General features: G+C 45.4%; 1 protein-coding gene and 6 long non-coding RNA genes across 8 annotated transcripts; 2 read left to right on the top strand and 5 right to left on the bottom strand.

Annotated features, from left to right (window-relative positions):
• Window positions 1-46,214: 46,214 nt before the first annotated feature.
• On the bottom strand, window positions 46,215-57,360 carry LOC129383256 (uncharacterized). The gene is made up of 3 exons (XR_008611133.1): window positions 57,273-57,360; window positions 49,362-49,423; window positions 46,215-46,495 (listed from the first exon to the last, which is right to left on the bottom strand). It is a non-coding gene; the product is annotated as an uncharacterized lncRNA (long non-coding RNA).
• Window positions 57,361-74,109: 16,749 nt separating this feature from the next.
• On the top strand, window positions 74,110-79,532 carry LOC126525656 (uncharacterized). 2 transcript variants are annotated; one of them, XR_007598261.2, is made up of 6 exons: window positions 74,110-74,390; window positions 76,253-77,202; window positions 77,289-77,470; window positions 77,557-77,738; window positions 77,825-77,991; window positions 78,085-79,532. It is a non-coding gene; the product is annotated as an uncharacterized lncRNA (long non-coding RNA). The 2 variants fall into 2 exon arrangements; XR_008611132.1 differs by having other exon boundaries at window positions 77,825-78,006.
• Window positions 79,533-86,832: 7,300 nt separating this feature from the next.
• Window positions 86,833-91,355, bottom strand: LOC129383255 (uncharacterized). The gene is made up of 3 exons (XR_008611131.1): window positions 91,172-91,355; window positions 88,489-88,571; window positions 86,833-87,503 (listed from the first exon to the last, which is right to left on the bottom strand). It is a non-coding gene; the product is annotated as an uncharacterized lncRNA (long non-coding RNA).
• A 3,183-nt stretch (window positions 91,356-94,538) lies between these two features.
• Window positions 94,539-97,592, bottom strand: LOC129383342 (uncharacterized). The gene is made up of 2 exons (XR_008611214.2): window positions 96,755-97,592; window positions 94,539-94,895 (listed from the first exon to the last, which is right to left on the bottom strand). It is a non-coding gene; the product is annotated as an uncharacterized lncRNA (long non-coding RNA).
• Window positions 97,593-97,807: 215 nt separating this feature from the next.
• LOC129383341 (uncharacterized) lies at window positions 97,808-111,586 on the top strand. Its single transcript, XM_055067781.1, has 4 exons — window positions 97,808-97,902; window positions 102,226-102,294; window positions 109,166-109,192; window positions 111,054-111,586. Exons 1-4 carry the CDS (start codon window positions 97,869-97,871, stop codon window positions 111,251-111,253), a joined length of 330 nt encoding a protein of 109 aa, XP_054923756.1. The 5' UTR covers window positions 97,808-97,868; the 3' UTR covers window positions 111,254-111,586.
• LOC129383343 (uncharacterized) lies at window positions 107,852-112,718 on the bottom strand. Its single transcript, XR_008611215.2, has 3 exons — window positions 112,123-112,718; window positions 109,922-109,997; window positions 107,852-108,104 (listed from the first exon to the last, which is right to left on the bottom strand). It is a non-coding gene; the product is annotated as an uncharacterized lncRNA (long non-coding RNA).
• Window positions 112,719-133,980: 21,262 nt separating this feature from the next.
• Window positions 133,981-142,443, bottom strand: LOC129383401 (uncharacterized). Its single transcript, XR_011889939.1, has 3 exons — window positions 142,269-142,443; window positions 135,675-135,875; window positions 133,981-134,096 (listed from the first exon to the last, which is right to left on the bottom strand). It is a non-coding gene; the product is annotated as an uncharacterized lncRNA (long non-coding RNA).
• Window positions 142,444-144,179: the final 1,736 nt, after the last annotated feature.

The following is a 144,179-nucleotide window of genomic DNA, read 5'->3' as shown; positions in this document are numbered from 1 at the left end:
CATAGCGTTTAAGCGAGACCGAACCAGGCGCTGTGCCGTGTGGTGATTTGCACTCTGTTCACATTTGTTCCGCCCTTCTATTTTTTTCAAATGGTCGAACATTTGAAAATCTTCTTTACAAAATTCAGACCCTAAATCGAAATTCTGCTTCCAATAGTCACTAGAATTTAACTTTCTCTCTCAAATGCAAGAAATTTCATTAAAATCGGTCCAGGGGTTATCTCAGGAAAACGTTTTTGCGTTTTACATGTATTTGAATAGGCCGAGTCGGAGTTGGGCCCGAGCTAAAGCTTCCTCTTAAAGGCGAAGCGTAAGCGTCCTCCCAATTTTTCCCCCTAGCAACAGCAAGAAATAGTTGTTGAAATGGGCGATCGCATAGTCTCACCTGGAGGCGAGGACAATGCATACGTGTTGTTTTGTCCTTAATACAGATATCGTTTTCTCTCTTTCTTTCTTTTAACACGGTTCGTCCTAAAGGGACGGCATGGAGCCCAAAAAGAGTTTCCTTTTTCACCTAACGAATGGTGGCACAGCATTTAGTCTTCATGAATGACCTCTAGTACTTGGGCAGCTCACTTCACTACGCCCACCAATACCGATGGCTTGGTAACTCCAACAACGTCAAAACGAGTCGTGAACTATTCGAACCAGTAAAGTAATCACCTGAGTAAAAAAAAACGACATCAAAAGCTCCGAAACATGTCAGTTTCAATTTTAAGCTCATCACCATAAATGCACTACATATTCTCTACATCGAAGAGAATGAATTTTCAGGATAGGCACACAAGTAAAACTGCGACAGGTCGTCCTTTGAATATTTATAAAGCAAATTTAAGCACAGCAATGAACTGAGGATAGCGAGGCGGACGGTCAGTAAGGAGGCCAACCGGGTGAGATATAGCTTTTCTTTAGCCCGCATTTAGTAATTCGAAGCATCCCTATAAGTTCTTGAATGTGAGAGGAAATAAATATTGTCTTCTTTCTCTTGAAATGACGGAGTTTTACAGCCTTCCGAACGTACTATATCGCGTACCAATGGCCACCCAGACACAGTCGACAGCATCAAAACGACCTTACAATTAAAGAGGCGTGAAATGACTTACATGAGGATACCTCCTTTGTCTGTAAGTCTCCAAACATTGCGCGTACGCAATGTCTTTCGCAACCATGCGAAAATTGGCTAGAAGTCGGCAATAACCAAAATGTTGCCGTAGTTACCTTCACAAACTTGACTTCACCACGTCTTCAAATACTCGGCGTGATCTCCAGTTCAGCAATGAGCGCATTCTTCAACAGAAAGATTTCACGCGGCTTTTGCAAAGCAAGATGCGCATCCTCTTTAGGATATACTGACCCTCGCGAATGTGGTAGTTAGGTTGCATCTATGATTCACTACCTTTCGGTTGTCTGAAAGCCTGGGCTTGACCTTAACGCATTTGCCTTCTTAGCGGACCAAAACACAGAACATCAAAGCGTGCGCACGCACCATTAACTTAAAACCATTTTTTTTTTCAGCTTTAATCAATGGGAAATAACTCACACATGCGTTGCTCCAAAGCGACTTATTTAACCACTAGTATCACTCATCCACGCTTTTTTGTGCTGTGTGACCTGTCGCTATAAGAAGTTAATGAACCCGTCACTTCCGCTAAGACAGGGAAGCCTCGTGCGTGGGTACCTGGACGCCAGTGTTCCCATGGAAACGTCACACGCTCGTCAAACCAGCACAACCTCGAGCAGGAGCAATAAAGTCTGGCCAGGAAAAAGAAGTACTCCAACAAGAGTGGTGGTTAAGGCTCTGTTAAGGACTGCATATCACTAGATGCTGTGAGACAGTCAAACATTTCTAATCACTCACCGCGCGCATCTACGGGCACAATCTCCGTAATGAACTTTCCGTCGGAAAGACGGTACAGCTGCGGGGTCCAAGCCCACTCAGGACCAGCAATATACAGCAGCCCTCGCAGTTGAAACAGAAACGCGCTTAAACGGTCCACTGCAAGGAAATTTGGGACCGTGTAATGAAAGTCTAGTTGAAGATAATTAGATATAGAGCAACCTTTGTGCCGTAACTGATGTTTGAAATGCGAGTGGTAGCACCACGTAAATACAATAACAAGAACGTTTTCTGATATTGCAACTGAAAAATTACACCCATTACCAGTAGCCAGAAGGGATGCCTGATATAACTCGCGGTACCTCTGCATGACCTGCGAGATTGCACCGCCGCAGCCATGCAATTTCGGCCTCGATACCGTGCGTAGATACAGGCGTAGCGCAAATACCGTGGTCGTCGACGGGCGCCGCGACGAGCCTTCTTTTCGTCGAAACGTTCGTATTAGACCACTTGCTCTGATTGGTCTCAGGGGTTCACCAGGAGGGGCGACGCGCCACCCAGCCCACGCGCCTACCGCCCGCAGCTGCCCGCGGCGTGCCGAAATATCCCCGGACGGGGTGGGCTGGGACTTGTGTCATAGCGACACCATCAGGGGCACAGATCGCCGGGTTAGTCGCAGGTTAAAGGCTGCTAGCAAGAAATCCATAAAATCACCAGCCCTGCCGATTTGCCCACATTGGTTCAGTGGTATATTGTACACTCGTTTATCACAAATTTAGGCAAATCCCCATAGCTCACCATCAGCCTCCTACTCGAGCAACGACCGCTGGCCCTTTGGGTTTGGTCGTCCCAGATTTGTTCAGCGCAGATCACCGCCTATGGAACTCTACTTTGGTGTCACGGTGCTTCACTGCACGCATTCATCACTTCCTCATTTATTCTTTCTATTCCCCTTTCCCTCATCCCCAGTGCAGGGTAGCAAACCGGACGCTCGTCTGGTTGACCTCCCTGCCTTTCCTCTCTTTGCTATCTTTCTCTCTCTAGGCAAAGCGAAAATTCGTTTCAGTTAGCCTCGTAGTTAGCCTCATGGCCCCTCATAGCTAACTATGACGGAGGTCGAACGTCCTCCAACCTACGTGAGCATCAGCGATTGCTCTGGAGCTAGGCTTACGCGTGTGCAAACACTGGACCGACTTCAACCGCGGGACAAGGTTCAACGACTGACGATTGTGCTCGATGCTATAGTTTCGATCTGCGTAGCTCAGGCAGGCGTAGCTCGCCTGTCTGGGCACAAGTTCACCAAATTTAGAGTCAGTCTAGCCTCATAATTTGATCAGCTTTTGGTTATTCCCCGTCAGTACGACATGACAATACGCGGACAAAACGAACCAAACACATGACCTCTCTGTGATTTTTTGTGGTTGCAGGGAACGGAAGCGGATTCGATCGATCTTGTCCATATTTATGGGATCGATATCTTTTGAAGCTTTATATTTTAGTACGCTACGCACATTTAGCAGTTTATTTTATGCAGTGCATAGTCAGTAATTACATAACTTATGGTTGTTGTTAATGCGAGGTGCTTAATTTTCAGACCGCACAGCATCTTTCTTTTATATATATATTCTGGGACGCGTAGCGCAGTTGTAGTTAATGAGCTGGTTTACCCAAAGCGAAACGTATTACTTACTAATATTACTATTACTTAATATGCATTACGTATTATCAAGTAATTAATAAATGTTGATTAATTAAATTATTATTTCAGATGTTTTCGGCACATATTGCAATTTGGGAACTGCACCGGTGAGTTGGCAAGACATATTCCCTCGAACCGAATTTTGAGGATCCCAGGAGCTTCGAAATATGTGCCGTGAAACTTGCTGTAAAAAATACAGTATTGTTCCACTTACCTCTTTACAAACTGCACGTGTTATTAATTGCAGCAGGAAAGTAACTTGAATGCCCATGTTTTTTGTCGCACAATCTGGGTAAAAATATCTCGTAATTGGCGCCATTATGAAAACGCCGTCCGAACTCACCGGCTGCTGTTTGTAAATCACAACATCTGCCGTTACAACTAAATATTACTTAGCGACAATTTGTTATTTCGTCGTATATGCGTTTCGATTCCTTGTGTAGGCAATGCATGCCTGTTTGACTAATCCCGCTCATTGACGGGAAAAATATTTTCTGCCACAGATGATTTTTAAAAGTTCCGTACGGTCAACAAAAAAAGAAAGGCATACACATCCTCATCATCATCATCAGCCTATATTTATGTACGCTGCCAGGATGAAGGCCTTTCCTTGGGATCTCCAATTACCACTGTCTTGCTCTAGCTTGTTCCAACTTTCGCCAAGTTCTCATAACCCAACCTCATAACCCATAACCATCATAAGATCTCATAACCCAACCTACTTTTCAGCCGTCATCGACTGCGCTTCCTTTCTGTTGGCACCAACTCTGTAACTCTAATGATCCACCGGCTATCTGCCCTACGCATAACGTGGCCTTCCCATCTCCATTTTTTTTTTCTATATAGAATATCGGCTATCGCTGTTCTTGCTCTCTCATCCACGCCGCCCTCTTCCTGTTTCTTAACATTACGTCTAATATTTTTCGTTCCTCTTTGCGCGGTCGCTACCATTTCTCGAGCTTTTTCGTTACCTCCATGTTTCCGCTCCGTGTGTTAGCACCGGTAGAATGCAACGATTGTACACTTTTCTTTTCAACGACACTGGTAAGCTCGCCGTACGGATCTGATAATGCCTACCGTATGTACTCCAACGCATATATATTTTTTAGTAATACCATATCATAAACGTACTATCTCCTCAATTTTTGCCTAAATGCACTGTTGTTCTATCTTCTCCTGCCGCTTTTCTCTGAGGCACGTCTTGCAAGGCATTTATAACTGCATCACTGGCTATACAGGGTGTCCCACGGAAAATTAGCCAAACTTTGAATGCATGCAAACGCTACGTAGCTGCACAGAACCAAGGTAATGCTGTTTGCCGTCGCTTGGAGATACTCAATATCTTTTTTTGCATTCCGAGTAATTACATAATTAGCCTTAATTATTCAATCGAATTCTCAAGTATTATCATTAGTTTGAGAGTGTGAATAAGAGAATTGCAGAGCAACATGAAAAACTACTGATACAACTTTCTGTTGCTAAATAACTGCTACATAAAAGTGTTTTTCCGAGCACGTAAGAAGCCCGCGAATACACAGAAAGTGCCTCTAGCGGCCAGTCGTGCGGATGTTTTGCGTCTATCCGCGAACGTCTTGCACGGTCGGAAAAATACTTTTGTATTGTAATAATATATATATATATATATATATATATATATATATATGTTGCGTCATGCAATGTGCGTGCTAGTGCGCATCGTATGAGCAAAGTATTTTGTATCTATGCTACCAGCTGTTCCTGGATTGTTAAACGTCTGCAGTTTTTTAACAATGCGCTTATACTTGACAGCACGTATGTTTTGTTTCGCATTGGCGCATGTTTTACAAACAAAGCGCAAACCCTTTCTTCAGGAAGTTTAGTCTCAGCTTCACGTTTACGTTATATATGGAAACCTTTTGGAACCGTACCTACATACAAGGTTTCCCAGTTAAGTTTAGCCAGAATTTAAAAAGATGCGAATGGCACGTCGCTGGATAGAACCAAGGTAATGTTTGCCGTCACTTGGAGATACTCAAAATATCTTTTTTTTCATTCCGCCTAATTAGTTAATCAATCTGAGATTGCTAATCAAGTACCGAAATATTAAAATTAGATGAGAATTGTCAATAAAAATTGTAGAGCGACATGAAAAAATCTCCATACAGCTTTCTGTTGCTCAATACGTGCTACATAAAAGTGTTTTTTCGAGCACATAAGAAGGCCGTGAATGCACACAAGGTGCCTCGAGCGGCAAGCCGCACGGCAATTTTGCGTACATTTTCACGCTCGGAAAAACACCTTCATGTAGCATGTATTGAGCAAGAGAAAGCTGTATCGAGGTGTTTTCATCTTGCTCTACAATTTTCTCATTGACACTTTTCGCGTAATTATGATATTATAGAAGTTGCTTAATTAAGACTAGTTATCTAATTAGATGGAATTGAAAACAAAAATTTGAGTATCTCCAAGCGATGGCAAACAACATTACCTTGGTTCTGTCCAACTACGTAGCATTCTCACATTTTTAAACTCGGGCTAAATTTAGCTTGGACACCCTGTATACCGTGCCGAGGAAAGCATATCTCGCCTTGAAAAAGCCAAAGCCACTTGTAGAAACGTTGGCTAAGGCTTTCACCTTGTCCTCGTTTTGCTCATCACCTTGCATTTCCGCCTTCCACCTTCCACGTGTTTTGCTCAGAAAGATAAGAAAATTCAAGTCAAAATCTTTATACTGAAAAAGAATGCAGTGGCAGCTTCTCAAAGAACAATAACTGCACGTGTTCTCAGTAAAATGTTGACACCACAATGCCTCACAGTAGCCGCGGTCGTACGAATGGGGACATATTGTGTGGACGTCCTTGCGACGAACTTTAGGTTTCATATGTGGACAAAGAGACTGCAGGAACTCAGCCACGGTGCTAACCGCTGAAGGGTGACATTCCCGCTTTCTAACATAGTTGTACCTGATCAAAATACAGAGTCAAGTATTGCCAAAAAAGGGAACACTCTCGTAAAAGGCAGTCGTTACACTAAGTTCAGCGGTAACAGGAGAAGTGAGCTCTCTGGAAAGCCAAATGGATCACGCCGTGCTTACAATGCTGGCATTCTGTATGTCCATATTGATTTCGCAGTCGCTCGCTTACAGTAATTCGTATCCTGAAATCTGGCCCTCTTCTAATCAATGGCCCAACTTGTATCGTAAGTAGCTATTTGTTTTCCTATTAAAAGCTCGCGGTAGCGCCAAAGCCTCACATTCGTGAATAAAAACTTGGTGTTGGGCTAGTTGGTGATGCATTCGTTAAAACTGATGGTAGCGCTAAAAGGGACGAACACGCGGTGACATCGTCGTGTCGTCTTGTCACCGTGTGTTCCTCCCTTTTAGCGCTACCATCAGTTTTAAAGAAGCTCACATTCGTCTTGTAACTGTAGCTTGTGCTTCGCTTGAAGAATTTGTTCTCGCCTATGTCGCATTTGTTCCAGATTTTCATTCTTTAGGAATCCCTGTTGTAAAACATTCATAATATTATTCAGTAATAGGTAATTCAGTAATGTTGGTAATACTTCACCGCTAGAAGAACCGCATATTCGGACCGGTTGAAATGTTAAGGGTCCTGCTGTCAGAGGCACAAGCATAGAAAGGCTAGCACGGGGCGGCCCTGGCCTTACTTAAGACAATCAACCAGATAAAATCTACAAACAATGGCAACAATGAAAGTGTAGAGAGAACTACTTGTTTATTGATTTCAAGCGAAAAAATTGTACATTAATGAAAATAAAAATGAGCGAGAAAACAACCGGCCGCATGTGGGATATGAACCTGTGTCATCGCATTACGAATGCAATACCCTTACCAGTAGAATTATCACGTTGCCGTTTTCACGACCCCTTTCAGGTTTATTTACGTATGTCTAATAAAGTTAACCCGTGCTCAAGTACGCATCCATAATTGCTCAAGGAAGTGTACATGGACATTGCATCGTAGCAAATCAGTTGTAAGAACACTGCAAGCGTAATTCGAAGACGTGGGTTCCTATGCGGCCTGCGGCCACTGAATTTTTCGGCCACTTTCGGTTTATTTATTCATGACTCCTACATTTGAAATAAACAATTTCCCCTGTGATTTCATTGATGACATTATCTTGACTCCTTGTGGCTGTGCCTTCCCAAAAGTAGGCCTCTCGCCTGGGTCTCCCTTGTTCTCGTTGAGACAATCAAATCATAGGCTGAAAAGCTCCACACTCTGTGATGGCCGCGGGTTTGTATGGCTCAGCGGAATGCAGGTGATATCGATCGTGGAGTGCATAATTTCGATCACGTGTCATTCGGAAATCACAACAACGTCAGATTTCTCTGACGTCACAGGAAGCCGCTGTGCGGCGTCGGTGCGAGGAATCTGAAGCATCGGCTAGACTTCCAGATGATGTGAATCCATGGCAGCGTAATTCTTAGGGATGAGCCGCAATTTTCTCTTTATGGGATGTTTGCAGTATCTATAGCCTTTATGTGCTCGCCTTTGATGCAAGATGTATCTACAGACATGCTTTTTTTTGTCATCTCGCTCTCTTTGTCTCACTGTTTTAAATGTTTCCCTGTCACCTAGCTTAGAGTAGAAAACTGGATGCTATTACCGGCATACTCCGGTAGTCCAGCGCACGACCTATCATTTCTTACTTGTCTTCCTAAGTCTTTATTTTCCTGTTAGGGCAAGAATGTATTGCTTAGATCCCTATATTACTTTTTATCTTTTTAGATCCCTGTTTTACTCCCCTTGAGTACGTGGGAACTGCCGATGTTACAGTTCTCTGGAAATGAAACGTGCTTATGTAGCTACTGTAATAGGTTTTATGCATTGCTCGTGTTCGACATTGAATATAAACTCTCTAAAGGTGCTCTATACCTCACCGCTCACCCCTTCCCCCCCCCCCAGGAGGGTGTAACGCACAACATCAACATTATCATTCCGCGCATCCGGAAGCACATTTAAACTGTGGAGTCATTATACATATACTACGCCTCTATCGTGGCCTTCTTTATAGATGTCAATATCAGCCATCTCATTAAGGCATAAGTTCAAAGAAAAGAAAATATTACAGCTGTATCGAAATGAAAGCTCCGCGGTTGCAGAAAAAAGTTTTTTTTTTTTCAGGAGCAGAATTCCATTACTGTCACTTCTTGTCAATTGATGATGCATCTAAACTGACCAATATTATTAGCAGTCCAACATAGCACTACACACCCCAATGTTAAAGGCGGCGCATTTGGCATATTGTCACGTCAATAGCTCGTCATCAGAAAACCACAGCAAGCACACAAGCACCAGCCTAAATGCGGGGAAAACCAACTTAATTATACTGATTTAACTGATAGCGTTGGACGTGTACACATAAAAAGACAACTTTAAAACCAGATTGATATCTCCTTACGAAGGCACTGATAAAGGCCAGCAGACACCATGTACACCATATACATGGAATACAAGGCAATGAACACAGTCACTCTAAACTACCTGAACAAGGTTCTATTACTCCTGCTCATCTAAAAAATTTATTACACCAGTTGAAACCTAACTACGTGCCACGGTGGCTATGGGAAGTTCCGCAGACCAGGACTGCTAAATTATCTTCGCTACCTGGGGTGCTTTAAAGTTCACATTCATCAAAATACAAGAAAATTTTTTTGTATATTACTTCCATTGAAATTCGGTTGCAGCAGGCAGAATTCGAAACCGAGACCTCGAATTGAACCGAAGATCACCACAGCCTCTGAACTACAGCAGCTGGCCCCATCTAAAATAACGCATCTCACGGCACCACATACAACCCGGTGTTTTATTCCAAAAGTAATGTAGCTCCTATCGTGATGTGTACCAGCTCTGCTTACCGCTGGTGACTGCGCAAATATATTATTTCGAGAAAAACACCTTGCGAAAGAAACGGGCCGCAATTATTGTTATACAGGTTCTATTATCAAAGTAATGCTAATTTAATTAAAAAAAACTGATTTATTGACCGGACCTGTACAAATGGTTAAAATTCTTCAAAATACTCTCCGCCGGCATCAATGCACTTGCGGAGACGTGTCTTCCACGCCTGGAAGACGCCCTGAAAGTCCTCGACGGGAATGTCTCTCAGGAATGTTGTAACATGCTTTTGGATGTTTTCCACGGTCTCCCAATGCTTTCCTTTCAGCGGCCACTTCAGCCGGGGAAACAAAAAAAAATAGTCCCACGAAGCCAAGACGGGACTGTAAAGGGGGTGGGGGACCACCGGGGTGTTGCTCCGGGCCAGGAAGTTGGTAACGATGAAGGAAGGACGTGTGGCTGAAGGCATTGTCATGAAGGAGCTTGACCGTGTCTTTGATGTCAGCCCTCACGCGCATGACCCGGCGTTTCAATCTATTGAGCACCTCAAGGTAAAAGGCTGAGTAGACAGTTTCTTCCTGCGGTACAAACTCAAAATGGAGGATTTCTCGGGCGTCAAAGAAGACAATGAGCATCGTTTAATGCGAGACTTGCTCATTCGCGCTTTCTTGGCGCGGAGGGATGACTTTGTGTGCCACTCGCTGTTCTGCCTTTTCGACTCTGGATCGTAGTCGAACATCCAGGAGTCGTCTCCGGTTACGATCGAGTTAAGAAAGCCCGGCTCATTCTGAATGAAATCCAACAATTCTTGACAGCGCAAAACTCGAAGTTCTTTCTGGTCTTCCGTCAACGCTTCCGGCACAAACTTCGTGCAGACCTTGCGCATTTGCAGATTCTCGGTGAGTGTCCCATGTACCACAACTGTGGGTATGTGTAGGGTGTCAGTAATTTGCTGGATGTTCAAGCGACGGTCGGAACGCGAAACTTCGCGCACGCGATCCAGGTTTTCGTCGGTTCTCGTCGTTGTTGGGCGTCCAGAACGGGGTTCGTCGGCGACCTCGTTCCGGCCCTCCTTGAACGACTTGTACCAATCTCGCGGACTGGGACCTTGAAACGCAGTCGTCCTTGAAGGCCTCTTGAAGCAGTTGGAATGTTTCGGTTGCATTTGTTCCAGGCTTCACGCAAAACTTGATAGTGTATCGCTGTTCAAGCGAACGCTCCATCGCGCTTTGTTATCCGCTCACACTGCTCGGAGTAAACTGGCGACCGGCTGCGTTGGCAGGGCCGAACATTTCCCGAGCGGTGTTACCGCGCTGCCATTGATAGTGGCGTCATAATAAAATCATGCACAGTACTTTCAGAATGGACCCTGTATTGCACGTGTATTACGTACATATTCGCTGCACGTACGCCCTGTGTATTATGCAGTGACATCATTATCCCTGGACACGCAGGTTGCCCAAGGCACGAAGTCTTCAAGGAATGCGAGAGCAGCAGCTGCGGCGAGCAGAGGTGCTGGCAGCTTCTCGGTTGGCAACAATATACTGAGCACCGTTGTACGACAGACTGCGTATCCAGATGCTTCTGCCGCCGGGGTTATTACAGAAACCAGCGCGGCCTGTGCGTAAAGCCCTGGCGCTGCCCGGAGTTCCGCAACCGAGTGGTGTACAACATGTAAAAGAAATGTCTTGTCGGTTATGCATGCGCTGTTTTTGCAATAAAATCCATTGAGTCCCATTCCTCATAGTGCTAGTGAATGGGCCGAATTATCTACTCGTCATGTTATCGTGCATATTTGTTTCTTTATGACAGTGTTGAAGATAAAACGTAGCCACTAAATGGATGAAGACAGTAGCAGTAGTTATGTCTGTTGACAGTTCAAAGTCTTCTATCTTCAAAGTGAACTTAGTGCGCTATATTATTTGGGCAGTATTGTCTTGCAAGCTGTACCACCGGTTAAAGCAGGCGCTTCAGCTACAAGGTTTTCAATTATTTTTTGGTGAAGCAATGGCGCAATGTTGCTTTGCTCAACTTATCAACGGAGACTTGTTGAAGTTAACTACAGCTACGTGTATAATTATATATACCTGTAGCAAATTAAACAAATATGAACAACTGTGACCATGCTCGAGCCACATGCACTGTATTTGTGCAAACGCTGTCTCACCGTATTTTCCATTTGTCCAGTTCGGATGTCGCTAGGTTTATATAATTTGATTGTCATAGTATTCTTGTTATTAGGCTTGTTAATCATTACGTCCACTGCACATGTCGCTTCAGTTATGTAAGCTCGTAATAATCGTTGTTATTGTTTTTCGCATGTACCCCACTCCCCTCTATAATGCCTTGGCACTTGAGGGTATGTGAAATAAATAAATAAATAAATAAATAAATAAATAAATGAACGAATAAATACAAAGTAAATAAATAAATAAATAAAAAGTTATTTTATGCACACGGACGACCGCACACGCATCGTTGTAGAAGCCGCTAGCATGGCACGTAAAGGATGCCTATGCATAAATAAGCCATCTCTGGCCTCAAAGCCTTTTTACTGTTCTCTGTCTACTAAACATAGCATCCTAAATTACCAGAACTAAAAAAAAAACGAAAAATGGTTGCGAAGCGATGCAGAAATAAAATTATCAATTACGCGATTTATTTTAAGTTTGCGACGAAAGCTTTTACATGACTACCTGCGACATTTGCTTTTTTGCCTGCCAGTAGATATTTGTGGCATTCTATTGATTAACTATTATTATCTTTTAGGTGACGGTGATGTGTTTCTTGCGACGAGCCCTGTTGCAGCTGCCTACAGCACCTTTTGCTCAATACGTGCTACACAAATGTGTTTCTCGGAGCGTAAAAGAAGCCCGCGAATACACGCAGAACTGCCGCACGACTGGCCGCACGAGGCACTTTGCGTGTATTTGCGGGCTTCTTTCACGCTAGGAAAAGCGCTTTTATGTAACACGTATTGAGCAATATAAAGCTGCATCGGGAGTTTTTCATGTTGCTCTACAATTTTTTCATTTACACGTTTCATGTAATTTTAACATTTCAGGAATGGACTAATTAGTTAGTACTAATTATTTAATTAGGCGGAAGGCAAAAATTAATCTGGTTATCTCCAAGCGACGGCAAACATTGTCTTGGTCCTATCCAGCTACGTGGCATTAGCATATTTTTAAATCTATATGCATGATAGTTGAGACACTCTGAATAACACAGGCCTAACAATAATGAAATATAAGCTGCATATCTTATGGCTGTTGGGGCTTCTTTCTTTCTTTTTCTCTTTTTTTTCAGACTACAACAAAATTTTCTTTTGTTCCTCTGGCGTGTTGCTGTGAACTTCTCATTCTAACATTTCCATTCGTGTGCTACGCACTAGAATATTCTTTTGAAATTTATTTAATTTGCACACCGCGTCCTGATTCCGCAGTCGTATAGAACTTACTAAGAGGAAGAAAAGAGAGCTGCATAATTTAAATACCAATTTTTGTTAACGCCCTCAGAAAGAATCTAAATATGGCCTTAAATGTCAGTTTAAAAGGAAAGCGTTTAGTTAATCTCAAATGCGAATACTTCGCAGTAGCTTTGTGACTGACGGTACGCTGTTGAGCTCAAAATTACAGGTTCTATCGTGACCAAGGGGGCCGCATTTCGTTAGACCTGAAATGCCAAAAATAAAGAAAAGCTCGCGTACTTAGATTCAGGTGCACGTGAAGGAATCCCACATGGCCATAATAAATGCGGAGTCCCTGACTACATGGTGTGCCTAAACTATATCGGCCCGTCAGGCCACAAGATGTTTTAATGCGAGTGCTTTGGAAAGTACCGTTGCACTTTTCGTACAACTTTGCATTTCGATATATCAAAATAGTGGCAGACGCACGCTGTCAACAAAGATAAACTTCCCAAGCTAAAAGCGAGTCATCTTGCCGTAGCTACTCACACAAACCACATGACCTAAAAGTTCAACAGCTGACGCGACATGCACAGGCCGCGAAGTTTATACTCTGGCGTGTGACGCACATGAGGGTACCTGACTTGCAAAAAGTACCGTGAGTCAAACAAAGGGTAAACAAAGCCGAGAACAAGGGTAATTTGCTAGCAACTATAAGCTGTACTGCAACAAAGAGGAAGATATTCATAAAATAGTGGGCGCTATATTCAATATAAATACAAGTAATTGATAAAACAACACCGAAGCAAGACAATCACAAAATAAACCTTTTTTTATCTGGAAATAAAATGGTGGTCCGTCTGACAGACGAAGCTCATAACATTAAGAATGTTACGGCAGTATTCCTGGAACATTGTTTCGCGAAAAAAAAAATTTAAGCGGCGCACTTTCAAATTCTACATAGCGTCGCTACTTATGTATCCCCTTCAATGAAACGAAGGCTGTTTATAAACGTAATAACCAGATAACCCGGGAACTAGTCATATTTCAATTTACCAAATGTAGCCGGTGAGTTCACAAGGCGTATACAGTTGGAACGAACTCTGAGGATGACCTGTTACCATCAATGGTCAAGCTGTATTCTATGTTAAGACGCATCGCGTTCTGGGCGTCATCATTGATCGCAACCGCTCGTGGAGCCCTCACTGCGTCTGTCTGAAGAAGAAGTTAATCGCCATTGCTCAGGTCTCCAAATTTCTCTGCGGGAAAAACTGGGGTACACCAGTCCATTCTATGTTGCAGCTGTACAGGGTTATGTTTCTCGGACTCCTACGTTACAGCCTACCAGTATTGTCAAATGCATGCAAGACGAACTTTCGCGCCTTGGAGAGCATACAAGGTCAAGCCCTACGCACGTGTTTAGGGCTGCCTCGGTGCACCTCCGCAGCAGCAACAATCGCCATCGCAGGAGACCATACAATCCAGACACATGTTGCTGTCGACTCCCTCAGAGCGCACATTCGCCATCTGTCAAGGATCCCCGACCATCATTTGGCCTCCCTACCAGCCGAGAGACCTCAAGCGACCTTTTCACGAGTGATTAGCGCTCATCAAGAGTACATACCGGCATCTTTTACGGCGGCAGCGATGCCTTCCTCTCCCCTGTGGTGCCTGCGACAGCCTCAAGTGAATTTTGCTATTCCTGGAATTACAAAAAAGTTCAATCATCCATCGCCGGCTCTGAAACAACTTGCGCTCCTATTACTGCGCCAGGGTATCATGACCGCATACATATGTATACCGATGGTTCGACCTCACCTACCAGCTCAACTGCCGCATTCGTCGTTCCAGCCAAGAACGTTACAGTTAAATTCAAATTGTCGCACACGACTACATCTACATCGTCAGAACTTGCAGCTCTCCATGACGCTATGATGTACATCACCGAAGAGCCAACAGAGAAATGGGTCGTATTTTGTGACTCTAAGGCAGCCCTTCACAGCATCAAGTCCGCATTACGTCACAGAACTTACGACCAAATGACATCTGACATCAGGGAACTGCACCACCATTCTCTGGAAAGAGGACACCACATTATATTTCAGTGGATTCCTGCTCACTGTGGCATCGTCGGCAACAACCTAGTTGACAAGGCTGCCCGGTGTGCCCACGAAGATACCAAGACGCGTCCAACACCTTTGGCGAGGTCGGACGCTGCCAGAGAACTTCGCCTACTTGCGCGCAAGAAGTCCCAAGATCTCTGGATTTCAACTGCCTTCAATTGCAGATTACGTAAACTGGATCCCACGCTACGGCTACAACTGCCATCTAGCCTTTCCCGCGGCGAAACAACCTTGTTGGGTCGCTTGTGGCTGGGAGTGGCGTTAACGAACGCATACTCCTACCGTATGGGAATGGCCGAGAGCCCGATGTGCGACTCCTGTGGGTGCGAGGAGACCATCGAGCACCCATTGTGCACCTGCCCTCGCTACGATGTCCAACGCCTCTCTCTGCGCGCAACTTTACGCCGACTGGACTCGAAACCGTTCACCGAGTCAAAGATACTCGGACCGTGGCCACACCCGTCACTGGCTCGAAAAGCGATTCGTGCACTAGTGCAGTACTTGAAGTGCACGGGCTTAAGAGACCGTATATAGTGTCCTTGTGTATGGTGTCCCTCCCACACGTACTCAGTGCTTACTCTCTCCCTTTCTTCCTCTTTCTATTCCCCTTTCCCCCACCCCCAGTGTAGGGTAGCAAACCGGATGCTGTTCTGGTTGACCTCCCTGCCCCTTTCCTACCCTTGTTTTCTCTCTCTGAGGATGACACGAGTTCTGAGATATTCATTCTCAACGTGCGCCACGATATATATGGGCGTTCTAGATACGTCTGTGCTTTAATGCATAAAACGGTGCTTTGATAGAAAACTAAGTGGAGTAGCATTCCCATTTTTGAGCGAGTTTCACTGTACATATGTCGAAGCCCATATTATCCTTATAATCTGTTCCAAGTGGTTAAGCCTTGCAAGCCCACAGGCTGCTATTCGTAAATTACAGTGTGTGCCGTAAAGTAATTATTAAAGAATGTAAATTAGTGCATGTTTGTTAATTAGTACATTACGCATTTCCATTTCTCGTGCGAGTCCGCCAAGTCGTGTAATCTACCCGAAGGACTCTAACTGCCTTATCTGCTACAGAACTTTTCTTTAATTATGTGTCATCTAAGAAGAGCACCGAATATGAATGCTGCCTGTTTCAAAATAAAGCTTAGTGGAGAGTTCGCGTTTTTATCCCGTTGTTTCTGGCTTTGTCCCAAGTAAGGTGCGCGCTTGTTAAACCTGCAAAAAGAGGTAGATATTGAAACCAGTTCAGCCCAGGCACGCTGTATTTGAATATGGGCTTGCGTGCTGTATTTTTAAGCGCTAATCATGGCTACGACTAAGTTCGATGTAAGCATGAACCATCAATGACATGCCGAATGAACATTGTGCGACGGCCACAACAGTTAGATTGATTACTTTAGCGCTTACATGCGTTCGTCTAACTTTCTTTACTGGGTAATCTGTCATGCTTCATCGGGTTATCGGTTCGTATGTGCACCTCAATTTGAAGCATGCCACATTGCGCCTGTTTTCGGAAACCACGCCTACTGCCGATCACCTACGAACAGTGCTTGCGTGGGTGAGCGCTTCTTTGTGACGGACATGCGGATTTAAGCTGCCCGCATCCGCTCTTATTCAAGCACTTGTTCAGCTTTCTTGTCGCTTTATGTGGGTGTAACTGCCTATTTAATGTACGCATAGGCCTCGCTGGAGCAACACTTCACACTTTAGAGTTGACATTTATTTATTAAACAATATAGTGTCCAAGCGGCGGATTGTGCTAAGCCCTGCCTAATTTAAATTGGAATGGTCTGTAAACATGCACGTGTACGCGTTCTACACTTCAGTTGCATTTTGGTTTTCATTAACATGGCAAACTTGGCAACCTTTCACTTTATGCCCTGCTGCGAAAAATTTTAAAAGTCATTGTCTGGTTGACATAGATGTTAATTTGTTGCCACCGACACCAGCCGCAGAAAAAAGAGAAAAAAGAAGGCATCCTAACCCCAATCACGAGGACACTCTTGGTTCGAATCAAGCCAGCTGAGGCTGTATGCAAATATACGTTAGGGTCTTTAAACGTCTAGATTTAAGTCGCGCGTTTCTTCCGTCAGTGTCGTGCACCACCCAACATACAACGGGGTTCTGCGTGGCCCCTAGTGCGCCTAGGGCTGGTTGTCTTGCAGTATGACCCTGTAATAGAATTCGCCATCGACCACCTTGGTTCTAGGTTTCTGTGTTCTTGTGCTATAGAGTAACTACTCTAGACACCTCGACAAGCGCCAAGCATGCGACCTCTCCTTGCTGCTGGGCTACATAGTTCACATCTATACCGCAGAGAAACACAAAACTTCGTAGCAATGCACGACTAAGTACGATAGATCTACCAAGTCGTCGTCTCCCACGTCCGCTAGAGCTACCAGGAGTGCTTTGAGGACCGAGGTCATCGTGACCCCGACCAGGGACCACATCCCAGGGGGAGGCAAAGGAAAAGAATGCGTATTTTTGGCGCAGTGAAGAGAACACGTCCATGCTGGCTCTCGTTATGTCTTTTCTTTTGCGTTATTAAGAATGGCTACTTGGCGCGAAATCTAAGGCTCATATATAACTAATAAAGAAATATTATTTCCATGGTGCTTTTGCACAAAGTTTTATGATACGAAGAAATAATAGTACCTACGAACGTGTTCTTTTTTTATTTGCTGCACAGTAAATACAGCATTGAAAAACTAAAGTACATAAGTATATCAATATAGTCAAGTATAGAGCCAACTTAAGCCTACGCCTACTTATAAGTCACCTATCTCTTATACGGTTGCGCTTGCGCAAGAAGCTCTCGGTGCTATGTTTATTGCCCTCTTCCCCGACGACTTTAGAGAAACATTAATTTTTAGTTGGACAGGAACGAAAAGCAACAGCCGAATCTTCGGTGCATTGCAGGTATCGCGGAGAGGTACTCTTCAGTGGCACCGGTGTATGCTTCCGTGGTCTTGTTTAAATGTGTACCTATTCGCTGTGGTATAAACTTTATAAACAGGGAAAAGGTATGCCTCAGAAAGGCTGGCCAACGTTTCGATTGGAGGACCTATCTTCGTCAGAGGCCTTTGACCCCTTTGACGAAGATAGGTCCTCCTATCGTAACGTTTCCCAGCTTTTATAAAGCACACCTTATCCCTATTTATAACCTTTATACAAGGTGTGCTACTCCATCTGCCAGCCCCCATTTTCGAATTTCGATACCTAGTGACTGTGCTCTGGCAAATGTTACTGTGCAGCCGCAACCATTTTATTTCGAGAAGTGTCCTTTGAGAGAAATAAGAGCACTACTTATAACCATGTATGTGCACCAGCGCATTGCACTTAATTCATTAGTTTCTTAGTCAGTCGTTCTTCAAGGCGCAACCATGGTTGCCTGCACTGGCTGCTATGCAAGGTTAAAGGTCAACTGGAACGAAATTTTCGACAGAGTAAAAAGCCTAGTTCAAGATAGTGGAGATATAGAGGAGCTTTCGTGCAAATCTTGATCACAGAAAGCGCTCAAATATAGCCGTTTTTGATACCGAAACTGAAAAACAAAAGCACGGTCATTACCGCACATCGGAAGTGAGGAATGACCTTGAACTCGCTCTCATTCGGCATGACTTCCGAGATAAAGCGACACCCGCGGTTGCCCGTGGCCAGTTGAAAATAAGGACGACGGGTTTGTGCGACCACCTGTGGCTATTAATGCAATTTCTGTAAAACCACACGCGTCAGCGAACTTGCCGCAATTTTCTTCTTTCCTTCCCTCCTCTCTCTCCCTGTGATCTTTGCTTTCCCCTTTCCCATTCCCCCGGTGTAGGGTAGCCAACCGAACGTTATTCTGGTTAACCTACCTGCCTTCTTCTTTTCTCTTTCCTCCTCCTCGGATGCAGCGTGCTCGAACTTACGTCCTAGCGACAAGCACCAGGTACGCACATCGTCTGCTTAGTTTCTATGTAAAGGTGCTGCTCATGAGAAAGGTATGCTATTACCAGCCCTACGGCATTACCAATGTTCCTTGTTTTGGACTTACGACTCATTCATATGAAATTTAGCCAATATTAAATTGCATTGCAGTTGGCCTTAAGAAGTTCCAAGTGCTTCAAACCCAAATTCTTTAGTACAAAAAATATTGCCGCTGTAAAAATATCGCCAGGGTGAGCGACAAAACTACTACTTCTGCTTTCTTCACCGAAGCTATTCGCGAAAGCTAGCTTTTCTCCTCTGCTTTCCGATTCGGGGTTGTTTGAACGAGAACCTGCGTAACGTTTTCTATATTTGATTTTATGCATACAATCTGTTCGAAGACCTGAATGCTGCCCCTAGAAAACTGGCTTCCTGAGAGTGCCATCAATTATTTAATATAGCAGCTTTTCTACAGTCAATTTGGGTTTCGTTTCCCAGAAGGTCCAGGTGTCCCGATGCATGACGCAAAAGCTGTGCGCATAGAAGCAGAACACCGTGACATTTGCGCAGTCGCTTCCGCTCACTATAGGTCGTCTTATAGGCTTCTACATCAGCTGCGCACCCAGCCGGAGCGGTGAAAAGCTCACAGTGCTCTTCTTCCACGTATCAAAGTTCTGCGCCGTGAAGGTGTGTCACACATACACCTGTTGCTCCTAGGAACCGCTGGTTGCTCCTAGGAGACGAAGAAGAAACTTTTTTGTATGACACCTTTTATATTAAATTATTTGGGTCTACTGGACCATTATTTAAGTTAAAAGTGACCAGTAAGAAAGACCATGACAGTGCCCCTTTAAAGCGCTGATTCTTTGTGTTCAAGCTTTCTTATGCCCATAGTGTGCTTTATAAACTTCAAATTTTCCAGGACCATGTTATAAATGTCTACATTTCGCAACGATGTTGTGAGCTGTGATCTGAGTTCTGCACCACCAGCCATATAGTTCCCTTTTTAGGTTATACTCGCCCTTCATTTTAATACCCCCCTCAAAAAAAGTAAGGCAAAAAAGAAATATTTTGTCGCGAGTTTCAGTCCATGCTTTATGTGTATTACGGACACAGACAGAGTTTAATAAATTCTGCAAGAAGCCTTTCTAGAAGCTTGCCCCAAGCACAATTTTGCTAATGCACGTTTGATACATTTTTACAAATGAATTTTTTCCTGCTTTTATTTTTATCCAACGTCTAGTGTGATTTTCCGACAGACACAATGAAATGTCTAAACTGTCTGGATTTGGCCACAGCTCGTGGTACAGGACAATTGTGCCTCGAATCCATATCCTTGACATCCACTTGTGTGCACGCTGTAGCACTCACGGCTACTCGCGTTGAAGAAGAACCGCTGGTGGCTGCTGGTGCTGGTGGGTTCTGGACAACCTGCTTCAGGCGGTACGCATGTGAATCCCTGAGACGGCCCCTCAGCCGCTGCCATAAGTGCTGCAAGTGAGACGTCAGGTAAATAACGACACGAAACGCAATGGTGCGGTGGTACCGGGGTCTGTCTGGTTAAAAGTTTCTGTAACAACTTCTGTAAGATCTTTCTACAACAACTTTTGTAATGGTTCTTGTAACTTTAGGAATACATGCACTGGCATCAATTCAAACTTCTCATAAAGCAAGGCTAGGCGTTGAATTTCTCATTTGTACATTGATATCCATTTGATTTCTTCGAACCCTGCTAGCATAATTCCTTCTAGGTGGTCATCGATATCTATTCTAAGGATATGGAAACTGGTGTGAGTCTAGTCGTGAAAGGGGGATATATAATTTTATTTCCTTTCACGAATTTGAACACACAATGTGGACCACGTATGTTTTATTTATTTAGGAAAAACCTTGCAGGTTTTTCATAGTGCATTGATCAAGGAGAGGCATCGCTGTAAAAAAGTACAACAAAGAGAACAATAGGAACAACCGGAAGTATACTACACGAGAAATTTAGTAACAGTGTCATTTCTTTAAAAAAAAGACAGTGAGTTAACCTATAAGCCGATGTTTGAACGTGAGACATGTACTAGAATATAGGAATTCTAGGAATAAAAAATGCAGAAACGAGGGAAAAAAATGGTCACGCTATAATATAGCTCGTAAAATGGGCACTTGACATAGGTGTAGAGCTCGCACTCGTGATCGCGGAATTTTGCAGTATCTGGTTTGAAAACTACTCTATCGAGAAGAACATTTCAATGAGGCATGGTTATGAGGCAGAGGAAAATATTGGAACTGAAGGACTGGTCTATTTATTTATTTATTTATTTATTTATTTATTTATTCATTCATGTATTGTGGAACTGTATTTATCTCAGGAGCATCTCTTTCGGAAAAAGCTTTTGAAACAGTAAATTATGTAATCAATATGACGTGCGAGCGGGAGTATCAGCAGTGTAACAGGTTTCGTTATATATATATATATATATATATATATATATATATATATATATATATATATATATATATATATATATATATATATATATATATATATATATATATGTGAGTGTATTGTGAAGTGGAAGTAATTATGTTACTTCTTGCAAATTAAAGTTCGCATTCATTTTGTGCACTATAAATATCTAGCATAGAATGCTACCCCAGACTACGGGCAGCTGTCGGTTTCCCGACTATTGCCTGCTCGTAGTTGTTAAGCTGCGAGGGCGAAATCCACATGGAGCCTTCCGAGAACAGCATCATTATATAGTGGGATTGCGAAAAGAGACACTTGCTGTACTGTGGCTAATTTTTGCAAGGGACAGCCACTTTTGCGCTTCATTGAGACAAATAGATAAAATTATGAACAACGTGTCCTGATTTAATTTGAACAGAGGGTAAAACAAAAATAGGCAAAACGACGTTTTTAGTCGAAGGTCTTCAACAAGCAGAATTATGTGTGTGTTGATGGTGGTCATGGGGTTGGAATTTACGAAAACCTTTTTTGTTTGAACAACCTTTATGGACTTCTTGTATTTTCCACGCATATTCGGTAAGCACCCCAGGGAGTTAAAAGATTACGTAAAAGCCATCCAAGTTGGTTGCCAAAGCAAAGATCGTACTGCTTAAGTCATACTGGCCTTCGCGTATTGTTTTTTGTTGTTGTTGTTTAGTTAAAATTCTTGCCTAGGCTGAACTAACGTCATTTTCTGCGGTTCTTGCGGGGCTGAAGCTAACAGAGCGATGAATTGGTCTGGTTGGTATACGTTCATTGTTATTACGCTAAGTTAAACCCACTTTAACGGGAAAGAAGACGCAGAGCGAGGAAGTTTGCGTCTTTTTTCCCGTTCAGCGTACATCTTGTCCTGTGTCACTGCGTGCTTTACAAAGCGCAATGACAATGAACAGTTGAACCTGACAGTTGTGCCCCGACATGAGAGCGAGGCGCGCGGCTGTGCGTGAACTTCATCCTAGACGTGTCTCGCTTTTTGATGATGATGATGACTCTGATGATGACAATGAAAGTGTGAAACAACACGCAATGCCATGTGCGCCCTTTGTGTTGCAGCCTAAACACAGGCATCCATAGCCGCGGCATTGGACGGGCGGATGAGGGCGTGCGCTGTTCTCTCCACAACGCCCTTTACTCACCTGCACCCCATTGCACATGCTGTTCTCAACATTGACGCTGTCTACACTTTCTCTTACGCACATTCTGAGCACCCTGAAATCTACACTCGTTCGCCTTGAAAGCGCCGCTTTACGAAAAGCGTGAAATCCAGTATAAGGTTACGTCAAAATATATTCACCTCTGAGCAAGGCAGTAACTTAGAGCGTCTTGAGACTGACGAAAGTTATACCTTGAGAATAATACCTACTGGGGAGCCCCAAATGATTCAGCAATGTCGAAAAACTATTTTGATTTAACGCGTGCCAGCGCATGCCAGAGCAAATGAACCTTCCCGTGTAAGTGTGCCGGCCAAGGGCATAGTGTCAAGAAACGGTATTTCGGCGAAGCGCGGCAAGTGCTATGTACGTGTAGAAAATTGGTAAGGCGCCTCAGGATGTTAACCATAACTAAGCATCTGTGGAATTACGAGGCCAAAAAAAGATTAGCGCTTAACGCCGGTAGTAGATGCCAAGTCGTAATTGCCTTCACACTGCTGCTTAGATCACTGATAGACATTCTTAGCGTGTTATATAATCCGATATGCGCAATGGTGTTTGTGTATTACAGAGTTACTGGACGCTAGTAGTAACATTTTGTGGCGCTTTGTCTAACCGCAATGTCTTGTAGCCATATTTTCGTGTTTCATAAGTGCTCGTATGGAGAAAAAAAAAAGCATTTGAAGAAGCAACGTCATCACGGTTACAATAGTGCCGGAAATTCACACCAGCAACGAAATAGAATACGCACTTGGTTAGTGCAATAATAGCTCTGTGTTTGTCTGTTTGAGCTCTGCGCCACTGGAGGGCCCACCAGCCCGGCCGCTCACGATTACGTCTCCGGTAATCCCGTAATTCGCAAACGGCAAGTTGCGCACAGAGCCTCCAATAAAGATTACCGGATGGAGCAAGTGTTGAGGCGTGAAATAATGCAGCAATGCCAGAAACTGGAACAGGAAGTTGCGCGACGAGATGTCTGGCGGATCCCTTAGCCGCGTTTGCATGAATGCGACAGAATGCGACAGCAGCGCATTACATTTTCTAGCGCATCACGAGTGATGCGATGCGCCTGCGTTTACATGTAGCGCATCACCCCTGGTGCGATGGTGGCGACACATGGTGTCGCCCATCGAAAGCAAGTCAGCACTTCCAGACGCTTCCGGCGCTCCTCCATGCCGCAGCTCGGCGAGCGCAGTAGATCCACGGCAAATTCAATTTCCGAGAATTCCTAACGCGTCGCGATCGCGTTTACATGCACTGTAAAAGTCGACTTACTCCTGTCAATCCACCCCGGGTCTCACACATTAATGTGACGGGTTTGCCTAGCGCATTCACCCCGTTCACACGGATACGATGCGCCAGGATGTTTATGTGACGCGATGCGATGCGCCACTTGTCGCATTCATGTAAACGTGGCAATTGAGGGCATGTCAGCAGCGGCGAATGCTTGGTTTACCTTTCCTGACGTGGGCGTTGGCGGTGTCCTCGTCAGCCTGCTCCTTACCAACAATATCATTACTCTCGCCGCAGAAATAGAGTCTTCACTATGAAAGAGAAGCTAGCAGCCGGCATTCAAGCTACCAACTACTTTGTCGGGCGGAGAATGCAGCGGCTCTAAACGCCCGGTGTCCAATATCTTCATGCTCAAGCCATTGCAAACTTTCCAAATGTGCTCACTGTTGGATGCCACCACCGAAATCGTCCTGTGGGCAGCGGCACAAATGAGCCAGAGTTGCTGACCACGTTCTGGCTAGGTTTCAACAGCACCTGCTCGCAATGGCGGTAAGTCCACTCGGTTACCCGAACAATGGCCACCTAGACATCTACCGCTCAAGACAAGCTTGCGCCTGCATTAGAATACCTTCATTTTGAAAGTTCCTTTGCAAACGCTCCCCGACTTTGTTTATTATGGTTGCAGATGAAGAGTGCTAATGGGGTGGTCATACCGAATAGCTCAAACCCCGAACAACTTAATTATATCAAATCAGCTTATGTAGGGTCTAGAAAAACTTGTTGTTGGGCGAGTTGGTGCATCTTAGCGAATATTATTTTTTTTTTCAACTGCGTGAACTTACGACCACAGGGTGAGCATGAAACAAGAAGAGGCGCGAAGACAGTCATTGGCGCTACGACTTCGGTTGGACCTGTGGCCGCCTCTCTTCTCTACAGAATTGCCGAGCGAAACCGAAAACGCTGTCTAATATCTACATAGCTACAGATAAACGCCTTAAAGAGCCTAATTCCCTTAATAAAGCAAAAGTTGTAAAGAACGGGTAGAACTTTTTCTCACGTATTGCATAACGTGAGAGACAGCTCAAAACTGGCACCCAGGACGAGTGAGAAGACGAAGACACAGCACTTCTCTGTAGGTTCTACGTCTAAGTCTGCGCCGTCTGCTCTGTCGTCCTGCGTGCCAGATTGGGCTATCTCTCACGTAAAGCGAATTTCTTTGTGGCATCTTTCACGGCGTCTGCCGCATCTAAATTAAATTATAGGGTTTTACGTGCCAAAACCACTTTCTGATTATGAGGCACGCCGTAGTGGAGGTCTCCGGAAATTTCGACCACCTAGGGTTCTTTAACGTGCACCAATATCTAAGTACACGGGTGTTTTTCGCATTTCGCCCCCATCGAAATGCGGCCGCCGGGGCTGGGATTCGATCCCGCGACCTCGTGCTCAGCAGCCCGTCTGCCGCGTTTAGTCAGTTGGTTACTAGCCGAGTGAAGTTTGCAGATACCGCAGATAACTTCGATGGCGGTGTAGGCACGTCTCGAAGAATGTGTAATCCAACGTCCACGTGGTAGGGAGGAGGTATCCGTAACCGCAACCTGACTTCACGCCGAGCACCACTTAATCGCGTTACGCGGCTGTACGCGGTAAAAAAAGATGAACAGATATGCAGCATTTAATTCGCCACTTTACGAAAGTTTACCTCGCATAGTTTCGGACATGTGCATGAGATGTGCATAATTTAATATTTATTTCTTACTACTATGCCTCATGCTTCGCTGTGTAAATTATTAGCCCTGCAGGTCATAGGTAGATATATTGTATCATCCTGTTGATGCAATGACTCGTGCTTTCCGCCACGCGTTTGCATTTTAGGCTCACGGCGATAAAAACTTAATATGGAGAGACGCGGTACTTAACATACTGTTTCATGCTACCAGGTTTGTTTACAGTAAAAAAGTTCCGAGAATAGTAGGAACTTCTTAAAAACTACCGTGCAGTACCTGCAAGTAAGATTCCAAGTATGGTCGCTCCGGTCATGCTTGCCTGACGGCGTGGTGATACCCTGGAAATGCCATCGGAGAAAATGAATGAAGAACGTGGGTGTTAATGATGCTATATTTCTTGCCATAAACGTGTGACGCAAAACGTGGCAGTTTAGCGCTTACTTCAAGTGCAGGAAAATATGCTTAAATTAACAACACTATATGCTTTAAAAAAAGCATTTCATGGAGATTTCTTATAAGCGCTTTATCGACGTCTCTGACTCCCCTTGCTAGTAGGGTACGGTGTTTTGTAGATATGCAATGGGCCGCAGTAAATGGAAGTTCCCGTTTGACAGTACTGTTTTCCTTCCTGTGCGTGTACCTTTATGTTGATCAGTGTCTCAATCAGATATAAACATGCGCAGTCTATAGGCAGCGCACATTCTTGACGACAACAAACAGGCAGGTGTAGTGGTTTCGATCGCGCTGCAGCGACGTCAGCAACGCGTAATTTCGAATACCTTCGTATCTATTGAAAAGCACAAAAAATGTAAATGAGGCCACGAAATCAAGCAACGTTATCTTTTCTGAATGGCACTGAGGTGACGAGTTTACGCTTCCGAGCAATCGCGAAAAATAAAAAAGAAGACCTGTCATCCCGGATGCCCTTGGGCTTCTTGCAGTGGCACTGCGCGGCATCCCCAGTGCACTTTCTCTTCTTCTTTTAATCTTTCCGTCCCCTTTTCCCTTTCCCCAGTGTAGGGTAGCCAACCGGGCTCAGTCCTGGTTAACCTCCATACCTTTCATTTATCATTTGCTCTCTCTCTTGCAGTGCGCGGCGGAGCATACTCGGCGCGAATTTTATGGTGAATGGATTACGGAATGCTGTTCTCCGTAATTTACGCTATTCGGCGCGATTGTTGATGGCGACCCTGCTTAGATCATAAGTCCAGACGATCGCGCACAGGGAGCAACTCCCGTGGCACGCGCACATGAGCTCGCCAAGCGAGAACACCGGACCCTCCGCACGGGTTCACTTTTGCTGTACGTGCTAAATATAGTAAATGGTCACCATGTTCTGCACCATCCTAACTACTTATTCTAAGAACGTAACGGATTATATGTAAGAATGAAGAAGGAAATCACGTAAGAATAATCAAGGAAGGGAGAAGTTCTTATAGGAAGACGGCGACGATGTGTGCAGCAGTGGTGTAAAAGCTTTTAGATTCCTTCTTAGATAGCTGCTAAAAAGTATTTACGTATATATATAGTAACACGTGTGGCAACCATCAGTCTCGAACAGTATTACGAGTTACGGACCTGCCTTCACAGTACGGGCCAACGAAAGAGTAAGAAATACTCCAATGTTTGAGCTATCTGCATTGCGCCGAAATTCATGAAACAACATTTTCACTGATTTGAAATGAAGATCTGAGTGCAATCGTCTACGGTGAAACGAAGCTAATAGCTATTGGTATAAAAAAAAGAGAAAGAATTCACTTTGAAGAGATTGCTTGACACCGTCCAGACCATTTGCTATCAGCCCATTTGCGAAATGACTGAACGATAATTCCTATTCGGGGTCGAAGTACTTAGAAACACCCGTTGCCTTTTTGCAGCGTCCTGCCAGTGTATCGCTGCTTCTTTACAGGTATCACGGGTATTATGTTTCTCATGTTCCTCTTACCCATAAACTTTTGAGTTATGGCGTTAGTACTAGCCTATGCACGCTTATTAAAGGATACCTGTCAACTCGGTTAAATTATGCTCGCGTCGGTGCTAAGTACCCTTTACCTTATGAATCAACATCCGGTGTTATGCAAGGGTCGATCGTAGGCCGATTATTTTTCAATATCTTTGTTAATAACGTTGAACAATGTTCGCGTTATTCACGTCTCCTTTTACACGCTGATGATATTAAACTTTACCGTGAAATAGAATTAGAGCAGCATTGCGAATTATTACACGAAGATGTTAACTCTGTTGCGGAGTTGTGTGCTTCCAACTTTTTGTGCATTAATCTAAGACACTAGTTGTTTATTTTAATTGCAAAATGACCCCTTTACTATACGAATACTCACTTCACAACATTCCTTTGAATAGAGTGATTTGTAAGTGCGACTTAGAAATATTGGTTGACTCCCGGCTAACTTTAGACGCATGTTTCAACCACCGTTAATGTATTCTACAGGAAATTAGGCTTCATATCAAGAATGACTAAAAAGTTTACGAATGTAAACTGCGTTATTCTCCTGTATTCTTTTTTTGCCCACTCGAAGTTAGAGTTTAGCTCTGTCGTATGGAACTGTATTATTTCCATCATCATCAGCCTGGTTACGCCCACTGCAGGGCAAAGGCCTCTCCCATACTTCTCCAACTACCCCGGTCATGTACTAATTGTGGCCATGTTGTCCCTGCAAGCTCATATAGGAGGTTGTGGCCAAGGACTGCACCAAGGTGGCCAATCCTGCTCTGGTGAGGGAGTGCGTTACCGGTTCTGGTCACCGGGATCAGGCCACACTACACGCCTGTTTATGCAATTTTATCAACACGCGGATTTTTTTCCTTTTTTTTTAATCTGGTGGAAAATTGCGCAACACCGAGATTCGAACCACGGACCTCTTGCACGCGAGACGGGTGTTCTACCTCTACGCCACCGCTGCACTCCATCAGTGTTCCATCATTGTTGCAAAAATTGAATGTTTTCAGCGACGCTTCATTCGTATCCTGCACGATCGATTTCTCGGACGCCGTGTATTTTATACCTGTGAGCGTGTACTGCGCACGTTTAATATTAGACCCCTAGACATGAGGCGGAAATACCGTTATTACTTACTTTATGTATAAACTAATTCACAACCTCTTCTCCTGTCCGCGGTTACTGTCAGATGTAACCTTCTACGTGCCTCGCACTGATTTGCGTAATTCTAGCATTTTCTACGTGAACTGCTCTTGCGCCTCTAACGCTATAACACGTCTTGTAACACAACAAAATAACTTGCGTGATGATCTTGATATATTCAGTTCCACTACTTGCTCATCGCCTGACTTCTGTCTCAGAATAATTCAATTTTTTGTGGCACTTTGCACCACTGTTGTTTGATATATTCTGTTTTGTTTTTCGGTGTTATGTTCTTTATGTGCCACAAGTGCACCAATATTAAGGCGTTAAGCTGTTCTTGGGCACTTTAAGAAAGAAAGAAAAAAAGAAAGAACAAAGGTGCGTAATCTTCAAATGGTTGAGTTATTTCCTATAGCGATAGCTGTGTGTTTAGGAGGCCACTCCTGCATTCTTCTTGCGTCATCGTAAGCCATTGTACTAATTTCCCGATAATGATGATGCTATAATTGTCATGCCAAGATAATTTAATACAGCTTCAAATGATTTTGAAACTTTCTAAACTTCAAATATATTATGTTCAAACAAGCGGCACCACCAAAATAATAAAAAAAGCTCCAAGTGATAACGGCAGCATTTCATCATGAGGCAGTGGTTGTGATGAGCTCTATGAGCAAAAATTAAAAATAAGGCAGCCGCTTACACCAGTTCGGCACAGTAGGCGGGAATAAGTAAATGACAAACGAGAAAATAGCAAAAAAGCAAGAGGCGTATACCCTAACGAAGATTTCACTCTCGTTAAAACTATTTCGTTCATTAGTCTAAGGGAAACTTCGAGAGTACGTACAGACGTTTTCATTAGGATATCTTCCGATAACGAAATAAGAATAATTGCTGTCACAAAGAGCACGCCAATATGCACGCGAACTGTACATGGGGGTGCTGTATAAAATTATGTGATCGTGAACGAAGTCACTACCGCTGTAATTAAACAGTAAACGCATTATTAAAAACGTAAGTTTTGAATAAAAATAAGGGTATTGTGCACTTACCGGTGCATTGCCGTACCTGCACAAGCGTTACGCGACATTCAGAAATTAAAATCCTGGAAAGGAGCGAGAATTCCACGGGAAGAGAGCTAATCGAAGTGTTTTGTATCGCCTCCAGTTGCAACGTATGCTAGAATATGTACAGTGATTTCTTTCTTTAGTCGCGAAGAACAGGCCGCTGCGTGGCAATTCTGGAGCAGAGTGATCGTTTTGCTCATACTGCGCATTGTTGGTTGGTTTTCTTTTTTTTTTTCTTCTTAGGAACGTGACCTTCCCTGTCGCACTGTGCAGGTGTAGGTAGCTGTTTAAAATTCACGGCTGCTTACTCAGACAACACGATGTTTGCGCAAGTTCGAGCCTGCGTCTTGCCATCATTCGTTTTATTGCGCAGCATCTTTCCTTCAGTATTCTGCGCTCACCGCTGCGTCTGTATTTTGCAGATTCAGCAGCAGTGAACTATTTCAAGCTCTCTGGCTCAATATTGCGATCGCCATTGCCTGCGTTAATTCAAATTCCGCCTAAAATCAAAACATCATTGAAATATAGATTGCTATGAGGAGTAATACATATAAGAATTTACTTTAGCGCAGCCAATCAACATAACAATGATTTTAGGTGTCGCGATTTTCGTTTCTCTTGTTTCTCGTTCTTGACGAGTGACCACTGTGGAAATAAGCCACAGCGGTCATTTGCCAAAGATCTATATCATAATATTGTAAATGTGCTGTTACTTGATTTTATATGAATGCTGCTTATTGAGCTTATTTCTACAATTTAACTAATACAAGCGGCCGTTGGAAGTGCAACTGAATTAGCAGTATTGGCAGCGAACAGCCGAGCCTGATTCTTTTTCCAAAATTTAGCCACAGCCGTAGCCGTTCCGGTAAATCGACATAACGTAATGTATAGTTGCCTGAAGCGGCAGGCCCTTTCCTTTGTTGCTGACGTATGAATATGCTCTTTCCGAGTTCTGTGTGCAGCTGTGGAGGCATATTGCGTGTAGGTATGCGCCATCACATATGTTCGTAACAATACCCAAAGCAATAGAGGTGACAAGTCTGGAGGAGCTTGCCGCACATCTGCTTTCTTGCCGATCTGCTCGAACGATCGACAGCTCAACACGCCATTACTTCTCGAAAACGTGCAGAAAAAGTTCACATCCGTATTTAAGCATTGATTCCGTCATAAGCCTGTCATCTCCATAAAGCTAACATCGGGACACTCACGTTACCTGCCCTCACCTGTAGAGGCAACAAATCGGATGTTCTTTTTCTCCACAAACTGATGCATGGAAAAAAATATACTGCTCGAACATGCTTCCCAATATGAGCTTTTACATTTCGCAGAAAAGCGCGTCTTTCAACCTTCCGGTTGTTGTAACCCTCTATCTAGAATGCAGGCGAAATATAACACCCAATAATAGTGCCTAGGTATCTTTGTAAGTAATCTTAATATTTACCTGAAAGGAGCTGCAGAGGAGCTCGAATAATTTGTCGTGTTCACGGCAAAGCATCCACGGTGAGAGAATGGAATTGTTGATTCCGTGATTGTGCAAACAGAAGTGAAGTGGTGGCTTGCGCGAAGCGGTTTATTTAGAGCCACCTTGTCTACAAGGGTAAGGGTGACAAGGGAGGGTGTGAGAGCAAGAGCGCAACTATCGCTATGCTAGGGCGTGCTATACAAACTTAGTTGAACAAACAGTCTTATCTGTTGTGTGTTCCATCATTCTGTAACCCTGCGGGGGGGCGGGGGGGGGCAGGGGGTATTCTGTATGAGTCGACCTGGTGGACTGCCCCTTTCGGCCGCCGCTGATTGGCCGGGGCCGCTCCTATCCTCCTCGCTCGTACCGCTGCATCCAATCAGCAGCGGCCGAAATGGACAGTTCACTAGGTGGACTCTTACAGAATGCCCCCCCCCCCCCCCCTCGCGTTCTGTTTCTCCACTTTTGCTTTGTATTCTCCTCGTGTAAACATTTATGCTTTGCTAAAATCGGAATCGCGAAAATATTTTTTATGTGTGCGGGTGGGTTTACGTGTGTGTGCGCGTGCACTGTTTTCTTGTGCATTGTTCTGCCGAGTGCGCTAGTGCCAAGACCCTCGAAGTTGTTCCTGGGCGCGTTAATAAAGACATTTGATCGATCGATCGATCGATCGATCGATCGATTGATTGATTGATTGATTGATTGATTGATTGATTGATTGATTGATTGATTGATTGATTGATTGATTGATTGATTGATTGATTGATTGATTGATTGATTGATTGTACGCTTCGGTCGCTTGAATGGTCTTTCTAGATGTAACAATGACATTATGGGTCAAGTCCAGAAAAAAGTTTCTATCGCGTGTATCATCACGGTTTTGCTAAAACCGTCACAGGGCTTTGTTCTATCACTGCTAGGTTATTGTCATTTCCTTCACTTTGCTGTCGACGTAATCACGCTGACCTTTTTTTCTTTTCAAAATCATTCACGGTGTTTTCACCTGTCCCGAACGCCTCAGCTGTATTGTGGTTAGTATTCTGCGCAGGATCCCCCCAGAACATAGGCGTTTCCATGTCTCTGCCTGTCATCAACACCGAACCGTCCACAGAATACAGATTTTATAATCGTTATTTTCAGGATTTATTTACTTGTATTTATCTTGTGTTTCTCATAATTCTGCCCGATTCTTGGCCTATTTCCAACAGTGAGTTTGTGCCATTTTCGGAGCATGTCATGCTCATCATCATAATCATCAGGAAGAAAGCAAGGTAGCATCCAGCAATGCCTCCATAAGTTCACATCATCAAAATTGTTTATTTCTGAATGAATTCCCCTATGTAAAATCTGCCCGACACTTCACCAATTCCACTGAGTAGGTAAGTGCAAATGACTTTAAGGTCATCATCGTCGTCGTCGTCGTCGTCGTCGTCACCATCATCAGCATAATCATCATCATCATGTTGATCTCGGTCAGTCATCATTGTCAACACAGTGATGTAATTAAAGAATGGCCCATGGCAACACTGGCAACGTTTACACTCTCATCACGGATGAAGAGAGTAACCACTCAGCATGGGTATGGCAGCGCCTTTAGTGTAGCAGTTAATATGGGTTTGTTCTGTTGTCGATCATTCTGCTTTCATTACACGCCTTTCCGAAGTGCATGCTTACATCGTCACCTCATTATGGCAACGAAATCAAGGTGTGAATTGAAGTTCATAAAAAAATGTCGCACATAAAAGTCACCGCAGGGACCCAAACGCGCGCCAACTTCACAAAACTAACACGACGTGTATCACTGGAATACATAATCGAGAAGCTAGGCAGGAGCTGCATTAAGAAAGACACTAAAGGAAACCAGTAAATTCATTTAGATTTGCACAGTATTCTTTCAAAACATTATTTCTGTAGATTCCACGGTAATGTGTTGACTAAACCGGAAAAGAAAAGCAAGGTCAAAGTTTTATTATGTTTTTTTTTTTTAATTTAGTCCCAAGTCCACCCACAGACCCAGTAGGCTAGTGTGACGTCACAGATTTCAACATATTTCTCATATTTCTTCCCTATTAGGGCCGCTGTGGCTCGTTCTTGAAACTTGCAGTGTTTCTTAGTAGTAGTAAACAACTTTATAGGGCTCCCGAGGAGGTGTGCAGGGGGCCTGCTAGGTAGGTCCCTGCCCAGCCGTTGGCTAGTTCCATGTCGTCCTTGGCTTTTTTCTAGAATAAAATATAGTACACCTTTACAGATGAGATATCAACCGTGCCAGAGCAGACTCGAAATTCATTACGTCACGGCGAGCTAGTGCGAAAACATCAAAGCGGTGTCGCCACCTGTTGTTTACAGTAAGAGCGACTTCGTTGGCATTGAAAAAGGGTAACACAGTCGACTCCCGTTAATACGACCTTAACCAATTCAACCTTTCGTTCAATCGTAACACACAGAAGAGTGCCGGCTAGAAACCATGCTTTGCTATGGAATGAAAACTCGTTTAGTTTGAAATCGAAAGCCTACCGCTTCGTTTAACCTGATCCCCACCGACCCGCACCAGTGACACCTCGGGTGCCCCAGCTGTAGTGGTAATATTGAAAACAGACGAAAGCTGGCCGTTGTTACTGGTTCCCTAAGCGCGAAGTTGTTCTATGCAAATTTACTTTCTACTTTAGTGGCCGATGCTTCTTCCACTAGTGAAGCAAGCAGTCGCCACTTGTATTGCGTCGTGTCATGCTGAGTCATGGTTTACACCTATCGAGGCGCTCTTGCGTCGGGCTGGCTGAGTCACGCTTCAGGAACAATAAACAAGAAAAAATAGCGGGCTACATCAAGCAACAACAAAAGCATTGAACTCGTTTGTTTTGCTGTCACTTGCTAGTTCATCCTTTCGGATAACGTCACACGATTTCGTTGTCCCGCAATTTGCATGTAGAGTCAACTGCTAAGTAATACAGTTCAAATTGTATTTCTCTTTAGTGTGCTTCCAAAACAGGCCTCCCTATTGTGAAATGTGCTACATTTCAAAAAGCTAAGTATGGCAGGCAGGGTGACACACCAAGTTAGTGCAAAACAAGGAACACACAGCAAGTGAAGCACAAGCTGCCAAATTAGTATTATTTTTCTAAAGAAAGAAGAATTTACACCCGTAACTCATATCACCAGCCGCGGTTTACATGCACATAGAAAGAGAAAAAAAAGGAATGAAAGAGGATCAAGGATCATTATACTTGACTAAAAATCAAGGCATATATGAAAATGGAATTTTCATTCGTTAACACTGCAGTTTATATCATGCTTATTAATCACGTATGAAACTGTTTAAACAAGCTCATTTTCTGTTCAGTTTGTTCATGTTTCCATATTTTGTTTAACTGATTTATTTCGTGTTTAAGTGTTTTTATATTTGTTGCCTTTATAATTTGTTTTTATAGTTGTATTTATTACTGTCGCTGCGTTAACTCAGTTTACTTTTCCTTTCGTATATATCATGTACAGGAGGTCCCAACTCAATCTCCGACTGCGGGTCCTCCTCCTGTATATTACATGTTCTAATAACTTCGTATGTAGTAATAAAATTTGATTCTTATTATGGTTCTGGTTGTTGCTTGGAGAGTTCTTGAAAAATCGGCAGTAACTTCAGCGCCCCTCGCACCCGATTATTCCTTGAAAGCTAGTGATCTACCTGTTTAATCGTTGTTCATTTTCAAGATGCCAATTAGGCGGTTTTAGAGAATTGTAGGAAACGCCAAAATGACGTGTTTCTTTTTTATCAAGAAGCACATCGCGTGCTTGGAGCATATAGAGAAAGCCCGCGAAAAAAAAAGCAATTTACCGCGTAACTTCGCACGCGTGCGTACAGCATAGCGGCGCCATCAAAATGGTAAAACAAGCTGCTTATCTCAAGCGTGCCGTTTAGGGCAGCGCATTTTCTTGATCTACGCGCAATAATCGCTGGGAACCTTTTCGCGCGTGGTTACGCCGCCGCTCGGACAAGCAACACGTGAATAGCTTACTTTCCCACAAAGATTGTTTGAACAAGTTCTACCTCCCCCTTCCACTCTATTTCTCTTTTTATCCCTATTAACCCTTCCCCCTGCGCAGGGTAGCCAACCGGAACTACCTCTGGTTAACCTCCCTGCCTTTCTCTGCATTATTTTCTCTCTTCTCTTGTCCCAGCTAACGTTAGTTAGGCAAGCTCTTAAATATAAAATGCAGAATATAAGAGGACGCAACGAATGGTATGTTGTCAGCATGGACGTATCGCATCAGGAGTATTGACTGTCATAATTGAGCTACTGATAAGTAGCGGAGAATAACCTAAATAAGACACTTTTTAATTACTGAAGCGAGGACCTCACCGCGAACTGCCTTTTCTAAGTGAGGCGCGAAGCAAGTGCAGTGCGCAGTGGCATATATATATATATGTATATATAGGGTGTTCAAAGTTAGAGATTCCGGACTTTAAAAGAAAATGCGAAAATGAGTACACAGGCGCCATTTGTCTACCTAAATTATTCAGCCAGGCGATCGCAAACTGTGAGGATCATTGTCGTCGTAATGTCAGTGCTTATTTAAATTCCATAATTAACTTTTATTTACTGCAGTTAGCATGTATGTTTATATGGCAAACTCAGTGGCGGTGGGATTTGGTGACTATTCCATTGTGACAATTTTAGTAACGCGCCTGTGTCCTGAAATATCCACGTCTGAAATTTCAGCTCTAGCCGTCTTATTACGCATGCGAGGCCCCTCCTTAGTGCGACGCAGCTCTTGCGTATGGCGCTCCGTCTGACAAGAATGTGGGGTGATAGGCGACGGGGATTACTTTTCGTTCTCGCCCAGCTTTTCCGTTCTTGACCAGCGAAACTGAAGAATGACTGTGCGGGCGACGTGAGACGAGCCCTGCTTCTTTGAGCAATTGCTAGTAGAGTGGGTGACAAGACGCTGTGCTGCTTAAGACTTCTTATGCACTCAGGTGCAGCGATACTCCTCTGTTTATTTTAATAAGGGAAGCTTTGTTTGCAGAACGAATGAAATTAATGCCATCTCACAACATACATCGACATCGTCAGCTGCCATACAGCACATTATTAAACATTGAAGTTTTTAGGGCGCCTTGCACATGCGTAAAGAAAATTTACGACCCTGCATTGTCAGCGCTTAGGAAACGTGGGTTAATGGCCCATATTCTCTGTCACCTTTTTAAATTTAGAACGCATCTACCATTCCTCATGACAAAGCATGAAATTGTGTCAGCGTAGTCAAATTCATATTTATTTAGTTACACACAGCTCCGATTACGGCATTACTAAGGAACAAGTGGAAATAAAAGACAAACAAAAAAAAAACGAGTGCAGTATATCCATGGCCTACATACAAACAAAACATCCAAACATTTTAGAAATGTGCTTCAAATATAACATTGCTTACACAATATTAGTTTCGAGCGATATCAAATCTTACTCAACTTAGAATTATGACAGTCGTCAAGAAACCCACGGTATAAAAATGTTCGAAATGCTCGCCTTCCGCCGCAACACACCACATGAACCGCTCTCGCGTCGAGTCGACAACTCTGCGCAGCATTTCCGGGTCGATGTTTCTACAGGCGGTAACTATTCCCATCTTCATGTCGTTGACATCAGTGGATTCAACTGCGTAAACGCGATCTTTCACGTAGCCCCACAAAAAGAAGTCCAGTGGAGAGAGATCAGGGGATCTCGGCGCCCGAAACATCTCTCCTTCGCGTCGAATCCACTGCCGCGGAAAGTTACAGTTGCACCAGTTCTTTTGAGTGGAGAAGAAATGTGGTGGGGCCCTGTCATGCTGGAACCAAACTTGCCGCAGTTTGTTGAGAGGGAGACTCGAGGCAAATTTGTCGACGACACCAGCAAGAATTTCGAGCGCATAATTCTTTCCATCGAGGTTCTCTTCCAAGAAGTGAGGGCCAATGCTTCTGTCTCCAAATATGCCACACCATACATTTACACCCCAGCGAATTTGGTGGTTGTGTTGCCGCAGCCAGAGTGGATTTCCTTGCGACCAGTAGTGAGCATTGTGAATGTTCACTCTGCCGTTCCTGCAAAATCCAGCCTCATCAGTCCAAATCACTCTTTGTACGAAATCCTTATCTTGGTCAATGTTTATTAGGGCCCAATTACAAAAGCCTGCCCAATTTTCAATGTCTACTTCACTTAGGTCCTGATGAAGACTAACATGGTATGGATGAAATCCGTGCTTTTTTAGAACGTTGTGCACTGTTCCCACGATATTCCCCGATACGTTTAGAAATTTCTCTGATGCTTGCATTTGGCATTGCATGCACGCAGGCAAGAAGGTCAATTTCAAATTCCTCATCAATGATGGTCTTCTTGGGCTGTCTTTTTTCGTGAATTGAGACTATTGTGCGGAAACGTCTGAAAATGCTAACAAACGCTGCTTTGGTTGGAACTCGCCGATGCGGATGGCGAGACGCGTACAGACTTATTGCTGAAGAAGCATTGCCGTTCATCTCCGTCATTGATACCACTACATCATTTTTTTCTGCCGTAGAATAGTACCCCAACCCAGGTGAAGCAACCATTTTTCAACGCATAATGTCCCAACGCAGGGCTTGCATGCTTCTGCCAACAGCCCAGCTTAGTTGAGGCAATCAGTGCCAAAGAAAAAGGCATATAATGGGAGCTCAGGGGTTCACTCGATGCGCTTGCAAGGCGATGCCTGACCTGTTCGGCACTTTCGTAAAACCACGAAGAATAAAAAATATTGTCAGGCATACACCAATGAAGTGCACTACTCATCCCAGTTCAACAGTCGTCCTATTTCACAGCAGTTTTTCAGGCGCAGGCAATGCAGCGCCCTCAAATCGCACACTTCGGACAGGTACAGCGTCCCTGGAACACCACTGGCAACTAAGGAGCTGCCCGGCAGCTGTCACCTTTGTTTCGTGCTTAGCGCTTGTATGACTTTGAGCCTCCAAAACAAAAACAAAAAAAACCAAAGCCAGTTTCGTAATCTGGCACTTCATTGCTTCGGCAGTACGTGTACGGTGGCACCGCGCTTTGACGCCGACTCTGCTGCAAGTCATTGCTTCAAAAAAGAGCTCGGCCAAGCCGCCACGCAAAGTCATCCTTCAGTTTCGCTGGTCACGAACGAAAACGGTAGCCAAGAACGAAAAGTAATCACCATCGGCTGCCACCCCGCATCCTTGTAATACCACAAGCTACAGCTGCGTCACACTAGGGAGGGGCCTCATAGCGTGTGCCACCGTCTCGCATGCGTCATTAGACGGCTTGAGCTGAAATTTCAGACGTGCCTATCTCGGGACAAAATCAGTCACTAAATGGCACCGCCTCCAAGTTTTCTATATAAACATAATGTTAACTGCAGTAAATCAAAAGTTAATTATCGAATGTAATTAAATACTGACAATACGACGACAATTATCCTCAGAGTTTGTGACCACCTGGCCGCATAACCTAGGTAGAAAAAATCTCTTCTGTGTACTCCGCTCTGCATTAAAAAAAAGCGCGAGATATCTAACTTTGAACACGCTGTATAAATGTACAAGCTGTTTTCTTTAGCTTCACCAAATTTTTAAAATTAGAAAAGTATAAATCCCAGTAATGTTATGTTTATCATTCGATTGTACAGATTGGCGGTCTCTATATACAGAGCACTTGCCGCACTTACGTGCGTAATTAGCGAAGTTACTGTAATTAACTTTACAATTATCAAGAATAGGTGGCTACAGCAAATGACTACTTTGGTTCCCGTCATCCACATTACCTATCCCAACGATTAAATTTTTAATGGTGGACTTCATGTCGGAGCTACGCGAACAATTAGTTCCTCTTGGCAGGCTCATTGAAACTGAAATTGGCCGGAAAAATCGCTTGTGTCGTCGTTGTCGCCCCCCCCCCCCCCTTTCGTCACGTCTCCGAGATCACCACCGGGGCGAGTAGCTTGCGTTATCTCCTTGCTGTCTGTGGCGTTGGCGTAGTGCTTCAATGCCGGCAGTCCGCCAAATTTACCTCGTCATTCTATTGGGCGCCACGGGTCCACTTCCATCGACGAAATGCCGTTCAGGCATTTAGCACAGCAACACAGCAACAAAGAACGTCAAGCGGAAAGCCAAAGAGCCTGATATGATCTGATGGGAGGCGGCAATGGAAAAGAAACCTGCCATGAGTAACTACTCAAGAGGAGAAAAACGAAATCAGGAAAGAAATAGTTTATGATAACTCAAACGGAAGCTCATTACTTTTCGAGGCGAGATCGGTATAGATATAAGAAGGTAGAAGCATGCGCTTGCTGTGGAAAGTTAGGGAAACGATGGAGCATGTTTTATTAGAATGTGAAGACGTCTGCCCAGTGGCCGATTTAGGCACCACTGGCCTCCTTGAAGACCTTCGGTTCAGTGAGAGCAGTTGAAAAGAAAACATGTTCGCAATAGAGATTCGTAAGAGGTGATTGGAAGATTGGTGAAAGAAAAGTAGGGAAACGACAAACAACGGAGGCGTACAAAAACAAAAGTTCACAAAACGGGTGCAGAAACTCTAGTTATGGGCATTTAATCGTGAGTTCTCTCTCTTTTTTTTTTAGCATTTTTTTGGCTTGCCCCTTCTGCCACACAACAATAATCGTTATCTGCCTTGATGCGTTTCCTTTCTTTAACGCTGCGAGCCCGGAACTTTCCAGTAACGAACGGCACGCGCGTTATCAGAAGGGGCAATCCAAAGGGTGTAAACTGTTCTATGCTGATAACGCGCGTGCCGTTCGTTACTGGAAAGTAACGCCTGCAGTAGATGGCGCCAACATACCACCGGAGGCTCGGAAACGCTTCTGAATGGCATCTCGTCGTCTGCACTTATTGGTCTACGTCGGTCGACCACCTGGCGTCCGGCCTAGAAGAGGAGCCCACCGCGGGGAGGGGAACGTCACCCCAACCCCCGCCTAAGACCTCTTCTTTAATAAAGTTTATCTCCTCCTTATTGGTCTACACGGCGTAGGAACATTGCGTTACCCTTGCGGCTACCGTTTGCAGGCGCCTGCAGTAGATGGCGCCAACATACCGCCGGAGGCTCGGGAACGCTTCTGAATGATATCTCGCCATCTGCGCTTGCGGGTCTACACGGCATAGGAACATTGCTTGGTGGCGCGCGCCGCCGCAGCCCGATTCCAAAGGTTGGCCTCATTCATCCATCCATCCAGGCTCGGGAACGCTTCTGAATAGCATCTTGTCGTTTGCACTTGTCGGTCTTCACGGCGTACGAATATTGCATTACCCTTGCGGTTACCGTTTGCAGGGGCCTGCAGTAGATGGCGCCAACATACCGCCGGTGGCTCGGCAACGCTTCTGAGTCATATCTCGTCATCTGCACTTGCGGGTATACACGGCGTACACTCTTAGGCAAAGTTACACCCTTTGGCTTGCCCCTTCTGCCACACAACAATAATCGTTATCTGCCTTGATGCGTTTCCTTTCTTTAACGCTGCGAGCCCGGTACTTTCCAGTAACGAACGGCACGCCCGTTATCAGCATAGAACAGTTTACACCCTTTGGATTGCCCCTTCTGATAACGCGCGAGCCGTTCGTTACTGGAAAGTTCCGGGCTCGCAGCGTTAAAGAAACGAAACGCATCAAGGCAGATAACGATTATTGTTGCGTGGCAGAAGGGGCAAGCCAAAGGGTGTAACTTTGCCTAAGAGTGTAGGAACGTTGCGGCGCCCTCGCGGTTACCGATTTCAATCCATGGGCGCTATAGACAAGAACGGCATCGCGAGCGGCGCTGCTGTGGCGGCGTTGAGAGCGCCGCATGCGGGGCAAAATTCAACTAGCGGGTGGTACGCCTCTCCCATCTCTCGTTCGCACCGCCTTGATTGCCTCTTGCACTGCGCGTGTTTGGGCACGTTTCGTACCGCGCGCGGTGTGCGCCTACGTGTGTGTGCGTGGACGTTTTATTCGAAGGACGATGTACAGTCTGTTTCACATTTAGGGGAAAACCCGGAGCGCATTGCATCGCGATGCGGCGAGCGCTTGAGTCAGGCGGCAGCAGCAGCTCGCTCAGGCGCTCGAGGGGTGGGATCTTGAAAGGCGTCGTCTGCTACGGCGGCGCGCGCTGGCCGCATTGTTGGGAAGCGTTCTACTGTCAGTTGCAGTGCGCCCATCTCATCGCTACTGCGTGAAATGAGCCGGTATCCTTTACTAAGCGTTGTGCGACGCCCACTGATACGCCTCGAAGGTAAGTTAATCGCTGAAAGGTGCAGGGCAGTCATAGACGACGTACTGATTCCATACATTCTTGACGGCCCGTTCCTGGAAGGCGACTATATATTCTAACGCGATAGGTCGCCGATCCACACTGCTCGTGCTGTGCAAGAACGGCTGGAAGAGCGCACAGTCACTCTCTTGGAGTGGCCGCCTCAATCCACGGGCGCCAACATCATTTAAAATGTCTGGGGCTCGTTGAAAGTATCGCTGGCGCACCATCTCCTCTATCAGACGCCCGAGGATAGGCTTCGATCCACCATTGTCAGCGACTGAGACGTGCTGCGAATGAACACATCCCTGATCAAGTCATTCTACACTTCACTGCCTTCCAGGATGAGCGCTGTCATCGCTGCCGCTGGGGACATGACGAGATACTAACTGAAGTTCGGAGCGTGACGTGTTCAATTCCCCGCCGGCGGGCAGCGTCTGTCTGGTGTAGTGAATGATTGTCGAAAAAAATCACTTCCAGCTCATTGTCCTAACCTAAAATATTCCTTTAATCGTATCCGTTTGTTTCATCGTGTTCGACCCCCACAGTTATCATTGTTGAGTGCTTTGCTTTCCTTTCGCGTCAAATAAAGCCTGATCACGTTGCGCGCACATATTGGTGCGTCTTGTCGCTGCTTATTGCGGTAGCACACACAGTCAAGAAATATACGTGCACGCGCTCAGTACCCCGGCCTTTCGAAAGAACAAACGAAGCATGCTGTCAAAAGAAGTTTGTGGAACTCCATTATCGCCAATGAAGGCTCAGAATATCAGCTCAGTTCCCGCAGTACTGATGAAATCGGTGCACTGCCCCCAGTGGCGTAACTAGGTCGTCTTGCACCTGGGGTCCATAGGTCTTCTCTCATCCCCCCCCCCCCCCCTAGGTGTAGTCGAGGAAGTCGAGGATATCAACAATGTCCGGGTGTCTTCAGATGTATATGACACCTCCCCCCTGGCAAGCGACCTTGCGAGCAAGGGGGGAGGGGTCAAGGGGGTGGTGGCAAGGACCTAGCGAGAGAGCAAGCGACCTAGCGGGCATTTCCCGCTTACACCTACTCGTGTGGATGAAGGCGGTATAGAATTTATTTAAACCGATATTTAAATCTGGCTATGGTGTTGGGCTGCTGAGCACGAGGTCGCGGGATCGAATCCCGGCCACGGCGGCCACATTCCGATGGGGGCGAAATGCGAAAACACCCGTGTACTTAGATTTAGGTGCACGTTGAAGAACCCGAAGTGGTCAAAATTTCCGGAGTCCTCCACTACGGCGTGCCTCATAATCAGAAAGTGGTTTTGGCACGTAAAACCCCATAATTTATTTATTATTATATTTAAATCTAGGAGAAAAGAACGAATGACATAGCATTTATAGCGTTCTCTTTCTAAAAGCGAAATCAACGCAAGAAAAACTAATTGACTTCCACTCTGTGAATAAGTATGACCAGCGAAGCTCTGTATGTGGGCCCCTTAATGGTGAACAGCACCTCCGCCGAGGGTCGGCCCGGTATTGTACTATTTTCGGGATCGGCCCACGTATGGAGAGTTTTTAACGCCTGCGCCACCTCCACCGCAAGTCGGGGCGGCATTTCATTACCTTCGGTATTTTGTTCTACACGTGGACACGATAGTGGGGAAGTAGCCCTTACCAGCATCGCTGTAAAAACAGGAAAAAGAAAAAAAAAGAGCTTCAGAAACGCCTCAAAAGTATCCCAAAAAGTTACGAGATTGCAATAATTGTTGGGGTCAGAGAATGTGTGCCGAACTTGTCCCAGTAAGATTCAGTACACGCGAAACTAACTCCGTCACACGGCCGAGGTGCTTTTCGCTAACTGCGTCACAAAGCCGAGTGCGGCTAGCGTATCCCGAAACTACTGAAATGAGTTAAAATAATTTTGGGGCTCATAGCAAGCGTGGCAGTACGAGTCATTAACTCAAATTAATTACACCAGGACGGCCGAGCTGTTTTTCGCTAACTGCGTCACAAGCCAAAATTTGCTTGAAATTCGTCGCAGACTGCCCAACAAAATTTCTCACCTTGCCATAGTCCAATAGTGCGGGGCTGCCGCGTCGAAGTGCAGAAGGAAAGCGAGAATACGCAGGGAGCCCAATAAACACGCTACATCCAAAAGAGACGATCGCCGAACAGGTGAACTTCACATTCGCAACCGGCCACGCTGACTTGAATATGTCGTACCTGGCGTGCCGTTAGCTAGTGGCTAGGTAACGCAAGAAAAATAAGTCGCAAATGTAAGTTCATTTACACGCAAAACATTTTAGTTTTAGCGGGAAAGAATAAAAAAAGAAAACGGTGTAAGTTCATTGCACATTCTCTTTTGTTTTTCCGATGCTCGCGTCAACTAATAGATGGAATTAAGACTAGCCGTGACGCGTTTCCTGTTGCCAGTTTTCGCTGAGTGTCCCTTCTTGTTGAATTTCTTTCTCTATGCTGTGACAATGAACCAACCAGCCTGTCAGTCAGTCGTTGCAAACCTGTAAAGTCAACGTGACCGCACCCAGCCTTTTGTGATGTCGACATCGATAGTACGGCCCTATGAGCATGTTCCTTGTGGCCAGACCGCTTTCGATCTTTCTTCACACGAAAGCAAGCAGTTTAAAGTTTTAGTGTCAATGTAGCAGTAAACGTGTGCTGCCGAAAGCTCGCTTGGTCGCAGAAGCGTTGCATCACGCAATGATGGTGCAGATTTAACGCGTCGCTGGCGAAGGAAGGAAGATGACGAAAGTGAACCGCTTCGTAGCTTCTCCTGGTGCCCTGTCGGTGGTGACAGTGCCATTGTGACGAAATATGGTGCAACCACTTTATTTCGAAAAATGTCATTCGGTAGACACCAGAGCACAAGTTCTAACCCTGTATGTGCACCAGCGCATTGCACTTAATTCATTAGTTTCTTCGGCAGCTGTTGTTCACGGCGTAGCCACGGTTGTCTGCTCTGGCTGCTACGCACAGTTAAAGGCCAGCTGCAACGAAATGTTGGACAACGTAGAAAGTCTAATTTCAGATAGTGAAGATATGGGTGAGCTCTCGTGCAAAATCTGATGTTTGAAAAGTGCAAGCGTAACGAAAAGCGTTTGATACCGAAACTGAAAAAAAAAGCGCGGTCATTACTGCTCATCGGAAGTTATGAATGACCTTGAACTCGCGGCCACTCAGCGTGACCTCCGAGATAAGGCGACGCCAGCGGTTGCCCTTTGTCAATCTCGGAGGCAGTGTACTGGAACTTACGTCCATAGCGACTACCACTAGGCGCCCGCATTGCCTGCTTAGCTACTATGTAAAGTAGACCATAAAAAGAAAAGTACACCATTACCAGCCCTGCGGCTTTGCCAATGTTCCTCATTTTCGACTTAGGACTCATTGATACGAAATTTAGCAAAGCAAGATTGAGTTGCAGTTGTCCTTAAAAAGTTGAAAGCGCTTTAAACCAAAATTCGGCCGTAAAATAAATGTTAGTGCTGTAAAAATATCGGCAAGGCGAGTGACAAGACTACTTTCTCTCTTTTCCGCACCTAAGCTATTCACGAAGGTTAGCTTTTATCCGCTGCTTTCCCCTGCGAGGCAACTTCAACAATGCTCGCATAACATTTTCTACTTTTAATTTTATATACGATACATTCGGATACCTCATGCCACCCCTAGAAAACTGGTAAATCTGAAAGTGCCCTCGAATATTTAATATAGCAGCTTTTCTAGAGTAAATTTAGGTTTCGTGATGCATGACGCCAGAGCTGTGCGCATAGGAGAAGAACATCGCAACATTTGGGCTGTCGCTTCGGCTCGCTAGGTCGCCTGGTAGGCTGCTACATCAGTCGCACAACGAGGCTGAGCGGTGAAAACCTCACAGTGCTCTGCTCGCACGTGTCGATGTTCTCCCTGATTTGAAAAATATAACAGCGCAAACAAATGAAACCACAAAGGAACAAGGACGAGACACCAGCGCTGCGTCTGTATATCATCGTAGACGCAGCGCTTGTGCCTCGTCCTTGTTCCTTTGTGGTTGCATTCGTTTGCGCAGTTATAATTCTTCTAATCAAGTATACAACAACTCGCCCAGAAAGAAGCTTTAATGAAGTACCATATGCTTTGCGCCCTGTAAGTGGGCTTTACATGCACGTGTTGCGCCTAGGGAACGCTGGTCGCTCCTAGGAGAAGGAAAACAAACTGGTTTTCATCAAACCTTTTATAGTAAATTGGGCAGTATGCTCTGATGCTTCCCAGTATTTGTTTTCTATAGTTTGAGGTCTATAGGACCATCATTTAGACTAAACGTGAATAGTGACAAAGACCATGTCAGCGCTCCTTTAAAGTGCTGATTCTTTATGTTCAATATTTCTGCCAGTAGTTTGCCATTGGTCTATCAACTTCAATTTTTGCAGGACCATGTTATAATTTTCTACATTTCGCAAACGCTCTTGTGAGTTGTGCTTTCAGTTCTGCACTTCCAGCCACATAGTTTTCTTTTTAGTTTTATACAAAAGCTCCTTTTTCGTAATACCTCCCGCGACTCCCGCCCCTCCCCCCCCTCCCAGATAATCTAAAAATAAAAATTTTGCCGTGAGTTTCCGTACCTGCTTCATTTGTGGTAGAGACGTGGACATAATTTATTGATTCTTGCAATAAGCCGTTCGAGGAGCTTGCTCCAAACATAATTGTTAATGGACCAGAAGCTTGATGGAGGCGAGTTGGTTTAACATACTGGAAAAAAAGAAATGAGCGCTACAAAGAGGTCGTGAAGACACGGTTGTGTTTTTATTTTTCTATCTATATAAATCCTGTTTCTTCAGATAAACATTTACGTGGAAGTTGGCGCCCGTCCGTCGTACATGTTCTCTTAGTACGCGTCTTTGTAGCGCTCATTTCTTTTCTTCAAGTTTGTTAATGAACGCTTGATACATTGTTACAGGTGAATTTTGTCCTAGTTTTATTTTCATCCAACATTTAGTATGATGTTCCGGCCGACACAATGGCAAGTCTACAATTACCTCTTTCCAAGACAGCTAATTTTACAAGACACTATAGAGTCGAATCCCTGTCCATCACATCCACTTGTGTGCAGGCCGTAGCAATCATGGGCGCTACGGTTGAGGAAGAACCGCTGGGAGTTCTGGCCCACTGGACAGCCTCCCTCAGGCGGTACGCAGGTGTATCCATCAGACGGCTCAACAGCCGCTATCATAAATGCTGCAACTGAAAAGTCCGGTAAATAACAACACGAAACGCAATGACGGGGTGGTAACGGGGTCTCTCTTGCTAAAAAGTTTCCATAACAACTTTCTAACAATTTTCTATCGCAACTTTTGTAATTCATCTATAGGATGGAGCAACACAGGCACCGGCATCATTTCAAACTTCTCAGAAAGCATGGCTAGGCGCCGAATTTCTCATTTGTACATTGATATCTGTTTAGATTTCTTCAAGCACTGCTAGTACACTTCTATCGAGGTACTTATCGGCATTTATTCTAAGAAAATTCAAACTGATGGGAGACTAGTCATGAAAAGGGGGATTTATAATGTTCCTTGCTTTCACGAATGTGAACACACACTGCTACAAACATACACACCGTGTATGTTTTATTTACTTATAAAGAACCGTACAGCTTGTGCGTCGTGCTTTGATCAATAGGGGCATCGCTGTAAAACAAAGTGAACAATAGCAACAATCGGAAGTATACTAAATAAGAAAATGAGTAACAAAGTACCTTCTTAACATAATAAAGCGAATAACCTATGAGCACACGTTGTAACATGGACATGCACTACAGTATAAGAATTCTATGATAAAAAGCTGCGCAAAAGAGGGAAAAGAAACACAGGTAAGAATATAGCTAGTAAAGCACGCACTTGGCTTATTGGGTGAACAGCTCGCATTGGTGATCGCGTATTTTGTGGCATCTCGTTTGAAAACTAATCTCTCTATTGAGAACATTCCAGTGAGATACGATATTAGGCAGAGCCGAATATTGCAAGTGAAGGACCGATTAATTAAATAATCAGTTATGTAATTTATTTACTTAGTTATTTATTGAACTGAATTTATTTCAAGGCGCATCTCCGTCCGAAAATGCCTTTGAAGCTAAGTTGATGATGAAATCAATATGACGTGCGAACGGGAGTATCAGCGGTCTGGCAGGTGTAGTCTGTACGTATGAACGTATTGTGAAGTATGAAATAATTATTTTAGATGTTCAAAATGAAACGTGGCATACATTTTCTGCCCTATAGACCTCTAATACACATTGCTTCTCAGGCGTCGGGCAGTTATCGGTCTCGATATCATTGCCTGCTTACTTTTTTAAGCTGCGAGAGTGAAATCCATACGGGGCCTTCCGAGAACAACATAGCTATATATGGGACTGCGAGAAGAAACACTCGTTGTACGGTCCGTAATTATTGCAAGTGACAGCCACTTTTGCTCTTGGTATACACTCAAATAGACAACTTATGACGCATGTTTTGTTGAATGTTTCCAAATAAAGCTTCTATTTCAAGTGGTGAGCATTATAAACAAAATAAATTGAATAATAAAAATAAAAACAAAGTCAGTCCTATAACTCATTTATCAAAGCGTGCATGTAGTCGGATAGTGTGCGCTGCGAACCATTAATTTCAGTTGCTGCGCGCATGGTTACACCTTCCTCCCGCAGTCCTACCATATGTGAGGACTTATATGTTTTTAAGCAACCTGATTTGATTTAATTCGAGCACAGAGTGGAAAAAAAAAAGCTGGCAAAACAACGTTCGTAGCTGAAGCTGTACATCAAGTAGGATTCTGAATGTGGTAATGGTGGTCATCGGGTTGAATCTTTCGAAAGCTTATTTTCTTTGTACAACCTTCGTGAACATTATGTATTTTCCACGCATATAGCCATAATACGGTTATTACTGGCATTATTCGATCGGCACTCCAAGATTACGCAAAAACCATCCAAGTTGGTTGCCAACACAAAGATTGTACAGCTTCAATGATACTGGTCTGTCGTCATTTTCTGCGGCTCTCGCGGGGTTGAAGCTAGCAGAGCGATGAATTCGGCTGGTTGGTGTACGTTCATTATTGTTGCGCTATGTAAAGCGCGCTCTAAAGGGGACAACGTGGATGCTGAATGGGAACGAAAACGCAGTACAAAGAAGATTGAGTCTTTGTTCCCATTCGGTGTCCATCTTGTCCTGTGTTAATCTGTGCTTTTACATAGCGCAGTAACAAAGAACAGTTAAACCTAACAGTTATGCCCCGGCATGAGAGTGAGACGCGTGGCTGTGCGTGAACTTCGTCCTAGACGTGTCTCGCTTTTTGATGATAATGACGATGATAATGAGGATGATAATGACGATGGTGATGACGATGGTCATGACGATGGTGATGACGACGATAGCCGCGGCATCGGACGTGCGGATGACGGCGTGCGCTGCATGTTCTCCCTATAAGCCCTTTCCTCACCCACACCCACGGAGCAAGAAACCTTTAGGAGTGGAAACTGCGCTCTTCGCAGCTACCAGGAAAGGTCACAAGCCCGCGGAGCAACTATCATGCTGGCGGCTCCTGGTTTTTCTGGTTCAATGCATAAAACGGCGGTTTCTTTAAAAAAGCAACTGGAAAGCCAATGCACTTCATCGGACACTTTGAAAATGAATATCTCGGAACTGCTGCTGTCCAGACAATTCTTTCCGAGTGGATACGCCGTGCGAACTCAGCGGATATAGTTCGCAGATTGAAATATGTGGCATAAAGTAATTAATTATAAAGTTAATCAATGTAATTACGTGAATTATTCAATTGAACATTTTTATTTCTCGTAGAAGTAACGGCCGCCTCATCGAGTAACCTAAATCATGGATTATAATTGTGCTATCTGCCGTAGGTAATGTTTAAAAAATTTCGCAGCCAAAAAGACACCGTGCATATCATATCATCCTGTTGATGCCGTCACTCGTGTTAGCCGCCGCACTAGAGACGCCGAACTTAACGTGCTGTTTCATGCTGCCAGTTTGTTTACAGTAAATAAAGTTTCGAGAATTGCATGAACTTCTTAAAAACTACCGTACAGTACCTGCAAGTAAGATTTCAAGTATGGTTGCTCCGGTCATGCTTGCCTGACGCTGTGGTGATACCCTGGAAATGCCGTCAGAGAAAATGAACGAAGAACGTGAGTGTAAGTGATGCTATATTTCTTGCCATAAATGTGTCACGCAAAAGGTGGCAGTTTTTACTTCATCTGAATGAACATATGCTTATAATAACGACACAACGCTTTAAAAAAACGGCTTTTAAGGATGTAACGTTCCGTGCGTTATGGGCGTGGGCGAAGCATTGACCAGGTCGGCATGGTGAAGGGCAAAAACTGCTTGCGTCCTTTATTGCGCTTGCCTATAAATACGCTCCAAGGGCAAAGAGGAAGAAATCAAGAGAAAGGGCACGGCTCGTGCCGAGTAGAAATAATGACGTTGGTTGCGCTGATAAGTGTACTATCAGATCACGATACCTCCCTCTCCTTTTGAAGGTACGCATATTAGAACAGCAGCTATGTAATGCATGTCCTCACAGTATCAAAAAGTAAAGAGTTCAAGACAACTGTTGCCAATTCGAGTCGTACTCCAGACGTTGAGGTGGTCTGAACTGGCGGCGAGATATTCCCAATGAAGTAAGGGGGGCTGTCGCCATTACAGGCGGTGCGTTAATCTGGTCGGGCAGGTCGGGAGTGGCGTGTGTCCTTTGCTGGCGTTCGTCAGTATCGTGGTCATCTTCCAGTGCGTCCTAGATGAAAGAATCACCTGTGGGGAGTAGATGTTGCCTGTTACGACGGAGTGCTTTGTTGTCCCCTCTCAACATTTCGTACGATCTTGGATACGCCTGCTTAACCACTTTCGCTTTCCATGACCAAAATATTTCCTTCAGCCTAACAGTCTGTCTCTTTTCCAGTGGTGGTAAAACCCGTCTTGAATATTCCTTTTGGACATGTTTCCACACTTGCATTCTCTGCTGGTTGCTGGAATCAGGAAGGGTCGATCTTAATCGCCTTCCTTGGAGTAGTTCTCCGGGTGATCGTCCATCTTCTAAGGGTGTTGACCTGTAGCTAAATAGCCCCAGCCAGAAATCTTCTGTTGCTTCTTTCGTTTTCTTCAAAATTCTTTTAGCTACCTGCACGCGTTTCTCTGCAAGTGACCCCGGGAACTCCGGGCTTGAGGTGACATGTCTGAAGTCATACTTTCTTGCAAACCAGCAGAAGTCTAGGCTTCTGAACTGAGGTCCGTTGTCCTTACACACCTCTAAAATTTCAATGTCATTGCCGTCACCGTCATTCTGGAACTCATCTACGCGCGCCACTCTCTTCTGCAGCAAACACCAAAGTGATTCCTTGCGTTACAGATTCTGCAAGTTTTGCCATAAGCTGGGCAGTCGCGTGGTCTGTCTTTTCTGCCACAACGTGAGCATTTGAACGTTTTTGGATTCTTGGTTGAGATCCGAGCGACATTGACTGGATCTACTTGGTTTGCTTTATCCGCCCATGCTTCGCATCGCAAAGCAGCTGCCTCTGATGCCTTGCATATTTTTTTGGCTTTGGCCAGCATGAGCCCGTTGTCTTGCAGGAGTTTGGCCCGGAGGCTGTAATTGCTAATGCCGATCACAATTTCCTCGCGAATCGTGGAGTCTGTTAGCTCTCCGAAATTGCACCATCGGACTTGCATCCTCACGTCTTGGGCAAACTGTTCAAAACTCTCCCACGCTGTCTGCATCCACTTCCGGAACAGATACGGCTCGTAAACTTCGTTTATTTGAACAGCCCAGTATGCGTCAAACTTGATAATGACGGTCTCGTAGTCTTCTTTGCTTTCACCTTCGCTGAAGGAGAAGTTGTTGAAAACTTCTAGTGCGTCCTCCCCTGCTAAGCTCAGTAGTACTGCTCTCTTCACTGCCTTGCTCAGGGGTTTGTCATGCCGCTTTGTTACCGTGAAGTAGAGCTCTAACATCTGCTTCAATTGTTGCCGATTCTTGCCCATATTATCTGTCATGAGTTTTGGTCCCGGTGGCTTCAACACATCATGTCTGTTTCTGGGTGCACCTGAGGTCCTGCTCCCGCTGAAAAGTGCTGCACTGGGCGGCCACTCTTGAGACCATGCAACGTTCCGTGCGTTATGGGCGTGTGCGAAGCACTGACCAGGCCGACATGGCGAAGGGCGAAAAACTGCTTGCGTCCTTTATTGCGCTTGCTTATAAAGACACGCCAAGAGCAAAGAGGAAAAATCAAGAGAAAAGGCACGGCTCGTGCCGAGTAAAAATAATGACGTGGGTTGCGCTGGTAAGCGTAATATCATATCACGATGCAATGGAGATTTCTGCTAAGCGCTTTATCAGTGGCTCCGACTCCCTTTGCTAGTAGCGTATGGTCTTTTGTATATATGCAATGGGCCGCAGTAAATGGAAGTTCTCGCTGGACAGTGCTGTTCGCCTTTCTGTGCGTGTACTTTCATGTTGATCTGTGTCTCAATCAAATATAGACATGCACAGCCGATAGGCAGCACACATGCCTGACGACAACAAAGGGACAGGTCTAGCGGATTCGATCGCGCTGCAGTGACGGCAGCGACGCATAATTTCGGATAATTCCATATGCATTGAAAAGCACAAGGAATGTAAACGAGGCCCCGAAATGAAGCCGCGTTATCTTCTTGGAATGGCACTGAGGTGACGGGTTTACGTTCGCGCAATCGTGAAGAAGAAAAAAAGAACCTGTCATCCCGGAGGCGCTTAAGTTTCTTGCAGTGGCACTGCGCGGCATCTCCAGTGGACTTCCTCCTATTCTTTTAATTTTTCCCTCCCCTTTTTCCTTTCCCCAGTGTAGGGTAGCCAAGCGGGCTCAGTCCTGGTTAACCTCCCTCCCTTTCATTTATCATTTGCTCTCTCTCTCTCGCAGTGCTTGCGCAGGATACTCGGCGCGAATTTTAAGGCGACCGGATTACGGAATACTGTCCTCCATAATTTACGCTATTCGGCGCAACTGTTGATGGCGACCCCGCTAAGATCACAAGTACGGACAATCGCGCACAGGAAACAACTCCCGTGGAATGAGCATATGAGCTCGCCAAACGACAACACAGGACCTTCCGTACGGGTTCAATTTTGTGTACGTGCTAAATATGGTAAATGGTCACCATGTTCTGCGCCATCGTAACTAGTTCTTCTAAAAACGTAACGGATTATATGTAAGAATTAAGAGAGAAATCACCTAAGAATAAACAAGGAAGGAAGAAGTTCTTATAGGAAGATGAAGACGATGTGTACAGCTGTGGTATAACAAGGGATGACTATGGAACCGAGAAAAATTATCTTCATCGAAATACTGTTGAAGGTTTGACTCCCGGCTAACTTTCGATGCATATCTCAAGCATCGTTAATGCATCCTACAGGAAGTTAGGCCTCATATGAAGGATGACTAAAATGTCTACGAATGTGAACTGCGTTATTTTCCTGTATTCTTCTTTTGTCCACTCGAAGTTAGACCTTAGTTCTGTCGTATGGAACTGCATTAATTTCACCAATGTTGCAAAAATTGAATGTCTTCAGCGACGTTTCATTCGTATCCTGCACGATTGATTTCTCGGACGCCGTGTATTTTAGACCTGTGAGTGTGTACTGCGCATGGTCAATATTATACCCCTGTAAATAAGGAGGAAATACCGTGATTACTTACTTTTGTATAAACTGATTCACAAGCTCTTCTCCTGTCCGCGGCTACTGTCAGCTGTAACGTTCTACGTGCCTCGCCCTAATTTGCGTAATCCTAGCATTTTCTACGTGAATTGCTCTTGCGCTTCTAACGCTATAACACGTCTTGTAACACAACAAAATAACTTGCGTGATGATCTTGATATATTCAGTTCCACTACTTGCTCATCGCCTGACTTCTGTCTCAGAATAATTCAATTTTTTGTGGCACTTTGCACCACTGTTGTTTGATATATTCTGTTTTGTTTTTTGGTGTTATGTTCTTTATGTGCCACAAGTGCACCAATATTAAGGCGTTAAGCTGTTCTTGGGCACCTTAAGAAAGAAAGAAAGAAAGAAATAAAGAAAGAAAGAAAGAAAGAACAAAGGTGCGTAATCTTCAAATGGTTGAGTTATTTCCTATAGCGATAGCTGTGTGTTTAGGAGGCCACTCCTGCATTCTTCTTCCGTCATCGTAAGCCATTGTACTAATTTCCCGATAATGATGATGCTATAATTGTCCTGCCAAGATAAATTAATACAGCTTCAAATGATTTTGAAACTTCCTAAACTTCAAATATAATATGTTCAAACAAGCGGCACCACCAAAATAATAAAAAAAAGCTCCAAGTGATAACGGCAGCATTTCATCATGAGGCAGTGGTTGTGATGAGCTCTATGAGCAAAAATTAAAAATAAGGCAGCCGCTTACAGCAGTTCGGCACGGTAGGCGGGAATAAGTAAATGACAAACGAGAAAATAGCAAAAAGCAAGAGGCGTATACCCTAACCAAGATTTCACTCTCGTTAAAACTATTTCGTTCATTAGTCTAAGGGAAACTTCGAGAGTACGTACAGACGTTTTTATTAGAATATCTTCCGATAACGAAATAAAAATATTTGCTGTCACAAAGACCACGCCAATATGCACGCGAACTGTACATGGGGGTGCTGTATAAAGTTATGTTGTCGTGAACGAAGTCACCACCGTTGTAATTAAACAGTAGAGGCATTATTAAAAACGTAAGTTTTAAATAAAAATAATGGTATTGTGCACTTATCTGTGCATTGCCGTACCTGCACAAGCGTTACGCGACATTGAGAAATTAAAATCCTGGAAAGGAGCGAGAATTACACGGGAAGAGAGCTAATCGAAGTGTTTTGTATCGCCTCCTGTTGCAACGTATGCTAGAACTATGTACAGTGATTTCTTTCTTTAGTCGCGAAGAACAGGCCGCTGCGTGGCATGCTGGAGCAGAGTGATCGTTTTGCTCATACTGCGCATTCTTTGTTGGTTTTCATGTTTTTTTGTTCCTAGGAACGTGACCTTCCCTGTCGCAATGTGCAGGTGTAGGTAGCTGTTTAAAATTCACGGCTGCTTACTCAGACAACACGATGTTTGCGCAAGTTCGAGCCTGCGTCTCGCCATCGTTCGTTTTATCGCGCAGCATCTTTCCTTCGGTATTCTGCGCTCACCGCTGGGTCTGTATTTTGCAGCTTCAGCAGCAGTGAACAATTTCAAGCTCTCTGGCTCAATATTGCGTTCGCCATTGCCTGCGTTAATTCGAATTCTACTTAAAATCAAAACTTTATTGAAATATAGATTGCTATGAGGAGTAATACATATAAGAATTTACTTTATCGCAGCCAATCAACGTAACAATGATTTTAGGTGTCGCGGTTTTTTTTCTCTTGTTTCTCGTTCTTGATGAGTGACCACTGTGGAAATAAGCCACAGTGGTCATTTGCCAAAGATCTATATCATAATATTGTAAATGTGCTGTTACTTGATTTTATATGAATGCTGCTTATTGCGCTCATTTCTACAATTTAACTAATACAAACGGCTGTCGAAAGTGCAACTGTATTAGCGGTATTGGCAGCGAACAGCCGAGCCGGATTCGTTTTCCAAAATTTAGCCACAGCGGTAGCCGTTCCGGTAAATCGACATAACGACATAACGTGTTTCTGCGTCAGAACGAGCTGTTATCCAACAGGAAGTCAAAAAGATGCTTGCAAAGGACATTATCGAGCCTTCCTGTAGTCCCTGGGCTTCTCCCGTCGTACTTGTCAAAAAGAAGGATGGAACGTGGCGTTTTTGTGTAGATTATCGCCACCTGAACAAAATCACAAAAAAGGACGTGTACCCTTTGCCACGTATTGATGACGCTCTAGACTGCCTGTACGGTGCCACTTATTTTTCTTCTATCGACTTACGGTCCGGATACTGGCAGATATCCGTCGACGACATGGACAGAGAGAAGACTGCATTTGTTACCCCTGACGGCCTTTATCAGTTCAAGGTGATGCCTTTCGGTTTCTGTAACGCGCCCGCCACCTTCGAACGAATGATGGACTCTTTGCTTCAGGGGTTCAAGTGGTCCACCTGTTTGTGCTATCTGGACGACGTCATCATTGGCTCGTAATTCCATCACACCTGCGTTCGACTGTCCTCCAACAACTTCACGACGCTCCCGTGGCTGGACACTTGGGCGTCTCGCGCACATACGACCGTGTACGCCGTCGATTCTTTTGGCAGGTTCTCGCCCGCTCCGTGCGGCGCTACGTTGCCGCTTGTGAGCCCTGTCAGCGCCGGAAGAAGCCCTCCACACCTCCAGCTGGATGTCTTCAGCCGATCGACATCCTACCGGAACCATTTTTCCGTGTTGGTCTAGACTTTCTTGGACCGTTTCCTCTCTCGGGCTCCGGAAATAAATGGGTCGCCGTCGCTACTGATTATGCTACGCGGTACGCAATCACCAGAGCCCTCCCGACAAGTTGTGCTACTGACGTTGCTGACTTTCTGCTCTATGACATCATTTTAGTGCACGGTGCCCCGCGCCAATTACTCACTGACCGTGGCCGCAGCTTTCTGTCGGCAGTCGTCGAGGACATCCTCCGCTCCTGCTCGACTAAGCACAAGTTCAGCACGTCCTACCACCCACAGACCAACGGCCTCACGGAGCGCCTCAACCGGACCATCACCGACATGCTATCCAAGTACGTCGCGACCAACCACCACGACTGGGATCTTCACTTACCATATGTGACGTTCGCGTATAATTCATCGCGTCACGACACCACCGGCTATTCACCATTCTATCTCCTATATGGCCGAGAACCCGCGTTGACCTTGGACACTTTGTTGCCCTCGGCCACACGTTCAACCACTGAATACGCCCGCGACGCGATCGCACACGCCGACCACGCGCGCCAGCTCGCCCGCACCCGTCTCGAGGCCTCGCAGGAGCATCAGAGATGCCTCTATGATTGCCACCATCACGACGTACAATTTACTCCGGGTTCTCTGGTGCTTCTCTGGTCCCCCATTCGACGTGTGGGCCTTTCCGAAAAGCTGCTGTCGCGCTACACTGGCCCATACCGTGTGGGGCGACAAGTGACCGATGTCACGTATGAAGTCATCCCCGCCAGCCTCTCAGCGTCATCGTCGGCTGCAAGTGACATCGTTCACGTGGCGAGACTAAAGCCATATCACACACCTTTCGCCGCGGATGTGTAGATTAAGCACCGGGACGGCGCTTCTACTGCCGGGGGTGATGCTACGGAACAGCCGCCACAGTGTGGCTGCACTGAGGAGAAGGAAGACGACGTGGCCACCGCTTGATATAGCGTCGCCATCATTGCCACCGTTTGTCTACGTGTAAATATATTGTAAATAGACTCGTACGTCAGCTACACGTAACAGTATAGTTACCTGAAGAGGCAGGCCCTTTCCTTTGTTGCTGACGTATCAATATGCTCTTTCCGAGTTCTGTGTGCAGCTGTGGAGGCATATTGCTTGTAGGTATGCGCCATCACGTATGTTCGTAACAACACTCAAAGCAGTAGAGGTGACAAGTCTGGAGGAGCTTGCCGCACATCTGCTTTCTTGCCGATCTGCTCGAATGACAGCTCAATACGCCATTACTTCTCGAAAATGTGCAGAAAAAGTTCACATCCGTATTTAAACATCGATTCCGTCATATTCCTGTCATCTCCATAAAGCTAACATGGGGACACTCACGTTACCTACCCCCCCCTGTAGAGGCAACAAATCGGATGTTCTTTTTCTCCACAAACTGATGCATGGAAAAAAAAATATACTGCTCGAACATGCTTCCCAATATGAGCTTTTAGATTTAGCAGAAAAGCGCGTCTTTCAACCTTCCGATTTTTGTAACCCTCTATCTAGAATGCAGGCGAAATATAACACCCATTAATAGTGCCTAGTTATCTTCGTAAGTAATCTTAATATTTACCTGAAAGGAGCTGTAGAGGAGCTCGAATAATTTGTCGTGTTCACGGCAAAGCAACCACGGTGAGAGAATGGAATTGTTGATTCCGTGATTGTGCAAACAGAAGTGAGGTGGTGGCTTGCGCGAAGCGGTTTATTAGAGCCACCTTGTCTACAAGGGTAAGGGTGACAAGGGAGGGTGTGAGAGCAAGAGCGCAACTATCGCTATGCTAGGGCGTGCTATGCAAACTTACTTGAACAAACAGTCTCATCTGTTGTGTGTTCCATCATTCTGTAACGCTGCGGGGGGGGGGGGGGGGGGGGCGTATTCTGTGAGAGTCCACCTGGTGGACTGCCCCTTACGGCCGCCGCTGATTGGCTGGGGCCGCTCCTATCCTCCTCTCTCGTACAGCTTCATCCAATCAGCAGCGGCCCAAAATGGACAGTTCACTAGGTGGACTCTTAAGGAACCCCCCCCCCCCCCCCCTCCCGTTCTGTTTCTCCACTTTTGCTTTGTATTGTCTTCGTGTAAACATTTATGCTCTGTTACAATCTGTATCGCGAAAATATTTTTTATGTGTGCGGGCGTGTTTACGTGTGTGTGCGCGTGCACTGTTTTTCTTGTGCATTGTTCTGCCGAGTGAGCTAGTGCAAGACCCTCAAAGTTGTTCCTGGGGGCGTTAATAAAGACATTTGATTGATTGATTGATTGATTGATTGATTGATTGATTGATTGATTGATTTGTACGCTTCGGTCGCTGGAATGGTCTTTCTATATGCAACAGTGACATTATGGGTCAAGCCCAGGAAAAAGTTTCTGTCGCGTGTATCATCACGGTTTTGCTAAAACCGTCACAGGGCTTTGTTCTATCACTGCTAGGTTATTGTCATTTCCTTCACTTTGCTGGCGACCTAATCACGCTGACCTTTCTTTCTTTTCAAACTTCTTCATGGTCCCAAACTCCTCAGTTTTATTGTGTTTCGTATTCTGCGCAGGATCCCCCCAGAACATAGGCGTTTCCATGTCTCTGCCAGTCATCAACACCGAACCGTGCACAGAATACAGACTTTATAATCGTTATTTTCAGGATTTATTTACTTGCATTTATCTTGTGTTTCTCATAATGCTGCCCGATTCTTGGCCTATTTCCAACAGTGAGCTTGTACCATTTTCGGAGCATTTCATGCTCATCATCATAATCGCCAGGAAGAAAGCGAGGTAGCATCCAGCAATGCCTCCATAAGTTCATATCATCAAAATTGTTTATTTCTGAATGAATTCCCCTAACACTTATCTAAAATCTGCCCGACACTTGGCCAGTTCCACTGAGTAGGTAAGTGCCAATGACTTTAAGGTCATCATCGTCGTCGTCGTCGTCGTCGTCATCATCATCATCATCATCATCATCATCATCATCATCATGTTGTTCTAGGTCAGTCGTCGTTGTCAACACGGTGACGTAATTAAAGAATGGTCCATGCCAACACTGGCAACGTTTACACTCTCATCACGGATGAAGAGAGTAACCACTCAGCATGGGTATGGCAGCGTCTTTAGTGTAGCAGTTAATATGGGTTTGTTCTTTTGTCGATCATTGTGCTTTCATGATACGCCGTTCCGAAGGGCATGCTTACATCGTCACCTCATTATGGCAACGAAATCAAGGTGTGAATTGAAGTTCATAAAGAAATGTCGCACATAAAAGACACCGCAGGGACCCAAACGCGCGCCAACTTCACAAAACTAACACGATGTGTATCGCTGGAATACATAATCGAGAAGATAGGCAGGAGCTGCATTAAGAAACGCACTAAAGGAAACCAGTAAATTCATTTAGATTGACACAGTATTCTTTCAAATGATTATTTCTGTAGATTTCGCGGTAATGTGTTGACTAAACCGGAAAAGAAAAGCAAGGTCAAACTTTTATTATGTTTTCTTTAATTTCGTCCCAAGTCCATCCACAGACCCAGTAGGCTAGTGTGACGTCACAGATTTCAACATATTTCTTATATTTCTTCCCTATTAGGGCCGCTGTGGCTCGTTCTCGAAGCTTGCAGTGTTTCTTAGTAGTAGTAAACAACTTTATAGGGGTCCTGAGGAGCTGTGCAGGGGGCCTGCTAGGTAGGTCCCTGCCCAGCCGTTGGCTAGTTCCATATCGTCCTTGGCTTTTTCAAGAATAAAATATAGTACACCTTTCCAGATGAGATATGAACCATGCCAGAGCAGACTCGAAATTCATTACGTCACGGCGAGCTATTGCGGAACCATCAAAGCGGTGTCGCCATCTGTCGTTCACAATCAGAGTGACTTCCTTGGCATTGAGGAAGGGTAACACAGTCGACTCCCGTTAATTCGACCTTGGCCAATTCGACTTTTCGCTTAATTGTAACTCACAGAAAAGTGCCAGCTAGAAACCATGCGTTGCTAAGGAAGGAAAACTCGTTTAGTTCGAAATCGAAAGCCTACCGCTTCGTTTAACCTGATCTCCACCGACCCGCACCAGTGTTACCTCGGGTGCCCCAGTGGTAGTGGTAATGTTGAAAACACACGAAATTTGGCAGATGTTACTGCTTCAAATAAGCGTGAAGCTGTTCTATGTAAATTGACTTTCTCTTTTAGTGGCCGACGCTCCTTCCACTCGCGAAGCGAGCAGTCGCCACTTGTTTTGCGTCGTGTCATGCTGAGTCATTGTTTACACCTGTCGAGGCGCTCTTGCGTCGGGCTGGCTGAGTCACGCTTCAGGAACAATAAACAAGAAGACATAGCGGACTACATCAAGCAGTAAAAAAAAAGAACAGAAAAAGCATTGAACTAGCTTATTTTGCTGCCACTTGCTAATTCATCCTTTCGGATAACGTGTCGCAATATGGTTGTCCCGCAAGGGTTGCATTAGTATGTATAGTCAACTACTAAGTAATACAGTTCAAATTGTTTTTCTCTTTAGTGTGCTTCCAAAACAGGCCTCCCTATTGTGAAATGTGCTACATTTCAAAAAGCAAGGCAGGCAGGGTGACACACGAAGTTAGTGCAAAACAAGGAACACAGGGCAAGGGAAGCACAAACTGCCAGATTAGTATTATTTTTCTAAAGAAAGAAGAATTTACACCCGTAACCCATATCACCAGCCGCGGTTTACATGCACATAAAAAGAGAAAAAAAGGAATGAAAGAGGATCAAGGATCATTATACTTGACTAAAAATCAAGGCATATGAAAATGGCACTTTCATTGGTTAACACTGCTGTTTATATCATGCTTATTCATCACGTATGAAACTGTTTAAACAATCTCATTTTCTGTTCAGTTTGTTCATGTTTCCATATTTTGTTTACCTGAGTTAATTCGTGTTTTAGTTCTTTTTATGTTTGTTGCCTTTATAATTTGTTTTTATGGTTGTATTTATTACTGTCGCTGCGTTAACTAAGTTTACATTTCCTTTCGTATATATGATGTACAGGAGGCCCCAACTCAGTCTCTGACTCCAGGACCTCCTCCTGTATATTACATGTTGTAATAACTTCGTATGTAGTAATAAAATTTTATTCTGATCATGGTTCTGGTTGTTGCTTGGAGAGTTCTTGAAAAATCGGCAGTAACTTCAGCGCCCCTCGCACCCGATTATTCCTTGAAAGCTAGTGATCTACCTGTTTAATCGTTGTTCATTTTCAATATGCCAATTAGGCGGTTTTAGAGAATTGTAGGAAACGCCAAAATGACGTGTTTCTTTTTTATCCAGAATCACATCGCGCGCTTAGAGCATATAGAGAAAGCCCGCGAAAAAAAAAAAAGCAATTTACCGCGTAACCTCGCACGCCTGCGTACGGCATAGCGGCGCCATCAAACAGTCTCAGTGGTAAAACAAGCTGCTTATCTCAAGCGTGCCGTTTAGGGCAGCGCATTTTCTTTATCTATACGCAATAATCGCTACGAACATTTTCGCGCGTGGATACGCCGCCGCTCTTACAAGCAACACATAAATAGCCTACTTTCCCACCAAGACGTACTGTTTAAACAGGTTGTCCCAGCTAACGTTAGTTAGTCAAGCTCTTAAATATAAAATGCAGAAGAGGACGCGATTAATGGTATGTTGTCAGCAGGGACGTATCGCATCAGGAGTATTTACTGTCATAATTGAGCTACCGATAAGTAGCTGAGATTAATTAAGACACTTTTTAATGACTGAAGTGAGGACCTCACCGCGAACTGCCTTTTCTACGTGAGGCGCGAAGCAAGTGCAGTGTGCAGTGGCATATGTATGTATATATATATATATATATATATATATATATAGGGTTTTCAAAGTTAGAGATTCCGGGCTTTAAAAGAAAATGCGAAGAGGAGTACACAGAAGCCATTTGTCTACCTAAATTATTCAGCCAGGCGGTCGCAAACTGTGAGGATCATTGTCGTCGTAATGTCGGTGCTTATTTAAATTCCATATTTCACTTTTATTTACTGCAGTTAGCATGTATGTTTATATGGCAAACTCAGTGGCGGTGGGATTTGGTGACTATTCCATTTTGTACAATTTTAGTAACGCGCCTGTGTCCTGAAATATGCGCGTCTGAAATTTCAGCCCAAGCCGTCTTATTACGCATGTGAGGCGCCTCCCTAATGCGACGCAGCTCTTGCGTATGGCGCTCCGTCTGACAAGGATGTGGGGTGATAGGCGACGGAGATTACTTTTCGTTCTCGCCCAGCTTTTCCGTTCTTGGCCAGCGAAGCTCAAGAGTGACTGTGCGGGCGACATGAGACGAGCCCTGCTTCTTTGAGCAATTGCTAGTAGAGTGGGTGACAAGACGCCGTGCTGCTTAAGACTTCTTATGCACTCAGGTGCAGCGATACTCCTCTGTTTATTTTAATAATGGAAGCTTTGTTTGCAGAATGATTGAAATTAATGCCATCTCACAACATACATCGACAGCGTCAGCTGCCATACAGCACATTAATAAACACTGAAGTTTTTAGGGTGCCTTGCACATGTGTAAAGTGAATTTACGACCCTGCATTGTCAGCGCTTAGGAAACGCGGGTTAATGGCCCATATTCTCTATGTCACCTTTTTAAATTTAGAACGCATCTACCAGTCCTCATGACGAAGCATGAAATTGTGTCAGCGTAGTCAAATTCCTATTTATTTAGCTACACACAGCTCCGATTCCGGCATTACTTCGGAACAAGTGGAAATAAAAGAACATCAACAAAAAAAAACAAGTTCAGTATATCCATGGCCTACATACAAACAAAGCATCCAAACATTTTAGAAATGTGCTTTAAATATAACATGGCTTACACAATATTAGTTTCGAGCGACATCAAATATTACTCAACTTAGAATTATGACAATCGTCAAGAAACCCACGGTATAAAAATGTTCGAAATGCTCGCCTTCCGCCGCAACACACCACATGGACCGCTCTCGCGTCGAGTCGACAACTCTGCGCTGCATTTCCGGGTCGATGTTTCTACAGGCGGTAACTATTCTCATCTTCATGTCGTTGACATCAGTGGACTCAACTGCGTAAACGCGATCTTTCACGTAGCCCCACAAAAAGACATCCAGTGGAGAGAGATCAGAGGATCTCGGCGGCCAAAACATCTCTCCTTCTCGTGCAATCCACTGCCGCGGAAAGTTACAGTTGAACCAGTTCTTTGCAGCGGAGGAAAAATGTGGTGGGGCCCTGTCATGCCGGAACCAAACTTGCCGCAGTTTGTTGAGAGGGAGACTCGAGGCAAATTTGCCGACGACACCAGCAAGAATTTTGAGCGCAAATTCTTTCCATCGAGATTCCCTTCCAAGAAGTGAGGGCCAATGCTTCTGTCTCCAAGTACGCCACACCATACATTTAGACCCCAGCGAATTTGGTGGTTGTGTTGCCGCAGCCAGAGTGGATTTCCTTGCGACCAGTAGTGAGCATTGTGAATGTTTACTCTGCCGTTCCTGCAAAATCCAGCCTCATCAGTCCAAATCACTCTTTGTACGAAATCCTTATCTTGGTCAACGTGTATTACGGCCCAATTACAAAAGCCTGCCCGTTTTTCAAAGTCTACTTCACTTAGGTCCTGATGAAGACTAACATGGTATGGATGAAATCCGTGCTTTTTTTTAGAACGTTGTGCACTGTTCCCACGCTTTTCCCGCATTGTTCAGAAATCTCTCTGATGCTTGCATTTGGCATTGCATGCACGCAGGCAAGAATGTCAATTTCAAAGTCCTCATCAATGATGCTCTTCTTGGACTGTCTTTTTTGGTGAATTGAGCCTGTTGTGCGGAAACGTTTGCAAATGCTAACAAACGTTGCTTTGGTTGGAACTCTCCGATCCAGATGTCTAGACGCGTACAGACTCATTGCTAATGAAGCATTGCCGTTCATCTCAGTCATTGATACCACTACATCAATTTTTTGTGCCGTAGAATAGTATCTCAACCCAGGCGAAGCAACCATTTTTCAACTCATAAGGTCCCAACGCAGGGCTTGCTTCTGCCAACAACCGAGCTTAGTAGAGGCAATCAGTGCCAAAGAAAAAAAGGCACATAATGGAAGCTCAGGGGTTCACTCGATGCGCTTGCAAGGCGATGCCTGAACTGTTCGGCACTTTCGCAAAACCACGAAGAATAAAAAATATTGTCAGGCATGCACCAATGAAGTGCACTACTCACTCCACTTCACCAGTCGTCCTATTTCACAGCAGTTTTTCATGCGCAGGCAATGCAGGGCCCTCAAATCGCACACTTCGGACAGTTACAGCGTCCCTGGAACACCAGTGGCAACTAAGGAGCTGCCCGGCAGCTGTCACCTTTGTTTCGTGCTTAGCGCTTGTATGACTTTGAGCCTCCGAAATGAAAAAAAAAAAAAACAAAGCCAGTTTCGTAATCTGGCATTTCATTGCTTCGGCAGTACGTGTACGGTGGCACCGCGCTTTGACCCGACTCTGCAAGTCATTGCTTCAAAAAAGAGCTCGGCCAGGCCGCCACGCAAAGTCATCCTTCAGTTTCGCTGGTCACGAACGAAAACGGTAGCCAAGAACGAAAAGTAATCACCATCGGCTGCCACCCCGCATCCTTGCAAGACCACAAGCTGCAGCTGCGTCACACTAGGGAGGGGACTCATAGCGGGTGCCACCGTCTCGCATGCGTCATTAGACGGCTTGAGCTGAAATTTCAGACGTGCCTATCTCGGGACAAAATCAGTCACCAATTGGCACCGCCTCCGAGTTGTCTATATAAACATAATGTTAACTGCAGTAAATAAAAAGTTAATTATCGAATTTAATTAAATACTGACAATACGACGACAATTATCCTCAGAGTTTGTGACCACCTGGCCGCATAACCTAGGTAGAAAAAATGGCTTCTGTGAACTCCCCTCCGCATAAAAAAAAAACACGAAAAATCTAACTTTGAACACGCTGTATAAATGTACAAGGTGTTTTCTGTTAGCTTCACCAAATTTTTTAAATTAGAAAAGTAGAAGTCCCAGTGATGTTATGTTTACCATTCGATTGTACAGATTGGCGGCCTCTAGATACAGAGCAACTGCCGCACTTACGTGCGTAATTAGCGAAGTTACTGTAATTAACTTTACAATTATCAAGAATAGGTGGCTACAGCAAATTACTACTTTGGTTCCCGTCCTCGACACTACCTATGCCAACGATTCAATTTTTAATAGTGGGCTTCATGTTGGAGCTACGCGAACAATTATTTCCTCTTGGCAGGCTCCTTGAAACTAAAACTGGCCGGAAAAAGAGCGTTTGTGTCATCGTTGTCGCCCCTCCCCCACCCCCCTTTCGTCACGTCTCCGAGTTCACCACCGGCCTGGCCCGGCGAGTAGCTTGCGTTATCTCCTTGCTGTCTGCGGCGTTGGCCTAGTGCTTCAATGCCGGCAGTCCACGAAATTTACCTCGTCATTCTACTGGGCGCCATGTGTCCAATTCCATCGACGAAATGCCGTTCAGGCCTTTCGCACAGCAACACAGCAACAAAGAACGTCAAGCGGAAAGCCAGAGAGGCTGAAATAATCTGATGGGTGGCGGCAATGGTAAAGAAACCTGCCATGAGTAACTACTCAAGAGGAAAAAACGAAATCAGGAAAGAAACAATTTATGATAACTCAAACGGAAGCTCATTACCTTTCGAGGCGAGATCGGGATAGATATAAGAAGGAAGAAGAAGCATGTGCTTGCTGTGGAAAGCTAGGGAAACGAAGGAGCATGTTTTATTAGAATGTGAAGACGTCTGCGCAGTGGCCGATTTAGGCACCACTGGCCTACTTGAAGCCCTTGGGTTCAGTGAGAGCAGTAGGAAAGTAAACATGTTCGCAATAGAGATTAGTAAGAGGCGATTGGAAGATTGGTACAAGTAGGGAAACGACAAACAATGAAGGCGTACAAAAACAAAAGTTCACAAAAGGGGTTCAGAAACTCTGGTTATGGGCATTAATCGTGGGTTTTTTCTCTTTCTTTCTTTCTTTAGCATAGATAGAATATTAGGCAATAAAATAAGAATTGCTTGGTGGCGCAACCCACCACTCCGTCCCAAAGGGGACACTCATAACATCCATTCATCTAGGTATGTTGGCGCCAAAAACGGAGACGTACAAAAGCAAAGTCCGCAATAGGAGATCAGAAAATTTGGTTGTGGGAGTTCATAGGGTTATTTTTATTTATTTTTATATTTTAACCTATGTTTGAGATAGGCAGTATAAAAGCAAGAGCTTGGTGGCGCAAACCACCACCCCGTTCCAAAGCGGACGCTCATAACTTCCATCCATCCATCCATCCATCCATCGCAGGTGAAGCTTTAGCCGGAGAATCGGGAAACGCTTTTGAGTCACATCTCGTCTCCTGCACTTGCGGGTCTACATGGTGTAGGAACATTGCGTTGCCCTTGCGGCTCCCGTTTTCAGGCGCCTGCAGTAGATGGCGCCAACATACCGCCGCAGGCTCGGGGACGCTTCTGAATGGCATCTCGTCTGCACTTATTGGTCTACACTGCGTAGGAACATTGCTTTACCCTTGCGGTTATCGTTTGCAGGGGCCTGCAGTGGATGGCGCCAACATACCACCGGAGGCTCGAGAAAGCTTCTGAATCATATCTGGTCATCTGCACTTGCAGGTCTACACGGCGTAGGAACATCGATAGGTGGCCTGTGTCGCCACCGCCCGATTCAAAGGGTTGAGCCTCATTCATCCATCCATCCATCCAGGCTCGGGAACGCTTCTGAATCGTATCTCGCCATCTGCACTGCGGGTCTACGGCGTATAAACATTGCGTTGGCATGGCGGCTCCCGTTTTCAGGCGCCTGCAGTAGATGGCGCCAACATACCGCTGGAGGCTCGGGAACGCTTCTGAATGGCAACTCGTCGTCTGTACTTGTCGGCCTACACGGCGTAAGAACATTGCGTTGCCCTTGCGGCTACTGTTTTCAGGCGCCTGCAGTAGATGGCGCCAACATACCGCTGGAGGCTCGGGAACGCTCCTGAATGGCATCTCGTCGTCAGTACTTGTCGGTCTACACGGCGTAAGAACATTGCGTTGCCCTTGCGGCTACCGTTTTCAGGTGCCTGCAGTAGATGGCGCCAACATACCGCTGGAGGCTCGGGAACGCTTCTGAATCATATTTCGTCACCTGCATTTGCGGGTCTACTCGGTGTATAAACATTGCGTTGGCATGGCGGCTCCCGTTTTCAGGCGCCTGCAGTTGATGGCGCCAAATACCGCTGGAGGCTCGGGAACGCTTCTGAATGGCATCTCGTCGTCTGTACTTGTCGGTCTACACGGCGTAAGAACATTGCGTTGCCCTTGCGGCTACCGTTTTCAGGCGCCTGCAGTAGATGGCGCCAACATACCGCTGGAGGCTCGGGAACACTTCTGAATCGTCTCTCGTCATCTGCACTTGCGGGTCTACTCGGCGTATAAACATTGCGTTGGCATGGCGGCTCCCGTTTTCAGGCGCCTGCAGTAGATGGCACCAACATACCACTGGAAGCTCGGGAACGCTTCTGAATGGCATCTCGTCGTCTGTACTTGTCGGTCTACACGGCGTAAGAACATTGCGTTGCCCTTGCGGCTACCGTTTTCAGGCGCCTGCAGTAGATGGCGCCAACATACCGCTGGAGGCTCGGGAACGCTTCTGAATGGCATCTCGTCGTCTGTACTTGTTGGTCTACACGGCGTAGGAACAATGCGTTGCCCTTGCGGCTACCGTTTTCAGGCGCCTGCAGTAGATGGCGCCAACATACCGCTGGAGGCTCGGGAACACTTCTGAATCGTCTCTCGTCATCTGCACTTGCGGGTCTACTCGGCGTATAAACATTGCGTTGGCATGGCGGCTCCCGTTTTCAGGCGCCTGCAGTAGATGGCACCAACATACCACTGGAAGCTCGGGAACGCTTCTGAATGGCATCTCGTCGTCTGTACTTGTCGGTCTACACGGCGTAAGAACATTGCGTTGCCCTTGCGGCCACCGTTTTCAGGCGCCTGCAGTAGATGGCGCCAACATACCGCTGGAGGCTCGGGAACGCTTCTGAATGGCATCTCGTCGTCTGTACTTGTCGGTCTACACGGCGTAAGAACATTGCGTTGCCCTTGCGGCTACCGCTTTCAGGCGCCTGCAGTAGATGGCGCCAACATACCGCTGGAGGCTCGGGAACACTTCTGAATCGTCTCTCGTCATCTGCACTTGCGGGTCTACTCGGCGTATAAACATTGCGTTGGCATGGCGGCTCGCGTTTTCAGGCGCCTGCAGTAGATGGCACCAACATACCACTGGAAGCTCGGGAACGCTTCTGAATGGCATCTCGTCGTCTGTACTTGTCGGTCTACACGGCGTAAGAACATTGCGTTGCCCTTGCGGCTCCCGTTTTCAGGCACCTGCAGTAGATGGCGCCAACATACCGCTGGAGGCTCGGGAACGCTTCTGAATGGCATCTCGTCGTCTGTACTTGTCGGTCTACACGGCGTAAGAACATTGCGTTGCCCTTGCGGCTCCCGTTTTCAGGCGCCTGCAGTAGATGGCGCCAACATACCGCTGGAGGCTCGGGAACGCTTCTGAATGGCATCTCGTCGTCTGTACTTGTCGGTCTACACGGCGTAGGAACATTGCGTTGCCCTTGCGGCTACCGTTTTCAGGCGCCTGCAGTAGATGGCGCCAATATACCGCTGGAGGCTCGGGAACACTTCTGAATCGTCTCTCGTCATCTGCACTTGCGGGTCTACTCGGCGTATAAACATTGCGTTGGCATGGCGGCTCCCGTTTTCAGGCGCCTGCAGTAGATGGCACCAACATACCACTGGAAGCTCGGGAACGCTTCTGAATGGCATCTCGTCGTCTGTACTTGTCGGTCTACACGGCGTAAGAACATTGCGTTGCCCTTGCGGCTACCGTTTTCAGGCGCCTGCAGTAGATGGCGCCAACATACCGCTGGAGGCTCGGGAACACTTCTGAATCGTATCTCGTCATCTGCACTTGCGGGTCAACGCGGCGTAGGAAGATTGCGGCGCCCCCGCGGTTACCGATTTTAATCCATGGGCGCTATGGATTTTGTGGCATTGCCTCAAAAGTTGGTTATATTAGATATGTATTAATATAGCGTATAGTATAGTTGTCTTGAGACGAAGCTGTGGCGCTACACTTAACCTGGATCGTAAGATACACACTGTGATCCCTTATTAAGTGAAGGTGTCACACAATTTGAAGAACGGGGCGCTACGCTACAGGGTGAATGTGGTGTTTTCTGCTCATTTAAAAATGACCCGTCTGTGTCTACAGGCCCTGAGAAAAATTGAAAAGACACCGATAGCTGTAGCCCTTTTGTTTGTCGTGTAAACCACAGGTCGAAGTTTTTTCCCTGCGCGTGCGGTGTGGTTTATGAATTGCCTTTCTCCTGTGGCTGCGTTTATTTCAGTCAGACCGGAAGCTGTATTAATATTCGTTTAACGGACCATTTTAACAATCGGTCATCTGACGCGTATTCCCACCCAGCAACACATTGCAGATTGATGTGTATTTTTAGCCTTATGTTGTGGCTTTGTCTTTTCCATCTCTTGGACTGCGTCGAGCTTCCGTAAGTGTAAGAGACGTCCGTCCACTGCCGGTGTTTCGGTTGTGATTCTTATCTTGTTGTCATTTTGCAATGTATGTCCCTAATGTACAGGGTCCAGGATGTCTAATTTTCCCTCTCGATGTGGTAGATCCTGTTGTGCCCTAAAGACCACCCGGTCCGTTATCAGGGCGGATAACGCCCTGATAATGGCCGTTAGCTATTCTTGTTTGCGTCCCGACTGCTTTCTTGTATATTAAAGCGTTAGCATTAGGAGCGTCAAAGTTGAAAAGTTACAGGGTATCTGAAGATCTCTCTTAACAGGTGAACAACAAACGCCTGCTCTTCCTCCTCTTATCATTCGCCTCTTTCTCTTTGCCTATTCTCTTTCTCTTCTTTCTTTTAGTGATTACTGCTCATTAGTAAGCATTTTTGTCATTTGTAATCAATTGGGGTCTTTACAAGCCGTCGTTAGACATGTTGGTCATTTCGTAGTCATTACTAGTCATTACAAGTCATTCAGTCATTATTCGTCGTTACTGTTCACTACTAAGCACGTTTATTCATTTGTAATCAATTGTGGTCATTACAAGCCGTCGTTAGACATCTTGGTCACATCATAGTCATCAGTAGTCATTACAAGTCATTTCAGTCATTGTTAGTCATTACTGGTCATTACTAAGCATTTTAGTGATTTCTTATCAATTGTAGTCGTTGCAATTCGTCGTTAGACATATTGGTCATTTCGTAGTTATTAGTAGTCATTGCAAGTCATTTCAGTCATTATTAGCCGTTACTGGTCATTTTTAGTCATTTCAAATCAGCTGTAGTCGTTACGAGTTCCCGTTCGACATAATGGTCATTTCATATACATTACTATTCATTAGAAGTCATTTCAGTCATTATTAGTCATTGGTGCTCCCTAGAAAGCATGTTTAGGTATTTGTAATCCACTGTTGTCGTTAGAAGCCATGGTTAGACATATTGGTCCTTTCGTAGTCATTTTCGTCATTACTACTCATTACTAGACATTTCCAGTCATTTCTAATCAATTGTGGTCATTACAAGGCGTCGTTAGACATATTGGTCATTTCAGTGTCATTAGTAGTCAATACAAGTCATTAGTATTCATTAGTAGCCATTAACAGTCATTATTAACCTCTATCAATCTCTAGTTTAACGTTATCATTCACTAAGTGTCACTATCAATCATTTTTCGTTCTTTAATCTGTCTTCATATGGCGTGATGACGCTTCAGCGTGCTCTCCGGCAGTCAGGTCTGCTGACGAAAAATTCACCATGAGCCTAGAAAGGCTTTCGCCTTAAAAAAATGTATCCGTGTGAAGTGTCGGAAGCCAGTCAAATGTTGGGGCAGAGAAGGGACGCGAGCGCTTTGGCGAGTGTGTATGTGCGTATATATATATATATATATATATATACACACACATCGGTGGTCTTTCTTCGGACCACCGTGACTTGCACGTCGCTCTTCTAAGAGTCAGGAAGGTGTGTCGAGAGCGCTCTGGAACAACACGTGCCTAGCAACGTGTCATATAAAGTTCAAGGCGTTTTGAGTTTACCAGAAATTTTGAATAACTACACCAGTAATGCATTTAGGATTGTCCGAGCTCCTACAAAGATTTTTAGGGATGGCATGCTAGACGTATTGATTCAGCGCTTCGGATCTTCAAACTACTTTATCTCAGCCAGAACAAGTAATCGGCGAAGCAATAGATATCGCTGTTGTGCCTGAACCACCTCAACTCCTTGGTCGGTGTACTAATTATACGGAGCACGCGAGGCAACCACTGTTCGGCAGGCGCACAGAGATTCCTGCAATAATTTCTAGATGGGGAAGTACATGGATTTGTCTGATCTTCGTGCTTGTGGATTCCGATGTTCTTGTGGCTTTGTATATTACGCTATATAAATCTTATTGTCGTAAGTTTCAGCGCAATCTGTACTCCTCGAAGTGCAGAAGACGCCGCGAACACTCACAAGCGCTATTAATTGCAACGATTGAGCTTGTCCAGGTGGCCAAATTGAAACGCGCCAAGCGTCTCAAGGAACTGGCATGCCCGCGATAAATTCATAAGGGCGTTTCATTCACTCGTCGATACATGCGTTCGTGGCTTAATGTTTTCAATATCAGGCTTCTGTGCTAGAGTTCCTGCGTTGCAATCCTGCCGCCGGACAATTTTAATGATGTTTATTTAATTATTTCTTACGCAGTACATTCTTGAAAATGACGAGTTTACAAAATCACAAAGCCATTTGAAGCCGAAAAGACGAAGTTTAGGCAAATCCATGTACTTCCTATAATTCTCATGCTGGTACAACCGCTTCCATCGCAGCTCCCATGGACACTAGCGCCAGAGTTCCCTCTAGTAATTATTGCATGAAACTCTATGAGCAGAAGGAACAGCTCTTGGCAGCAGCAGGTCGACGTCGCATTCCATTGCGGCCCGAGGCGAGAGCGACGGCAAACCGTTGGCCATGGCTTGTCTTTTGCCGTTCTGAATGGTACTTGCACACAGGAGCTCAACAGGAACACTGGTGTGCTTGCACGGGTGGTCGTCATACAGCTCTCGTCATGTGTTGTCATGCACGAGGCCGACCCTATATATAAATCCAGCTAGAGTCGCTTCAAAGTATATAGGCTGATGCCGGGGACAGTGTGTGTCGCATACAGCCGAAACAATGCAAATCACAGAACGACCACTACCGAGTCTAAATAAAGGTGTCTTCAGCAATACCATTCGTTGCTACATTGATTGAATGCTAATCGCGTTAACGTCGACGTTCATCGTGGGATAGGTTCTGAGCTCAGTCTAAGTAACATATGTTCCTGTATTTTTGATGACATTCCAAGTAAGGATATCGCACGGTCGGAGAAACAAACAAGCGATCTTCTGTTTTAGGAATAATTATTGCATGCTTCCAATCCAACAAAATTTCCGGACGAGAAATTTCTCATATAAAAGCAGAAGCACTTGGCGTATCGTTCGGCACACCTCAAAAGAAAGGCGTTAAGCATTCCATCGGCACCTGGCTACCTTTTCGTTAATGTTCAGGTCAAGAAGGAAGGACAGCACACCTGCTTCATTTATGGTATTACAATGTCACCATCGGATAGAGCCTTATCGAGGGTAAGTATGCTTGGTATGTCGCGTTCGTCGTTCGCTATTGCGTTGTATTCTTTGTCTCTTTTCTTAAATTTTCCCAAGACGCACGTAAATTACGCTTCTAAAATACCAAAATGATACGTTGAAGGTAAGATAAGCGAGACGCTCTGTGTTGTAGATAACCGTGATCAAGTTAGAAAATGCCAGAGAATTGGCCCAAAGACGACAAACGTTGGACGCGACCGCTCATAACGGCTGCAGTTATTTTTCATGTGAAGAGACGCACGTGCAGACGGCGTCACCCTTGTGTAGAGCGCGGGAACGGAGCCATCCGGGGCGCTCAGGAGGCAGCCAGCGACGTCTAAGGGTAGCTGCTGGGTTCATACGTGCCCAGCAGCTAGCGTTACACATCGCTAGCTGCCTTAGGAACGCTCCTGAGACCGCCGTTCCCTCGCTCTACACAAGGGTGACGCCGTCTGTACATTTATGTAGACGAGCATTTTTATTACTCCATCAGAATGCTGCGTCCGCCACGGCAGGGAGACGAACCGGCGACCTCGTGTTGGGCAGCAGGATGTCACCGCCATAGCTGTGGCAGGCAGCTCGAGGATATACGTATATTCTCGAGGGTGAGCGGCTAGCTAAAGCACAGAGAGCTGGCAAAGCACGCTCTGAAAAACAGGCCCAGAAACAGCCACTATCAAGGAGCCGTGTCATCGTCGCTAATTGTTTCTCGCAACGTCATAGCCATCGTCGTAGAGACACGCACCTTGCCTCGACGGTCGGCCTCATGAAAGAACAGCCCTTTGCCTTATTATTATTTTTTACCGTTAACCGTGATTTAGCGCGCTTCTGTGTAGGATGTCGGTGTCACGATGTAAGCGTGCGCCATATGAAATCTAAAAATCATCGGAATGCGGAGTCGCATCAAATGAACTGTGAACCCTAATACAGCTAGCAGTCCGTAACGAGACATCGCGAAGAAAAATGAAATGGATAATGAAACTCGAAAGGGGTACCGACACGTTGCGCATTATACGCGCCCGTGGATTGCAAGTCACGCAGTTTGTGGTTGCGCGTCGCAAACACGACGGCGGCGGGAAGTACGCGGAGCGGCGGTTGCGTCCGCGTGGCCCCATCGATGGACGATGCGGCACGCAGCCGCGGTTGAACAAAGTAGACGCTACTCTAATTTATTTATTTATTTATTTATTTATAAATACTACAATCCCTGGTCGGGATATTAGTAGGGTGGGGAATGAGTTATACATGATCCGATACAATTATATTGGCGGACAATATTCCCAAAGCGGCGGATAACGGTAGGCCAGATTTTGGCGACGACCGTTTTCGTTAGGTTTCTTCGTGTCTTTTTTTTTTCCTTTTCTTCTTAGACCAGCGGTTCCACCGAGTTGTTGATCTCGGCGATAACCGCTGTTGCGATTCAGTGGCGACGGGCGATGTCGTACGGCGCACGAAGGAAAGACGCCTGGGCACAGCAGCGCATGCGCCAACAGCCCGGAATCGCGCTTAATTTGTGCTGTAAGAAGCGGCCGCCGGGAGTCCCGCTCGTCATTCTGCGTTTCACGCCGCCACCGCCTGCGTCAGCTGCACCTCTGCATCGTACCACGTATGCTCCGGCAGCGACTGTGGACGTTAGACGCGGTGTCTGCCACTCAAGACTGCCACTGCACTCAAGACCTGCTGGACTTCTTTCTGCAAGTTCGGTTCCGGGACTCTCTCTTGCTCCGGGATTCTCGCAAGGCCCGTTGGAGCTCCCGAAATACGTATGCGACGCACGGCGGCCGGTCCATCCGTTCTGCCGCACGAGCTGTCACGCCTTAGCCGTTGCTGCCGATAAGTTTCAAGTCGCGTCTTCAGCGGTCTTCTTTTGTGCGCGTGTTCCCGCGGACGAACTGGAAGGGACAACGAAGCAGCTGTCGTCGTCACGTTCTTCAACTAACGTCCGAGGTGAGCCACTACGTATGTGCGTATATAATGTATGCCCCAGCTAACTTTATCCAGGCTGTCTAAAGAAAAAAGAAAGGTGCTCAAGAATGCGCGGTGTAAGATAACATTAAAACCTATCGTTCCCTATCGTCAAAACTATTACCACCGAACAGCGTAGGCCTTAAAACTAGCTTGCACTACTTTCTTTTTTGTTTTTTTTTCTGCGACAGCTTGCCTAACGTTAGCTGGAACGCCCCACACATCTTACGGTGGCGCGGCTATTTCGGAATTTTCTTTTTCTTATACCTACATGGCTGAATCTGCCTATGTTTAGCCGTTAATACGCAAGTAGAGTATTTCCACGAATATAACGCCCCTCCCCCGATATTTCTGGTCTCTTAACGCGCCTCGCGAAGCCGTCGAATTCTTTGCAAGAGTGTCTAGCCTCTGTCACGTACAGAGGCGAGCCGCCTTTAGTTCGCGCTGCCGGTACCCTGCGGAGCAAGTCATCTCACGCTAACCGCGGGGCTGGACTTGTGTGTCCACTGCGCACGCGCCGCGAGAAGCCGGGTGCCTGCTCGTCGCTTCGTTGTCCAGCTTGCCTCGCCTTAATTTTGGTGCGTTCGCTTGTAGCCGCCGTGGCCGCGCTGCATCCCTGTGTGGCTTTACGACGACGTTGCCACGGCGGCCAGCGCAGCACCGTGCCGCTGTGTCTTGCGCGTCTAACGAGGCGGCCGGGCGAGCAAGCGCGAGTGATGGCGCGTGACCGCGTCTTGTATTAAAACCACATGGGCCTTCAGCGCAGCCATGGCGGTGCGAATACGCGAAGGCACAAGGTGGGAACTGGACATTGGACGCTGAAACGAGGCACCCGGCTCTTTTTCCCTTTTTTTTTTTCGCGCGTGCGCATTGCTGCTCGAGCCCAGCGGCTAGCGTTACATAGCGCTGTCTTGCACCGCACCACCCGGGCGGCGCGTTCTAGATAACGCTACGCACCTCAATACTCCAGCTCTCTGTGCCCGCTTTCTCTATGCCCGCGCTGCGACCGCGTATTTTTGCGCCGTATTCTGATTTACAACGCTGTATTAGTGCCGCATGAATGTTGTCGCGGTGTCTTTTTGCAAGGCAATAGATGTGGAGGCACGTCAAACGGTCCTTAATGTCGCGCGATGAATCGCCGGGGAAGGCTGTTTTGTCGCGTTCGATTGTATCGCTGGCACATTTGAGGCGCATGCTTGTCCAATAACTTTGGTGGGAGCAACGGGTGACGCCGTTCTAGCGGGCACGCGAAACGTCTGAGCCCGTTCTTTTACTTCGTTTTGAGGCGGCATTTCTCGGTAACGATGATTAATGCCCTGCGAGCATGCGCTTCTATGCGTTTTTCTTCTTCGACATGAGTTCGCGTTATATTCGTAATGCCCATGCAATATGTACAGTCGCGGTCAAAAATACGCGGCCCACGGCTCCAGTCGGCGGAGCGGCCGCGAGCCGCACCGCGGCGCTCGCGTCGGCGCTGCGAGAGTTTGCGCTCTGATGACGACAGGTATCTCCCTCGCTCTCGGGCGGATACGTAACGGACGATACGTAACGGGCGGATACGTAACGGATACGGACGATACGTAGGGAGATACCTGTCGTCAGAGCGCAAACTCTCGCAGCGCCGACGCGAGCGCCGCGGTGCGGCTCGCGGCCGCTCCGCCGACTGGAGCCGTGGGCCGCGTATTTTTGACCGCGACTGTACATATGCATGTATCAATTACCTTTTCTGGGACCGAAAAGTCCCAACGCCCTCGCTTTGTTTTCGCGGCCGCATTATTCAAGGGCGAATACGTACGTTTCAAAACGCCTGTGCTTGCCGTGACTTTTCTTTTTCTTAACCATAGGTGCAGCTCGTGCTACCAAGTGACCGTGACGCTACCTTGAGGGACAACGGAGCAACCGTCGTCGCTGCGTGGCTTCGGCATCTAACCCACGAGGTGGGACGGTGTGTGTGCGTGCGTATAGTGTGCGAGGGCTGTGCGGCTATTAACTTTATCAAAAACTGATTGACAATATTGGCGAAAATAGGTGCAGTTAACTGTGGTGCTTCATTCGGCACGAGCTTCCTAGGACGGCCGCAGCCACATCGGGTCGTCGCCGTGACGGAAGCGGAGAGGACGGGGTGGGGCGATTGTAGCTTCAGGCTCAGCTAACACTAGGAAGGTAGCTGGCGCTGCGCGTAGGCAACAGCTGGCAGGGGTCCTCTCTCTCGTTTGCGACACGGATGTCGGCCCGTTCCGAGTGCTATTGCTTCCCGGCCACCATTTCGCAACCACGCGCGCGAAAGGGCTCGAAATGTTGAACCGCGGAAGTAATTGGCATACGGAAATGGAGTGTGTGGGTTAACCAGTGGCGTATTCCAGAGCGTCACTGAAGCATGGACGTTGCCTTCGGTCCGCAGCGCGGCGCGTTGCGGCCAAAGTATGTGGATAATTTTTGTTCTCTATTCTTTGTGCTACGCTGTGTTTTTGTCGCTCGACGCGCGGACCATGTTTGACGAGTTCATCGATCACCGCTCGCGCGACGACGCCTGTCATGGTGAGTACCTACTTTCTGTTTCTATTCATTATTCGAGAAGTTCCCCCTTTTTAGTTTCAGGTACGTCACCTAGGCCTTAGCGTATGGCGCACTCCAGCAACGTCCAGAGCGCACGTCCGTGTGCCAGACGGACGACGTTCAGCGCTTGTCGTCCATCGGCTGACTGTCTGTGCAATTCTGCTCCAGCCTCGCAGCTACTGGTTTCCTGGCGAGTGACGTTGTCTGCACTTGCTGCCCTGAAGTACGTCGACTGACCGTACGTAAATGGTTCTCCCGAGCGTACGGCGGAATGGTGCTGACGGCTGCTTAACAAGACACCTCTTTGTCGTTTCATTTCCCCAGCCTTGGCCATCAGTCACGTGCGGTGGAGTTCCCTGCGCCCTGCCGTCTCCCGGATGGGTGACGTTCAGTGCCTCTTCTACCGCGGCTGACCGTCCGTGCACTTTTCCTCCAGCCTCGCAGCTACTGGTTTCCTGGCGAGTGACGTTGTCTGCACTTGCTACCCTGCAGTACGTCGACTGACCGTACGTAAATGGTTCTCCCGACCGTACGGCGAAATTGTGCTGACGGCTGCTTAACACGACACCTCTTTGTCGTTTCATTTCCCCAGCCTTGGCCATCAGTCGCGTGCGGCGGAGTTCCCTGCACCCTGCCGTCTCCCGGATGGGTGACGTTCAGTGCCTCTTCTACCGCGGCTGACCGTCCGTGCACTTTTCCTCCAGCCTCGCAGCTACTGGTTTCCTGGCGAGTGACGTTGTCTGCACTTGCTGCCCTGTAGTACGTCGACTGACCGTACGTAAATGGTTCTCCCGACCGTACGGCGAAATTGTGCTGACGGCTGCTTAACACGACACCTCTTTGTCGTTTCATTTCCCCAGCCTTGGCCATCAGTCACGTGCGGCGGAGTTCCCTGCGCCCTGCCGTCTCCCGGATGGGTGACGTTCAGTGCCTCTTCTACTGCGGCTGACCGTCCGTGCACGCCTGCTCGAGCCTTACAGCTACTGGTTTCCTGGCGAATGCAGGTGCCTGTACTACCTGCCCTGCAGTAAGTCGAATGCCCGTACGTAAATAGTTCTCCCGACCCGTACCGTTGCATTGGGCTGACGGGTGGTTACACGACGCCTGTTTTTCGTTTCAGCCGGCAACCCTTGCCCTGACATCCACCGCCCGTCAAGATCTGCCCCGCCGGCGTATAAAGGCCTAGTCCTGACCGTAAGGAGACGGGCCTTGCTCTCGTGACAGTTCATGACATTGCTACGCCCGATGACGTTGAGCTGCGGGAAAAGTCTTTCTGCGTGCTGCCTAGACGATGCTGCAAGGCTACGGAGACGTGACGGCGACCGACGACGACAGCCCCGTAACAGTTCCTTCCGTTCGGTAGCTGTGTCATAGCAGTTCGATGTACACTCGTATTGAGTCCATAGCTGTTTCACGAGTGCACCAAAACAATTTCAAGTAACTATGCTGGCTCATATTCAGTACACTACTCAGGGTCTAGCGTTAGGTTAATCTGGGGTTCCATGCACGTTAATTCACATTCTGTGCTCTCGTTGTGGTACGCTGATGCTGGTTCGCATTGCGAAGTTGCGCGCGCGTATGTGTTTGTGTGAGCATGCGTATGTGTGCGTTGCTGCATGTATGCTGTCTATTTGTTATACGCGCGTGCGACTTCGCTCATTCCATCTGGTTGGTGGCATGATTTCCCCTGGGGTCCGTTTTCTCTTCCATGGAATTTTTGCTGGCTGGCCGCGTTTATCAGGTGATTTCCTTCGGAAAGCTCGTTGGCGGTTCTGCAGTGATGGTCGCACATCTTTTCAGCAAAACTTTAGGACTGGGCATTCCCCTTACTTAAAGGGTGTCCGGCCGTCCACTCGCATATTTGTCTGCACCTTCCATTATCAAATTGTTTTGTACTCGACGGAGTCTCTGTTGGTATCTTTTGCTTGTCCACATTCTCCTTGTTTGTCCAGTGATCCATCATGGCTAATGCGAAACATCGGCGTACCATTACAAAAGGCATATTGTGTGAATTAAAGGCAATAGAACATCCTCGTTAACTTGTGAAGATCATGATTATGAGCTTATCCATTGCAAACTAGTGCTGGCATGGCACCAAGCTTATCCTTCGACCTGTATAGCCGTTATTCATTGTAGCGGTACACCTGCGCACTTCTACACGGCGAAATACAGCAGCTCCTGAACCTGCCTTCAGCAAGATAGCACATTGATCTGACACCACCACCAACGCCACACATGCCTGCCGTGTTAGGTCTTGATCACACTTTTTCATCACGATTCCTTTTGTCCTCGAGTGTTCGCTGCCTTGTATAGATTTACCTCCTTGCATCCACTTAATGTACTTCTCTATAACATGTACTCGCTGTACCATGCTCCCTCTACTTAATAAAATGGCAGAGGTATTCTTTTTCCTACCACTTTTTCCCTTGTTGGGGAACATTGTTTATAACTGTATAATCTGACTTTTTTTTTTTTTAAATCCATATTCTTGTCAACATTTCTACGTTCACTAGTGTTATGTGCGAATAGAAATAAAATTTTGGACTTTGTTCCAGAGTAGATAACGCAGCTTCTGATATCTCTTGAATTTCTAATGCCTCCAAGAATTTTCAGCCTACTTGCAGCTTGTTCAAAGCCTTGGATGCTGTGGCGTGGGATAGTATCCAGTAATCACCCACTAAGGGCCATGCCTATTCGCTCTCTAATACTTACCTTCTAAAGTGAATTACGTCCTTCGGATTCTTCACGGCGCACTACAGCAAACACTCGTGCTATGTACCCCGTTGCAACTCCATTCGTAGTTCTTCGTCGGTGCGGTGCCGAGAGCGTGCGTAGCGTAAGAAGCTATTCCACTTCAAACCTGAAAGCGGTCAGCGCTTCTTGGGCACTACACCGTGAACCACCTAATTTCCACGTTTATTTGCAGGCTAGTTCACTTATCGGGAAAACCACTACCTTAATCTTGGGCAAGACTTCAACTGCTCGTTGCTAATGAAATCTTCTGGCAGCGTCGGCCCTCAGTTGCTTGTGGCAGCGTGTGCCTGACTTACACTCGTTTATGAGTTGCCGTAGTCGGTAGAACAAGATGCTGCCGTCAAGGATTGATCCACTACGCCTCGGTGTGTCGCTGAGACCACGTTCTCATACTCCAGGCAGACAGCTGCACAACCGGCGAGCTAGAGTTGAAGTGCGAAAGGGCTTCTTGTCGACGGCACCGACAAAATCTGCCTCCCGACCATGATTGTTCGACCGACTCCCACGCAATTGGCTGTCGAACCGAGCATGTGATAGCGACAGCGCCTTCGTTTGTTTATATAATTTGCGCTGAAAACGACGAAATGCTATTTCAAAGTTTGAATGCACAAGCCTCAGCCCTCTCAAGACGTGCACGTGAAGTCTGAGCCAATGTTGATCCTGTTCGCGAAGGTGGGCGCGGCAAGTAAGGACGAAGGAAATTGCTGTCATAGTTCAGGCCTTGGAGATTTGAAATCGACTACTCTTCTATCGTGCGTGCACATTCAGCGGCCAGCGGCGACACAGCCCGGTGCCAACATATTTACACTTCGCCGTTACCAAAGGCTGCCGGTCGCATTCGCTACGCAGACTGGCGGGTCTGTGCGTGTTATGCTGGCACATTTAATCCCAGAGGTGCATGTTTACCTCTGTATCAAATCATGAACAATAGACTGCGCACTCGGCACAACATAAACACCCACCTTGCTCAGTTAACGGTGTCAGCACGCTGGCATCCGGGTTTTCGCAAGAAAACCACACGGCATCAAGCGAGCATTAATGTCGAGCACAGGTTTGCAGCGACGCTGTCTACGGCTGGGATATGGCGGATTGCGTCCGCGCGTGAAACAATTTTTCATGCGTGCGGTGATTCTGAAGATAGTGCAACCACATATGGTGCAACACCGGGCCGACCTGCGGCGGAGGTGGCGCTCACGTTAAGCGCTGCCTATATGTGGGCCGATACCGAAGGCAGTGAAGCAGGCATTAAGCCCTTCCCATCTGTGGGCCGATTCCAGAGATATTGCAATGCCGGGTCGACCCGTGGTGGACGTGAAGCAGGCATTAAGCACTCCCCATACGTGGGCCGATAAGGAAGATAGCGCAATACAGGCTGGCCCGCGGCGGGGGTGTAGTTTCGCCTTAAGGGGCCCACGTACACAGCTTCGATGGTCATCCTTCTTCATAGAATGGAAGGACGCTGTTTTTTTTTTGTTATACTTTATGACACGCGCAAACTAAGTACGGCGAGTTTCAAGAAAAGCGAGAATCAGAATAATAGCCCGTAATACATGTATGTGGATCAGAGTTGCCGTTTAATCCATTACGAACGAGTGTTGCCTACAGGCAATATAGCAAAAAATAATTTTTATTGTGATAGCAGTTACATGGACGCTCCAAGTGCATTTCTGCCGTCGTCGTCACCGTGTGCTGTATGTGCGAGTGAAAGCGGGCGAGGGTAAGCCCGCGGTCGCGGCTGAATCTCCCGCACGAAAGAGAGAAAGCGTCCGGTGTCTGTCCCGCACAAGGCTCTAGGAGGAGGGCAGGGAGGGGGGGCGTGTTCGGTCCCGCGCGCCCGGCCGCCCGGGCCGCTGTGTCATGGCTGTGCCTTGATAGCCATTTGTGACGTGTACAGAGTCCGTCGGGCGCAAGAGGAAGTGACCATCGCGTCTCATTCTTGCGCGCCATATATGAAGCAAAGCGGGGAGACCGCGTGGACAGGAGGGAGAGGGGGGGAGGCGGTTTCGACAGCGCCAACAAGTGCGTAGTTTACATGACGGCGCGCCATATCTTGAAAGGGATCTGCAAATGGCACACACCTTGCACTGCGCTGTGTTCTCGCCGCTCTTGCGTTGACCGCACAAAGGTCACTTCGCTCGCTGCTGTTGCTTCCGTGCTTGCTCACACAAGCGTTTTGAAAGCAACTGTCCGGGCTCATCGAGTGTGATGTGTTCACGTTTGCTTGGACGTGCTTACACCATGCTTCTTAATTCTGTTAGTAAGAGAATGTTTCCAAGTTATTGCGGCCGATAAAACTACAATTCTTATTTCGTATATCTGGGTACTAATTTGCTGTCGCAATCGATGTTTCGCTTTTCGGACGAAACTGCGACTGTTTCTTTGGCGATTCAGTTTTGAGTGCTAAGTGTCTGGCTAAATGCCTTCGGCCAACTCTATATGGCTGGAAGCAGGCGCCATTTGTTGGTTTAGAGTAGGAACGACGGATGAGGAAGAAGTTTGACACGCTACTCACTGTCTCTTGAAATCAAGGTCACAGGAGACAGGTCGATGCAAGATATCCAGCTGCAGTGGTGCAACACGCGCGATATAAAGCAAATTAAATGTACATCTATTATTCACAAATGATGAGAACTCTCTACACAAATTGAATATGAAGTCTTAGGTTGTTTGGCGTGAAGCCCATTTCAAGTTTCCTACCTGGCATTTTCCCCCTATTGCTGAAAAAAATTCCGCACTATATTTTTTTTCTTTTTATTGAATATGGAAATTCTTGATGTGTTTTGCACATGTAGAATGAAAATCGGCATTCTTTCTGGGTATTTATGTCTCGTCCTTAAAGGTTTAAGTGGCTCAGCCGCTCATACTGACTCGTCTCGGGGTACTACAACGTGGCTCATATGCCCAGATATGTATATGTTTTGCTGCGTTTTGACATTATTTTATATCATCCAAGCGCCATTTCGACAATATTTGAAGCTAATAATCAATGATCTCTGGTTGCATATCAGAAATACACCGCTTTGGTAAATCGGACGTGGAAGGCTACTCTCTAAAACTTCTTAAATATGCGAAATGTCTAAATAATGTGTAAAAGCAATACAAGAAGCGAGATGGCAAGTGCGGAAACCAGCGACAATAAACTGAAAGACAGCCGCGTCGGCTGGCGGAACTCGGCGCGCCTTTATCGGCCGTTAGCACAACAGCGCGCTAAGACTTGCTCATCCAGTAGAAGCTAGGTGAGTGCGACATGTCTTCCAGGTACGACATGTTGCCCCGTGGAAGCCAATAATAATTAATCGCGTTCCACGATATGCACAACTGACTCACGCTCAACGTGAATATAGGCACGTAAATAAACGGGAGAAAGCCCTGGCGCCCTTCCAAAACGTTTCCAGTGCGGTGCGGCAGAGGGCAGCACAAGAAAATGAAAAAAAAAGGTTCATTCTCTCGAAACCACTCAACTGGCGTGAACATTCTTTAACACGTGCGATTGTTTTTGTTCATTCCTTAAGGTATATTAGGCATTTCTGGGTTAAAGAGACGCGCACTAAGCCCAATTAGAAATTTTGATTTCACACTGGAAGTGTTCAGGTGTCGTCAAACGAGCGTTTATTTCAATCATCTTCGCACTCACGGCCATTTTTAGGGTGTAGGGAAACAGAATCTGCATTCTTTCTAGAAGATATCAGATTTTCAATATGTAGCATAGCCTGTAATCTCATTATGATCCTTGTTAACGTCTCCATTAACCACTCATCAAAATAAAAGCAGAAGTCAATATTCAGAAGAGCAGTGCGAGAGTGGTGATGGCCATGGCATTACCTTCGAACGATGATACTCCAGTGTTGCAATCCCTCAGTGCCATATTACATAACGATATATGAAACTACTTCGGCATGAGTCACTGTCTTACACGGACAAATATTTTAAAGTGAACAGCTTTCTCTTTCGCCCGTTCCTCTAGTGAATGGTGAATGTTGCGGGTAAGGCTTTCACCACCAGTGCAAAAGTGATCACGTAAAAGTGATCACGCTCCACAACTCGGTTGCGCTTCCGCACAACCGAGTTGTGGAGCGCGTTCACCACCGAACGGCCTTCTATGACAACCATTCCGGACACACAGGATCTAGCGCGACAACTATGGGCCATCGGAAGATTTAGATACTGCCATGGAGCGGTCGAGCAGGGCAGCCCTCTTCTTCTTCCGCCGTCCTCGTCCTTGTCGCGGCTGCGGGAGATGAATTCGCCTGTGAGAGAGGACGATGGGACAAATGAGGAATTGGCCTTATACGTATAAGCACATATACTACAAATACAGATGCGCTGGTTAGCTGTTCTGCTCCATATAGGCCTTTTCTTTCTATTTCCTCTTTCTCGTCCCCCAGAGCAGGGTATCCAGCCGTGCGCATTTCTGGTTAACATCCATGCCCTCTCTCTTTATTTCCTCCTCGTCCTCCTCCTCCCTCTGTAAGCTTTTACGTAATAAGAGCTAGCTAAACATCTTCACATGCGACGCCTTCAAGCGCATCATTCACTCACTAACGGAAATTGCTTTCTAGAAGAATTTGGTTATTTGCTTACGTTGACAGTCATCGTTGATAGTTCCTGAAAAACATTTTCACCCCACATTATCTTATACGAAGCGTCCTAGCTATCTATCATCCAGCATTAAAAAAATTGACTGATCATTCTACACAAAGAAGACCTAGTGAATGTTGTTCAGAGCACAGTTGAGAAACCGCCGGTAAGTTTGTTTATAGCACGATTGGTTTCCAGTAGAACGTACGGACACAGACAGAAAAGGACGACAACACAAACGTGTGTCGTGTCCCTTTCTGTCCTTGTCAGGAAGTCCTGCGGAAAACCAATTGTGCTTATTACCAATTTATTACTTATTAACCAACTTATTACCTTATTAAAATAAGTAATTATTCTTTACTTTAGCTTTGATTGTCAGGATATCAAATGAGGTTTTGTAGCTAATGGTAGTAGACTAGAAAATAAAATGTCTCCAACAAGGTACGCGCCACTTGCTAATCTTGCTCTGCTGAGAGAGTACCTGTGAAATATGAAAGATACCATGCTACTACGCGCCAACTGCGTAGCGGCATCACTAGAGGGCATCAAACAGTGCGAGCGGAAAAGGAAGCTGTTTATCAATTACTGGGCTAAGCGCTACGACAGCATCACGGGTGTTCTTTGCACGACATGTGGTCAAGTCTGACTTCCAGAAAGCGTACAAGCGTGTCCACTGACGCGGAGAGCGAGACTACAAATTGGTACTGGCACATCTGCGGCTCCTCTTACGTTGTCTTCGGGCAACTGTTTGGTCGCGAAGCTAAGATAGTGCTCTAGGCGTCATCGTTCGCTCGTGTGTCTATCGGTAAAAGCATTCAGGGTCACCGGTACCACATGGTGCTATTGATGTCTGAGGACCCTACTTACGATTTGGGGCTCCTGATCTGGCAGGTTCTGTCTTCTTTGCATGAGGGCATTGCGCCAAACCAGAATAAAGACGTGAGCGTAGACTCGCAAAATAATGTGTTGGCAGTGCACGCGTTTCACAAGACGGACCTCCAAAAATCCTTCGAAGACGGATAATTTCACAGTATGATGTTAAAGTTCTGATCTCGACTGCTGACTCGCTGGTGCAGTTGAACGCCGTTTTGACTAACGCCCTTTACGATGAAAGGACCTTTACAACGAAAGACGAAACATGGCCTGGCGAGCATTTTGCACACCGTTGAGATGTTGCGCGTACATTGTTATAACGAAGAACTTCAAGACAAATCTACCTGTTTAAACAAATAACTTCCTTGCCCCTAGTTACTGTTTTGATTGATCAGAACAATGTTATGCCATAGAGCCAGCTGAGGCAGCTGTTACCTGGCGTTGGAAGCATACGAGCTGAATGGGCACCTCAGTACGAGAAACATGAACATTACATATTGGCCCTTCTTTCTTGAATCGCCAAGATGCAAAAGTCTTCAGGCGTACACGATAGGATAGATAGACGCTTTTGTAAGCGGCACACGCCGCACCACCGCAGCACCAGTCGGTTTCCTCGTGCAGTCGTGAAATCGGCTTTGCCTTGCAACTGAGCGAGGTGTACACACTGGCAGGACTTCTTCATGCCCATGCTGTTGCCGTTGACAGTGTCGCGCCAACAGTTATAGTCCGCTGCTTTGTGAAGCTGTGCGTGCAGAAAACGCAAGCGAGTTACGCACAAGCGATCGGGCTGTCTAATTAATTCCGTTGTTATTATATCTTTTCATATGTCTGTTGATTATCGCCGATGTGCGTGTGAACTTAAATATGTGCAAGTCAATTGGTTGCCTTCGCAAAGCGCTTCTTTAGTAAAGTGGTTGAAAGCATTATGCGATCGTTATTCGCAATGTTATGCGCAACGTCCGGGTTGCGCTGCCCACCTACAGGAACATGTTCATTCACCAACTCGCCCAGCTTGCAGTGTTAATTCGCAATCTTTCTTAGTATCCTGAGTGATATATGTGATTCCGCGCATATTATATTCGGGAGAAAAGGCGGAGGAGAGGGGGGGTGGGGGGGTTTGCGAACATTCAACGTCCTTTTGCTAAAATTCGACCTTTGTAAAGGACTACCGAATACAATTTATCTGTTTTTCAAGCGTTACAACAAGCACGTTCTAGGTATGGCCGCTTTTCTAGAAGTGTGAGCGCGTTATGCGTAATGAGCAGGACAAGTTTAACATGTGCGGATAAACTACGGCCACATAGGATCATTTTACGCATGCTTTCAGGTGTCCTTAAAGATTTAAATGTGAAACAAAGTTTGTTTGCTCTATATATATCCATGGTACGGGGAATGAGTCTCAACTTTTAAAGGTATGTGGTTTCGTAACAGGAAGTTGGAGGTTTAATTGCAACAGCTCGAAAGAAAGATATTCCTTGGAAATTAGGCTATGACTCTTCAGTGTTGCACAGGTCTGCTGTGTTACGCAAACCCTTACCTCTGTTTCACGGCCCAGGAAGGATTAACATAGCTTGCATCTTAGGACACGTTACAGCAAAGCCTCGTTGAAATAATGAACGTGCTTACAAGCATTTTCTACCAAAAATGCACTCTAAGTTGCCTATGAAGTAAAGAACGGCATTTATTAAATATTTCTGTTCCGAACAAGTCATTGTTAACGAACATAGTCATTGTGTAATGTACAAACTATCTTGTTCATTTGCATTTTCTACATCGTACTTACTTGCTAGTTCTTGTTATATTTGCTTTTTCCGTACATTCAATTATCATGTAAGCCGAACGCGCTTAGGAGCAAGAGCCCGTGTCAGGCCATATGGCCCTTAGCTCTTGTTTCCACTTTCTGTAATGAAGAAAGAAATAAACTTCAAACTTCAAACAAATAAAAGATTTAGGCCCATACTGTGCCAACATAATCTTTGCGTGAGTAAGGAAAAAAATAAAGTGCTCTTCTTTGGACTGCTTTAAGTCACACCTGTATGGCTGCTATTTCTTCTATTAGCATACTGTTGTCATACCCAATGGGCGGCCGTTGAGGTTATTGTGACGTAAGCAAGAATGCGACCGCCTAAATGTGGCGACAGTTCGCCCAGCAATCGAAATGAGTTCCCCATCCGTAGCCTTCGCAGCCGCTGGTGTCGACGCCGAAGCAGTCGTTAATTGCGTAGCTGTAGAAATAGAGCGTGACGTTCTTCTCAGCTGTGGGGGGCGGGCACCCTTCTGGAGGCTCTCCGCAGGTAATGGCAGTGCATGACTTCTCCGCCAAAATTAGAATTCCTGCGTAAACGGGGGAAAAAACAGAAGCATCCCAAAACGAATTATTGAATTTACTTAGAGCGCATCAACCAAGTGACATTCCCAACACTTTTTTTAAATGTTGCTTTCTTCTAGAATCCGCGATAATTATATCGATTGACAAACTCTATTGTAGAGATTTATATTGCAGTGCAACCGTGCACGCATTACTCGTGGTGGCGCGCTTTTTAATACCTCGCTATCAACACAATCGTCTGTATTGCTCAACTGGGAGACAGCCCATATACTTTACTTTATTGTTCGAATCACCGTTTAATTGCAACGTGATCAATGTTGCAAGTTAAGGACTGAGCTTATTACACAAAGGTCATCACGTAGTACTTTACGCGAGAGGGCATAATTACAACTGCTGGTGCGTACACGGTGCCTTGTTTCGGTTTTTAATTCCGCGAGAAGCAACTCAACCCAACACAATTTGCATTGACTTGTCATTCACTAAGTCATTGATTACGCCCCGTAAATAACAAAGGCTTACAGCGATAGCCACCTAATTCTTTTCAATGTGTTACAAGGAAAACGCTTATTATATCTTTACAATACCCATGTTTTGTTCCTTAACCAAATACAGAGGGGGATGTAGGAACATTTCTATCGGGAACTTGCTACAACTGATTGTTAGACATGTTTGGCCTGGTCCATGACTCCATAAAGATGAATTACTCAAGGACAGGTGCAGCAATGACTGTTATCAGACTGGTAAGCTTGAATCGCATAAGAAAGTTAACTCAGCCTCTTAGAGGCCCCGCATCTCGCCCCTCAATTCTGGATGGCAGGCCTGCGTCTGACAGGCCTGCCATCCACCCGCAAATGTGTCGGCGTACTCATCTTGCCTATGGTCAAGACATCTCTGCTGACGGCTTTACTCATCACTTGTAAAATCACTAAGTAAAACTCGCCTGCCTGAAATAGGTAAAAACCTGTCGCTCAGTACCTTCCCATTGCGTACCTGTTAGTGCGATAAGGAGTACTGTCACAGCAGCCCTCATTTCTTTCTGGTGCGCTTGAAATAGTGGTAGTCTGACTGAAAGGCTGAAGAAAAAAAAAAGACGCGAAAGTCAAGGGCATATTGAAGTAAAATTTTGCTATTCCTGTCACGCAGAAAATAGAGTAGGAGGGTAATTTAGACATTCGGTTTAATGAAACTCGGCATCACGGGGGCTACCATTGGGTCAGCGCAACCACACAAGAGAGTGAAAGAAAGGATCATTCATTAGAATGAACTATACCTACCGTCGAGAGGCAGTCATATGTTTCTAAAATTTTTAGGAGCGCAGTAGCCCGCGACCTCTCAGATCGGTGGTTATATATATATATATATATATATATATATATATATATATATATATATATATATATATATATAACATATCTTTGCCCTTACGTAATACTGAAGGGAGACGAGGAGGTCGTACTCGACGGACGCGCGTAATAGCGCTCTTCTCCAATACTGAATCCCGCAGGTGAGCGCGATAGAGGTACGTGATTCTCAGTCTGTAGGTTTAAGTGCTATATATTACTGGCCTTTGCCTACTTTGTTTGCCTCAAGGCTCTGTTTCTTAAACGCGAATAGCATTCTTACGCTCGTTCACGCACTTCACAGGACCTGACTGCCTGTATCTCCATCTGTCTGGGTCTAACAGTTTACCCGCCAACTGTGGTCAATGAGTAGTGCATGGTCTATTGGTAGCGCATCCAGCTCGGTTTTTTGCAAAAGACAGTGTTCGAAAGCAAGAATCGTACACGCTTGGTTCGCTGCAGGCATGTGTCATCGGGTATATGCCGGTCTTCAATGAGCCTCTTTCAGGCCGACTTGAGCCGTTGTTTATGTGATACTTGGATTGCACCTCTGTTCCATAGATCTAGTTGAAGGCCACTTGCCACATTGGGTATGTGCCGCCCGGGTCTGTGCCGCTCTTCAATGAACCTCTTCGACACCACCTTAAGTCACTGAATATGTGCCACTACAAATGAGCCGCTCTGCAGTGAACCTCATTGACGTCTACCTGTAACAGGGCATGTGCCACGGCGTATTTGCCACTCTTCAATGACAAAAGAGATCCTTTACGATTGCTCCGGTGCTAAGCAGAACCGAACCCGCTGTACACACGCAGCTCATGGCGGCACTGGTAGATGAGGCAGCATGTGCAAGTGGGAAGCGCGAGAAGGCAGCCCGGCTGCATACACTATTCGGCTACGCGATGTGTCGCAACATTGCTTCAATGCTAATCACGGCAACGTCGACATTCATCGTGAGATGGGTTCGGCCGGAATATTTTAGTGCGTTAGAATTCTGAGGGTGCTTCATGCACTTTGCGGACACTGTATTTATCTATGTGTGTATCAACGTTTGCTTTCCGGGAACTCTATATTTATCTATCTATGTGTGTATCTACGTTTTCATCTAACTGTTTTCCCGCCTGCCTGCATAACTGGGTACTCCAGTGGGTAGCGCATTGGGCTGCTTTGCTGAAGAGAGATTGTACGAAACCAAGCATCGGGGCAAACTTGGGCCACTGAGTATGGGCCACTGAGTGTGCGGTAAGCGAAGGAACAATTCTCAACGATCCATTCTCGGGCAGCTCGTGTAAAAATCAAACCACGAGAAGGTATACAGGACAAGCGTTGTCCCGTATTCTTTCTCGTGTTTCGGCTTTCGGATGGACAGGTTTCCACCAGCACGCTTTTCAATCATGCAATTCTCAACGTACACAAGTACCGGCGCGCCACCGCTTCTCGGGCCCGCCGCGCTTCTCGTCTCTTCGCTTCTCGGCAGTATCACTAAATTGACCAGCGTATCCAGAAAGCAGCGCTGAAGAGCAGCCCCGGTTGCCACGAGACGTGTTCCTCCGCATTTGCCCGCACCGGCGCGGCATGCATCACGGAGGCCACGCGCAGGCTACGCGGCGGTGGCACTTGGGGAGTTCTTGGGGAAGAGTGAAAAAGGAATCCCACTGCAGTTCACGCCTCATACATAGTTCTTTTCGACGGCGCCAATACGTTGTGTCGCTATACTGATTCAATGCTAACGCATTACTGGCGACAGTCGTCGTGAGCTAAGTACGGCTGCAATATTTTATTTTTCACTTTGGACAGGCTCAAACGGAATTATTCTAAAGTATGCTCTTCGCTTACCGCGACAATCTTCTTTCCGATTGCCTGACAAACTCAAAGCCTAGCTTCTCGTCCCCCTACAATCTCTGCTCATTCAAGCAGCTCATATTTTTTTGTTTTCTGTCTGTGGTACTGTGAAAAAGAACATTTAGTCTTTCCTAAAATATATATTCCTCTAAACGCGTAAGTTACAACCTGTTCCGTTGCATTTCCCTTTGCAGTTCTCGTGTGAAATTGTGTCCCATGAAACCTTTTCTCTTTTTTTCAGTTAGGGCAAGAATTAGCAGCGGTCAAACAGAATTTGTTCTTCCATTTCATGTTACCGCAACGTATTCCGTGCATGGTGAAAAAAAAAAGAAATAGTGCATTAATTTTATATTTACTTTACTCTGGCTTTGCTAATGAAGATGTACTCACAAAATAAACAATATGTCAACCGTATCATGAGGAAATCAGGGCAGCGAGAAAACCCTTGTGAAATGCGAAACTAGCACCCACGAGGAAAACTAAGTACTCACCTTTTGCAGAATCCGGTGTCTCTAATTGAGGTTGCTTGGTTCGTTGCTGATCATCATCTGTGTAGCTTATCTTTGGGCGCCTCCGCTATAATTGACAGTCCGATGGCATATACTACTCTATTATTTCATCTACTGCATCCACGCCTACTGGAAATGTGACGCACGCTTCTTGCTGCTTATCAGCGTAATGAATAATGACGGAAGTGTGTATCTGTAGAAAAGCGGGGCGAGGGGTGTGAATCATCTATTAGCAGGCTACGTAATCAATTTTAGCCTGCATGATTGAGACATTTTGGCGTTAATTTCCTGGCAAGCACATACGCTGCAATGCGCTTACTTGAAAAGAGCCGTGGCATATGCTTATCTGCGTGCCAACCGCACCCCGTCCGCTTCGGTTAAAGGCGGCGATAAGGTCAGTTCATCACACCACGTTGATGAAATTACATTCTAACGATTTATTAAATTGCCGCGCGACTGGTCGCTCGAGTCACTTTGCGTGTATTCGCGGGCTCCTTTCACTCTCAGGAACAAACTTTTATCTAGCACGTATTGAGCAACGGAAAACTGTATCGGGAGTTTGTCATGTCACTCTACGGTTTTATCATTAACACTTTTCATCCTATTATAACCATTTGAAAATTTGATTAAATAATTAGAACGAATTATCTAATAAGGCGGAATAAATAAATATATTTTGAGCAACTCCAAACGACGGCAACAACATTATCTTGGTTCTGTCCAGCTACGTGGAAGTCGCACATTTTTAAACTCTAGCTACAGTTAGCTGGGACACCCTGTATAGGCCTCTGAGGGACGTCCGCGCCTTTCGTTCTATACTGATTCACGTTATTCTATCTAGTCATTGTATTGGTAACTTTTATTAAGTTTGAGTTCTAGTCTTCAGTGCACTTTCCTTTTGTTCTCACGAATGGTTCGATATTTTAAGCGCGCATGCTCATTTCCCAAGCGTATCACTCCTGAATTAATCAAAGCACAAGGCTGATTTAAACCAATGGGTGGCTGCTGGTAGTTTGAGCTAATTTCTGACATAGTTAGGAGCTAAACAAGAGCATATCCCAGAAACTACGACAGTGCATGAGGTCGACGGCTGAGAAGCTCATGAGAGGCTCCACTGGTGCATTGCCTGCGGTGAGATTTCGGCTTCGAAACTGTGATCTCTTCCATGTGAATGAGCCTAAAATGTGCGCTGGATGACTTCCCTCAATACACGAAAATTATCAGTGTTTGGTTGGTACTTCTTCTTCCCCTGCCTCCCCCACCCCGGATGAACCCCTGTCATGTGACCTAATGCTTGGACGATGCCGGACTATACATCTGGTAGGGGTGCTTGAGTAGGAAGTCGTGCGAATAGAATCGAACACGAATGTTCGAGAAAAACAACAACAATAAATTTGTTTTAATTTCTGATCCAAGTGATATCGTTGCGAGTTCTATGTCGGGTCAACTGAGAACCTTGTAAGTGATTAATAAAGAAAATGTTGCTCATATCTGGTGCAAGGAAAGGAACAGCACATTCCAGATGCACTGGACAGAGTGTCGCGCTTCTTAAGGGATTTGTTTTGAACACATATACACATATACACAGGTATCAGGAAAGGGAAAGCGAGGAGCAGGCTGGCAACTGCCACCGGAAAGGGCACAACGCCTGCCTACTCTTCTGAAGGGAGGTGACAGCAACACAGAAATGGAAGATAGGAAGGAGGGGAGGAAAAGGGAAAGAGGAAAGGAGAGCAACAGGACAAATCTAAAGACCAAAGTAGAACACTGCAACAGGTCAAATCTAAAGACTAAAGTTTAAAGACTAAAGCTTAAGGGAGCTGATGACAATACTAAAGCACCACTGATCATTTTGAAGGAATCCCAGCATTAATCGCTTTGTCGAAAGGCAGGGAATTCAAAGGCTGCCTCAGGCGCCACACCTGCTAACTATTGTGAAGTTACTTGCTTCGCTTGTTTGTAGAGGAACTGAATCATCTGCGCAACAATCGCAGTTCTCCTGCAAGAATGGTTCGGAAGAGCCTCCACTTGCATCATTCTTCCTTCCTGTATACTGCGGGAACTGTTGCCCCTTATAACAATCGAACGAGACAAAAATTTGAACAGTTCGAATGGCCATTGTCGAATCGAATACGAATCGAAGAGCAAACACTACAGAAGTCTACTTCTTAGGACATCAAGGTTTTGCATGATTTTTAATAAGTACAGGCGTCGAATGTGCTCTATGAGTAAGAAGAAAACCGAATAACAGCGGTGGACAACGGGAAGTGACTGAGACGGGCGAAGCGTTCTCAACCAATATTTTATTGCGTAGCACTTCGTTTGCCTCAGTCACGTCCTGTTGCCCAGCGCTGTTAATCGTTTCCTTCAGACATGCACCAACCAGCCCGAATTAGCACGTTATTGTAGTCTATGAGCAGACTTTCTCTTTATGCGCTTCGCATATTCTCTACGTCATATTCGTCACCCATCTTGTTCCTCTTTATTTCCCTCTTTCCCTTTTATCAGCGCAGAGTAGCTAGCTGGTGAGGTGAATGTGTTTCAGGGCGAGCTCTCTGCCTTCATAATCACTAAATGTTCCTCTTTATTTAAATTTATCTACGTAGGTTCAACAAGAGGTGTGCAACCCTCGCTCTTCCGGTGGTCCCATCTTCGTAGGCGAGTAAGTTGCGCTCTTAAACAATTATAACTGCATACGCTCAAAACTATGGTGCGGGGTCTGCGAATGCGGCGGGGTTCGGCTAGTGGCCTGTATTTCACTGTAGGTCGCCTGAAGTGTGCTATCGGCTTTGAGCATCCGTAATACTTACCTCTGTTTGCCCATGGTTATTGCTAACTTGCGTCATCTTGCAAAGAGTGCTCTGCCATGAGTCACGTTTTCATTACCGCATATTTTCTATATTTCTGCAGCAGTGAGTTCGGTTGGCCTGCAATAAAAAACTCTCCAATACCCAGGGGTGCCGCTTTTTAATGTCCAATATAAGGAATCAACCGCTTGTGTCTGAGCTGTTCATGTACACACGCCTTAGTTATCCGGCGCCCTTCGTGCGCGTTTAGTTCAGGTGAAAAAACGCTTCGCCGCCACTTTTATTACTACAGTTTGATCTGCCTCCGCACAATATATTGAGCGAACCCTCATTTCACCCAGACTAAGTTGTCCTTGAGCTTGTTGTTTGCTATTCACTGATGGCGGTCGTGGTCCCCGATCTTGTGTTGTTCGCGTTCGTTTTATTTGCACTGCAGTGGCCTCAATTTTTTTTTTGATATTGTACATTCGCGTTGCATCATTGTGGCTGAAACAAAAACTAACAAGAAAGGGACAGAACAAGGCGGGAAGTTGTCTAGGCCATAAGTTCGAACGATATACTTTAATGAAGTTTCTCGTTTTTCGAGCACCTGCTCAGGCACATTCACCGCGAAGAATAACAGCGCTTGCTAGTCCATGAGCTGCAAACGTTCCTTGCGACGCTTCGGCAGCCGAGCTGATCGCGTGTTCATAGCACGGGCTTGCAGAAAAACTTGCAGTGGTATAGCGTCGGCCAGCCGTACGGTCCGCACCCACTCGTCTCAATGTCAATGCACCCTTGCCACACAGGATCGAAGAAGAATAGCCGGACCGATTTCTCGGGCGTCGGCAGTGGGCAACCGCCTGGCGGTTGGCGGCAACTGTAAGCCGAGCAGACGCTCATCGCTTGCAGCAAGAAAGCTGCAAGGAAAGAGAGAAACGACGTCTTGCACGTGGCGCCTTAAAAGAATGCAGGTACGTGAGGTTTGCTAGGCAAGATTCAGATTTATTTTGTCCACAATTTAATAGAAGCCTTCGCGCCTCTTTTTCGTCCGGGCTATTGCTCTTCACTGAAAAGCGCTTTAGAAGTAAAAACACCAATATTTAAGGAGTGTATGCAACTTATTGGCATATCAGCAGCTCATCGCAATTTCGTTGTTTATAACTGTCAACGATGTACAACTCTAACAGCTTTTGTGTGCAGGAGTTCAGATTGCTCATTAGGGGGTAACGCAACACATTAGGTTCCCGCTCTTGCTAAAATATTTAGGATTTATAATGAGGAGCGCATAAAGATAAGGAAAGAGCTTTTCAACGTTTATTGAAGTTCAATTGCAAGCAGGTCGATCAAGCTTCCCGTCACAAAACTAAATTTGTTCGTGAAGAAAAATGTCCAAAAATATCAAGAGAAGCAGTTAACGGTGTGATGCAATAGGGATCAAACAAGTAATAAACCCTTTGAAGCCGGTAGATGTGGTGCCGATTGTAAACATCGGGTAACGTAAAGAAGTTCCTCTAGTGGCAGCCAGTTTGCGAATCTTTTATGCCACCACATTTGGACTACGATGAACACTGACTGTATTCTGAGCTGCGCCTGTTTTTTTTTTCTTTCTTGTGCTTGGTATAACTGGTGTACGGACAAAAAATATAGGCATTGTGTACACGTAATAACTTACTGTACTGAATATTAAAATGTTTTTTTTTCGGCCTGCCCTTCCACGTAATTGAACGCACGTGTTTTGAGATGCGTCTACCACTGCAACATATTTTTACACACACTACTTCATTGTGTTTGTCTGATAGGATGTATGTTCTGAAATCGTGTGCCACGCGTTGTACACATATATTCTTCTAGTTTTGTTTTACTGTCCCTTTAAACGTTCGTCAACTTAGCGTTAAGAGCAGTCTGCATTTTCTTTTTCTGGAATAGTTTCACATTGTTAGCGCTAACTGCTACGTTTTCGCACATGACACGCTGTTGATATTTTGGAATTCAGTGCTATTTCATTTTTGCTCACGCTTCGCGACTTGTACTCAATGTATTTTTTGTCGTGTATGCAACCGCTCCTGCTTAAGGCCTCTAATCAGAGGCTGGCAGTACTCTTGAAATAAATAAATAAATAAATAAATAAATAAATAAATAAATAAATAAATAAATAAATAAATTACAGTACTACGAAATAAAAAAAAAAAAAGATCAAGCAAGTCTGAAGTGCTTAGCTTGGGTGTAAAACAGAAGGGGGAGCGAAGGAAAATAGACATATGTACCTGAGTCAAAACGATTATTAGTAGTTACAGGGACGCGGTAATGATGTACAATGTCCATCTTGAAGACAAAGTGTGCGCAACGTCTCGCTCCCGTGCAGACGAAGGAATGATGCTGATTACCAGCTTCCCTCATTAGGTGGCTGTGAAGCATGCACCTAACCAACAACAAAGTAAATTGTGGCGCTCGGCGACCCCGAAGTACGCGGGGGAGTCTTGAGGGATGGCACAATGGAGGGCTCCTCAATAGTTGTGACCGTCCGCGTTCCATAAATGTGCACCCCAAATACGATGCACGAGTGCAGGGCTGTTTCTTTCTTTTTTTTTTTTTTTGCATTCCACTCCCCCTCTCCCAACAACAATATGCGGCCACGCACTGAACCTGCGACTACGTGCTGAGCAGCTCAACGTCATAGCCGCAGAGCTCCCGCGGCGGGCAGACCAAGAATACAGAATGCTTTATGAGAAAAACTCAATGCATCTGACGCTAGAAAATAAGTGTTTCGTTCACTTACGAGTGAGCAGCAAGCCGGTTCGAAAGCACGCGAACTTCATGCCTGGCTGCTGCAACCGTACCACTGATAGTGCACCGGAAGACTATCGTAGCTTAGAACAATGACCAAATAGAGGTACAACGGAGGAGGCGCAGCGGAAAACGATAAGATACGTACACGTCTGACAATGAAGTATGACCCGCTTGTAATCGAAAAAAAAATGAATGGATTAATTGTTTCGACGTCCATTAAGCTTATCCTCAACGTGCCGAATTGTGTGCTAACTGCCACCGGAAAGGCTTGTCGGAAAAGAAAGGTATGAAATGCAAGACAGCACAAAACCTTACATAACATGAGAGCCACCCCATCATACTAAAGGGGAAAATGTGTCTATATCTAAAATTATGACAGTTATACTTATGCGTTATGTGTGGCGAGCTTCGCTGCAATTCATTTGCTTATCTATCTCTCTTATCTTTTATGATGACAGCGCCATCAGAAGGCATAGAAAAGAGAAGAATGCCGCTTTACGGTAGTGCACCGTTGAAATCAGACAAAATGTCAGCTATCCTCAATTTTTGATCTCCCGCTATTGGCATTTAGCGGTTTGAATACGCACGAGAGCACATTGATTGGAGACGTTATCAACAAATTAAATCTACCATGTCACAGGAGCGGAGTAGCCGGCGTTACCTATAGGCGCAAACCTCCGCCTAAATGCAGCCAATAAAAAAAGTCTATCTCGCGTAGAGGGACACAGCCTGCTTGCGGCGCGACTAATAAAACGAACGCCTTTGTTTGCTTGTTGGCTTTCTACGAAAAACCAGCTATCACATGAATGCCACATAGATGTTTATGTTTCTTCTAACTTCAAAGCCTACAATAAGACATCATTATTTATATAGAAGATTGCTTTTTATATTCTTTTCTGTCTTAGTAGTCTCCATTATATTTTAAAGATAGCGTAATCGTCGATCCTTTCCACAGAACTGTAAAAACCTGTCATTTGAATAATTGCGAGACTTGGTTCTCTGTGCCTTTGTTCATCTTTAAGTGCCCAGTTGAAATAGCTTCGTTCTTTGAATCAAAATAAATAAATTCACACATTGCAACCTTCGGCTAACATCTGTGAACAATGAGGCCTTATTTGGTCCGCTGGATGAAACAATGTAAGTGACGAAAATGCGAATATTTAGGGGAATTTTTTCCATGACAGAGACAGATTTGTGACAAAATACATTTTCAACTATATTTAACCCCCTTTTTATTTTACGTGTAAGCAGTAGTAGCATGCGACAGGGGAAAAAAATCAAGAAAAAGAAAACATAGAATTCTAATATCTAGCATAAAGGAAAGGAGCTGACATATGGTATGTACCTCCCGTAGTTCACGAGAAATGAAAGCAATCATTTCTCTTTCACACGATCTACGAGAACGACATCACCATCTGGTGTCCCAGCAGATGTGAAGGTCAGGTCGAGGGTGCTTTGCAAGAGGCCATCGGTGAGACGGAGCGGTATCTCAGCCCACCGGGCTAAGGTGCTCGCGCGCTAAACCTGAGCTCTTAATCTACGAGATGAGGCCCAGACGCGGTTCTCCCCGGTCCTAGAAGCCAGCAACGGAAAACCACATTACGTTATTAGCAGGTAACGGCTCCCCAGTTCCGCAGGTGGACGCTATTAGGGTCCTAGGAATGTTTATCGAGTCTAACTGGGCCAATGGAGCCGCCCTCAAACGCATTTGTTCCAAGATCGAAAGTGCCCTCGGTCTGATCCGAACAAACACCAATAGGTACCGCCGAATCAGGGAGGGCAATCTGATGCGGATTATCCGCGCGTTTGTGCTATGCCACCTCGTTTATTCGACGGCTATGCACAACTAACTCGTGTCGGAGCACAAGATCAATCCCTTAATCAGAACAGTCTTCAAGCTTACCCTCGGCCTTCCCGTCCGTACGCACACAGAAGACCTCCTCAAGTTGAAAATCCACAACACGTTCGAAGAAATTGCTGAAGCCCAAGAGTTTTCTCAGTTTGGCAGACTCTCTGGTACTCCAGTGGGCCGAGCCTTAATTGGCATGCCGGGACGTTCCCCCACGGTCGTCGGTCCCGATGCTGTGAAGCTGTCCAACGACGTAAGATCTATGATTTCCGTACATCGGATGCGACGCACTATGCATCCGACCTACAAAGAAGGACGAAGATGAGCCAGAGGTAAAGCTCTGCTAGCCAGGGCTGCTTTGGACAAGGATCGAACATGCTTCGTAGACACTGCTTCATACGCTCGAGAAGCCTTCTCCTCAGTGGTCATCGACTGTGATTCCAAAGTCGTCAGCTGCGTTACCATCCACACTTCTAGTTCCTGCGTTACAGAGCAGGTTGTAATTGTTTTTGCATTGACGGACGGTGTACCATGACACGATTTATTCAGACTCTAAGGCCTATATCAGGGCCATTGAGATGGGAAAGGTGGCTCTCCAGGCCCCACGTATTATCCAACATGCTAAATGCCTCAAACAGCACTTATTGGCCTAGTTCCCTGCGCACCTTGGAACCATTGAGGGTGCCTCGCTCAACCCCAACGAGGAGGCGCACTCGGCTGCACGAGGTTTGACTGCCCGTGCGCTGGGGTAACGCGTCCTCTCCTGGGCGACCCGAACCTCTCTGCTTGTACAACGAGATCTCCAAGCATAATTATCTATCAAGAAGACTCTTGTCTTTGCCGCACTCCTCGCTGTGCAGGGCCCAGGCAGTCATTCTCAGACTTCCACAAACAAGCACTTACCCGAGACCGGCGGCACTGCACGCAATGTACCCCGAACGGTTCCCAAGCCCGGACTGCCCCCTGTGGGGTGGTTATGCGGATTTCGAGCATGTCCTGTGGGGCGGCGCCTCTGGCGATCCCCCTTTCACCCAAGAGGAAATGATGAAGCTTATTAAGGCCCAGAACCATACCTCTCAAATCCTGGCAGTCTAGAGGGCCCGCGAGAGGGCCGTCAGGTTTGACCAGATGGTCCCCGAGTGGGCATAGCCAGGTGACGTTGAGTTTGCTCGCGTCTATTGTGGACAGAATAAAGTTGTTTCACTCACTCACTCACCGCTAAGAATTGAAATGTGCAGTTAATTGCAAGTAGGTTAGAGTAATTGCGGAACAAGCGTGTACGTAGAAGATGCCAAAAACAGCAAACGAAATCTACGCCCGAACCGCTTCACTCTCTCCCAATGACCCCTCCTTACGGAGCTTCTCAAGGCACATAACATATAATAATTTCGAGCTAGAGCTTCTCGAGATGAAGTGCTAGGTACTTTTTAAGAGCTCTTGCATTCCAAAGAGAAACTACGATACAAATACTTGCATATTGGCTGTAGTGAGTAAAGATATCCATCGCCACAGTGCAGTGCCTACGACGCTGGGCAGCTGAGAACGAAGCAATAGTGACCGCATTTCCTAGGCGAGAGAATGCAAGAAACTCTCGTGCACGTGCATTAACAGTATAGTTTCATGAAAGCCAGCTGGTAAAAATTAAGCCGGAATCACCCAAAACAAAGACAAGAAACACGGATGGTTGGATGGAAGTTGTGAGCGTTCCCTTTAGAATGGGGTGGTGGGTTGCGCCAACAAGCCGTTGTTATTTTATTGCCTAACCTCCTACCTATACTAAAGAAAGAAGAAAAATGAAAAAGGAAAAAAAAAAACATGATGAATTCCAATAACCAAAGTTTCGGAACCCCTATTGTTGACTTTGTTTTTGTACGCCTCCGTTGTTTCTCGTTTCCCTACTTTTCTTCCGCCAATCTTCCAATCACCTCTTACTAATCTCTATTGCGGACTTGTCTACTTTCCCCCTGCTCTCACTGAACCCAAGGGCTTCACGGAGGCCAGTGATTCCTAAATCGGCAGCTGGGCAGGTATCTTCACATTCTAATACAACATGCTCCATTGTTTCCCTAGCTTTACCGCAGCAAGCACATGCTTCTTCTTTATATCTCGTTTTATGAGTGCGTGCTTTAAAGCATCCTGAACTCGCTTCGAAATGTAATGAGCTTCCCTTTGAGTTATCATAAATTGTTTATTTCCTGATTTCGTTTTTTCCTCTTGAGTAGTTATTCATGGCAGGTTTCTTTTCCATTGCCGCCTCACATGAGAATATTTCAGCCTCTCTGAGTTTCCGCTTGACGTTATTTGTTGCTGTGTTGCCCATTCTAGAGGCCGCATACGTGCTGGTAAGCTTCCTAGTTCTTTTCCTCCACTGTGAATCAATGTTTTCTCTGTACAAATACCTGAACACTCCCCCAGCCCATTGACTTTTTTCCATATTTCTCAGTCATTCTGTACAATTCATTTTACGATGAGCTTCCCTCACTTCAAAATTTTTTCAGCCCATATCACCCTGCACAGCTTCATTTTTAGTCTTCCCGTAAGCGCCCAATGTGAGGCGTCCCGCTGACCTTTGATTGCCATCGAGTCCTTATTGTACCCCTGATTTGAATCAAGCAAATAACCGCATTTCCAAATGTCCACGTTCTGCCTCGGCACAGCCCCGGGTGTTGTGTGAGGCGAAGGGGCATTGCCGTGAAACCACGTCGCCCTCGCTTCCGGATGCCGGTGTTATCCGCACTTCCCTTAACCGCGCAAGCTCTCACCTGCATTTCAACTGCGCCTCAGTAATCGCTGTAAAACGGCATGTTTGAAAAAAAAATTGATTCGAAAGGAAAAACGTTGGCGGTGGAGAGGTTCGATCCTACGACTCCACGAGTGTCTTAGCCACTGGGCTAAACCAACGCCTCCTATAGACGGTAGGCTTGTGCACTCTGCTTTATGCCATCATGCTACTTGCACCGAAATTGACATTGCCAAGCCCGACGTGAGGCAAGCGGTGACGTCAAAATCACCACTCGAGAGCGTCCCCGTTAGATTCTATGGCAGTCGGGCAATGTAGCATGACGTAACGGGTCGAGGTGCACCGGCTTTGTGCTGTCTAGGAGGAGTTGGCCAAATGTCTCAACAGGTTCTCTTGCTCGCAAGGAGTTCATAACTCAAAGACCGCTCAGCTGCATTCGATTGGATGTTATTGGTATCTCAAGTGCTTAGGTGTCCTCAGATTTTGTGCCACAAACTACTCTCGCTTGTTGTAGCTGCGATGGAAGCGTCCTAGCTTCTGCGTCCTCACTCCCGTTGAAGAAGGCGCCTGAGGAGACCGTATAGAACTCTTAGAAACTAGTTTGATGCATGTTTTCTTCTTGTTAGTTATTGTCCCTTCTAATATTTATCGTCACATTGATTACGCGCCCATAGTTTTTACTGACTATTATTTTGAGGTAATTTTTGGCTGCCAATGTCATCTACATAAAACCACCTTACACATGCAGTGTTCTATAACATCGTCTCCCAGCTTCGAGAACATCATTCTGATGCGATTTTCACTACTTCACAATTTGACCATTACAGATCGCCTATCATTCACATTTCTAATCGACTGTAAATTTTGCCAGGTATTTTGTCGCTTCTGGCTACCCATCTGGCCCATGTGTTGGCACAGGACTGCTATAAGAACCCATATGGTAAGTTATCTTGATTTTGCATATAGGAAAATTAATAAGCGTTAAAAATACGGTAGCCTCATTGTTCCTGCTCTTAAAGCTTCCGTTCTCTCTCAAGTGCCGATTGTGTTTTTGCTAAGTATTGTTAAGGAATAACAGTTGACTGTATATGTCGCACGTATTTTTATGTGACTTCTTGTAGTTTTGCTAGTGCGGACACAGCTCATTCCAATGACGCTTAGTGCGTAGATATAGCAATTGTTCTTACGATAATTAGAATAGACGCATCGGGAAGCCGTCAATGGTATCCACAAGCTATCAAAAAATGATACCGGCTTTCACCAACAGTTCGTGAAAGTCTTACTCAGGAACACACGCATACTTTCTTTCCGCACTTCCATGAAGTTGGGCCGAGCAAAACGAAAACAAGGTAAAATCAGTAGCCAACGTTTCGACAAGTGGACTTGTCGTCTTGAAGCCGACATATTCTTTCCTCGCCACAGTATATATAGGTGGGGTTCTTCTAAAGCGGAGAGGGCGCAAGGCACCCACCCGCCTTATGCCATCTCCTCTTAAAAAGAACCCCACCTGTAGTACTGTCGCGAGGAAAACATATGTCGCCTTGAAGAAGACAAGTCCACTTTGGAAACGTCGGCTTCTACTTTCACCTTGTTCTCGTTTTGCTTATCGTCTTGAATTTCCTTCTCCCGCCTTCCCATGTTTTCCCTAAAGTTGGGCTTGTGGCGTAAAGCTCTAGGCAATAAAGGTTACTTTTGGCATAGCATGGTGGCCGAAAATTGCATTGTCAAAGGATGCGAGAGCAATCGTATGTATTTAATTATTGTCAAACAGGGTCCACTTAGCCGCATAGCTTTCTTTGCCTTGTCGAGCACATTACTTGAGCACACTAGGTATCAATATAAACGGGCCACAAAAGAAGACAGCTGAGCATGGCGATGCAAGTACACGAGCATATATATCAGCATTGTCCCGATGTGCTTGCGTGTGACTTTGGGTAATGAAATTCACAGGAATCACCAAAGTAACAGGTGTTATTTGACGGTTTGTGTTATTCTGATGGGAAATCTAACAATGCAAAGTAAAAGATAATTATCGATGGTGAACAGCAGCGAGTTCTATTATTAGCCTTTATCATCATCATCAGCCTGGTTACGCCCACTGCAGGGCAAAGGCCTCTCCCATACTTCTCCCACTACCCCGGTCATGTACTAATTGTGGCCATGTCGTCTCTGCAAACTTCTTAATGTCATCCACTCACCTAACTTTCTGCCGCCCCCTGCTACGCTTCCCTTCCCTTGGAATCCAGTCCGTCAGCCTTATTGACCATCGGTTATCTTCCCTCCTCATTACATGTCCAGCCCATGCCCATTTCTTTTTCTTGATTTCAAATAAGATGTCATTAACCCGCGTTTGATCCCTCACCGTATCTGCTCTTTTTTTATCCCTTAACGTTACACCCATCATTCTTCTTTCCATAGCTCGTTGCGTCGTCCTCAATTTAAGCAGAACCTTTTTCGTCAGCCTCCAGGTTTCTGCCCCATACTTGAGTACTGGTAAGACACAGCTGTTATACACTTTTCTCTTGAGGGATAGTGACAACCTGCTGTTCATGATTTGAGAATGCGTGCCAAACGCACCCCAGTCCATTCCTATTCTTCTGGTTATTTCAGTCTCATGGTCCGGATCCGTGGTCACTACCTGCCCTAAGTAGATGTATTCCCTTACCACTTCCAGTGCCTCGCTACCTGTCGTAAACTGCTGTTCTCTTCCGAGATAGCTAAACATTACTTTAGTTTACTGCATAATAATTTTCAGACCCACCCTTCTGCTTTGCCTCTCCAGGTCAATGAGCATGCATTGCAATTGCTCTCCTGAGTTACTAAGCAAGGCAATATCATCAGCGAATCGCAAGTTGCTAAGGTATTCTCCATCAACTTTTATCCACAATTATTCCTACTCCAAGTCTCTGAATACCTCCTGTAAACACGCTGTGAATAGCATTGGAGAGATCGTATCTCCCTCTCTGACACCTTTCTTTATTGGGGTTTTGTTGCTTTCTTTATGGAGCACTACGGTGGCTGTGGAGCCACTATAGATATCTTTCAGTATCTTTACATATGGCTCATCTACACCCTGATTCCGTAATGCATCCATGACTGCTGAGGTTTCGACTGAATCAAACGCTTTTTCGTAATCAATGAAAGCTATATATAAGGGTTGTTTATATTCCGCACATTTCTCTATCACCTCATTGATAGTGTGAATATGGTCTATTGTTGAGTAGCCTTTACGGAATCATGCCTGGTCCTTGCTTGACAGAAGTCTAAGGTGTTCCCGATTCTATTTGCGATTACCTTAGTAGATACTTTGTAGGCAACGGACGGTAAGCTGATCGGTCAATAATTTTTCCAGTCTTTGGCGTCCTCTTTCTTAGAGATTAGGATTATGTTAGCGTTCTTCCAAGATTCCGGTACGCTCGAGGTCATGATGCATGGTGTATATAGGGTAGCCAGTCTTCCTAGAACAATGTTCCCACCATCCTTCAACAAATCTGCTGTTACCTGATCCTCCCCAGCTGTCTTCCCCTTTTGCATAGCTCCCAAGGCGTTCTTTACTTCTTCCGGCGTTACTTGTGGGATTTCAAATTCCTCTAGACTATCCTCTCTCACACTATCGTCTCGTGGGTGCTACTGGTAGTGTATAAATCTCTATAGAGCTCCTCAGCCCCCTGAACTATCTCATCCATACTAGTATCGATATTGCCGGCTTTGTCTATTATCGCATACATTTGATTCTTGCCTATTCCTAGTTTCTTCTTCACTGCATTTAGGCTTCCTCCGTTCCCGAGAGCATGTTCAATTCTATCCATATTATAGTTCCTTATGTCAGCTGTCTTACCCTTGTTGACTAACTTAGAAAGTTCTGCCAGTTCTATTCTAGCTGTAGGGTTAGAGGCTTTCATACATTGGCGTTTCTTGTTCAGATCTTTCGTCTCCTGCGATAGCTTACTGGTATCCTGTCTAACGGAGTTACCACCGAATTCTATTACACACTCCTTAATGATGCCAATAAGATTGTCGTTCATTGCTTCAACACTAAGGTCCTCTTCCTGAGTTAAAGCCGAGTACCTGTTCTGTAGCTTGATCCGCAATTCCTCTAGCTTCCCTCTTACCGCTAACTCATTGACTGGCTTCTTATGTACCAGTTTCTTCCGTTCCCTCCTCAAGTCTAGGCTAATTCGAGTTCTTACCATCCTATGGTCACTGCAGCGCACCTTACCGAGCACGTCCACATGTTGTATGAAGCGAGGATTAGCGCAGAGTATGAAGTCTATTTCATTTCTAGTCTCCCCATTTGGGCTCCTCCACGTCCACTTTCGGCTAACACGCTTGCGGAAGAAGGTATTCATTATCCGCATATGATTCTGTTCTGCAAATTCTACTAATAACTCTCCCCTGCTATTCCTAGAGCCTATGCCATATTCCCCCACTGACTTGTCTCCAGCCTGCTTATGGCCTACCTTGGCATTGAGGTCGCCCATCAGTATAGTGTATTTTGTTTTCACTCTACCCATCGCCGATTCCACGTCTTCATAGAAGCTTTCGACTTCCTGGTCATCATGACTGGATGTAGGAGCGTAGACCTGTACAACCTTCATTTTGTACCTCTTATTAGGTTTCACAACAAGAACTGCCACCCTCTCGTTAATGCTACAGAATTCCTGTATGTTACCAGCTATATCCTTATTAATCAGGAATCCGACTCCTAGTTCTCGTCTTTCGCTAAGCCCCGGTAGCACAGTACATGCCCGCATTTTAGCATTGTATATGCTTCTTTTGTCCTCCTAAGCTCACTGAGCCCTATTATATCCCATTTACTACCCTCTAATTCCTCCAATAACACTGCTAGACTCGCCTCACTAGATAACGTTCTAACGTTAAACGCTGCCAGGTTCAGATTCCAATGGCGGCATGTCCGGATTCAGGGATTCTTTGCACCCTCTGCTGCGTCACAGGTCTGACCGCCGCCAATGTCATTTGCTTCGCAGCTGCTGGGGACTGAGGGTCGGGGCTTGATTGTTGTATTCATATGGGAGGTTGTGGTCAAGTACTGCACCAGGGTGGCCAATCCTGCTCTGGTGAGACAGTGCGTCACCGGTTCTAGTCACCGGAATCAGGCCGCACTCCAGGCCTGTTTATGCAATTTTCTCAACACACGGTTTTTTTTTCGGTGGAAAACTGTGCGGCACCGGGATTCGTACCACGGTCCTCTTGCACGCGAGGCGGATACTCTACCGCAACCGCAGCAGTTGTACGCCTCATTTAACCTACAGTGATGCCTTCTTTGATCAGTCAAAGTGGACCAATCTGAGCTCGGCTAAACCGCAAAGATGACGCTCAAATGGAGAAACCTGGTATTTATGACCGGCACATGTGGGGCCATACATAATAGAGAAGTTTTTTTAGGGTCCCTGTACAGTGCTAAACTAAAGAAAAGAAATATTACTAATTAATAAATAGACAAGCATTTGCAAGTGGTCTGGTCGGAAACATTTAAAACTCTCTCAGCACCCCCCCCCCCCCCCCAAAAAAAAAGAAAAGAAAGCTACAGTGAGACATTATGACCACTCGGCGGCCACCTCTAATGTCTTTTAAGAATTCGGAAGCACCTTCACTGTGCTGACTTTATTCATTTACTTAAAAAATGTTGCTTCGCATTTTTTCTGCAGTAGCAAGACACAATCTTGCCTATCTGCTTTAGGCTGCCGTTGAGATGCTTGGCCATTTGAGAGACGCGTACGTTTATGCAATAGGCGCACCTGTAAAAAGCGGGCACGAAAGTAGCGTATCTCCGTGTGCAATTATAGCGAAAGCAAAATAAGTCCAAGCTGTGCCATTTTCATAGACGGATCACTTATTATGCATACTTGCATCGCAGTAAGCCATCTGTTATTTTCACTTCAATATATTTTGTGGATGTAATTATCTATTCGAAGGTGATGATGCAGAGTACATGGCTATCACACTGGGTCACCTTCCGAAGAGGGTTTTCCCTTAACTCGGATAAAAAAATAATTTCTTACATTTTTGTGTTATACGCGGTTGTTCAGCTTCTCAATATGATTTCTCTAAAGTGAACTTTCTTGCTATGCAAATCGGCGAGAAACTTTATAGGTTAAATCGGTTTCTAAGTCGGTCTGAAGGTATATAATTAAGCCATTGCCTTCAAGCTGAAGTAACGTCGCAGTGAAAGTCATTGTGCGAACAACACTGCTTTCCTGCTCGAAGCCATATTCAGAGACGTACATGGCCAGCTCGCTTTTATTTTGCTCTGCGTGAAAAATAGATTTTTACAACTACAAGGTGCCGAGATTGACGGGCAACATTATCGGAATAGTAAGGAAAACGTGCACCCCCCTCAAAGATTGTAGCAGTGATAAAACAGTGGGCGAGTTTGTGACAACAGTAGAAAACAGGGCCAATAAATTATTCATGCATTCAGTGCACTGACGTCGCACTACCGCTCTTACGCGCTTGCTCAAGAGAGGAGAGAGAGAGAGATTTATCTACAGAAAAGCACAGAGGTCGACCTGAGCTACAACTTGCTCTGGCCTGCTACTCCACACTGGGAAAAAGGGACGGGGAGGAAAAGTGCTGATGATTGATGATGATGAGATGAGGAAGAGATGCGTACATACAAGTTCACAGAGTTGTAGCATCTCCAAAACCGTGCGTCCAGCCCAGTGGCTTGGAGAAAGGCTGTAGCGGCACTTGTTATCAGGGCTGCGCTGTTTGAATCAGGCGAAGGACCTAAAAGAAATTCGTCTGATAGCGGCCTCTTATCGGCGTTTGCAATGGAAGAAGAGACCAGTTGCTGTCGTCCTTGCGCGTACTCGGGACACACGCAAAATACATGATCAATTGTTTCTGGTACCTCACAGTATTCACCGTTGGGATTCACACCGGATTCGCCCTTGGTGTCGTGTTCACCAACCGTCATAGACATCTGATAGGTTGCAGGGATACGCGCTTACTCAACACTTGCAACAAAGGATGTATTTACGCGCTAGTTTTCTGTCTTTCGTTCCGAAGCTCACGCAAACACTTTACCGCAGGGTATTTGCCGCGTGACTCTGGCCAAAGTCGCTCCGCTTATGAGCATGTTACGGGCAAATTTTTATGCATTCGCGGCTGTGTGAAGTGTTACGACCGGCTTGTCGTGCTCAGCGCTGGGTGTAGGTGTACGCTTGGCCGAGATTTGCCTGTCCTGACGATTGTTTAATGTTTCATAGGCCGTTCATAGGCCGAGCAAATTCACAAAGGAGACTGTTTGGGCATGTTGGTAGGACACGAATGTCGCTTTTTGCGCACAAGACGGCGGCGACGAAGGAGAGGTTGAGACACACGAGCGCTGCACTCGTGTCTCAGCCTCTTCTTCGTCCCCGTATTGTGCGCAAGAAGCGACATTCACACCTTGGCGTTGGCTTTTCCACAGTGGTTCTCAGCCAGCAGTACAATCATAAGTCACGTTGCGCGGGCGCCTTCATGTCAGCAGTGCCACGTATTGGTATTCGCGGCATTACATCAGGACTTTCTGACGTGTCTAAGCTTTTGTTTTCTCCACCTGTCGCATGAAATGTTGTGTAGATGTGGACCTAGTTCCCCCCCCCCCCTCCTTTTTTTACACAAGGCCTATAATCTCTAGCTATATGGAAATTTCCCTAAGGTTGATGGCACTGGACCTTAAGATGCTATTATCGTTTGAAGAATTTATATGCTATGTTTAGCCTTGCAGTTCAATATACACAGGTTTTGAATTTTGCGTGTGACATACACAGATGCCTTCGCCAGTAAAGTATTCTATATTTCAGATAGGGACCCGCCTGTGAAAGACCTAGGTGAGTCCAAAATGCATAGCAAGAAACCTAACTGTTCACGTTAGCTTCGTGCTCAAGGGCGTTCTCATGGTGTACGGGAGAACAATCGCCGTTGAAAAATACTCAAAGTTAATTTAACCTGCCTGACTCTGCTGCTGCATATGCTTTATCACAAGAGGCAATAGCTTATTCCAGTATCTTACATTTATGTATTCAGTCGTCTGTACCGAAATTGGCCGAACAAAACGGAAAACATCAGACCATCCCGAGTGTATATAAGCGCCATATTTATGCGAGTAATAAGCGCAACTTATTGCTCTCAGAGTGGCAATGAGATAATCAAACATGTACTCTCGCTATGTTTCAGAGCAACTCGTCTGATGCCGCTTATTTGTACTTAAAAATATTTGTTAATGTTATAAACGAGGATTATTAATCAGAAGCCACGCATTTCCTTTGTGCAGACTCCGCCACATTGCAACTACTCCCCGACAGCGTACAGAATGCTTAAACGCGCCATCAGCCACTCTTTATTTTGGCACATTTTTTTTTTTACTCCATGCGCTGACCAACACATGAAATATTTGAATTAGTAAAGGCAAGGCGCAGAAGACCAGGACTCAAGAAGAACACAAACGACAGGACCGGCGCCGGCGTTCATCTTGAGTCCTGGTGTTCTGCGCTTTGCCTTTACAAGTTCAAGCATGAACCAACTAGCCCAAGCAAGAATTTTACTTCAACGTACTTTACCTGAAATATGCTCGAAGCACTTTTAGTTGTCTTCATTTCCTAGCTTTCGAAAGTGGATGCCAGGACCAGCACATTCCTAGAATATTTAAATGGTATTCCGTACATCAAGCAGACGACAAATGTGTCAAAAGTATTGCTTAGAGGTGTGCATTGCATTCTAATTGCCAAATGAGGTGCTAATTTTGTAGAGGCACAAACGCCGCAGAGGCAGAACAAACTTTGGCATAGCACTGCTTTTCTTCGAAGGTAAAGTGGGAAAATGTTATGTAAGCATCGGCTATAAAAACAAGCATGCGCTGCACACCTCGACAAAGCCAGAGAAGAGAATTAAAATAGAAATGGGGCGAAAGAACCCACTTCGCGCAACGTATCTTTGTTTTATTCTAAAAGAAAACCTCTGGTATTAAGGCAGATCGATGCACGGAAACACCAGTGCATAGCCACAGCAGTGTAGTTACGAGGGCGAACGAAATAACGTCTCTTTGATTATTGAATGAATGCTGGTTCTGTGGCAAATGTAGTCTAAGAATGAGGCAATTCATTGCATTTCGGACAAACATTACCGCTAAAGATAAAAGGAAAAATTCAATTTTTCATTCCTCAGTTTTATTGAGTACTGTAACACTTGTTTAAACGCGACAGAGACTATTCGCGATCCGTTGACAACGCTACCATTAGCATGCGAGTCATACATGATGCTTGAGAAAGTATATTCAAACTTTCACAAAAATAAGGACGACGCGATAAGGACCTTCGAGATTGGCTACTATGACCAAGACAGAGCCGTCCCTGAGGCGTGGATTGAAACATGCGAAGGCTTCCGAAGTTGTCGTCGTAAAGATTGGACTATAAATAACCTTTTTTGTAGCTCATTATTACAATAGAAAAACTGTCTTTCCAACATTTTGAATATGTTTTAGTTTTTCTCCGTAAAGGAAAAATGAGACATCCACCGAATTGGGAATAATTGCGTTTCTTTCGAGGCACACGTATGGGTTTCTTTTGTAGCAATTGCTACGATTTGGTGGATGTCTCATTTTATCTTTATTAATTTCTTCCATCCACCTTCAGGGTTTCGGCAGAACTATTACATTAAAGTTTTTCTGCGTGTATTGCTTTCTTTTTTTTTCAGTTTTGGCCGCTGAATGCAAGCCGTATGAAACATACGGATGTGGTGGTGCAGATCCGCACTGTGGAGAAAACAGATGTGGGGCGGGTCCAGAACCAGCAGGTTTGGATTGCAATTTAACCTGCATAAAGGGTTGCTGGTGTACCGGAAACTTGTACCGCCGCCCGAAGGACAACCTATGTGTCACCAGCAACGAATGCTGAGTGCTATCCTAACCTCCGTATTCACAAATGCATCTTAACTTGACGCCCGAGCTTGACTCAATTTAAATGGCCCCTGTCGTGAACGCATCAAAGGAATCTCAGTGACCGTCTTGGGCGCGTTCAAACAAGGCATCATTTATATTAAGTCAAGCATGAGCTTCAAATTAAGATGCATTTCGGAATACGGGGGTAAGACTAGAGAACTATTTTACTACATGTAATAAGAAATACTGATCAATGTTTTGTTTCCCAGTTCACCAAACAAACGCTCTATGAATGTGCTAACGCTAGGCAAACCTAAAGCATTACAGCAATAAAGACGTTTCACAAGCATGGGTGGATATTGTATGTAACGTAGAAAAAGAAAACGCAACATCCGAATACCGCGAGTGTGATTTTTGGAATCTATGCAAGCGGAAGCATAGTCTCTTGCTTGAATAATTAGCAATTCTAGTGCGTCAAGAGCAAAGCTGACTGTGAACAAAAAACAGAGTTTGGCATTACTGAGAAGACCGCAGCCATAAAATTTAAATGTGTGACGCTGCTTATTATGAAAGCGCAAATAGCGAGTGTCCGGCCTTTCCCATTAAGCGGCATAGAGGAGGCCAATAGCACTTCCCAGCGCGCACTTTTAAAATGGTGTTGTTGCCATCAGGTGTCCGTATACCGTGCGCGATTGTGCACCTGAGCTGTCCGAGTCTTAACATACTTAGTTGCCCCTGCCGGTCCTCACCCGTCTACTCGTCAGGAGGTGCTGCTAACAGCTTTGCTTAGGTCATTCACGGTTTCAATAAAACAGTAATCTCTAAAGGGTACGTTGTTTACGGATCAGAGAAAACTCTCCCACGATGCTGCGTCGTCAAACTCACACTGGAGAGAAGGAGACGCCGATGCTCGTATTACTCATGGTACTCCCAAGCTCCAGAAAGTGGTCCAGGCCCGGGTCTTGCCAACCGGATGGTCTGTGATGGTCTGTCTTCACGTAGAACGACTTGTAGATGATACCGCACCACCCATCCTCCGGCAACAATCTTGACTCCGTGAAGTGCACGCCCACCGTACAGAGAAGCGGGCCTCGGATATCTTTCGGCTCCTCCTCTGCGTAAACACGAGCGTTCCTCAGGCGTTTGAGCTGATTTGTAAACACCTTGCAGTTTTCGGATTATCCAGTTTACGAAGACGTGGACGTCAGGTGATGATCGTGACGATTTACTGGCATCCACTTTGAAACGAGGCGGCGAAATACAGTCACCCTATCTGCTTGAGTTGATCAGGTACGCTATGCATGCTTTTCATTCTAGAATTTCTGTATGCCAGCCCGTAATGTTTTTTTTTTCTCTGCCTCAAATCTTCTGCATACACCTTGTAGCGCTGGCTATGTTTTTCTCGGATCCGGTCGTGTAACTCTCTTTCCTGCTTTCTTTTTTTCACCGATACTCCAAATGTATCTTATCTCAACGGCTGTCTCGTTCGTGCTTCCGTCCACTTTAACTCCAAGCACTTCTGGAAGGTGTACGTTATCTACGGGTCTCACTTAGTGAATCCCTTCACATTCCATTGAATGTGTTGAGTCCTCTCCGTATTTTTGTTGCACCCGCTGCGGTGGCTTATTAGCGGCTATGGTGTTACGCTGCTGAGCACGAGGCCGCGGGGTCACATCGCGGCGGCCGCATTTCGATGGGGGCGAAATGCAAAAACGCCCGTGTCCGCTTCATTGGAGCCACGGTAAAGATCCCCAGGTGGCAAAAATTAAGGCGGAGTCCCTCCCTACGGCGTGCGTCATAATCAAATACAGGTTTTGGTACGTAAAACACCAGAATTCTATTCAATTTTTGCTGCAGCCATGAAATGCGTAATCTTGTTGCGAATGTTTGCGCCGGTATGTTTTTGTCCTTAGACATTCAGCTCGAGCATCGAATAGAAAGACGCTGCCATTTGTGTTAACGCACAGATTTACACTTCTAGCTTTTTTCTTCCTATTCTTGTAGATATCCATCATCCCTTTTGTTTAGTTATTTGCATAAAATTCACTGTCTGTTTCTCTGATGACTCTTGGTTGTCTGCGTACACTTTCAGACACCCTGTATTTGTTTGGTTGCCAATTCTTTTGAGCTTTTCCTCCAATGCGTGCCCACACTTTTCGAGTGCAGGTACTTGTGAACTTTAGGCGCCCATTTATTTTGATGCGTCTTCCCGGGTATTTCATCAAAACTAATTTTGCTTTGCGCTTCTCTGACTTAAAGAGAGACTGAACCCACGTCAACCTACCCTGCCTCATTTGTGGTTTTAGCGAGGGCTCCTTAAGCCAACCGCCCTGCTTATCTTTCGGTATGTTCCAACCACGACAAGATTTCTTATTTTTAGCACACAATGGCATCTGCGAACGTTCGAGTTGGAACCATACCTGCTTTACCAGATTCCACGCGCCACCTTATACTTATTGAAGCTCCACAGTGCTCCTTGTTTAATTATTGCAACATTCCGCTTCCCCCTTATTTTCAGTGTATTTTGGTGGGTGCTTGGGTAAACCTTTCTTTGGGTTATGTATACACCGAGGTATCTATATTGCCTGACAATGGACATGACTTGATGTTGAAGTGACCCAACCTAATTAGTTGTCTCTCCATTAAGGAATATGATCCCCAATTACTCTGCTAAATTTTTGGCCTAGATTTCTCGTTGCGTTGCCACACATATTCGCAAGGCTGTGTAAATTTATTGCATTATTTTCTAATAGAACCATGTCGCCAGCATACAGCAGTCCTGGTGCCTTCTGCTGCATTATTTGACCAGCATGGATGTAGAATAAATCGAATTCCAATTCACTGTTTTCAATGTTGTTGGCAAAGCTGGTAACGGGTCTCGTGACGTTTGTTCACCCACAACGTGCTAGGTGCAGTTTTCGTGTTAGAGGGTGGTCTCAGCCGAATAAACAAAAAACTGTTGTATATATAAGCGATTCTATCACAGTCTACACTTTACTCCTGGTGTTCAGCTAAGCAAGGTTGGTTAGTGCAATAATAGTTACGTTTTCGCAAATGCGTGACGCAAGCGACTTGGTCGCTAACGTTGACATCTCCAGTAACCGGCATTTCGCAAAAGTGAATGCTTTTACCTTTATCCTAGTGGCGTCGTGTTTGACCAGAAAGGATATGGAAGCTCTGCTTCTCCGTAAAGTGATGTTTGAGATGGCGGCGCAGATGTTATAATCCGCGGGGCTGGAGGTAAACAAAAACTTTTGCCTTTCACCTCCTTTGTACCCTCTCCTCCTTAACTCACCTTGAGGTTCCTGCACCCGAGGTGAGAACGACGAATCTTGTAATGACAACCCCCCCCCCCCCCCCACCCACCCACCCAAAGAAAAATCTTGGTGTGCGGCACTTTTGATTTCTGGATACGTGAACTTTAGTGTTCGTATTGATGGTGCCACCTGGTGTTGTCCAGCTTAACCGGTGCGAAGACTTTGATTTATTCTAGTAACCGACCTTATTGTATTTCGCGGCTCCTCTAAAATAGCGACGGCGCGTTTATCATACACCCTTCTCCTTTTTCTTCGGCAAGAACCACCATGTAGGACCAGAACCTGCATAGTGCGTTGTGAAGATGTCGCTACCAGGATCGTTGTTTGCGTTTATGTCTCGGGCAATCTGGCATTCCATGAAGATCAAAACGTTTAAGGACAAGATATAGATATGATATTTTCCACAGGCATTGCATCGCCTCTGATAGGTTCTTGGAATTGTACTGCGCAGACGGAACGACTACATAAGAAAAGACAGTGGGTATCGTATTCAATATGTTTGTAGGTGAAGGCAGTTACCTATGTTTAGGCGTCTGACAAACAGTGTGCACATTCTTGTGGCCAGCTTCTACCGCAAAAACAACTTGTGGTGACACATTTTGCTATCTTAATACTTAGCTTTGTCACAGCGAAGCGTAGCAGGAATACTGCTTGCTTGGGCTTACCGCGGTGGTATAGGATGGAATCTTGTCGACCATCAAATGTATATTTATTTCCTATGTCGGCGATGATTGAAATCGTGCTCTTTTATGTCTCCCAAACTTTTCACTACTTTTTCCTTGCGCATTAGGTATGAGCACCCTATTGAAAACGAAGAGCACGTGCGAGCGCACGCATGCTGCGAGCGCATGCAAAACTCCTTTCTTACACCCTTTGCCGATGTAAGCGCTTGCAGTCGAGAGATGACATTGGGAATGTCTGTCATTTCATACTCACGTGCCTTCCAATCATCATAATCATCATCATGTTTTATGTCCACTGCAGGATAAAGGCCTCTCCCTGTCATGTCCAATTAACTCTGTCCTGGGCCAACCGATTCCAACTAGCGCCCGTGAATTTCATAATTTCATCGCTCCACCTAGTTTTCTGTCGTCCTTGATTGCCTTTTCCTTCTCTTGGTACTAATTCTGTAACCCTAATGGTCCAACGGTTATCTAACTGGCTCATTACATGACCTGCCCAGCTCCATTTTTTCTTCTTGATGTGAATTAACATATCGTCTATACCCGTTTGCTCTCTGATACAAACCGCTCTCTTTCTGTCTCTTAACGTTATGCCTAGCAATCATCGTTCCATCGCTGTTTGTGCGGTCCTTAACTTGTACTCAAGCTTCTTTGTCAGTCTACAAGTCTCTGCCCCATATGTCAGCACTGGTAAAGTGCACTGATTGTACACCTTCCTTTTCAATGATAATGGTAAGCTTCCAGTCAGGAGCTGGCAATGTCTGCCGTATGCGATCTAACCCATTTTTATTCTTCTGTGAATTTCCTTCTCATGATCAGGATTCCTTGTGATTGACCTAGGTAAACGTACTCCTTCAAACACTCTAGAGGCCGACTGACGATCATAAACTCTTGTTCCTTTGCGGGCCAATTTATTATTATCTTTGTCTTCTGAATAATAATCTTCAACCCCACTCTTACAATCTCTCTCTTAAGGTCCTCAATCATTTGTTGTAAATTGTCTGCATTGTTGCTGAATAGAACAATGTCATCGGCAAAGCGAACGCTGTTGACATATTCGCCTTTGATCTTTACTCCTAAGCCTTCCCAGTTTAATAGCTTGAATACTTCTAAGCACACAGTGAATAACATTGGGGTCATTCCACGCCAAATCAACCAGCGTTTTTTCGACCATCACAGATATAGCTGAAAAAATTTCCAAATGTTTGTTAGAGTTCAAAATTCATCGTCCATGTTTATTTTTCCTTGCAATGATTTTGTAGAATTTTGACGACAATTTGTTTTTTCTGCCAAGCTGAGCTAGACGGCATCAATCAACATTTTTTCTCAAAGACACACTGTATGATCCACTCCTTCATATTGCGTTTGTGGCAACCCAAAGATGCGATGTGACTGTTAAAATTGCAAATTTTATTAATATTTGAATACTTCGATTGGTTCTGGCCCTAGCAAAAGCGTGTAAAATTGCAAAGTTCGAGTTTTGTTCTCGGAACGTAGAAAAACCTGGAAGTCACATATAAAATATATACCGGTAGCCCAGTTAACATAGTACAGCTGACAAATATTTAAAGTATCGAAGGTTTAGCCGTTCGCATGGAAAAAAATTGTAAAGTTCCATTTTTTTGCAAAAAGCTCCATATTCAAGGTAAAAAAAGGTGCCTTGGTGGTCGGCCTAAAAATATATGCATTACATCATTAGATAGCCCTACGTGTCTACTATGTATGTGGGAAGTTATAAAAAGGTGTTATTTTTAAAATGCTAAAAATGATTTTTTTAATTATCAGTATGTGGATCACGTAAACAGCGTACATATATGAAGCGTAGCCGTCCTGCAAAGACACATTGGCAACAAAGTGAGACCAAGAAACTATTCAGGAAGAGGCTTGTGGTTTTTTTATTGTATGCAAACCAAGACAGGCGATTTCCAACGCCGTATCCCTGACTTTCTTTTCCATGGCTACGATAATTTAATGTCAACCATGTTTGTATACATTAGCCTGAACATAGCCCGTATCACTTTTATAACCGAGCAGGTGCCGGCTGTCGAACAGCTTTAACACTTCTCGTCTTCGACGAAGACGTGAATGCAACTTTTAGTTGAGAAAGTGACGTCGGCTGCAAATAATGTGAAGACCTGGTTCCTTTAGTGCACATAGCATTCGCAAACCTCGACGACAGTTCTACCTCCCGCTTAGATATTGCACTCCCCGGCACCCAAAATGGTTTTATATGCAAAAGGCTTTCACGTGCCCACTCGTACAGCTCCAACGGTGTAAAAATCTGCCTTGAGAAAAGAAAGGCCTTTGTAGGCTTGCCTTGGCGGCCAACCGTTTCAGGGTGCCACCCACCCCATCACAGGCACTTTTTCCGTGTTATGTAGCAAAAAAAATGCCATGTAGCATCCAAACTAAAATCTTCCTTGTGGTAGCACAGGTTTGCAAAATTTTTTATGTTCTTGTACTGGGAAGCAGCCCCATCCGAAAAGTAGTGCACATGTTCTACCAGCGGCATGTCTACTTTAAGTTGATCCATCAGCACCTGCTGAAATGTCGAAACAGCGGCAGTCGTATGGTCGAGGCAGTCGGATATCACTACGTACGATTGCACATTTGGTTCATCAGCAGAGTTCGTCGAGCGAGAGTAGACTACAATCGGGTGTACTGTTGCTTGAGAGTTGCCCCAGCATATTGACTGTGGGGCGCTCTGAATGAGAAAGCTGTAGTTTTCAGAGAAATCCATTATAACTATGGCTTCTGCAGGCGTGAGAGCGGTCTTCAAATTGCGTAGGTGCCGAGCTTGGAGCTTGCTGACAAAGTGATGCGATTTTAAGTCGCTTATCATCTCAAGGAGACGGTCTACGAAGTCATTATGGGTAAACAACATTGTTTCCAATCGGCAGCGCACTCCACTAGCCCACTGGCGGACAGAAATACTTGCTGCCAAATCCCGGTTCAGTGCAGGAGAGCTCAATATCTGCAATTTGAGCGACGAATCTCCTGGGAAATTGCTGCATATACCGGTCATACAGCACTCATTTGTTATCTCACACACAGTCATCTGAAGGAGCGAATCGATTGTTTGTAAAATGCTCAAGGACTGCAACACCAATTTTACGTTTTGGTGGTAAATGCAAACACAAACGGAGTGCGTTCCCGGAGCACCGGCAAGTAAACAGTGGCGTGGCCTCAGGTAGGCGAACTTAGAAAAGCCGCACTTCAGCTCTGTGTTACTTCCATTCCTCGTGCGCTTCCTTAAGATTCATTAGCAGCAATCTTTTTTGCTTGCCTCGGATGACGTCTTTTTTGCCTGGAAGACAGACGGATGTATGTTCATCCTTATAGAACTTTATTATGCTTCTTATTGTTCTGTCGTCTAGCGGTCTACTGAACTTTGATGTAGGAGAGCCCAAAATTCCTCCCTGTTGCCTAATTTTCATAGCAATGCGAACTTGACTTTCCGATGCACAAAAGTACTCAGCAACTTTTTTTGGGACCATGAACGAGGCGCCAATACCAGAAGAGAAATTTGTTTCGAGCGTTTTCTTCCTCGTACGAATCGATCTCTCACGTCTTCAAGAAGCTTGTTATAGTCTTCCGCAAGTGCGGTGGTTGCTGCTATTTCATAGGCTACGCCTTGCACTTGAGCATCCTTACTATCATCTTTGGGCAAGGTGCCACCTGCGACAGCCGCTTCTTCCTCATAGCCCTTCCGTTTTCTGCTCGAGGTCTTTCCAGCTCCATCTCGTGGTGCAGCACAGTTTGTTGAGGTGGATGCATTCCCTTCAAATGTAGACTCGCATATTGTTTCACAATCTGCCAAGCTCTCATTGGCTGCGTCTAACTGCGCCCGCATTTGGAAACACCTGACTTTACATTGTGGACAGAGTCTTTCACCAGGAACCAGCCCCAAGAGAGACACTGCTGTAGCGAGGCCGAGAGATATGACCCACGTACCCCGACAGTTTGACCCATGGTTGGAGAAAGAGTCCGGGCACATCTTTGACGCACATAATGCCCTGAACTTCTTAATATAGACGTAATAATGGTGTGCGCATACTGTTTCTAAACTGCCCTTGTCGCTTATCGCACCCAATACCAGAAGACTAAGTTCACATTCATCTAGGCTGTCAGTTCTAATCAGGAAGGTCTTTTTCACTTGTGTCGTCTTATGACAGTCTGTGGGTCCCAGTGAGCAGGGCAGAAGGTGTTCATCTGAAAATAGGAAATAAGTTCTCCAATTTTAGAGCGAGATTTTATTTATAATGCTTTGCGTGAATGATGCGAGTGCTCTCTCTGCGTTTAATTTATACTTATTTGTAAATATTTCAATTTATGAATGTATGAAACATACCTTTCAAATGTGCAAGATTCTCTGGGGAAATCAAGCGGTCGTGAAGTTCCATGTGCAATTGGAGGATGCTTTACCTGGCACACACCAAGCACAAGCCGCATTGCACTGAAGCGTGCGTCTCTTCGCAATGAAATGCAGATGATCACACCGTCTCCCTTTCGTCTGCGTTGCAGACGATGCTAGCTTTGTCGTCTGGATCCCAGGCCAGCAAGCCTGGGCCGGGGAGCACCGGAATCAGTGCTCTACCTAGCTTGACTAGCGTGGGAAAAAGGCCGGTGCTGACACGAAAATTCAAAAAATCATTTCTTGCGTTTAAAAAATAATACCTTTTTATAACTTCCCACATGCATAGTAGACACGTAGGGCTATCTAATGATGTAATGCATATATTTTTAGGCTGACCACCAAGGCGCTTTTTTTTACCTTAAATATGGAGCTTCTTGCAAAAAAAAAAATGGACTTTTACAGTTTTTTTTTCCATGCGAACGGCTAAACCTTCGATGCATTAAATATTTTTCAGCTGTACTATGTTAACTGGGCTACCTGCATATATTTTATATGTGAATTCCAGTCTTTTCTACGTTCCGAGAAAAAAACTGAAACTTTGCAATTTTACACGCTTTTGCTAGGGCCAGAACCGATCCAACTATTCAAATATTTATAAAATTTGCAATTTTTGCAGTCGCATCGCATCTTTGGGTTGCCACAAACGCAATATGAAGGAGTGGATCATACAGTGTGTCTGAGAAAAAATGTTGATTGATGCCATCTAGCTCAGCTTGGCAGGAAAAACAAATTGTCCTCAAAATTCTAAAAAACTTTTTGCAAGGAAAAATAAACATGTAGGAGGAGTTTTGAACTCCAACAAACATGTTCAAATTTTTCCAGCTATATCTGTGATAGTCGAAAAAACGCTGGTTGATTTGGCGTAGAATGACCCATTGGAGAGATTGTGTCTCCCTGTCTGACCCCTTTCTTTATAGGTATCCTCCTGCTTTTCTTGTGTAGAATTAAGCTAGCTGTAGGACCTCAGTAAATATTTTCCAAGGTATTTACATAAGCGTTCTGTACTCCTTGCTTACGTAATGCCGCTATGACTGTTGGTATCTCTATTGAATCAAATGCCTTTTCGTAATCAATGAAAGCCATATAGAGATGCTTATTGTAGAGTATCCCTTCCTGAGGCCCGCATGTTCCTTTGGCTGACTAAAGTCCAGTGTTGCCCTTATTGTATTGGAGATTATTTTGGTAAATATTTTATATAATACTGGGAGTAAACTAATAGGCCTATTATTTTTCACTTCTTTAATGTCTCCCTTTTCGTGCATTAGTATGTCGTTCGCATTCTTCCACATACCTGGGACCTTTGCAGTCGATAGACACTTCGTATAAAGAGCCGCTAATTTTTCAAGCTTTATGTCTCCTCCATCTTGGATTAAATCGACTGTTATTCCATCTTCTCCGGCCACTCTTCCTCGTTTCATGTCTTGCAAGGCCTTTGTGACCTCATCGCTAGTAATAGGAGGAGTTCCTGTATCCTGTTCATTACTGTTTCTGATGAGGTATCCTGACTCCTCTGGGTAGCCTACAGGTCAGTATAGAATTCTTCCGCTGCTTTTACTATATCTTCGAGATTGCTGATGATATTACCCTGCTTCAGGGTAATATCATCTAATCCTTACCATGCTTACCCTTCAGTGCGTACATCTTGCTTTGTCCTATGCCAAGTTTCTTTCTCACCGATTTCAGGCTGCGTCCACTTTTTACGGCCTCTGCAGTCTTTCTCACGTTATAGTTTCGAATATTTCTTATTTCCGCTTTGTTGATCAGTTTTGACAGTTCCGCGAATTCTATCCTATCTCTTGATTGGACACTTTCATTCTGTGTCGTTTCTTGTTAGGTCCTTTGTTACTTAGGAGAGCTTGCCTACTGGTTGCCTTGGTGCCTTGCCTCCCACTTCAATTGCTGCCTCTGAAGCCAGCCTCCTTACGGTTTCATTCCTTACCTCTATGTTATCATCATCATCTCTCTGTTCTAAGGCTGCATATTTGTTTGCAAGTACCAGCCTAAATTTGTCTGCTTTTACCCTTACTGCCTCTAAGTTGACCGGTTTTTTCTTGGCCAATTTTACTCTTTCTCTGTTTAAATTTAGGTGGATCCTGGCCCTCACTAACCTATGATGACTACATTTTACCTTACCTATTACTTGAACATCCTGCACTATGCTGGGATTGGCAGAAAGTACGAAATCAATTTCATTTCTTGTTTCACCATTAGGGCTTTTCCAGGTCCATTTTCTGTTACTGCGTTTCTTGAAAAAAATTTTCATTATTCTCAGCTTATTCCTTTCTGCGAATTCTACCAGCATCTCACCTCTAGCGTTTCTAGAATCGACACCGTAGTTGCCAATTGCCTGTTCACCCGCCTGATTTTTCCCCACTTTTGCATTAAAGTCGCCCATTACTACAGTATGCTGAGTTTGTGCTTTTCTCATCGCTAATTCAACACCTTCAAAAAACGGATCTACTTCCTCATCATCGTGACTGGATGTTGGAGCGTAGGCTTGTACTACCTTTAATCTATACCTCTTGATAAGTTTTATTACGACTACAGCTACCCTCTCCTTGATGCTGTAGAATTGGTCAATGTTGCCCGCTATGTCCTTATGGATTAGGAATCCTACCGCGTTTTGCTTCTTATCTAGGAGACCTCTATAGCAGGCGACATGTCCGTCCAATAGGCCCACTCAATGCAATCCTGCTGTTGGCATCGTGATGATTGCAGAAAATTACGTAGGAGAGTGATGCCTGTTTCAGCAGTTGAAGAGTGCAATGCATTGTGGCTTTGCCACCATTTTCCAGAATATTGTGCCCAGGCTGGAGGGCAATTGTCCTTCGAACATCGTAATATTATCTGCAGAAATGTCGTAGCTGTATTCATCTTGCATCATTAGGAGTGATGCCAGAGAAGCATTCGTTACATATGCGGTAGGAATAAACTGAAACGCCCAAAGGATCATGATAGCACACTTTCTACATTTACGCTGGCTGCTAACTGCTCGACATGAAATTTTTTTGCCTGCTGAAAAGAAGAATTTGTTTCCCGTGAGAACTTTGAATGTTTCGTAAGACCTACGATATGAGGCAGTTGCGATTGTACTTACCGCGAAATTGGAACTCGGGGGCCATAGAGTCCTGGAAAGGCCGCTGAGATAAAGATTAAATGAACGCGTGCTCTAAATGAGTGCATACTGAAACACAGCGGATTCAAAGGCATCCAAAAATTGCTTGGGTGGCAGGAACCATAGCAATATCATGTAGAGCATTCCTGGTTGTCGCGACTGGATGTAGTCACGTTTTACTTGAGTCCCCTTTATTGTGACCATGTTTTACTCATTTTTAGAGCTCTTGTTAAAAATGTTTTGATTGAAGAGCGCGTTGCATTCAAGTATCCATGGTCACAGTCGTACTTCGGGGAGTACTAGACGATTGCACCAACTTAAAAAAGCGTAGCGATTGACTGAAGCTCGGGAGATTTCCAAAAGCTATTGTTATCGTACCTTAGTAGTAAGTACTTCATCGAATCATGACACCAGACTGCAGTTACCTTTTATTAGATTGAAAAATCCAACCCACTGAAGTAGACCAGTGGCTATGAGGTCACTCAGCTGAATTCAAGGCCGCAAGTGCCATGCCGGCGGCGGCCGCCGCATTTCGGCGGGGTCAACCTCTGGAAAAACACTTCGGCTTGCTTACCTTGCCTTTAGGAGACGTGATAGAAAATGACGCCTGCGCGCAGTAATTCCAAGAACGGAAAAGAACTGGCATTTGGATTGGAATAAGATAAGTGAAAGAAGCCAGAGAGCAAGTGAGAGAAGCTGACACTTTCTTTATTATTGTTAAGAGGACATGCGCTTTGACCCGTCCTGTAATGAGTTCAAAAGACTTGTTTTTTTTTCTATTACATTAAAGGAACGCGTGCATGGGAAGGGAGGCATAGTCGTGCATTTCGGGAGTTTAGGTGGCGCGATGGGATTAGGCAAATTGCAAGCATGGCCTGGTGTTCTTTAATATTACAGTAAAGAAAAGCACAGAATCACTTTAAACTGATAAAGTAGTTAACTCTATATTTGTTGATTTTGATGCAACAAAATTATCATTACGAGAAAAATATGACAGCAAAGAAGATTCCATGTTGTGGATATCGCACCAAAATTTCAATACCGGGGAGTCAGCTTGACGTCACAGGATTCGAAGTAGTACTTTTTTATTTGGGACGTCATGGCTCACAAGAACTTCTTGACACTTGCTAAGTTCATTTCCTAACCATTTCTGTAAACAATGCAGTCCCCCTTTGCCGTTAAAGAGTTAACTATCGGCCCCTATAGACACCGTCGCAATATGTAACGTTGCGGTGGGCTGGTGCGGGAATTTCAAAGTGGCAATACTGCGCGTCTTCTTTGAACCTGTTCTGGCATAGTAAAGCTCTTCCGACAGTAAGAGGGTCTTTTTTGGTATTGTATAAGTGTAATTTGCAATACAGCTCAGGGTAATCTCTTTCTTTAGTGTGCCTTTAACGCGACATGTAGCCTTAATCTGACCCTCTGGCTATGGTGTCGGGCTGGTATACACACGTTCGCGGGATCAAATCCCGGCCACGGCGACCACATTTCGATGGGGGCGAAATGCTAAAACACACGTGTACATAGATTTACGTGTACTTTTAAAGAACCCAGGGTGGTCCAAATTTCCAGATACCCCCACTACGGCGTGCCTCATAGTCACATCGTGGTTTTGGCACATAAAACCCCATAATTTTTTAATCGTACAGTCATAAACCTATTAGGCGTATATTCATAGTGCAGAACACATTACTTCAGGGCACATATAACGTTAATCAAGGTAATTATCATGTTCGCTGGCAACAATTGTGCTCGTTGTTTCATGATCTGCGTAGCTGTGGCAACGCAATGTCTGGAATTAGTAAAATTTTACCGCTCTTGCCGCTGATGTCATCGAAAGCTCATACGAGACACGGACCACCGGAATATATGACGTTGTCGCTTGAAGACCGAAGTAAGTTCGCTTTCAAGCAACCCTTGTGCCTACTGCCACAAATACCAACTGACCGTTCCAAGTACTCACGCACTGGCTGGGCTCCAAGGGGGGAATCGCTCTGAAAAGAGCACCGACGGGGTGGCCATTCTTGTTTCACTGCTACCGCCGTTACGTCTAAATATGACACGTACTCAAGAGAGCTACGCGCAAGTAGAAGTTACCCGCAGGGTTGTGGATTGGTCACGAAGCAGGATGCTTAAAGTATTTTCTTAGTGTTTTGCGTAAAAATATTATAACACCGATTAAATTTGAAATAATAAAATAGCGTGTCCAATACTTTCACTGCGGCAGTGAAAAATGATGGCAAACATTTGAGGAAACATACTGAAGAAATTTCACGGAAAATGTTTTAACCTGATTTATAAAATGGGAAATGAAATAGGAAGTAACTTTTGAAATTTAACAAGGTAATCGTTTTCTGTATCCTGAATAAGCGACTGTGATTGCGACTCTAACATTAAATTCTCGTTTGCCACGCCTTCTTTTCTCGAAAGCTTGATGATTTTAATTATAGCAGTGATTGCATCTCCAACTGAGTAATGTCCTCGCTTAACAGCGAATTTCCTAAGGATTGGATGGAGTGTGCAAACCAATTTCAATGCATAGGTCAAGGTGATTAAATTCGCACAACGTAAATAGAATGGAGCAATCCGTTCAGAGTTCAGAAATTCGTCGAAAATTCAGGGAAGTAACATTGACACGAGAGGACTCACACAAAAAGTAAGAGTTAGGTAGACAGGAAAAAAAACGCCAAGCGGTGAGACAGAATGAAAGAAACAAATTCAGAGCTATTTCACTCTCTGAAGGCGGATGACCCACGGAGCTGTATGCAAATATAAATAAAATAAAGTAACAATACCATGTCCCAAAAATATGCACGGTGTTATGTTTATATGTATTTACGTTTATGTCGTGACCCCAGTAATTAGGGCTTTATGATCCCTACGATAGACTCCCATGAGCTCTGTGACGACACTCGACATGTTCTTAGCGCACGTTAGGTCTATGCACGTCCGATGGCACGTCGCGGAGACATTGGTCTTGGTGCAACATTGAAGGCCGTACCTTTCCAAGAAAAACGCCAAGAACAGCTTTCCGTCGGTATGAGACACGTCGACGTTAAAGTCGCCCACATTGACGATAGGATTGGAGTGGACCGGGAGGATCTGCGCAAATGTGTCGATCATAAACTCTTCAAGGTCCCTCGCTGACGTTTCGGGATGAACGTATAGGGTGGCGACAACGATTCCGGCCCCTGTCTGTACGGCGCATGCGTCGGCACATTCCAGGGCAAGGCTCTCGCCCGTCATCGGTAAGGCACGCGGCGGAACGGCCGCGCTGTCGTTGTTTGCGTAGACTGCAACTCATCAAACCGTCATCCATCGTCCGTCACCGGTTTTGACACATCTGGCCTCAAGCGCAGCTGGGACACATACCCTGACGCGATATTGCCTTATGCTTAAGCAATTTTAGCGCTGTAGACGCCGCCATCGTTTGTGCCTACGCACATCACGAAACGCTGGAAACTATAGCCTAAGACAGCTCCGCTGTAAGTATGAATTGATCGGCAATCCGCAAGCTATAAGAAGAACTGCGAAAGAGAACGCGCGCCATCAACACGAAGGCAGTACCAAGATGAAATGGCACAGCATCTTCTTCACAAAGAATGTGCTTGTTCTAGACAACATTATTAGATTGACGTCCTTGTATATTCAAATGGACGACACCACCGCCGTTTACCTGGGCCTTGGGGCACCCAGCACTATGGAACGCGAGTATCCCTAGTAGCTTTATCGCTTTTCTCACTGGGAAACGCGTAGCATGTGCACATAAAAACGTATACTGGCTAACGGTGACCCGATGGGAGCAATTGACATTTTAATGGTGCGGGTGGCGCCAGATCGCCAAGGCATCCAAAGGATCGAAACTAACTCCAGGTTTGCTATTCTCGTTGTCCCTGTGGTATCCTGGATTCACGGCAAAAGTTTGCCAGGCACGTTGTTTGCACTTAGCATTGGCTCAAATGCAAATGGGTGCGCAACATCGGGCACTCCACTAGACAAAGCCTGATCCCCAATGCCCAGATACGCAGTGGTGGTGAGAAGCCTCCCTTCTCTTCCGTGCAGCGAAGCAACGGTAGCCCACTGTACTGGGAGCATCACAGCAGCTTAATGCTCGACGTATTCCGCCATGGACGACTCAGTGACCAAAACTGACGGGAAATCTGGATGAGACCCAGCTTCACAGATAGGCAGGCTGAACGACGTGACAAAAAGAAATATGCGGACCCTACGCACCGTGGGGATCGTTGTAAGCGAAGCTTTCGGAGCTGCTTGCTTTGACTGACGATAATTACCGGTGATGTTGACGGCGAACGTTTAGTTTCTTTCCGGTTAGTAAAACGCGAAAGCGGTGGGTTGATGGGAAACGTTACCTTGCGCGCACCGCTGCTCGTTGTCTGCGTAGTACACAGAAAACACACGGTGAAGTGTTTGCTTGAGGCGTTAACGTCCGCCATACTTCGTAACCTCTGAGAGGGTTCAGCGCATTGATTCCTTCTCATCCCACATCGCATCGTCGCCGAAGTATTAAACTTTATTTGAATTATGGGGTTGTACACTCCAAAACCACAATCGGATTATGAGGCACGCCATAGTAGCGAAGTCCGGATTAATTTTGACACTGTGGTGTTCTTAAACCGGTTTCTAAATCTAAGTGCACGAGCGCTATTTATTTTGCTCCCGTCAAAACGCAGATGCCGGGGTCAGGATCGAACCTGCGGCCTCGACCAATGGCATAGCCGCAACTAACCCTTGCTCTAAAGCGGAATGCGTCAACGACAGAAATTACTCCAATCGCTCAAGATTACACTATCCGAACGCGCATTGCAATTGAAACAAGCGAGAGGAATGTGTGCTGTCAACGAACTTGATCTTTTTTTCTGCCAGCAAATGCAGCCCGTAGGCAATGAAGCGTGTTGTCTTATTTTGGCATTTAATGTCTATCAAATGCATTTCGCTGACTGAGATGACACGCGATTGAGCTCTAACTGAAATTGACGCGATAATTTCTTCATCTAGTTATCCTCAGCATAAAATTGGACGCTGGTCATTCGTCTATCAATGCGTTCCGTTTCGTGTAAATTAAAAACGGTGCATGCTCACATTACACGAAGGCAGTTTGTGTAACGAGCACAGGTGCGCTAAACGTAAAATAAACTGCTAATCTCAATTTAGGGTCGGATCTCGCCTTACAAGGTGAATATGGCCCACCCGCGTTTTTGGTTTTTGCGACCACTGCAATGCTTCGACCTTCCAAACTGAAGCCTCTTTACTATTCGTCATGGCATCGCAGTGGAAAAAGAAAACATTAAGTTAGAATGGCTGGGCGCGGATTTGGGTCGTTATTTAAGGAACTGTTGTGTATCGAAAGAGAAACAACCGTCCCGAAGTCCAATCATCTTGTTTGGGCTTGTTTCATTCCATCTATAAATATTTCAGTTTATTTATGCATGCTGCCATCTTTCTCAAATGACCACGACAGGGTGGGCAGAGAAGTCTACAAAAGGTAAAGGCGAGAACGAACAAACAAGGTAGAATTTCCCGGCAGGTATTGCCGAGAAACATGCTGCCCTGAAACTGATATCGAAGTGAGGGTAATAACTAGGCTTAGACACTTTTATCTCGCCGTATTAGACATATTTTATATCCTCCATCTTCAACACCGCAGTCTGCTAGGAGGCGGGGCAACAAGGAGTACCCAGGGAAGCGTACTGCCGTTCAACGCATATGTCTGGTCGAATGATTGGGGAGACCGGGACCACGTATTCGCGGCCGGAAATCGCAGAAGAGAGTGCCCTCACACGTCTGAAGGAGCCGCGGCCAATGTAGAAACTGACACATCTCGTGTCTTCCTGGTCGTACTCGACGTCGTAGACGGCTACGCTAAAGTTGAGGTTGCGGTAGATGGCGACGGCACCGCAGACCTATGAGAGCGTAAAGATAAATATGAATGAAATGAAGGCGGAAGCCAAAGATAGTCAAGATGACTTGATAAACAAGCCATATGGCGCTACAAAACACCGCGCCTTAAGAGTTTCCAGAGAATACGTTAAAAGTATGCAGATCGAACACAGACGTTACGATTTATTTCAACCTTAAGTTTTCTGGAGCGTTTGTTGAAATATAATAACTATATGTAATACGTACGAGTGCATTTGTGTTTGCTCAATGCAACCTGAAAAGTCATTTAATTAATATGATTATGCAAGGTGCAAGTCACAAAGTTCCTTCATTTCATACAGTTGGTAAAATTAATGCGCTACAGCGTTCTCAAGCTATATGCCCAAATTTCAAGAGTGATTCAGGCATATGAACAATGCGAGACGTATGAATGTAACGATATGACGATCACGAAAGTTGTGCAATAAGAATGGTCAAGGCTGAAATGGTAACTGTGTGTACACCGACGTACCACGCATTTGTAAGCACGTTTAAGGATTTCACAATTCTGAGACACAGTGCCACATACCTACTCTGGAGGAATGGCCAAGAACGAGGCATTTACGCAGCTGTAAATACCCAGCGACCCAGGAGTAAGTCTAAATACTAGGCACTGAGGAATTTCCGGCAGAGTCCGTCTACCATGATTGGTCAACACCCCATATTCTCAAGCGAGCTGATTAAATCGGGGCACTCCTCCTATTTGACTGAGTTAAGGAGGGCGCTGCCTTGTGACTGAAAAAGAAACTACAGTTGCCAAAAACTTCGCGGATCATCATGAATGGCGGCTACCTCTTCAGTCGAGGGGTTGGCCACCTATCTAGTTTCCCTAGTCGAGGTTGAGTGTTGAATGGTGGAACATTATAGAAGGCGGGGGTAACATGCGTGATAGCATTAGCACATCACGCCTACTTCAAAGTACTTTGCCGGCGATTGAGCGGAGATTCGCGGTGCATCCTCTCGGCTTCGTCCTTCTTTGAGCCAGATGCACGGCGTGTATAATTTAATCATTGACACCTGAGCCGCGCATGCGCATCGGTATTGCGAAAATCTGATGGTGGCGGTGCTCTCTCACTCAGCTGTCACGCGTATGAACTGTTTTATTTTTCACCTGTTGGAGTGATCGACATTTTGATGCTCTCATGCTGCTATGGTTGTTAAATCGCATTAAGCATATACGCGGCGATGTCGAAGAGCGATCTACCCGACCGGACCAGACTGACCACGTCTGCTCAAGAACGCTAGCTGAAAGTTCAGTCTGGCCGTGAACAGGATTGTTCATTTCAAAAAGCTCAATGCCCTTCTGCAGTTTTCTATAGTTTCTACCATCGCCGATTTGTGGGGTGCCTTGCTTCGGTTCATTTGCATGCATTGCCGAATAGAAGTGAATAAAATGAATTGAATTCTGCGGTTTTAAGACCCCAAACCACGACTTGATAATGCGACACAGCTTAGAGGCGGGTCCGCGGCTACTTAACGTGCCCCCATTGGATGGCACACGGATGTTTTTGCTTTCCGCCTCTAAAGAAAGGCGGCCGCCGCTGCCGGCATTTGATCCCGCGACCTCGTGCGTGGAAGCGCAACACCATAGCCACTAACAAAAAAAAAAGAAGAATCAAGTGTGGCGCATGCATCCATTCGTGCCCGCTTACCACGGTGCAGTCCCGGCTATAACCTTTTTTACGTGGTCATCGTATCGAGACTGCAAGGCGCGATCCCTATGGGGTGGGGTAGTGTACGAAAGTACTCTCGCGTTTAAAGAGCTTCGCTTTAAAAAAAGATATCAGCAGGCTTTCGTAGTTACTTATGTCCCAAAAACCTTTTGTACACTGGCATCAGCTTCTCACAAGTGTCGTCTTCGGTATTCAAGAAGTATACCTTAAAGTGCAAGGCATTCGTGTCCGAGGCATGCAAGCTTTTATTGCGTATTTGACAATCTCTCCATTTTCGTTGGTTTGATCGCTGCTTGCTCTCACTTGTTCCCACTTTGGCTCGCTCATTCCCTCACTTGTTCGTTCTTTCGCATTTGCCTTCATTTGTTCATTAATTCGCTCACTTCGTTCGTTCGCATGTTCGCTCGTTCGGTTGTTCGTTGAAGGTCTTAAAACAGTAGGCAATAAGAAATAGATAATGCGAGCCTCTTGCCGCTGGAGCCCTGCGAGCTGGACTATAGTGAAGGCGTCTCATGCTGCAACGATTCCCGCGCAGATTTGCATTACGTAGGTGTCAGCGATAGCCGCGTCTGCTAAATTTTGCGATGAGCGAAACGTTGTCTGTCTGTCGGAGACCGCAATGAATTCTTTGGGCTCTGACATACCCGCATCAATCACCTCAGTGTCAGGTTCTGCATATCACACTAATTGCAAAGGTTTCGAGTGGTGCTACAGCCTATAGTAGGGTCGTGCATCCGAGAACTCTGCAGCGCGAAGACGCGAGTTATAATATCATCGGCGATGATCATCTGTTCTTTGTTTTGCCTCCCAATATATCCGAGGGTCAACGTAAGGACAACTTGGTGGCCTGACGGTAATACTGACCACACCGCGGCTAAGGAATGGATGCACAAAACGTACAGCAGACCCATTTTCGTGCGTGCCTTTGACTGGCGTTGCTATAAAATCGTGGAAGATAGAGTACACTGAGTGTTCGCTTCTTTGCGCTTCCTCCATCTAAACAACGCATTCAGGTAGAGAACAGAAGAGTAAAAGCGTAGATTTCCACAGACACATAGCAGAGTTCTCGGCAACTTTTCTGTCGAGATAACCATGTGAGAAAACAAAGAAAGGCTTCTGATCCCTAAGTCAGAATTATATGACTTGAACTGACGATGACCTTGTAACTGTACTGCATGTGCACACAGATCCCAAAAGTTTCAAAACGTTAACGTGTTCGCGCAAATACAAGAAGCTTTGGCCCTTTTAACATGGGCATCATGTTACATGTCACACGGATGCGCAAAGGTTTTTGTTTTTAGTTTATTTTCGCCTACTCTCCATGCTCTCGGAACCCGCTGCCACTTGGACTCGTGCAAAGATTGGTGAGCACCGCATTCCTTCTCGTGATATTGAACGAGGTTAGTTGCAGCATCAACCTGGTTTCTGTGTCCTAATCGCCTGCTTGGTGCATGACGCCTGGCGCTGTTGTGCAGCCGCGTCAAGCAAGCACTTTCAAGTCGCGCGACGATCGGTGAAATGTTTTGCTGCCTTCGATTGCATGGCGGGCCTTTCTCAAGTGCTCCTTATTAAATGAGTTTGATCGGTGTCGAGGAAGGTGACGCAGTTCTCGACGAGAGTGACAAAGGTGTCAGCACTCGTACTATCGCGGTATTCTGCGATGGCAGTTCGCAGTAACGATATAAATCCCCGAGGGCTGCCGATTTTACCTGTCGCTTTCTCTTTGCGTGTGCCGTCAGTTCGCGGTATGGTGATATTGATTTTCATTTTATTTTCTGAGAAATCCAAACCCCTCTCTTGTGTTATGTTCGAGGTCACGTTACTTACGTACAAATCTGGTACTTGCGAATGGGTGCTCATGCTTTCTATTGGTTGACCAAAGCGGCTTATCAATAACCGCAATCTTGTCTGCATGTTACCAATTCAAGATGAAGATCTCGCCACAGCGCATTTGTGATGTCACGTTGCTTGGAACGAAGGTAATTTCCAATGAGGACACGTCGTTTAATTATCTCGGGAACCTCAGCGCAGGTATGCATGGAGAGTAAACATTTCACTAAAAATTATAAACGCATCTAACTAATCACGCATGAATTGAAATTTATGAAACTACAAAACTTGGGGTTAGACACAAGGTTATGTTGAATATATACTGAAAACAACCTGCACCGCTAGATTTTGTAACCTTCTTAAGAGGAAGCTTTAGGTCGGGTGCTCCTATCCAAATACACATAAAAAGAAAATTCCATTTTCTTTGCAACCACTGCACAAAATTTGGCTAGGTTTATTACATTTAAAAGAAAATTGAAAATCTTGTTACTGTTCGTTTCGAATTATTTATTTGGATTTTCCATTCTTTATTAAAAATTAAAAATATCAATAATTTTCGGAAAACGATACTATCAAGTTTACAACTCTGTAACTAAGCAACACAAAATGATACCACAATTTTGTGAATTGCATCTAATAGTACATATAAAGCGGGCAAAATCGACGTGTTAGACACCAATCTAAAAAAGTTCACTAATAAGGGAACACAACTTTCGCAGAACCCTTGTACACATTGCAACAAATTCACGTAATATATCAATTGACATATTGAATTTGTCCGCCTTTTATGATCTAATGGATGCCATTTACAGAACTGCGTTATCGGTTCATGATGCAGAGCTAATAACTTGTAGACTTCGTGCTTCTATCTTTTTTTCAATTGTTGGATTTTTTGAAAATATCGTTAACAAAATACAAGGTGTAAATCGAAATTCCGCTTCCGGCAGTTGCTAGAATTTAACTTTCTCTCTCAAATGCAACAAATTTTATTAAACTTGGTTCAATGGTTATCTCAGAAAAACGTTTTTGAGTTTTACATACATTGGTATTGGCCGCGTCGGAGTGCGACCTGAGCGAAAGCTTCCTCTTAAGTTACCGATGTTTTTTTTTTTTCCGCGATGAATTCCACTCTTTAACGAGCTTCCTGCGGACTAGCATTGCAATATCTACGTAATTAGTTTCTAATTAAGTCATCCAGCGAAACATTTTTGATCTTGATGGAAGGTTAACGGCATGCGGTCACGTCTTTCATGCCCCCCCCCCCCCCAAAAAAAAAAAATGTTGACAGTTACTTTAGCACAAGCAAATCAGGATGCTGGCGAACGCCTGCCCGGTCACGAGACATTCATTACATTACCTGACATTTTCGTTAGAATATGCTGTTACTTTCAATTAATTGCTTTCTCCAGCCAAAGGTCACGAGTTCGAATGCTTTAAATTATTGTACCTTAATTACCTGCGTATTATTTAACATCGCCCTAGTTGAAACAAAAGATCGCAGGTTCAACTCCCACGAGAGGTCGAGGGTTCAACTCGTACCAAAGGTGAAGAGTTCGTCACCCCATGAATTTCACCGCCATAACTCCGGAAGGCGTTACGCCGGACATGTGATCTTTTGTCCCTTGAGCCATCTAAGGCTTTCTCTTTAATAATAAGAAAGGCCACATGCGTAAGGCGCGATGACAGAGAAATTAACCATTCTACCATATATGCTCGCGCGTTAACAGTTAATGGCGCAGCTTTGTTAACGTCGGCTCTGATTACCTTCTCCTTGAGTCTCTTTTCCGAGTCAAACGTCAAAGTGTGATTGTCAGTAGGGTCAAACGTGTACTCTGCATCCACTTCGGAATCACGGCGGTAGTATTTTCCGTACTCCTCCGAGCAAACCTGCAGAAAAAAGAATATTATGCATTATAACCTTCACAATAACAAATGACGATGTTTTATCAGTGCATTGTTGTGACGGACATTTCACTGCCAAGGCATTAATTTGCAAAAGGTAGGAAAAATAGAGAACACCTGAAAGAAGCGAACCACCACTTACAGACTAACAAATGGTCTTTGGTTCGTGCAGAGATATGTACACGTTTTCAACAATCGTCTATACATGAAACGTCAAAAAGTGTCAAAAATAAAAGTGGAAAATTTGCCTACATGGCGCAGATGTTGCATAACGACGTGACAGAAAGAAAAGCTTTGACTATGCTAAATGGGATGGTTTTACAATCTTGAGCGTAGCCTAAGTGCACAACACATTCATTGGTTGAAACTGCCTGCGCTTCGAAGATGAAGCTGTAGGCAGCAGACGCAATACAACTGCTGTTAGTTTAAATGACGAACCTGAATAGACATGCTCAGATTTTTATCCTGCTAAGTGATTAATCGAGGGTTGGAATGTGCCTCTGAGAGTGACAGCTGTGTTAATAGCAGCCATAGCTGCAGCCGCTGGAGAGCAACATTTCAGCAGGAGGCCTCACGTTGTACCTCAACCTATCAATAGGCAGCTGACTAACAAAGCGTCGTAGGGTTCCCCATAGAATTAACGCTGCGACAACGTAACAAAATTTAGAGCTCAAAGTTATTCCGTGACCTTCACAGCTGCGTGGACGTTCGTTGCACGAAACGTCACCATCTCAGCGAAGCATAAATGCAACTGTCGGAAAAGAAAGCTGCTTCTACTTAATGGGGGTGATTCCAAGCAGCTAAGAGGTTTTTTTCATTTAGAACACTACATTTTTTGAAGACTACTTCCGACTGCTATCTCATCAGCTGTGTCTTCATCGGGTACGTGCAAAAAATATTCTGTTTGCTCCGAACGGCGAAGCATAGAAAGTGACAGCAAGGCCTAGCGCTGGGCTTGGACTTCTCGGACGTTGGTCTAACCGTGCTATATGCGGCCGCGGCAGGCTGACGCGACGAACCTCACAAGGGAACTGCTGCTGTTTTGAAGGAACAGCACCCTGGCGGCTGCCGGGCATCCCGCTATGTCGGCGTGACGAGGCACAAATGCAATTGCGTTCATGGCGTCTCCGCTCGATCGCGCAAGAGATGAGACCGAGGGGAAACCATCCGCTTTAGTCAGCGCCCAGCAAAATACTAGTTGCCGTTATATTGAAGTTTACGCTCGATTGCGCTCGGGCCAGTGCGTACACAGAGCAGCTGAGCAGCAACACTTGTGTGGTCGTAGTATTAGCCCGCACAGCTATCAAGGCGGCAGTGCAAGGCAGAACGCTGCCCCGAATTCACCACCGAGCCAATATCGAAGCATTCAATATGGGTCCACTTCGCTTCGTTGCTCGTGCAGCCAAATGCATTCCGCGTTTTTGGAAGCTCCCCTAAATCCCGGCCGTCGGCCTGGCATGCACCGTTTATCGTGGGACGATGTGTGGCCATCACAGCTGCTGCGCTGATACCGCGAACGCGAGTCGATCGTCGGCATAGCTGCTATCGTGACAAAAAACTTACTTGTCTTGGATGGACGTCTCCGTTATTCTGATCGTCAGGGGAGTCAGTGCATGGATTGAATAGGCTGAAGGATGCTTCTACGGTATTGTTTGAAATATGTTCCGGTGTGTACTGCTGCGCCCGCATCGAGAAAGATATATATAATAACATATTTGCTTCATTCCGCTGCTTCATCCATCTCAGGTTGTCGAGAGCTTGCACCTGAGGATGTCAGAGCAAAGAAACAAAACGCAGGTGAGTCCATAGGTGGAGGCAAAAGAAATGGTGTACGTGTGGTGTAATCCTCAAAACAAGCCACTCCGCAATACTTGCACGCAATATGTCATACGTTTTCACTAGGAAATCGTCTCGTAGTGGGACGCGACAAACAGAAGCAGTGAAAAGCAACATTACCGCGTATTACTGAAAGGTTGATGGAACTAGGTCCGGAATTTTAAGCTATCAAAATAACCAAAAAAACTTAGATACTCGCTGATTTCACCCTTTATATATAGCCCCTTTCAAAGGCACCGTGAGCAAGCTTCGCGCAGAGAGAGTGCATCAGAATAAAAGCCCTCATAAACATCCTGAAAACACACAGGCCGCCTATAGAAACTGACCCTGTCAACCTTTAACAGCCAAACTTTGTCGTGTGAGGCTAGCTTAGGAGGACTCTTAGAGGAACTATAAGACGCTGTTGGGAGTGTTATCGGCCTTCATGAGATTAGAAGAACTGGTGAGGCTTACATATTGCTGAATAACAGCCATGTCCTCTATTATAGAGGTCTCCCTGATAAGGAGCAATACGGGGTAGTATTCCTAATCGATAAGGACATAGCGGGCAACATTGACGAATATAAAGCATTAACGAGAGGGTAGCAGCAGTCGTAATCAATCATAACAAGAGGTATATAATAAAGCTAGTACAAGCCTTGGCAACTACGGCAATCGTTACGGCAATTGTTAGTACAAGCAATCGGCAAATACGGCGTCGTTTCTAGAAACGCTGGAGGAAAGATGCTGGTAGAATTTGCAGAAAGGAATAAGTTGAGAATGAGGAACACTTTTTTCAGAAAACTTAGCAACAGAAAGTGGACCTGGAAAAGCCCTAATGATGAAACAAGAAATGAAATTTATTTCTTACTTTCTGCCAATCCCAGCCTAGTGCAGGATGGAGAAGTTATAGGCAGGGTAAACTGCAGTGATCATAGGTTAGTGAGGGCTAGTATTCACCTTAGTTTGAACAGAGAAAGAGGAAAATTGGTGAAGAAAAAAGCAGGTGAACCTAGAGGCAGTAAGGGTAAAAGGAGACAAATTAAGGCTGGTACTTGCAAACAAATGTGCAGCCTTAGAACAGAGAAATGACGATGATAACATAGCGGTAATGAATGAAACCGTAACGAGGGTGGCTTCAGAGGCAGCAATTGAAATGGGAGGCAAGGCACTAAGGCAACTAGTAGGCAAGCTCTCTCAAGTAACAAACCACCTAATAAAGAAACGACAGTGAATGAAAGCGTCCAACTCAAGAGATAAGATGGAATTCGCGGAACTGTCAAAACTGACCAGCAAAGCGAAAACAAGAGATACTCGAAATTATAACGCGAGAAAGGTTGAAGAAGCCGAAAAATATGGACGCAGTTTGAAATCAGTGAGAAGGACACTTGGCATAGGACAAGGCAAGATGTATGCACTGAAAGATAAGCAGGGTAATATCATCAGCAATCTCAATGGTATAATAAATGCAGCGTAATGTTTATATACTTACCCGTACAGGACGCAGAGGACTTAGGAGAACTCTATTCGGAACAATAATGAACTGGATACAGATACTGTTCCTATAACTAAAGAAGAGGTCAGAAGGGCCTTGCAGAGCATGAAACGGTAAAAGCGGCAGAATAAGATTGAATAGGAGGCGATGCAATCAATGATGGAGGAGAGAAAATGTTTGGAAAACTGGCAGCTCTTTATACGAAGTGTCTATCGACTACAAGGGTCCTAGAAAACTGGAAGAATGCAAACACTATACTAATCCACAAAAAAGGAGACGTTATAGAATTGAAAAATTATTGGCCCATTACCTTACTCCCATTATTATAAAATATTCACCAAAATAATCTCCAATTGAATAAGGGCAACACTGGACTTTAATCAACCAAGGCAACAGGCTGGCTTTGAAAGGGATACTCTACAATGGATCACATCCATGTCATAACCACGTTAACGAGAAATCCGCAAAGTACAATAAGTCTCACTATATGGCTTTCTCAGATTACGAAAAAAGCATTTCATTCAGTAGAGATACCAGCAGTCATAGAGGCATTGCGTAATGAGGGAGTACAGACCGCTTTCGTAAATACCCTGGTACGTATCTACAGAGATTCCGAAGCGACCTTAATTCTACACAAGAAAAGTAGGAAGATACCTATAAAGAAAGCGGTCAGACAAGGATACACGATCTCTCCAGTGCTATTCACGGCGTGCATGGAAGAAGTATTCAAACTATAAAACTGGGAACGTTTAGGACTAAGGATCAACGGCGAATACCTCAGCAACCTTCGGTTTGCAGATGACATTGTTCTATTCAGCAACACTGCGGACGAGTTACAACAAATGATTGAGGACCTTAAGAGGGAGAGTATGAGAGTGGGGCTGAAGGTTAATATGCAGAAGACAAAGATAATGTTAAGTAATAACAGTAATAAAAGGTCCAGTGAACAAGAGTTCAGTATCGCAAGTCAGCCTCTAGAGTCTATGAAAGATTACGTTTACCTAGGTCAAGTAATCACAGGGAACCCTGACCATGCGAAGGAAATTCACAGAAGAATAAGAATGGTTTGGCAGACATCGTGCGCTCCTGACTGGGAGGTTGCCGTTTTCATTGAAAAGGAAAGCATACGTTCAATGCATTTTAACGGTGCTGACATATGAAGCACAGACTTGGAAGCTGACGAAGACGCTTGAGATGAAGTTCGCGCAAAGTGCGATGGAGCGGAGAATGTTAGGCATAACTTTAGGAGCCATATAGAGAGTGGTTTGGATCGGAGAGAAAACGGGGTATAAAAAATATTCTAATAGATAGTAAGAAAAATGGCGTTGGGCAGGTCATGTAACACGAAGATTATGTAACCGTTGGACCATTAGGGTGACAGATAGGTACCAAGAGAAGGCAAGCGCAGTAGAGGACTGCAGAATACTTGGTGGTGCGACGAAATTAGGAAGTGTATTCAATCGGGCTGGTTGGTTCATCTTGAGAATAAAATCAGGAACGGCACAACACAGGACAAGCGAGTAAAGAACTCTTCACTCGCTCGTCTTGTGTTGTGCTATTCCTGTTTTTATTCTAAATAAATTAGGAAATTTGCGGGCGCTTGTTGGAATCCGTTCGCGCAAGGCAGGGGTCAGTGTAAATCCCTCAGTGGACATAAAATAGGCTGATGATTTTTATTTATTCACTTATTTATTTATTTATTTATTTATTTATTTATTTATTTATTTATTTATTTATACACATGCCTTACAGGCTAAAACTGGAGTATTCCGTGAGGGGTGTAAGAAAAACAACATGTAGCCAAAACAGGAGAACACAGCTAACAACAATTAAACAATTGAAACAAAGACGCCGTTTAACATCAAGCAAATCAAGAACAACAACACTCTGTACGATCAGAAGCACGCATAGCTCATCAACTCCTGGCAAAGAACTGCAAACACACGGATACCTATAAACTGCTTGCAAGAAGTGAGAGGAGAGGTGATACTATTAAACATTTTGGCGTTCAAAACGCCAGGCAACGAGAACGAGACGCTAGATCGAGACATCCAGACGTGGGAAGTCAGAGTTGCCCTGCAGGATCTCAATGGCAGGTCCGCCGCTGGTTCCGATCGAGTGACCAACAGAGCGCTCAAGAACTTCAACGAAGCGGCCATCGAAACGCTCACGAACTTCTACAACAAGTGCTTTCAAGAAGGAAGACTGCCCACGCAATAGAAAGCAGCCAAGACGATCCTCATCCCCAAGCCTGGCAGGCCGCCCAACTCAGAGAACCTCAGGCCGATCTCGCTCACTTCGTGCGTGGCAAAGGTCCTCGAGCACGTTCTCATGAACAGGTGTCATCGTTACCTGGAAGAATCGGAGCTTTACCCAAATTCTATCATCAGGTTTCGGAACAAGCTCGGGACGCAAGACGCCATGATCTTACTGAAGAACCAGATCATCGACGATACGACGGGCACCACGGAAAACAGAGCCATACTCGGGCTGGACTTGCAGAACGCTTTCAATAAAGTGAGGCACTCGGCTATCCTGGCCCAAGTATCCAGGCTAAACATGGGCAGGAGGACATACCAGTACATCAGACTTCCTGATGGAATGGACCACTGAAATCTGCGGGGGAGACCTGCAGCTCGAAGAGAAGACGCTGGGCAGCGTCGGAACTCCGTAGGGGTCGGTGATCTCGCCGCTACTCTTCAACCTCGTGATTATCGGGGTGGCCAACCGGCTAGAAAGAGTAACGGGAGTCCGGGCACACCATTTACGCCGACGACGTTACGCTATGGGTACCGGGAGGAAGCGACGGACACATCGAGACAACGCTGCAAGAAGCGGTCAACGCCATCGAGGAGCAGCTGGACCGGGTCTGGACTCGTTTGCTCACGGCCAAGTTAGAACTGCTGGTGATTCCACCGAAAGGAGCGGGCAGGAAAAGATAGAATATGGAAGTACGAGCGTCCCAAGATCACGGTCAAGATAGTGGGAGGACAAGTAATACCGGAAGTAGAGATGATTCGAGTGCTCGGGCAGCTCATCCTGCGAAACCGAGTCAACGGTGAAACGGTCAACAAGCTCGCGGGCAAAGCGGCCGCGGCAATGAGATTCATCAAGAGGGTGTCCAACAGAAGAGTGAGGATGAAGGAGGAGAGCTTGACTAGACTCGTTCAATTCGTCGCAATTAGCCACACAACGTATGTGGCCGCCTTCCATAACTAGAGTCCGAGCGAACGTAACAAGATAGACGCCTCCATACGCAAGGCGTATAAGGCGGAACTCGGTCACCTCGGGAGCACGAGCACCGAAAAATTCATGGCGCTGGGAGTCCACAACACGCTGGACGAAATAGCCGAATCACAGAGAACGGCGCAACTCGAACGTCTCTTTGAAACGAGAACCGGAAGACAGATACTGCGGGACCTTGGCCTCGAGCCGAGGGAAGGCAAGCAGCAGAAAGACGTACCTATACCGGATAGCATCAACAGAAAGCTCAGGGTCTGCCCGATCCCGAGGGACGTGAACCCCAAGCACAACAAGGAGCGGAGGTTGGCGAAGGCCAGGGCTCTCGTGGACCTCCACGCCAGGGAAGAAGGCGCTGTCTACGTGGACGCGGCGGAGTATCGTGGAGCAGCGACGCATACGCGGCGGTGGTTGGCGGGGCATCGACGGGTGCAACGAAGACCGCGGCGAGCGTCCGGACTTGAGAAGCGCACAGGGCGGAGGAGGTGGCCGTCGCCTTGGCCGTCTCCGACCCCGAATGCACTACAGTGTTGTGTGATTCTAGAACGGCAGTGAACAACTACGCCAAGGGTAGGGCATGTAGTGAGGCCGCTCGCATACTGTGCAAAGCCGAAGACATCGGACGGAAAAGTGCTGTTGTGATCAAGTGGTTTCCGGCCTATATGGGCAGTGACGTGTCGGAACGCGGGAACGTGAACCACAACGAGACGGCCAACTCGGCTGCGCGGAAGTAGCGAAGGACCAAGACCTCGAGGAGCACAACGCACGAGACTGAGGTAGTGGTCGCGTCGCGGTAAATGCTTGTCCTCACTGCGTGGAAGGAGCCTAACCGATTCTGCAGGCATTTTCAATATAGTTGTGATCGCTCTCTCTCTCTCCACATTGAAACGATTCTGATTTCGCCTAGTTGCACTGTAATTTCGAATATGTGTAACACGTGTCATACTAAAACAGTCTGGAAGGTAAGCTACTTTGGGGTTGCACTCGGTGTTAGCATGGCATATTGCAAATGTTCCATGCATCTTTTTTTTTCACGGTGCTTTACATTAGACGTATCCTTCGTGTGGCTTGATATGTTGTGTTTAAGTTGCACCACATAAAATTATCACATCTCAAGTACCTGTGCAGAATGTCGGCGTAGAGTCTACACCTTGGAACTTAACAAAACACAGGGATGAATCAAACATCCTTAGTCTGTTCTGCAAGTGCGCTCTTTTCGCATTTCTGAAGATGCAAGAAATGAGGCGAAAATAATTTTTGAATTGTCAATTTCAATTTCTACCTGAGGCAGCCACACATTAAGCAGGCAACATTCGTACAGATTGTTTGCAACGCCAAGCAAGCTGCACCTCGCTTTTCTGTTCAACGTAATCATGGTAAATACGGGAGAGTATTTTATATAATGCAGTAGCAGCTTCCGTTCTAAGCAAAGCTTCACTTTATAGATAAGTACCCGATTTCTAGGCACGCAAGCTTGATATTCTCATGTATTTTATAATATTGCTTCGATACATTAAACAAAGAGTTTTAGTAAACACTCGTCAAATCACCCGCCGCTTCATTTGTTTGCTGAAAAATGTAAACACAACAATACCACGTAAACTTACAATCGAGGTAGTGCCGTTTACGAGTTCCTGGTCCCGATGAGCCCCGGTAGTGTTCATCATAGACATTGGAAAGACCCAGCAGTTGGAGTCGGCGCTACGCGGGATTGACATATGGGTGATGGCTATGTAGTACGTAGGCTGGAAGACTTTACTGAAATATAGAGCGTTTCACATATCACGACAATTATACGCTGCTGTGCATCACTACTCACCGAAGCACTATTTCCCAGCACTAATATTAGCAGGTGCCTGTGTCAGCAACCGGTGCATTGTTGGGGAATGCTAGCCGCATGAATAAGCGGCACATGCCATCTTTTTTAGCTGATGAGGACGACTGCTTATTACAGTGCAGCCATATGCGCTCGCAATCGTTGCACGCACATATTTTCTAAAGAGCGCTAGCGAAATATTTATTTCAAGACTAATAGACTCTAGAGACATTCACTTAGATTAAGAGTATTGAATCATAGACTACTGCGGGCTCACTCCACATAGGTTATTGTTTATTCATGCATTTCTCGTCTAGGTTGTCTCGCCTGTCCACACACATATATAAATGAAAATATTGAGCTAAGCGCCTTCTGCTGATGATCCATTCATTGCTAAAAACAAGACAGGCGTAATATTTGTTTACTGCAATACCATTTGGGAACCATATACCCGAGTGTTGCTGTAATAACATGTAGTTTTCAATGTATTTTTTTAGAAATGTAACACTTCACCCAGTTTTCATTTTATAACCCTCACTTTTACGAAGAAAATTCCGAGCGATAAGACAAACAGAAAGAGATTGTGTGGAAGAGTAGCATAAGAAATTGTAAACATTTCCGCATTTGTTGTAGATAAGCACCGAAATTTCAGCATGAATTCCAAGCAGTGGAGTTAACGCAAGAAAAACTGCATTTAAGTTTCTTGCTCTCTTCGATTTCTTGATGTGAAGACAAGAAAAGTTGTAAGGAAGCTAAAAGATAAAAGCATTACCTTTAGCAGTTGTTGCAATATTTACTAAAGCTGATAAGTACATTTCGGGTGGTTAAATGACAGTGCTTGCCGCCAAATAAGAATGGATGACGTAATAGTTGTTGGGTTCCTTCTTTCTTGCGGGTAAGGATTGTCCCACAACACAGACCAAGTAAGTCAGTAATTTATTACAAATGCAAAAAAAAGTGTTGCGACGATGGCCTCTGTAAAACAAAACTAAAACCACACGGCCCACATCGTGATGAGGTGAAAAAATAATCTGTCAGCCTTCGGACTCTATTGCTTCGTGTCAAAAGATATGTCAGGAACCGGAAAATCAGCTCTGTCGTACATTTGCTCGCGATCGGAAACGCATTTAGTCCGTCCGTATGCATATTGCAACTTACCTGTGCAATACAAGAACAGAAGATACATTACCGATAGCAGCAGTGTTGGTACTTCCATCTTGTGACGAGTTATTCAGCCAGAAGACGTTATAAACGTTTTCTCTATCGTAATTGTTGAGCCAAAACAAGAAATAGGAATCCACTCTTCGCCATTCATTCTTGCTACCGGCAAACATGCACCAGCAGATTCTTAGAACAAGGTCGTCGTAATTATACTTTTGAGAGATCTAGTTGGCGCAAGATTCGCAAACTGGAGCCCCAAGCGTGTTGCCCAGAACGTGTGCTTCTCAGCTTTACGTAAACAGCAGGGCTTCTTCAGAGGTCCTTAAATTAGTTGTCGGTGCAAAATTCCTGCAAAATAACTGCTTAGGGAGTCCGTGTTCTGTCTACGCAAAATTGAAAATAACGACGATTCTTCCATAGGCTCCTATGCATGTCAACCTTGTAATATGTGTTCCTTTAGTTTCAATCTTCTGTAGAGCTTATCAGAATGAGATGGCACAATATAAAAAAAGTTTGTTTTGATTTTTCTTAGACATGGTGA

Source organism: Dermacentor andersoni, chromosome 8 (assembly GCF_023375885.2).
Source record: "Dermacentor andersoni chromosome 8, qqDerAnde1_hic_scaffold, whole genome shotgun sequence".
NCBI classification, from domain to species: Eukaryota; Metazoa; Arthropoda; class Arachnida; order Ixodida; family Ixodidae; genus Dermacentor; species Dermacentor andersoni.
Note: the sequence above shows the minus strand (reverse complement) of the source record. Positions and strands in the feature narration are given on the sequence as shown.

Coding starts and splice junctions, on each gene's coding strand:
- LOC129383341 (XM_055067781.1), top strand. CDS start 97,869: ATGAGGCCTTATTTGGTCCGCTGGATGAAACAAT. Junction 102,295..109,165: donor CTGCTATAAGAACCCATATG/GTAAGTTATCTT, acceptor TCTATATTTCAG/ATAGGGACCCGCCTGTGAAA. Junction 109,193..111,053: donor CCCGCCTGTGAAAGACCTAG/GTGAGTCCAAAA, acceptor TTTTTTTTTCAG/TTTTGGCCGCTGAATGCAAG.